The sequence below is a fragment of the Oncorhynchus nerka genome, linkage group LG12 (assembly GCF_034236695.1).
Source record: "Oncorhynchus nerka isolate Pitt River linkage group LG12, Oner_Uvic_2.0, whole genome shotgun sequence".
Lineage (NCBI taxonomy): Eukaryota > Metazoa > Chordata > Actinopteri > Salmoniformes > Salmonidae > Oncorhynchus > Oncorhynchus nerka.
In genome coordinates, this window is record NC_088407.1 from 59,033,565 (window position 1) to 59,155,460 (window position 121,896).

Consider the following 121,896-nt stretch of genomic DNA (forward strand, 5'->3'; position numbering starts at 1 on the left):
TCTGACCACAAACATAAAACTGCTGACCACATCTAGTGACCACAACCACACAACTACTGACCACACAACAGCTGAACCAGACAACTGCATATCACAACCACACAACTACTGACCACATTGACTGACCGCAAACACACAACTACTGGCCACAACAACTGACCACAACAGCTGACCACAACCACACAACAACTGATTACAACCACACAGCTTCTTACCACACATCTACTGACAACTCAAATACTGACCACAACCACAGGACCTCTGACCACAAACATAAAACTACTGACCACATCTACTGACCACAACCACACAACTTCTGACCACAACCACACAAGTGCTTACCACATCTTGTGACAACAACCACACAACTTCAGTCACTTCCTGTTGAATGAAGGAGAGCTTGGTTTGTTGTGTTGGAAAGTTTGATGTTTTTGAAATTGTGTTCAAAAGTTTGTTAGTAGCTAGCTAACTTTTGAGTTTGGATCCTACGCAGACGGCATCAGTTGTTGGGACTGCTACTCTCTGTCCAGTGACCCTGACAACCAAGGCCGGGTCTGAGGAGCTATTTGGCGAAGAAGCTAGCCTAGCTGCTAGCTACCTGGCTATCAAGCTAGCGGGGTTTTCTTGAGTGCATGAATGCAGCCCGCTACGCAGTTAACCATTGTCGCTGGGACCGCGGATTGTCTCGGGTTTGCGACCTGCCCTGTCTGGAACTGCGAGGAGTAACAGCATAACCTACGTTGCTAGCTACCATAACAAAGACCAAAGCCGGCGGCAGTACCATTGAGGACAGTTGTGTCAATCTATCACAGGTGAAAGATCTTTTAAATGAACAAAAGCAGTCATTACAACAACAAGAAAATAGCTTCAAGTATTTTGTCCAAATACTGGTGGAGTCAACTAATAAAATAATGGATAATAATGGACCGAATCAGAGAGGTCCAGGATCTCCCAGGGTCACCGTGATGAGTTTTAACAGGAGAACGGCAAGATGACAGCAATCTGTAAGTCATTGAGAGAGGACAGCAGTTCTGTGTTTGAATCCATGATAACAATGACGGAGAAATCAGATTATCTTGACGGACAATTAAGAAGGAACAACATGGTTGTGGATGGAAATGCAGAATCTCCACATGAGACCAGGGCAGAGTCAGAGGGCAAAGTGAGGGAAATGATTTCAGAGAAATTTAAGATGGACCACAGCGAGATTGAGGTGGAGCATGCCCACAGAACTGGAAAACCCACCATCGGCCGATTCCTGAGGTTCAAGGACAAGGTAGCTGTTCTGGAAAGAGCCAGAAGAGGAAAGAACTTATCCCAGCCACGAAAGCTGCCAGAGCGCGTGGGGACATTGCTTACATCCGCTATGATAGGCTCATTGTCCACCCTCCCTCCCTAAAGCCTGGAAGAAATGAGAGAGCAAAGCCTATGGGTTCATAGCTTCAACCCCGCAGCACACACACACACTTACACACACCACTTGACTGCTAAATGTATATTTTTGTATCTTGCTTTGTTTTCTCTTTTCCATATTATGTCTATCTCTGATGAGCTACCCAAGAAAGGGCTGAAAATAGCCCATATTAATATATGTAGTCTTAGAAATAAGGTTTATGAAATCAATAAATTGTTAACATCAGATAACATTCATATATTAGCCATTTCTGGGACTCACTTAGATAATTAATTTGATGATACAGCAGTAGCAATACAAGGATATAATATCTATAGAAGAGATTGCTGTATATATTCAGATCCATATCCCTGTAATGCTTAGAGAATATCTCATGTCAAGTGTTATTGAAGTGTTGTGGTTGTAACGGCCGTTGGCGGAAAAAGGTGAGGACCAAAGCGCAGCGTGGTACGTGTTCGTCATTTTAATGGTAAAGCTGAACACTATTAAACAAGCTACAAAAGAACAACCGAAACAGCTCCGTCAGGTGCAAAACACAATAAACAGAAATTAACTAGCCAACACCACACAGGTTGGAAAAGGCTACCTAAGTATGGTTCTCAATCAGAGACAATGATAGACAGCTGCCTCTGATTGAGAACCACACCCAGCCAAACACAGAAATCCAAAACCTAGAAAATGAACATAGAATGCCCACCCTAGTCACACCCTAAACAAAATAGAGAATAAAAGCCTCTCTATGGCCAGGGCGTGACAGTGGTTGCAGGTTCCCTTGGCACATCTAAAGCCTTTTCTTTTTGAGTGTTGCTATAGGCCACCAAGTGCTAACAGTCAGTATCTAAATAATATGTGTCAAATGCTTGATAATATATGTGATGAAAACAGAGAGGTCTACTTTCTTGGGGACCTGAATATTGATTGGTTTTCATCAAGCTGTCCGCTGAAGATGAAGCTTCTCACTGTAACCAGTACCTGTAATCTGGTTCAGGTTATTAATCAACCTACCAGGCACTGGAGGCTCCTCAGAGGAGGAAGGGGAGGACCTTCCTCTTCACTTAATTTCATAAAAAAATAAAAAATTGTAAAACATTGAAAACGTTTTCCTTTTTAGATAAAACTATACTAAATATATTCACGTCAACAGATAATTGATTAAAACACTGTTTTGCAAAGAAGATGAACCTGTTAGTCCTATAGGGGCAGTATTTCATTTTTGGATAAAAAGACGTGCCCGTTTTAGCGCAATATTTTGTCACGAAAAGATGCTCGAATATGCATGGAATTGATAGCTTTGGAAAGAAGACAGTCTTACGTTTCCAGAAATGCAAAGATTTTCACTGTGAGTCCCTTAGAACAAATGTTTCGGGCAAAACCAAGATGTATGACCGACCAGGAAATGCACAGGATTTCTGAGGCTACGTTTTCCATGATCGCCTTATATGGCTGTGAATGCGACAGGAATCAACGGACTCTTTCTCTTGTTTCCCCAAGGTCTCTGCAGCATTGTGACGTATTTGTAGGCATATCATTGGAAGATTGACCATAAGAGACTACATTTACCAGGTGTCCCGCTAGGTGGCTGCGTGGCAATTGGTGCGCAAAAGTCAGGTCCCGGTATTTTTCCATTCAAATCTCAGAACAAACCAGGCTACAAGGACGGTGCTTTCAACGGAGAGAAATATGACAAACCACCTTCAGGATTGATTCAAACAACGTTTTCCATGTTTCAGTCAATATTATGGAGTTAATTCGGAAAAAAGTTCGACATGTAGGTGACTGAATTTTCGGTTAGTTTCGGTAGCCATATGCATAGTAACAAAAGGGAACGATGTGTCCTACACAAGAATCTTTCAGGAAAAACTGGACATCTGCTATGTAACTGAGAGTCTCCTCATTGAAACATCTGAAGTTCTTCAAAGGTAAATTATTTTATTTGATTCCTTGGCTGGTTTTTGTGATTATGTTGCGTGCTAAATGCTAATGCTAACGCTAAGCTAGCTATCATCACTCTTACACAAATTAGTGATTTTCTCTGGTTCTAAAGCATATTTTGAAAATCTGAGACGACAGGATTGTTAAGAAAAGGATAAGCTTGAGAACAGGCATATTTATTTCGTTTCATTTGCGATTTTTAAAAATCGCTAACGTTGCGTTATGCTAATGAGCTTGAGGCTGTAGTAACGATACCGCATGCGGGATGGGGCGGACTAAGAGGTTAACAACCTTTTATGGAAGCGGTTCCTATATAGGAATTGTAATTTCTGAAATTTCAAGTGCACCACGCATAGTTTATGATAAAAATTAAAATGTCATCAAAATTGACATCCAATATACCAAATTAAAGCTACACTCCTTGTGAATCTATTCACCAAGTCAGATTTGTAAAATGCTTTTCGGGGAAAGCATGAGACGCTATTATCTGTACCATGCAACCTCACAGAAATGCAGCATTACAAAAACGACAGATTTTTCGTTAGCGCTTCGCAAACGAAAAGGCTGAAATAAAATATAAAACATTCCTTACCTTTGACGAGCTTCATTCTTGGCACTCCTAGATGTCCTATAAACATCATTTAGGGTCTTTTTTCGATTAAATCGGTCCATATATAGCCTAGATATCGAGCTAGGAATACCTTGGGAATGGAGGAAAAAATTAGCATTTTTTAACGTAACGTCATTTTTTAAAATGCCAAAAGTCGACGATAAACTTTCACAAAACACTTCGAAATACGTTTGTAATGCTACTTTAGGTATTATTACACGTTAATAAGTCATAAAATACCTCATTAGACCGTGTGGAATCGTTAGCTGGTCCGTTGAGAAATACATGGCTGAAAATGGTCGTTCGAAAATCTGGGCGGTGGCAGTAGGAAAGTAGTTCTCTTGTTTGGGTTGGACCAAGAATCAATTGCGAAACTAATGACGTAACTGTAGACAGCATGGGGAAGCTGTAGCCAATGAGAACGCGGCTCTATTTAATTCTGTTCTCTGTAAACAATTGCCTGCAGGCGCGGACGAATATATTTTTACACTTTCAGTGAACAGATTTTCATGACCTATTCGACCGAAACGCACGTTCTGTAAATGGCACAGGCGTGATTTAAACACTTTTGGAAAGGTCTGACTGTTTCCTGTGCACACAAACTAACCAAATGAACGTACCATATTCCTGGCATGAATAGCAGGGCGCTGAAATGTTGCGCGATTTATTTTTTTTGACTGCGAAAATTCGCTTGCTCCTCAACAAGTTAACAGGACTCTGTAGGGTAGCACCATGGTGTAGCCAGAGGAGAGCTAGCTTTCGACCTTCTCTTGGCATATTGACTTCAATACAAAACCTAGGAGGATCTTGCTTCTCAACCCCTTCCATAGACTTACACAGTAATTATGACAACTTCTGGAGGACGTCCTCCAACCTATCAGAACTCTTGCAGCATGAACTGACATGTTGTCCACCCAATCAAAGGATCAGATAATTAATCTAGTACGGAAAGCATAAGCTACAGCTAGCTAGCACAGCAGTGCATAAAATGTGGTGAGCCGTAAAAGGGGCAAACGAAGCGGTCTTCTGGTCAGGCTCCGGAGACGGGCATATCGCGCACCACTCCCTAGCATACTACTCGCCAATGTCCAGTCTCTTGACAACAACGTTGATGAAATCCGAGCAAGGGTAGCATTCCAGAGAGATATCAGAGACTGTAACGTTCTTTGCTTCAAGGAAACGTGGCTCACTTGAGAGACGCTATCGGAGTCGGTGCAGCCAGCTGGTTTCTTTACACATTGCGCTGACAGAAACAAGCATCTTTCTGGTAAGAAGAGGGGCGGGGGGGGGGGGTATGCCTTCTGATTAACGAGACGTGGTGTGATCATAACAACATACAGGAACTCAAGTCCTTCTGTTCACCTGACTTGGAATTCCTCACAATCAAATGTCACCCACATTATCTACCAAGGGAATTCTCTTCGATTATAATCACAGCCGTATATTTTCCCCACCAAGCAGACACATCGATGGCCTTGAACTAACTTTATTTGACTCTATGTAAACTGGAAACCACATATCCTGAGGCTGCATTCATTGTAGCTGGGGATTTTAACAAGGCTAATCTGAAAACAAGACTCCCTAAATTCTATCAGCATATCGATTGCGCAACCAGGGCTGGTAAAACCCTGGATCATTGTTATTCTAACCTCTGCGATGCATATAAGGCCCTCCCCCGCCCTCCTTTCGGAAAATCTGACCACGACTCCATTTTGCTGCTTCCAGCCTACAGACAGAAACTAAAACCAGAAGCTCCCTCGCTCAGGTCTGTTCAATGCTGGTCCGTCCAATCTGATTCCACGCTTCAAGACTGCTTCGATCACGTGGTTTGGGATATGTTCCGCATTGCGTCCAACAACAGCATTGACAAATACGCTGATTCAGTGAGCGAGTTCATTAGAAAGTGCATCGGCGATGTTATACCCACAGCAACGATTAAAACATTCCCAAACCAGAAACCATGGATTGATGGCAGCATTTGCGCGAAACTAAAAGCTCGAACCACTGCTTTTAACCAGGGCAAGGTCACAGGAAACATGTGTAACGGTGGGTGAGTGATGGGTGTGGAGTCAGACGCAGAGAGCAAAAGTTAATGGGAAAAACGCTTTAATGTCCTCTACAAAGTAACAGGTGCAAACATGGGTGAAGCCCTAAACACAGGTGCAAACAAACCCAAAACCTTAGTTACAAAACCCGGACAGCGAAAACCCAAAAGGCAACGATACACCACAAACGTAACAAGAACAACAAGCCCGCACAAACACCAGCGGGCAAAACGAACTTAAATAACACCCATCCCAAAACCCCAACATGGCACAGGTGAAAACAATTAGACAAAAACAAACTAAAAGGAAAAAGGGATCGGTGGCAGCTAGTAGACCGGCGATGACGACCGCCGAGCGCCACCCGAAACAGGAAGGGGAGCCACCTTCAGTGGTATTCGTGACAACATGACCGAATATGAACAGTGTAGCTATGCCACTCCGCAAGGCAATCAAACAAGCTAAGTATCAGTATAGAGACAAAGTAGAGTCACAATTCAACGGCTCAGACACAAGAGGTATGTGGCAGGGTCTACAGTCAATCACGGATTACAAAAAGAAAACCAGCCCTGTCGCGGACCAGGATGTCTTGCTCCCAGACAGACTAAATTACTTTTTTGCTCGCTTTGAGGACAATACAGTGCCACTGACATGGCCCGCTACCAAAACCTGCAGGCTCTCCTTCACTGCAGCCAACGTGAGTAAAACATTTAAATGTGTTAACCCTCGCAAGGCTGCAGGCCCAGACGACATGCCCAGCCGCGTCATCAGAGCATGCGCAGACCAGCTGGCTGGTGTGTTTACGGACATATTCAATCAATCCTTATCCCAGTCTGCTGTTCCCACCTGCTTCAAAAGGGCCACCATTTTTCCTGTTCCCAAGAAAGCTAAGGTAACTGAGCTAAACGACTACCGCCCCGTAGCACACACTTCCGTCATCATGAAGTGCATTGAGAGACTAGTCAAGGACCATATCACCTCCACACTACCTGACACCCTAGACCCACTCCAATTTGTTTACCGCCACAATAGGTCCACAGACGACGCAATCGCAACCACACTGCACACTGCCCTAACCCGTCTGGACAAGAGGAATACCTTTGTGAGAATGTTTTTCATCGACAACAGCTCAGCATTTAACACCATAGTACCCTCCAAACTCGTCATCAAGCTCTGGGTCTCGACCCCGCCCTGTGCAATTGGGAACTGGACTTCCTGACGGGCTGCCCCCAGGTGGTGAGGGTAGGTAACAACATCTCCACCCCGCTGATCCTCAACACTGGGGCCTCACAAGGGTGCGTTCTGAGCCCTCTCCTGTACTCCCTGTTCACCCACGACTGCGTGGCCATGCACGCCTCCAACTCAATCATCAAGTTTGCGGACGACACTACAGTGGTAGGCTTGATTACCAACAACGACGAGATGGCCTACATGGAGGAGGTGAGGGTCCTCGGAGTGTGGTGTCAGGAAAATAACCTCACACTCAACAAAACAAAAGAGATGATTGTGGACTTCAGGAAACCGCAGAGGGAGCACCCCCCTATCCACATCGACGGGACAGTAGTGGAGAGGGTAGTAAGTTTTAAGTTCCTCGGCATACACATCACGGACAAACTGAATTGGTCCACCCACACAGACAGCGTGGTGAAGAAGGCGCAGCAGCGCCTTTTCAACCTCAGGAGGCTGAAGAAATTTGGCTTGTCACCAAAAGCACTCACAAACTTCTACAGATGCACAATCGAGAGCATCCTGTCGGGCTGTTACGGCAACTGCTCCACCCACAACTGTAAGGCTCTCCAAAGGGTAGTGAGGTCTGCACAACGCATCACCGGGGAAAACTACCTGCCCTCCAGAACACCTACACCACCCGATGTCACAGGAAGGCCATAAAGATCATCAAGGACAACAACCACCCGAGCCACTGCCTGTTCACCCCGCTATCATCCAGAAGGCGAGGTCAGTACAGGTGCATCAAAGCAGGGGCCGAGAGACTGAAAAACAGCTTCTATCTCAAGGCCATCAGACTGTTAAAAAGCCACCACTAACATTGAGTGGCTGCTGCAAACATACTGACTCAACTCCAGCCACTTTAATAATGGAAATTGATGTAAAAAATGTATCACTAGCCACTTTAAACAATGCCACTTAATATAATTTTTACATACCCTACATTACTCATCTCATATGTATATGTATATACTGTACTCTATATCATCTACTGCATCTTTATGTAATACATGTATCACTAGCCACTTTAAACTATGCCACTTTGTTTACATACCCTACATTACTCATCTCATATGTATAAACTGTACTCGATACCATCTACTGCGTCTTGCCTATACCGTTCTGTACCATCACTCATTCATATATCTTTATGTACATATTCTTTATCCCTTTACACTTGTGTGTATAAGGTAGTAGTTGTGGAATTGTTCGGTTAGATTACTCGCTGGTTATTACTGCATTGTCGGAACTAGAAGCACAAGCATTTCGCTACACTCGCATTAACATCTGCTAACCATGTGTATGTGACAAATAAAATTTGATTTGAGCAGTTGACTCAAAGAGAGAGAAAGACAATAGTTGAACAGTTTTCAACAAATTAATTTCTTCAAAAATGAAGGAGAAGCAAGAGAGATAGTAAGAGATTTAATTTGTTTAACTTACTTAGCTAGCAAAGGCAGCTGGCTAGTTTAATTACTCAAACACCCAGCTCAAATAGAGGGATGCTATGTTAGCTCGCTGGCTTTGACTATCCAACACAACATTGGAACTCTTCCAAGTCAAGATAAGCTTTTGGTTTTATTAATTTATTGCCACTGGGGCCCGCCAGTGTAACTGCTTACTGACTGCTTAGTGCCTTGCAAAAGTATTCACGCCCTTGGTGTTTTTCATATTTTGTTGCATTACAACCTGTCATTTAAATATATTTTTGTTTGGATTTCATGTAATGGACATACAGAAAATAGTCCAAATTGGTGAAAGTTACATTTTAAAAATTATTTAAAAAATGGATAGTGGTGCCGGCATATGTGTTCTCCTCCTTTGCTATGAAGCCTCTAAATAAGATCTGGTGCAACCAATTAACTTCGGAAGTCACATAATTAGTTAAATAAAGTCCATCTGTGTGCAATCTAAGTGTCACATGATCTGTCACGTGATCTCAGCATATATACACCTGTTCTGAAAGGTCCCAGAGTCTGCAACACCACTAAGCAAGGGGCACCACCAAGCAAGAGGCACCATGAAGACCAAGAAGCTCTCCAAACAGGTCAGGGACAAAGTTGTGGAGAAATACAGATCAGGATTGGGTTATACAAAAATATCAGAAACTTTGAACATCCCACGGAGCACCATTAAATCCATTATTAAAAAATGGAAAGAATATGGCACCACAACAAACCTGCCAAGAGAGGGCCGACCACCAAAACTCACGGACCAGGCTAGGAGGGCATTAATCAGAGAGACAACAAAGAGACCAAAGATAACCCTGAAGGAGCTGCAAAACTCCACAGCGGAGATTGGAGTATCTGTCCATAGAACCACTTTAAGCCGTACACTCCACAGAGCTGGGCTTTACGGAAGACTGGCTAGAAGAAAATAAGCAAACATGTTTTGTGTTTGCCAAAAGGCATGGGGAGACTCCCCAAACATATGGAAGAAGGTCCTCTGGTCAGATGAGACTAAAATGTAGCTTTCTGGCCATCAAGGAAAACACTATGTCTGGCGCAAACCCAACACCATTCACCCCGAGAACACTAAGCATGGTGGTGCATGGTGGTTGCAGCATCATGCTGTGGGGATGTTTTTCATCGGCAGGGACTGGGAAACTGGTCAGAATTGAAGGAAATAATGGATGGGGATAATACAGGGAAATTCTTGAGGGAAACCTGTTTCAATCTTCCAGAGATTTGAGACTGGGACGGAGGTTCACCTTCCAGCAGGACAATGACCCTAAGCATACTGCTAAAGCAACACTCGAGTGGTTTAAGGGGAAACATTTAAAAATCTTGGAATGTCCTAGTCAAAGCCCAGACCTCAATCCATTTGATAATCTGTGATATGACTTAAAGATTCCTGTACACCAGCGGAACCCATCTAATTTGAAGGAGCTGAAGCAGTTTTGCCTTGAAGAATGGGCAAAAATCCCAGTGGCTAGATGTGCCAAGCTTATAGACATACCCCAATAGACTTGGATCTGTAATTGCTGCAAAAGGTTGCTCTACAAAGTATTGACTTTGGGGGGGTGTGAGTAGTCATTCACGCTCAAGTTTCATTTTTTTGGTCTTATTTCTTGTTTGTTTCACAATAAAAATAGAGCATCTTCAAAGTGGTAGGCATCTTGTGTAAATGAAATGATACAAACCCCCCAAAAATCTATTTTAATTCCAGGTTGTAAGGCAACAAAATAGAAAAAATGCCAAGTTGGGTGAATACTTCCGCAAGCCACTGTACACTCTAACATTACTACATGATTGTAGCAGGTTAACTAACGCATTAGTTATATTAGCTATGTTGACTAGGATGTTACTTTAGCTAATATGGTGACAACGATGTAGGCTATGTGTAGCGGTTATGACATGGTTTGGCTTGGATTTTTTTTTTCTCGCCTGGTCACATACAGCTGATGTGTTGTTCATTGAAGTCCACAAATGAAGAGAAAAGGTGAGAGTAGGAGTGTGCATAGAGGCGAGAAGGAATACAACGTGGCTGGTTTGAAAGTGAATTGTGTTTATGTGTGATCAGGGGTGTATTCATTACACCAATTCTGTTGAAAAATGTAATAGAAATAAGGCCATGCTCATGATTTAATTTGTTATATTTGATGGTCTGATGTGATTAATAAGGAGAATCCAGATGCTGCACTTGATGAATTTATGAAATTGCATCTTTTAGTTAATGATAAACATGCACCTGAAAAGAAACTGACTGTTAGAACTCTTAAGGCTCCATGGATAGATGAGGAATTGAAAAAGGGCATGGTTGAAAGAGATATGGCAAAAGGAGCAGCTTATAATTCTGGCTGCACATCTGACTGGCTGACTTACTGCAAATTGAGAAATTATGTGACTAAACTCAACAAAAAGAAGAAGAAACTGTATTATGAAGCCAAGATCAATGATATAAAGAATGACAAAAACAAAAAAAACTTTGCATAAAAATGCTCATGCACAAATAACTAATAATGAAAGAAAAGCATTGCAAGTTTGAATTTTGAAAAGTTAGTGTGAGAGAGGTAATTTTTTTAATTATTGATCAATAACGACAAAATTCTTGACATTGACAACTTAGATGGAAAGCTTCTGATGGTAGCTGACTCTATAGCCACTCATATCTGTCATATCTTTAATCTGAGCGTAGAGGAAAGTCTTTGTTCTCAGGCTTGGAGGGAAGCCAAAGTAATTCCGCTACCCAAGAATGGTAAAGAGGCTGTTACTGGTTCTAACAGCAGACTTATCAGCTTGTTGCCAGCTCTTAGCACACTGTTGGAAAAAATGGTGTTTAACCAAACACAATGCTATTTCTCTGTAAACAAATTAACAACAGGCTTTCAGCATGCCTTTAGAGAAGGGCACTCAGCATGTACTGCACTGACACAAATGACTGATGATTGGTTGAAAGAAATTGATAATAAGAACATTGTTGGAGCTGTACTGTTAGATTTCAGGACAGCCTTTGATATTGTTGACCATAACCTGTTGTTGATTAAACTTATGTGTTATGGCTTTTCAACCTCTGCCTTATCGTGAATTCAGAGCTATCTATCTAATAGAACTCGAAGAGTTTTCTTTAATGGAAGCTTATCTAACATCAAACATGTAAAGTGTGGTGTACCGCAGGGAAGCTCTCTAGGCCCACTACTCTTTTCTATTTTTACCAATGACCTGCCACTGGCATTAAACAAAACACATGTGTCCATGTATGTTGATGATTCAACGATATACGCATCAGCAACCACAGCTAATGAAATCACTGAAACCCTTAACAAAGAGTTGCATCTGTTTTGGAATGGGTGGCCAGTAATAAAATAGTCCGGAACATCTCTAAAACTAAGAGCATTGTATTTGGTACAAATCATTCCGTAAGTTCTAGACCTCAGTTGAATCTGATGTGTGTGGCTGCTGAACAAGTTGAGGAGACTAAATTACTTGGTGTTACCTTAGATTGTAAACTATCATGGTCCAAACATATAGATTCAATGGTTGTAAAGATGGGGTGTGATCTATCCATAATAAAGAGATGCCCTGCTTTTTTGACACCACACTCCAAAAAGAAAGTCCTGCAGACTCTATTTTTGTCTTATCTTGATTATTTTTCAGTCGTGTGGTCGAGTGCTGCAAGGAAAGACCTAGTTAAGCTGCAGCTGGCCCAGAACAGAGCAGCACGTCTTGCTCTTAATTGCAATCAGAGGGCTGATATAAATTCTATGCATGGCAGTCTCTAAGAATTGAGGAGAGACTGACTGCATCACTTCTTCTTTTTATAAGAAACATTCATGTGTTGAAAATCCCTAATTGTTTGCATAGTCAACTTACACACAGCTCTGACTTTCACGTTCTGACCTTAGTTCCTTTGTTTTGTCTTTTGTTTTAGTATGGTCAGGGCGTGAGTTGGGTGGGTTGTCTATGTTCGTTTTTCTATGATTTTCTATTTCTGTGTTTGGCCTGGTATGGTTCTCAATCAGAGGCAACTGTCAATCGTTGTCCCTGATTGAGAACCATATTTAGGTAGCCTGTTTTCGATTGTGTTTTGTGGGTGGTTGTTTTCAGTCTTTGTGTGTCTACACCAGACAGAACTGTTCCGGTTGTTTCTTTGTTGTTTTGTTATTCAGTGTTCAGTTTTCATCAAATAAGATGAACACTTACTACGCTGCGCTTTGGTCCTCACCTTCTTCCCACGACAGCCGTTACACTGTCACACACACGTGCCCCACCAGACATGCCACAAGGGGTCTTTTAACAGTCCACAAATCCAGAACAAACTCAAGAAAGTGTACAGTATTGTAGACATCCATTATTGCATGGAACTGTTCCACGTTAATGTAATTCTGTCCTTGATGTCACGTGTGCTCCCTCTCCGGCCTCTAGGTCACCAGGCAGCTCGTTATGGCGCACACCTGTCACCATCGTTACGTGCACATGCGCGTCATCAGATTCACCTGGACTCGTTCACCTCCTTGATTACCTGCCCTATATATGTCACTCCCTTTGTTTCCTTCCCCAGGAGTTGTTGTTCCTGTTTCAGTTTCATTTCTGGCGTTGTTCGTGTTTCTTGTTTTGGATTATGTTGTGATTTTTTTCATTAAAACACTCACTCCCTGAACTGGCTTCCCTACTCTCAGCGCACTTCGTTACACTTGAGCTGTTCTTGTTATTAATGCTCTGTATTATATCATGTTTTATGTTTTGTGTGGACCCGAGATATCTGATGCTTTTGTAACAACTAATGGGGATCCTAATAAAATACCCACCCAAAATACCAACTACTGACCACAACCACACAACTACTGACCACTCATCTACTGACCACATCTAGTGAGCACAACCACACAACTTCTGACCACATTTAGTGACAACAACCACACAACTGCTTACGACATCTACTAACCACAACCACATAACTACTGTTCACAACCACACAACTACTGACCACTCATCTACTGACTACAACAACTGCCCACAACCACACAACTTCTGACCACACAACTACTGACCCCACATCTAACTACTGACCATAACCACAGAACTTTTAGTCACATCCACACAACTACTGACAACAACCTCAAAACTACTGACCACAATTACTGTCCACAACCTCAAAACTACTGACCACAACTACTGACCACTACTGAACACAACTACTAACGAAACATTATGACCACAACTACTTACCACAACCGCACAACTACTGACCGCAACCACACAACTACTGATCACAACTCATGAGCACAACTACACAACCACTGACAACAACTACTGACCACAGCTACTGACCACAACTACTGACCGCAACCACACAACTACTGATCACAACTCATGAGCACAACTACCCAACTACTGACCACAACTACTGACCACAACTACTGACCACAACTACTTCCGCTCTGGTCCAGCTCTGGTCTGTGCTATAAATTATAACTACTTATATGCATACATTAGCATATAATGCCTACCAACAATAATTGTAACTCTTAAACTGTTCAAGCTAGAGACGCCAAACCAACTTTCGCATGTTCAGGCTATCCTGACTTCAAATTCTATAAAACTTTTATCAACTATCACTACATCATTTTGCATACATTTCCATAAAATAACCCATCACCAGTACCTTTTGAACCATTCAAGCAAGAGACTTCAAATCAACTTTCACATGTTCAGGCTATCCTGATTTAAAACGTTTATTAACTAATAACTATAAATTACCATAAATTAGCATACAATAACCCACCAACAGTAACTTGTGAACCGTTCAAGCTAGATACAGCAAACCAGGCTGTTCAGGCTATCCTAACTTTTCATCTACCTACATTTTCAACTATAACCAGTCACCACAATTACTACTGCAGACACTACCACTACTATACGTTTTTCAAAACCACACATGGTTTAAAACTGTTTTGCTTTAAATAGTGAAGTAACATGTTTTAAACTTCTACCCCTACCACAAAAACACTTTTAAAAAGCTTTAGCAAGCCCCACAACTTTACTTGTAAAGTTACCATCTAGTATGTTATTGACCTTCTTCCCTGCTCTCCCCTGCTGCTGTAAGTCTTTATTGGAACAATCAGCAGGGCTCAAACCAGCCCAGTCACACCACTAAAGCACAATTTAGATAATAAGCATCTAATGCTTTCAGTCATTACAGAAGGCTCATAAATGACAGAGCATGTAACCACAATGTGTGACTCATCTGAGAGCACACATATGCAAATAAACACACACACACACACACATATGCACTCGCACACACATATATATGCACACAACACATAATCACGCACATACACATACACACACTCACATCTAGCCTGAGGGAACATTATTGTAAATCACACGTATGAGGTAAGTCCAACACCAGTTGCCTACTCCGACATGTTCTCCTGACCTCAGTGTAGTCAAGCATGTGAACTGATACTGTAGCTTTCAATTACTCAATACAACCTGCTGCCCATAACACTATATTTGTCAAGACATTTCCTAAATGTAATTTACTCCTTTTGGAATGACACAGATTACTGCCATCATCAGACATTCTGGTTAGGATTGATACAGGCTTTGCTAAGCGAGGTGTGATTGGCATCCATTCCTTTTGAAAGAAGTTTGTATTTTGGCTTATGTTGCTTTTCTTCTAGCAGCAACAGTACCAGCACAATGTGCAACATGAAAGTTACCACTTCAGAGAGCTTTCAACTTCAACATGTGCCTCCTGAGACCCCGGCTTGCTGTCAGAGCCGAGGACAAAGCCCTCCATCCGCCTGGCTGCTGCTGCTGCTGGGAAGACTGTGCGTGTGTGTGTGTGTGTGTGTGTGTGTGTGTGTGTGTGTGTGTGTGTGTGTGTGTGTGTGTGTGCGTGCGTGCGTGTGTGCGTGCGTGCGTGTGCGCATGTGTGCATGTGCGCATGTGCGCATGTGTGCATGTGTGTACAGTATGTGTGTGCATGTGTGTACAGTATGTGTGTGCATGTGTGCATGTGTGTACAGTATGTGTGTGCATGTGTGCGTGTGTACGTGTATGCGTGTGTGTGTGTGCGTAGATGATGTGAGGAGATATTGTTTTCCAGGTTGCTGTTTATCCATGTTTGGTCTACAGCCTGACCACTGATCCATTCTGTGTTGTTGTTCTGTGTTCCTGTGTTACTGTGCAATGATTACTATAATGTCACGCACTGTGTTGGTGAGCAATTGCATTAGCCATCAACAGATGACACAACGTGTGTGTGTGAATCTGTATGTACTGTATGTATGTATGAGTGGCTCAACACATTGTCCTCAGGGAGTGTTAAAGATGTTTGTTTTTATCCAAGCATAGAAACCACGCTGGAAAACACAGGCAGAAGGACACTTCTTCAAATATAGGCTTCTACCCCCTCGGGGGGCACTTACTCACACATGAACAACCACACACACTCATACACAGACACACACACTAATACACAAACACACACACTAATACACAAACACACACACACTCAAATGCATGCGCATGTGCATATGTACACACAAACATACACACACCAAAACACACTTACACACCAACCTAGTCTCAGAGCATTTCATATTGCTCTGTATTCTGTACGTATAAAGACACTCCATTTAGTATGATATGTTATGGGTGATGGACATCCACAAATTAACGTATGTTATGTATTAATTTGTGGATGTCCATCACCCATGTTTTACCATATGTTACGAATTACATGTTACGAATTACCAAAATGTACAATATGTTATGAATTTAGCTAGGTGGCTAACGTAAGCTAGCTTAGGTTAGGGGTTAGGGTTAGTGGAATGGTTAGCTAAAACGGTTAAGTTTAGGGTTAAGGGTAGGGTTAGCTAACATGCTAAGTAGTTGCAAAGTCATTGAAAAGTAGTAAGTTGTTGAAAAGTTGCTAATTAGCTAAAATGCTAAAGTTATCTGTGATGAGATTCAAAATAGATGTTTGGTTATACTCCTACCCGTCTACCCTGACCAACCACCCTACTTTTGTTTTTGTTTTAAGTATCCATCTGTCTTATTAAGTAACCATACCAAACGTAAGATATCATACTGTCAGCGATTTACATTTACTATGTTACTTCTAGTCTATGAGACCAGGCTGTACACACACACACCAACAAAAGCACCCAACACAGACACACATACACACACACAGAGACAGGTACTGTACATATAGATTTCTCACCAGCATTAAAGCACTGAGGCAGTTGAGGTTTGGATATGTTTGTGTTTATTCCAGATAATTATGTTATGGTTTGTTCTGTATGATTAAAAGAATGACTGCAATTATATTGTTTGCAGTTATAACAAACCATATCACATAACACAACTTCTGGCCTCTGATATCTGATATCCTAACAGATGATATACCAGAGGAGAGGAAAGGCGGTGGATTTCAGTTGAAAACGGAGATCATCAACATAATTATAAACACACCTTTTTGACTGGATCGTAATTTCAGCTCATTCACTCAGTTTGCTCATCCTTTTATGTCGCCCCCTGGCTTGGAGACAAAGAGCTTCAAAGAGTGTAGTCGCCCTAGTCCAAACCACAGACCTCAACCCCCAGCCATCAGGACTGGACTGGTAAATCTCCTCAAAGATGGACACATCAAAGCAGGTGCCGGTGTGTGACCTGACCACCACAATGACACTGCAGGGGTGGATCCCAAACAACCGCTTTAAACGAAACTCCCCCAGCTATGACTGTGCAGGTCACTGACTGGACAAACGACAGCCAAGAAGAGAGTGAGAGGTGGATGAGGAGGAGGAGGAGAGGAAGGAAAATACCTTTTCTCCTCTCCTATCCTCTCCTCTCCTCTCCTCTCCTCTTACACATGCAGTCCAGTCCAAAAATGTCCTTCCTTCCCTCTATCGCTGAGTTCTACTCCTATCTATTTCAATACACTCTAGTCCTCTCCTCACCTATCTCCCTCCCTTTTCTCCCTCCCTCCCCTCATCTGGGAAGCATTAGCAGCGCTGGTGTCACGCACGTCTCTGATAGCTGAGGAGCAGCATGGACAGAGTGTGGTGCCAGTGGAAAACTCTCCCCTTGCCCAGAGCCCAGACCACAGCACAGCAACACATGGCCTGGCAAGACTCTGACTGGGATGAACTGTCACGGCCAATACAGGAAGACTGATGTGGAGACAGGCAGAGAGAAGGGAGTGTGCTGCAAGGGCTTGTTCCAGCTGTTTATTGATACATGGCTTTCTTCCTAGCTAGGACAGCAGGCAGGCAGGGTGAGGAACAGTGGAGGAGAAGAACTGGAAGAGGGTGGGACTACCTGTCAATCAGTTTGATGCATTAATCTGTTGACAAGTCCAGCTGCTCCCCTGTTCAAGCACTCCCAGAGTGCTCCACTACTCACAGCAAATTGGCCGTCGTCTCCAGTCAGAGCTGACTGAGATCTGTGGGCTGAGCTGTTACCTGGGGCTAGGCAGGCAGGCCGAGGGGTGAGCCCAGGAGGGGGGCGGGCTCCTTATGCCCAGCTCCTAAATTTACAACCCTGCTTATCTCACTGTGCCCGAGGCCAAATGTGTGCAAATACAAACTCTCTCTGTCTCTCTAACCACACACACACACACACACACACACACACACACACACACACACACACACACACACACACACACACACACACACACACACACACACACACACACACACACACACACTGAGTGAGCCTTCTTGCAGTATCTTTGAACACAGTGTTCTAGATTAGCAGTTATATAGTGGCCTTGGATGTCCTCCCCATCGAGGCACGGCTGCATGCTGTAATTATCCCATAATGGCTCCTGGCACTAAATGCTCCCCACTCTACTATTCTCTACTATAGGCTACTCTGATCTACTACCTCACTGTGTTCCCAGGGGGACGGATCTACTACCTCACTGTGTTCCCAGGGGGACGGCCTCTGGGCATTCCCAAGCACACATTTTACAGACTTCACAATCAAACACACACACGCATACACACTCCCATCCTCCTCTGATCCAGAACAACTGCTGTCCAGACCCCAATAGACCAGGCTGTGTGAAAGGCATGGATGGTGGTCTATTATTCCCATTCAACATGGGAGCCTGATGTGTTTTACAAGTCTTGATGCTTTGTAACAGCCTTCACTAGACATGTGTCAAACTGTAATGCTTTGTCTTGTTGAGTTATTGTGTAACTGTATGAGAAATCATGGTGGCATTATATTTATACAGCTCTCATTGCCCCATTGCCCCATGGTTTCCAGGACACATATTAAGCCTAATCCTGGACTAAAAAGCACACCACTGTACTCCACAATGGTGTATAACATTGTGTCTATGCCATGTCTGGTCAGTTCTACAGTGGTGTACAGTACAGTGGTGTGTCTATGCCATGTCTAGTCAGTTCTACAGTGGTGTACAGTACAGTGGTGTGTCTATGCCATGTCTGGTCAGTTCTAGTGTACAGTACAGTGGTGTGTCAGTGTCTGGTCAGTTCTACAGTGGTGTACAGTACAGTGGTGTGTCTATGCCATGTCTGGTCAGTTCTACAGTGGTGTACAGTACAGTGGTCTATGCCATGTCTGGTCAGTTCTACAGTGGTGTACAGTACAGTGGTGTGTCTATGCCATGTCTGGTCAGTTCTACAGTGGTGTACAGTACAGTGGTGTGTCTATGCCATGTCTGGTCAGTTCTACAGTGGTGTACAGTACAGTGGTGTGTCTATGCCATGTCTGGTCAGTTCTACAGTGGTGTACAGTACAGTGGTGTGTCTATGCCATGTCTGGTCAGTTCTACAGTGGTGTACAGTACAGTGGTGTGTCTATGCCATGTCTGGTCAGTTCTACAGTGGTGTACAGTACAGTGGTGTGTCTATGCCATGTCTGGTCAGTTCTACAGTGGTGTACAGTACAGTGGTGTGTCTATGCCATGTCTGTGGGCCTACAGTTGGAGACAGCAAACGAGGGGAAGGAGACATTTGTCTTTAATTAAAGCTAAGCTCTTTGACAGTCTAATTGCTTCCAAAGCTGCAGCCTCTCTCTTATTGTTCTCCGGCCACATCAAAGACTCACACAAACAGTTTTCCTTTCTTTTTTTTTTTACTTCAAAAACTTGCCGTGGGACAGACTTATCGGCAAGGTTGTTGTTTTTTCATCTAACTCCACTCCTATCCCCCAGACACACAGTCTTTACTGTAAAGTGGAACAGGTCTCATGGTACCCATCTTAGGGGTCCGATGTGATTTCATATTAATGACATGAGTAAGCAACTACAGTCCTCTACTGGTCCCACACCTTGACTTCTCTATGGTACCCAAACTAAACTATTGGTTGTTGTTAGTAAAAAAAAAGAAATTGTGAACCATCAATCACAACATAATCAAACATAAATATAAATTCTAACATCATACAATCATTATGTTCATTGTGCAAATCACACACCTCTCTCAGTGTATGTGTGTATGTGTGTGTGCATGCGCATTAATGCATACATGTGTGTTTGTGTGTGTGTGTGTGTGTGTGTGTGTGTGTGTGTGTGTGTGTGTGTGTGTGTGTGTGTGTGTGTGTGTACACTACAGCTCCAGACTGCCTGTCTTTGATGTCCACAAGGTGCCAACATGTTCAGCCCCGCTCTGCCAGGAAATTTCAGCTGTGTACCCCAGGAGCCCCACTGGCTGCTTGGAGAACATTTTCACTTTTGATGTTCTAAAGGACGATCTCCAATGTAGTTTAGTCTCTCATCTGATCCCTCTTTTGTCTGTGATTCATCCAGACTTGGGAAAAGTTATATCAAAGTAATATCATACAGCTTTTAGAAATAAACAGCTCCTGTGAGAGAAGAGAAGAACATCCAATAGCAATAGACCAAGGGATTGGGCATACACTGGCTCTCACCCTGTCATCATGGTATCTGTCACCAGTGGTATACAGGAACTCATTTGTTTTATATAAGTAAATGTTGTAATCAGATCAGAGCCATGTGCATAAATGTGGTATTTCTGGGTTTCAACTAGTACACACTAGTTTCAAGTCACAAACTATCCACAATTGTTTCTCCCTGCCTACACTAGGGACATAGTAGTACTGCTCTACAAATGGAGAAACACTTACTCCAGATCTAACATCAGTCTTATTTCTATTGTGAAAAAAGGCTACTGGTACAGGTCTGCTCTGCAGTGAACACTTTTCTAAATCCACAGAAAATGAATCTGTTTGTAAGGATCCGTAAGCAATTGCCCAAGTGACCAGGCACAAACAGCTGTTTTGTGTTGCCCTCCACTTGCTCTGTGTTTTATTAATCACCCATTGCTTTACCCTGGTGACTAATGGTCCAGTCCATAACAGTCATACTATTAGAGGCCATAGGGGAGTTTAAGAGTTTTCCAGTCTGTTTGCTTTAGCACACAATTGGATTAATGTTCTACAGGCTGGTGTTTGGCTAAAGGGCAGATAGATTTTCAAGTGGGCAACTCCCCCACCTCTCTCTCTCTATCTCTATAGGGTTGACGATGGTGCACCTTAAAAAATAGCAGATAGAACAAGAGGTCGTTCAATTTAAGAGAAAGAGAAAGTAAAAAAGTGTCAAAATAAAAAAAAGGTAATCCATGATGTATTGGCATGGTGTGCCTCCGGCTGTGTGTGACTCACATCTTTCCTTGACCACATATGTTTCCTAAACCACAGGGGAGTGGAGCCATAGTTTCCCCAGGGCAGTGCAGTTTAAGAGTATGACAGACTACAGCCATGTTGACCCTGGGGAACATTAGGCTGGTCATTGTTGTCACTCTGAGGACAGGGTTAAATTGTTAAAATAGTCTTTCATAACTCTACCTATAATATCTAGGCCATAAAATGGTATATTTCATCTTAACTTTGTATTCTTATCTCCTTATCTATCTAAAATCAGTTTACTATAGGTTTAGAGAGCATGGCTGTTGGAGAGGCCACTTGTAGCCAACCTTACCTCATAACTTGGGTGAAGTCTATGTATACTCAGTTCACTCAATAGTTTGGTCAGTGATTTAGCAGGTTTGATTGTGTGCAGTGCAGGTACTGTATAGAAACAATGTATGTGCTCAAAGGGTGGGTCTGCTGGCCATAGGGGGCCTGTTTAAAGACCCATAATCTCTGGTCCCTGCGGGGGTAAAAACTGTGCCAGACACAAACCATACAGGTTTTGTATTGTGTTGTTTTCAAACCTGAAAACGTGCTGTAGTACAATGCATTGAGCCACAATTAGCTTTTAAATTAATGAAAGCACTCAAATAAAGGAGGAAAATAAAGTTATTTTCAAAAGAAAACGTTGGCTTTTTATCTTAATTTTCTCCTATGGTAGTAATTAGAGGCAGATTAAATGTCTCAGCATGACTTGGGTGAAGTCTGTATATACTCAGTTCACTCAATAGTTTGGTCAGTGATTTAGCAGGTTTGGTTGTGTGCAGTGCAGGTACTGTATGTCCTGGTTCGTTCTTTTAGAGAAGCAGAGTAAGGAAGATCCTGCTCCGTAGAGGTCATACATCTTTGGGTTATATTGCCTAATTGCATATGAATGGACGGCCCAGTTGGGGATTTGTTTTTGATTGTGTTCAACCTGAACCATATGGGGCTGATTCTCTGGAGCAGTTGAGCAGACGTGACCTCTCCCTGTTTTGTTCTGGTCCTAGAGTGGGTATCAGGGGGCTGCTCATCACACTGACACAGAACGCCATGGTGGTGTCATGATGCAAGGCAGGAAGTGACAGAGTTGTTTTCATAGGGAATGAGGATATTTTGTGACATACAGTCCCCACGTACCTCAATGAAAACATACAGTTTCTACCTCAATGAAAACAGGAATGGACAACACACTGGTTGAGTTTGAGTTATTATTATGAACTGTCAATTTGTTAAATTATTACATTTTTGTTTACTACAAAATATCATTAAACCATGATCTAATGTGTTATGCTTTCAAAGAATTGAATTATTGTAGAACTATGTTATGATTACACTCAACACTATCTATTTATGTGTGTGATTTGGGATTTAAAGACAATAACCAGCTAGCCTTTCTCTATTGTCTGCTCTCCGTCTCACCTCTACACTACAACATCTTTGCCAAACATTGATGAAGAAGAATTTCTGCAGAAAGAGAGAACTGGGGAAATACCCAGGTGTTGTGTAGTAATGTAGAATGTTGGTGTTGTGCTTTGGGGAGGGGGATGTGGTTCTTTGGTCAGTTCTAAGAAGGAGGAGATACTCTCTCCGTCACAGGTGCAGTTCCCTCGATTGTCTGTGGTTTACTGTGAGCACACACAGCTGTGTCTCCTCTACTACTGTGAAAAAGACACACCAGACAAGACAGCTGCCGAAGTGTGACTCTCTTCACATTTCATCCAACATCTATTCAGTGCAAAGTGTGACCACCTCTCTCACCACACTGCACTGGTTCATACACAGCTGTATTGTACTATGACTGATGTGTGTGGTGTGAAAAGTTACCAAAGCTCAAACCCCGCTACAGAGTTGCCTAAAAAGCACATACTTTATGTTGACTTAGCAGTACAAGATCAGTAGCTACGTGTTCTCGTCCCCACAGACCAGTCTTATCTGTAAAAATTATTTTAGCTCATAAATCATAGTTAAAATGTTCGTCTTGTGACTTGTCCTCATAGAGTGGCGACTGGGGTCAGCCATGGTCATATATCCCCTTTCTCCCGCTGACCCTGTGTCCCTGGAGACCCCCGGACCCTGAGGTCAGGTGTTTGACCCCAGCAGAGTCCCTTCAGCTCAGCAGGCTAATGGCCCGTCACTGTCACAGCCTGCCATGGCCTGACACCTCTATGGGTGACTATCACACTGGCCAGACTGGAAGCACAGGGGCAAGGACGGGGTGGGGACTGGGGAGGGACGGAGCTGGGCCTTATTCAATTCCTGCAACCCCTTGTACACTCTCTGGCCCTCTCGCCTTCCAAATTGTGTGTATGAGTACTTCACTTAATGCGTTTTCTACACTTAATGTGTTGTGAAATCTGTTGTGAAATGTAATATAATATTTGTAATTGTACAGTATATAACTGCCTTAATTTAGCTGGACCCCAGGAAGAGTAGCTGTTGCCTTGGCAGGAACTAATGGGGATCCCCAATAAATACAAATACAAACGACAGCCTGTCCCCTATCAAAAGGTTGGCTGGTCATCATTAATGTCTGGCAGATCACTTCATTATTCCCTTTGTGTTTACAAAGCTCTACTACACAGGTTTCCATCTTACCTAACGTTGTTGCGAACATATAAAAGAATGAGCTCGCAGGATTAGGGTTGGTTAACTCTTGAGATCCCTCCTTTAGTTTTAGTGCCCCCCATTGTTGGAATAACCAACAAAACTCCTTACGTCATGATTCCCTGGTGCCACTAGAGCAGTTTAGGACTCTGGTGTTGAAAGAACTCAGTGAGGATTGTAGTTGTTTAGATTGATTGTGGTGGTTTATTTGTTGAAATTGTGGTGTTGAGGTTGTGCCTTGTGGTTATTATTATTCTTCTTGTTTTATTTGTAAGGGTCATTTTTCTTCCTGTTTGTGAGAAAATGTACTCATGGCAGCATTGGGAATAAGACCCTGGTCTCAATTGGGCTACCCCGAATAAATAAATAAAATTCAGCATTCGCATACTAGTGCATAACAACAGTGAGCTATGTAGTTTGTTGTCACTATATGAATACAGGAGTTATGTTGTTGAACACAGCTTGAACACAGAATGATTTGTGTGGCAACTTTCAATGCATATGTGGAAGTGTGCAGCCACAGAATATTAATACAGGGACTTATGTAGCTGGGGCACATGAATATAGGGGCTTGTGTGTGAGTGGCCCTGTGAAGCAGAACAATGGCTCTTTTTCAGCGGGTCACATGATGGGTGTCCCCCGTGTTGTGTGTGAGCTTGAGTGGCCCAGTCACATGAGGACAGGACTAATGAGAAGCCATGCTTCACAATAGGGACCAAAGACCAGCACAAGGCATGCATCCCCAACCTCATGCAGCCATAGAGTGGACAATGCACTGGGAGTTCTGGATGTTGGGGCACCTGGACTTGTGGTGCATAAAACCCAACTATATGGATAGAAGGGGAGAGACACGGCATGTGACATACAGCACAGGGTGAGGATATTCTGTATGCCCTTAATGTTCTCCAAGACATGGAATAATAATCAGATATGGACTGATATGATAGATGGGAGTTAATATTCCTTTTATTCCACAGGTGTCTCTGTGTCATGGAGATAGGGAACACTTAAGTACAGTATTATAGTATCCCTGACTAGACAAAGACTATCTTGAGACAGACAGACAGACAGACAGACAGACAGACAGACAGACAGACAGACAGACAGACAGACAGACAGACAGACAGACAGACAGACAGACAGACAGACAGACAGACAGACAGACAGACAGACAGACAGACAGACAGACAGACAGACAGACAGACAGACAGACAAACAGACAGACAGACAGACAGACAGACAGACAGACAGAGAGACAGACCTGCCGACAGACCTGCAGACAGGCAGACAGGCAGGTGTGGTGCTAAAGCTATAGTACCTCAGGGAGGGTTGTAGTATCAGCATAAGTATCATATCAAAGGTAAAGCCTGCTGAATCTCTTGTGTAAAAACTGTGCCAGATCCAAACCATACAGGTTTTGTATTGTGTTGTTTTCAAACCTGAACATGCTGAAGTACAATGCAGAGACACAATTAGCTTTTAAATAAACAAAAGCACTCAAATAAAGGAGGACTAAGAATTTCATTAAAGAAAACGAACATGTTGGTGTTTTGTCTTAATTTTCTCCTATGGTAGTAATTGGAGGCAGATTAAACGTCTCAGCATGACTCAAGACTAGCCATCTCATCCGCTTTCACTGCTGTAATCACTAAGCTTTCATTCAAGTTAAATTCAAATGGTTCTTTGGTCACATGATTAGGATTATGAAATCACTCAACCCATGTGACCCCACAGTCAGGGCCTCAGCTTTAGGACCACACAACATAAATCTAAATCAAAAAACATAAATCTTCTACCCTCAAAGGGATTATTCATTTTCAATCAATTTTAGGATTAAAATACATCTAAGAATGTAATTATATTTCTTCTTCCCTCTTAACTAAACCCTAACATATGGAGTAGTGCTTTATTAAACATATTGATGAGCCTCAGACTCTTTATTATTTCTACAAAAAAAGGAAGAAAAATAAGAATAAAGGAAAAGTATACACAACTGGCCTTTGGTGTGGTGTGGGCAAGAAGTGGACAGTGGACCAGTATCATGCTGGTGGAGAAATAAATCTTTAATGTTTCTAGCGCCAGATGAATTCCCCTGAGCTCTTATCCACTCTTAGAGAAACTAGCAGATCCCCAGATAACCTGATACTGATCTTGGTCAGTGCATGATGGGAGAACTGACTGGAGAATGATTGCTCTCTGGCAGTCGCACAGCTAATGAAAACCATGCAGATTCCTTCTGGCCAGGCGAAGATGCGTAATGGAAAAACAGTATGTGCTTCAGGCCGTGAGTGACACATTGCTTTCTAACCTTGGGGACTGTTGGGACGACAGCTGGATCAAAATACAGCAATCAATACCACATGCAGCTAAGAGAAAACAACAAGCTCTCGCAGTCTCATGTCAGAATTAGACATTCGTGCATGTTTCTCAAACATCACATTTTTAAGTTATTCCAAAAGTCAAATTTCAAAGTGTAGAAATTAACTCCAAATGGTTAAGGTAAGGGTTAAGGTTTGGGATAGGCTTAAAACTAAAATCTCAAAAACAACTTTTTATCACTGGATTCAAACATGCAACCTTTGGCACCAGAGGCAGAAACCTACTGGAAGGTAACAGAGCTCACTGTTGCCCCTAATCACCAGTTTCCTAAAACATGATGGACGTCGAATACTGACTTGCATCACGGGTGACCTGGCTGAGAAAATATGCATGCATTTGGTGACCCAATAATTTATTAATTTCAAGGACATAAAATGTATATTTCTTTACAGAAAGTGTGTGTGTGTGTGTGTGTGTGTGTGTGTGTGTGTGTGTGTGTGTGTGTGTGTGTGTGTGTGTGTGTGTGTGTGTGTGTGTGTGTGTGTGTGTGTGTGTGTGTGTGGTCTAACTTTACTATCCTTTTGAGTTCCAAAGGTCTTCACCAGGATATTAAAACAATGAAAAAGGGAAAAGGCTATTTTAGGCATAGGGGTTACAATTAGAGTTAGAATTAGGGGTAGAGGTTAGGGGTTAGATTTAGGGTTATGGTTACAATTAGAGTTAGAATTAGGGGTAGAGGTTAGATTTAGGGTTATGGTTACAATTAGAGTTAGAATTAGGGGTAGAGGTTAGGGGTTAGATTTAGGGTTATGGTTACAAATAGAGTTAGAATTAGGGGTAGAGGATATGGGTTAGATTTAGGATTATGGTTAAAATTAGAGTTAGAATTAGAGGTAGAGGTTAGGGGTTAGATTTAGGGTTAGAATAAGGTTTAGACGTTAGGGGTAAGATTTAGGGTTAGAATTAGTGTTAGAATTACGTTTAGAGGTTAGGGGTTAGATTTAGGGATAGAATTAGGGTTAGAATTAGGTTGAGAGGTTAGGGGTTAGATTTATGGTTACAATTAGAGTTAGAGTTAGGGGTAGAGGTTAGGGGTAAGATTTAGGGTTAGAATTAGGGTTAGGGGTTAGGGGTTAGATTTAGGGTTAGAATTAGGTTTAGAGGTTAGGGGTTAGAATTAGGTTTAGAGGTTAGGGGTTAGATTTAGGGTTATGGTTACTGTTAGAGTTAGAGTTAGGGGTAGAATTAGGGTTAGAATTAGGTTTAGAGGTTTGATGTTAGATTTAGGGTTAGCATTAGGTTTAGAGGTTAGGGGTTAGATTTAGGGTTAGAATAAAGTTTAGAGGTTAGGGGATAGATTTAGGGTTAGATTTAGGTTTAGAGGTTAGGGGTTAGATTTAGGGTTAGAATTAGGGTTAGAATTAGGTTTAGAGGTTTGGAGTTAGATTTAGGGTTAGAATTAGGTTTAGAGGTTAGGGGTTAGATTTAGGGTTAGAATAAGGTTTAGGGGTTAGGGGTTAGATTTAGGGTTAGAATTAGGTTTAGAGGTTAGGGGTTAGAATTAGGTTTAGAGGTTAGGGATAGATTTAGGGTTAGAATAAGGTTTAGAGGTTTGGAGTTAGATTTAGTGTTAGAATTAGGTTTAGAGGTTAGGGGTTAGATTTAGGGTTAGAATAAGGTTTAGGGGTTAGGGGTTAGATTTAGGGTTAGAATTAGGGTTAGAGGTTAGGGGTTAGATTTGGGTTAGGGTTAGGGGGGGGTTAGATTTAGGGTTAGAGTTAGGGGTAGAGGTTAGGGGTTAGATTTAGGGTTAGAATAAGGTTTAGGGGTTAGGGGTTAGATTTAGGGTTAGCACTAGGTTTAGAGGTTAGGCGTTAGATTTAGGGTTAGAATTATGTTTAGAGGTTAGGGGTTAGATTTAGGGTTATGGTTACTGTTAGAGTTAGAGTTAGGGGTAGAGGTTAGGGGTTAGATTTAGGGTTAGAATTAGGGTTATCATTAGATTTAGAGGTTAGGGGTTAGATTTAGGGTTAGAATTAGGTTTCGAGGTTAGGCGTTAGATTTAGGCTTAGAATTAGGGTTAGAATTAGGTTCAGAGGTTAGGGGTTAGATTTAGGGTTAGAATAAGGTTTTGGGGTTAGGGGTAATATTTAGGGTTAGAATTAGGTTTAGAGGTTAGGGGTTAGATTTATGGTTAGAATTAGGTTTAGAGGTTAGGGGTTAGTATTCAGGTTAGAATTAGGTTTAGAGGTTAGGGGTTAGATTTAGGGGTAGAATTAGGGTTAGAATTAGGTTTAGAGGTTTGATTTTAGATTTAGGGTTAGCATTAGGTTTAGACGTTAGGGGTTAGATTTAGGGTTAGAATTAGGGTTTAGAGGTTAGGGGTTAGATTTAGGGTTAGAATAAGGTTTAGGGGTTAGATTTAGGGATAGATTTAGGTTTAGAGTTTAGGGGTTAGAATTCGGGTTAGAATTAGATTTAGAGGTTAGGGGTTAGATTTAGGGTTATGGTTACTGTTAGAGTTAGAGTTAGGGGTAGAGGTTAGGGGTTAGATTTAGGGTTAGAATTAGGGTTAGAATTAGGTTTAGAGGTTAGGGGTTAGATTTAGGGTTATAACTGGAGATAGAGTTAGGGGTAGAGGTTAGGGGTTAGATTTAGGGTTAGAATTATGGTTAGAGGTTAGGGGTTAGATTTAGGGTTAGAATTATGGTTAGAGGTTAGGGGTTAGATTTGGGTTAGGGTTAGGGTTAGGGTTAGGGGTTAGATTTAGGGTTAGAGTTAGGGGTAGAGGTTAGGGGTTAGATTTAGGGTTAGAATAAGGTTTAGGGGTTAGATTTAGGGTTAGCACTAGGTTTAGAGGTTAGGCGTTAGATTTAGGGTTGAATTATGTTTAGAGGTTAGGGGTTAGATTTAGGGTTAGAATTAGGTTTAGAGGTTAGGGGTTAGATTTAAGGTTAAGGTTACTGCTAGAGTTAGAGTTAGGGGTAGAGGTTAGGGGTTAGATTTAGGGTTAGAATAAGGTTTAGGAGTTAGGGTTAGATTAAGGGTTAGAATTAGGGTTAGAATTAGGGTTAGAATTATGGTTAGAGGTTAGGGGTTAGATTTAGGGTTAGAATTATGGTTAGAGGTTAGGGGTTAGATTTGGGTTAGGGTTAGGGTTAGGGTTAGGGTTAGGGGTTAGATTTAGGGTTAGAGTTAGGGGTAGAGGTTAGGGGTTAGATTTAGGGTTAGAATAAGGTTTAGGGGTTAGATTTAGGGTTAGCACTACGTTTAGAGGTTAGGTTTAGAGGTTAGGCGTTAGATTTAGGTTGAATTATGTTTAGAGGTTAGGGTTAGATTTAGGGTTAGAATTAGGTTTAGAGGTTAGGGGTTAGATTTAAGGTTAAGGTTACTGCTAGAGTTAGAGTTAGGGGTAGAGGTTAGGGGTTAGATTTAGGGTTAGAATAAGGTTTAGGGGTTAGGGGTTAGATTAAGGGTTAGAATTAGGGTTAGAATTAGGTTTAGAGGTTAGGGGTTAGAATTAGAGTTAGAATTAGGTTTAGAGGTGATGGGTTAGAATTAGGGTTAGAATAAAGTTTAGAGGTTAGGGGATAGATTTAGGGTTAGAATAAGGTTTAGGGGTTAGATTTAGGGTTAGAATTAGGTTTAGAGGTTAGGGGTTAGAATTAGGTTTAGAGGTTAGGGGTTAGATTTAGGGTTATGGTTACTGTTAGAGTTAGAGTTAGGGGTAGAGGTTAGGGGTTAGATTTAGGGTTAGAATTAGGGTTAGAGGTTAGGGGTTAGATTTGGGTTAGGGTTAGGGTTAGGGGTTAGATTTAGGGTTAGAGTTAGGGGTAGAGGTTAGGGGTTAGATTTAGGGTTAGAATAAGGTTTAGGGGTTAGGGGTTAGATTTAGGGTTAGCACTAGGTTTAGAGGTTAGGCGTTAGATTTAGGTTAGATTTATGTTTAGAGGTTAGGGGTTAGATTTAGGGTTATGGTTACTGTTAGAGTTAGAGTTAGGGGTAGAGGTTAGGGGTTAGATTTAGGGTTAGAATTAGGGTTATCATTAGATTTAGAGGTTAGGGGTTAGATTTAGGGTTAGAATTAGGTTTCGAGGTTAGGCGTTAGATTTAGGCTTAGAATTAGGGTTAGAATTAGGTTTAGAGGTTAGGGGTTAGATTTAGGGTTAGAATAAGGTTTTGGTGTTAGGGGTAATATTTAGGTTAGAATTAGGTTTAGAGGTTAGGGGTTAGATTTATGGTTAGAATTAGGTTTAGAGGTTAGGGGTTAGTATTCAGGTTAGAATTAGGTTTAGAGGTTAGGGGTTAGATTTAGGGTTATGGTTACTGTTAGAGTTAAAGTTAGGGGTAGAGGTTAGGGGTTAGATTTAGGGGTAGAATTAGGGTTAGAATTAGGTTTAGTGGTTTGATGTTAGATTTAGGGTTAGCATTAGGTTTAGAAGTTAGGGGTTAGATTTAGGGTTAGAATTAGGGTTTAGAGGTTAGGGGTTAGATTTAGGGTTAGAATAAGGTTTAGGGGTTAGGGGTTAGATTTAGGGATAGATTTAGGTTTAGAGTTTAGGGGTTAGAATTCGGGTTAGAATTAGATTTAGAGGTTAGGGGTTAGATTTAGGGTTATGGTTACTGTTAGAGTTAGAGTTAGGGGTAGAGGTTAGGGGTTAGATTTAGGGTTAGAATTAGGGTTAGAATTAGGTTTAGAGGTTAGGGGTTAGATTTAGGGTTATGGTTACAACTGGAGATAGAGTTAGGGGAGAGGTTAGGGGTTAGATTTAGGGTTAGAATTATGGTTAGAGGTTAGGGGTTAGATTTAGGGTTAGAATTATGGTTAGAGGTTAGGGGTTAGATTTGGGTTAGGGTTAGGGTTAGGGTTAGGGGTTAGATTTAGGGTTAGAGTTAGGGTAGAGGTTAGGGGTTAGATTTAGGGTTAGAATAAGGTTTAGGGGTTAGATTTAGGGTTAGCACTAGGTTTAGAGGTTAGGCGTTAGATTTAGGGTTAGAATTATGTTTAGAGGTTAGGGGTTAGATTTAGGGTTAGAATAAGGTTTAGGGGTTAGGGGTTAGATTTAGGGTTAGAATTAGGTTTAGAGGTTAGGGGTTAGAATTAGGGTTAGAATTAGGTTTAGAGGTTAGGGGTTAGATTTAGGGTTATGGTTACTGTTAGAGTTAGAGTTAGGGGTAGAGGTTAGGGGTTAGATTTAGGGTTAGAATTAGGGTTAGAATTAGGTTTAGAGGTTAGGGGTTAGATTTAGGCTTAGAATTATGGTTAGAATTAGGTTTAGAGGTTAGGGGTTAGATTTAGGGTTAGAATTAGGCTTAGAATTAGGTTTAGAGGTTAGGGGTTAGATTTAGGGTTATGGTTACTGTTACTGTTACAGTTAGAGTTAGGGGTAGAGGTTAGGGGTTACATTTAGGGTTAGAATTAGGTTTAGAGTTTAGGGGTTAGATTTAGGGTTAGAATTAGGTTTAGGGGTTAGGGGTTAGATTTAGGGTTAGCACTAGGTTTAGAGGTTAGTTGTTAGATTTAGGGTTAGAATTAGGTTTAGAGGTTAGGGGTTAGATTTAGGGTTAGAATAAGGTTTAGGGGTTAGGGGTTAGATTTAGGGTTAGAATTATGGTTAGAATTAGGTTTGGAGTTAGATTTAGGGTTAGAATTAGGTTTAGAGGTTAGGCGTTAGATTTAGGGTTAGAATTATGTTTAGAGGTTAGGGGTTAGATTTAGGGTTATGGTTACTGTTAGAGTTAGAGTTAGGGGTAGAGGTTAGGGGTTAGATTTAGGGTTAGAATTAGGGTTAGAATTAGGTTTAGAGGTTAGGGGTTAGATTTAGGGTTAGAATTAGGTTTAGAGGTTAGGGGTTAGATTTAGGGTTATGGTTACTGTTACTGTTACAGTTAGAGTTAGGGTTAGAGGTTAGGGGTTAGATTTAGGGTTAGAATTAGGTTTAGAGGTTAGTGGTTAGAATTCGGGTTAGAATTAGGTTTAGAGGTTAGGGGTTAGATTTAGGGTTATGGTTACTGTTAGAGTTAGAGTTAGGGGTAGAGGTTAGGGGTTAGATTTAGGGTTAGAATTAGGGTTAGAATTAGGTTTAGAGGTTAGGGGTTAGATTTAGGGTTAGCATTAGGTTTAGAGGTTAGGGGTTAGATTTAGGGTTAGAATTAGGTTTAGCATTAGGTTCAGAGGTTAGGGTTAGATTTAGGGGTTAGAATTTGGTTTTAGGGGTTAGATTAGATTTAGGGTTAGAATTGGGGTTAGAAATAGATTTAGAGGTTAGGGTTAGATTTAGGTTAGAATTAGGTTTAGAGGTTAGGGTTAGATTTAGGGTTAGAATTAGGTTTAGAGGTTAGGGTTAGATTTAGGGTTATGGTTACTGTTAGAGTTAGAGTTAGGGTAGAGGTTAGGGGTTAGATTTAGGGTTAGAATTAGGGTTAGAATTAGGTTTAGAGGTTAGGGGTTAGATTTAGGGTTAGAATTAGGGGTTAGAATTAGGTTTAGATGTTAGGGTTAGAATTAGGTTATTGGTTACAACTGGAGTTAGAGTTAGGGGTAGAGGTTAGGGGTTAGATTTAGGGTTAGAGTTATGGTTAGAGGTTAGGGGTTAGATTTAGGGTTAGAATAAGGTTTAGGGGTTAGGGGTTAGATTTAGGGTTAGAATTAGGTTTTTAGTTTAGGGGTTAGAATTCGGGTTAGAATTAGGTTTAGAGGTTTGATGTTAGATTTAGGGTTAGCATTAGGTTTAGAGGTTAGGGGTTAGATTTAGGGTTATGGTTACTGCTAGAGTTAGAGTTAGGGTTAGAGGTTAGGGGTTAGATTTAGGGTTAGAATTAGGGTTAGAATTAGGTTTAGAGGTTAGGGGTTAGATTTAGGGTTAGAATTAGGGTTAGAATTAGGTTTAGAGGTTAGGGGTTAGATTTAGGGTTATGGTTACTGTTACTGTTACAGTTAGAGTTAGGGGTTAGGTTAGGGTTAGATTTAGGGTTAGAATTAGGTTTAGAGGTTAGGGGTTAGAATTTGGGGTAGAATTAGGTTTAGAGGTTAGGGGTTAGATTTAGGGTTATGGTTACTGTTAGAGTTAGAGTTAGGAGTAGAGGTTAGGGGTTAGATTTAGGGTTAGAATTATGGTTAGAATTAGGTTTAGAGGTTAGGGGTTAGATTTAGGGTTATGGTTACTGTTACTGTTACAGTTAGAGTTAGGGGTAGAGGTTAGGGGTTAGATTTAGGGTTAGAATTATGGTTAGAATTAGGTTTAGAGGTTAGGGGTTAGATTTAGGGTTAGAATTAGGATTAGAATTAGGTTTAGAGGTTAGGGGTTAGATTTAGGCTTAGAATTATGGTTAGAATTAGGTTTAGAGGTTAGGAGTTAGATTTAGGCTTAGAATTAGGTTTAGGGGTTAGGGGTTAGATTTAGGGTTAGAATTAGGTTTAGGGGTTAGGGGTTAGATTTAGGTTTTAGGTTTAGAGGTTAGTTGTTAGATTTAGGTTAGAATTATGTTTAGAGGTTAGGGGTTAGATTTAGGGTTAGAATTAGGTTTAGGGTTAGGGGTTAGATTTAGGGTTAGAATTAGGTTTAGAGGTTAGGGGTTAGATTTAGGTTAGGTTAGAATGTTAGAGTTAGAGTTAGGGGTTAGAGGTTTAGGGGTTAGATTTAGGGTTAGAATTAGGTTAGAATTAGGTTTAGAGGTTTGATGTTAGATTTAGGGTTAGCATTAGGTTTACAGGTTAGGGTTAGATTTAGGGTTAGCATTAGATTTAGAGGTTAGGGTTAGATTTAGGTTAGAATTAGGTTTAGAGGTTAGGGTTAGATTTAGGCTTAGAATTAGGGTTAGAATTAGGTTAGAGGTTAGGGTTAGATTTAGGTTAGAATAAGGTTTTGGGGTTATGGGTAATATTTAGGGTTAGAATTAGGTTTAGAGGTTAGGGGTTAGATTTAGGGTTATGGTTACTGCTAGAGTTAGAGTTAGGGGTAGAGGTTAGGGGTTAGATTTAGGGTCAGAATTAGGGTTAGAATTAGGTTTAGAGGTTAGGGGTTAGATTTAGGGTTAGAATTAGGGTTAGAATTAGGTTTAGATGTTAGGGGTTAGAATTAGGGTTATGGTTACAACTGGAGTTAGAGTTAGGGGTAGAGGTTAGGGGTTAGATTTAGGGTTAGAGTTATGGTTAGAGGTTAGGGGTTAGATTTAGGGTTAGAATAAGGTTTAGGGGTTAGGGGTTAGATTTAGGGTTAGAATTAGGTTTAGAGGTTAGGGGTTAGAATTCGGGTTAGAATTAGGTTTAGAGGTTTGATGTTAGATTTAGGGTTAGCATTAGGTTTAGAGGTTAGGGGTTAGATTTAGGGTTAGAATTAGGGTTAGCATTAGGTTTAGAGGTTAGGGGTTAGATTTAGGGTTAGAATAAGGTTTTGGGGTTAGGGGTTAGATTAAGGGTTAGAATTGGGGTTAGAAATAGATTTAGAGGTTAGGGGTTAGATTTAGGGTTAGAATTAGGTTTAGAGGTTAGGGTTAGATTTAGGGTTAGAATTAGGTTTAGAGGTTAGGGGTTAGATTTAGGGTTATGGTTACTGCTAGAGTTAGAGTTAGGGGTAGAGGTTAGGGGTTAGATTTAGGGTTAGAATTAGGGTTAGAATTAGGTTTAGAGGTTAGGGGTTAGATTTAGGGTTAGAATTAGGGTTAGAATTAGGTTTAGAGGTTAGGGGTTAGATTTAGGGTTATGGTTACTGTTACTGTTACAGTTAGAGTTAGGGGTAGAGGTTAGGGGTTAGATTTAGGGTTAGAATTAGGTTTAGAGGTTAGGGGTTAGAATTAGGTTAGAATTAGGTTTAGAGGTTAGGGGTTAGATTTAGGGTTATGGTTACTGTTAGAGTTAGAGTTAGGGGTAGAGGTTAGGGGTTAGAATTAGGGTTAGAATTAGGTTTAGAGGTTAGGGGTTAGATTTAGGGTTATGGTTACTGTTACTGTTACAGTTAGAGTTAGGGGTAGAGGTTAGGGGTTAGATTTAGGGTTAGAATTAGGTTTAGAGGTTAGGGGTTAGAATTTGGGTTAGAATTAGGTTTAGAGGTTAGGGGTTAGATTTAGGGTTATGGTTACTGTTAGAGTTAGAGTTAGGGGTAGAGGTTAGGGTTAGATTTAGGGTTAGAATTATGGTTAGAATTAGGTTTAGAGGTTAGGGTTAGATTTAGGGTTAGAATTACTGTTACAGTTAGAGTTAGGGGTAGAGGTTAGGGGTTAGATTTAGGGTTAGAATTAGGTTTAGAGGTTAGGGGTTAGAATTTGGGGTTAGAATTAGGTTTAGAGGTTAGGGGTTAGATTTAGGGTTAGGTTACTGGTTAGAGTTAGGGGTAGAGGTTAGGGGTTAGATTTAGGGTTAGAATTATGGTTAGAATTAGGTTTAGAGGTTAGGGGTTAGATTTAGGCTTAGAATTAGGATTAGAATTAGGTTTAGAGGTTAGGGGTTAGATTTAGACTTAGAATTATGGTTAGAATTAGGTTTAGAGGTTAGGGGTTAGATTTAGGCTTAGAATTAGGTTTAGGGGTTAGGGGTTAGATTTAGGGTTAGAATTAGGTTTAGGGGTTAGGGGTTAGATTTAGGGTTAGCACTAGGTTTAGAGGTTAGTTGTTAGATTTAGGGTTAGAATTATGTTTAGAGGTTAGGGGTTAGATTTAGGGTTAGAATAAGGTTTAGGGGTTAGGGGTTAGATTTAGGGTTAGAATTAGGTTTAGAGGTTAGGGGTTAGAATTAGGTTTAGAGGTTAGGGGTTAGATTTAGGGTTATGGTTACTGTTAGAGTTAGAGTTAGGGGTAGAGGTTAGGGGTTAGATTTAGGGTTAGAATTAGGGTTAGAATTAGGTTTAGAGGTTTGATGTTAGATTTAGGGTTAGCATTAGGTTTACAGGTTAGGGGTTAGATTTAGGGTTAGCATTAGATTTAGAGGTTAGGGGTTAGATTTAGGGTTAGAATTAGGTTTCGAGGTTAGGCGTTAGATTTAGGCTTAGAATTAGGGTTAGAATTAGGTTCAGAGGTTAGGGGTTAGATTTAGGGTTAGAATAAGGTTTTGGGGTTATGGGTAATATTTAGGGTTAGAATTAGGTTTAGAGGTTAGGGGTTAGATTTAGGGTTAGAATTAGGGTTAGAATTAGGTTTAGATGTTAGGGGTTAGAATTAGGGTTATGGTTACAACTGGAGTTAGAGTTAGGGGTAGAGGTTAGGGGTTAGATTTAGGGTTAGAGTTATGGTTAGAGGTTAGGGGTTAGATTTAGGGTTAGAATAAGGTTTAGGGGTTAGATTTAGGGTTAGAATTAGGTTTAGAGGTTAGGGGTTAGATTTAGGGTTATGGTTACTGTTACTGTTACAGTTAGAGTTAGGGTAGAGGTTAGGGGTTAGATTTAGGGTTAGAATTAGGTTTAGAGGTTAGGGGTTAGATTTAGGGTTAGAATTAGGTTTAGAGGTTAGGGGTTAGATTTAGGGGTTAGTTAGATTAGAGTTAGGGTAGAGGTTAGGGTTAGATTTAGGGTTAGAATTATGGTTAGAATTAGGTTTAGAGGTTAGGGTTAGATTTTGGGATAGAATTAGGTTTAGAGGTTAGGGGTTAGAATTAGGTTTAGAGGTTAGGGGTTAGATTTAGGGTTATGGTTACTGTTAGAGTTAGAGTTAGGGGTAGAGGTTAGGGGTTAGATTTAGGGTTAGAATTAGGGTTAGAATTAGGTTTAGAGGTTTGATGTTAGATTTAGGGTTAGCATTAGGTTTAGAGGTTAGGGGTTAGATTTAGGGTTAGAATTAGGGTTATCATTAGATTTAGAGGTTAGGGGTTAGATTTAGGGTTAGAATTAGGTTTCAAGGTTAGGCATTAGATTTAGGGTTAGAATTAGGTTCAGAGGTTAGGGGTTAGATTTAGGGTTAGAATTAGGTTTAGAGGTTAGGGGTTAGATTTATGGTTAGAATTAGGTTTAGAGGTTAGGGGTTAGTATTCAGGTTAGAATTAGGTTTAGAGGTTAGGGGTTAGATTTAGGGTTAGAATTAGGTTTAGAGGTTAGGGGTTAGATTTAGGGTTATGGTTACTGCTAGAGTTAGAGTTAGGGGTAGAGGGTAGGGGTTAGATTTAGGGTTAGAATTAGGTTTAGAGGTTAGGGGTTAGATTTAGGTTTAGAATTAGGAGTAGAATTAGGTTTAGAGGTTAGGGTTAGAGTTAGGGTTAGAATTAGGTTTAGAGGTTAGGGGTTAGATTTAGGGTTAGCACTAGGTTTAGAGGTTAGGCGTTAGATTTAGAGTTAGAATTATGTTTAGAGGTTAGGGGTTAGATTTAGGGTTAGAATAAGGTTTAGGGGTTAGGGGTTAGATTTAGGGTTAGAATTAGGTTTAGAGGTTAGGGGTTAGATTTAGGGTTAGAATTGGGGTTAGAATTAGGTTTAGAGGTTAGGGGTTAGATTTAGGGTTATGGTTACAACTGGAGTTAGAGTTAGGGGTAGAGGTTAGGGGTTAGATTTAGGGTTAGAATTATGGTTAGAATTAGGTTTAGAGGTTTGCAGTTAGATCTAGGGTTAGAATTAGGTTTAGAGGTTAGGGGTTAGATTTAGGGTTAGAATTAGGATTAGGGGTTAGGGGTTAGATTTAGGGTTAGCACTAGGTTTAGAGGTTAGTTGTTAGATTTAGGGTTAGAATCAGGTTTAGAGGTTTGGAGTTAGATTTAGGGTTAGAATTATGTTTAGAGGTTAGGGGTTAGATTTAGGGTTAGAATAAGGTTTAGGGGTTAGGGGTTAGGTGTTAGAATTAGGTTTAGAGGTTAGGGGTTAGAATTCGGGTTAGAATTAGGTTTAGAGGTTAGGGGATAGATTTAGGTTTATGGTTACTGTTAGAGTTAGGGGTAGAGGTTAGGGGTTAGATTTAGGGTTAGAGGTTAGGTTTAGGGTTAGCACTAGGTTTAGAGGTTAGGGGTTAGATTTAGGGTTAGAATTAGGTTTAGAGGTTAGGGGTTAGATTTAGAGTTAGAATTAGGGTTAGAATTAGGTTTAGAGGTTAGGGGTTAGATTTAGGGTTAGCACTAGGTTTAGAGGTTAGGCGTTAGATTTAGGGTTAGAATTATGTTTAGAGTTTAGGGGTTAGATTTAGGGTTAGAATTAGGGTTATCATTAGATTTAGAGGTTAGGGGTTAGATTTAGGGTTAGAATTAGGTTTCAAGGTTAGGCATTAGATTTAGGCTTAGAATTAGGTTCAGAGATTAGGGGTTAGAATTGGGGTTAGAAATAGATTTAGAGGTTAGGGGTTAGAATTAGAGTTAGAATTAGGTTTAGAGGTTATGGGTTAGATTTAGGTTAGAATTAGGTTTAGAGGGTAGGGTTAGATTTAGGGTTAGAATTAGGTTTAGAGGTTAGGGGTTAGATTTAGGGTTAGAATTAGGGTTAGAATTAGGTTTCGAGGTTAGGGGTTAGAGTTAGGGTTAGAATTAGGTTTAGAGGTTAGGGTTAGATTTAGGTTAGCACTAGGTTTAGAGGTTAGGAGTTAGATTTAGAGTTAGAATTATGTTTAGAGGTTAGGGGTTAGATTTAGGATTAGAATAAGGTTTAGGGGTTAGGGGTTAGAATTAGGTTTAAAGGTTAGGGGTTAGAATTCGGGTTAGAATTAGGTTTAGAGGTTAGGGGTTAGATTTAGGGTTAGAATTATGGTTAGAATTAGGTTTAGAGGTTTGCAGTTAGATTTAGGGTTAGAATTAGGTTTAGAGGTTAGGGGTTAGATTTAGGGTTAGAATTAGGGTTAGAATTAGGTTTAGAGGTCAGGGGTTAGATTTAGGGTTAGAATTAGGTTTAGAGGTTAGGGGTTAGAATTCGGGTTAGAATTAGGTTTAGAGGTTAGGGGTTAGATTTAGGGTTAGAATTAGGGTTAGAATTAGGTTGAGGTTAGGGGTTAGATTTAGGGTTAGCACTAGGTTTAGAGGTTTAGAGGTTAGGCGTTAGATTTAGGGTTAGAATTATGTTTAGAGGTTAGGTTTAGATGTTTGCAGTTAGATTTAGGGTTAGAATTAGGTTTAGAGGTTAGGGGTTAGATTTAGGGTTAGAATTATGGTTAGAATTAGGTTTAGAGGTTTGCAGTTAGATTTAGGGTTAGAATTAGGTTTAGAGGTTAGGGGTTAGATTTAGGGTTAGAATTAGGTTTGGGGGTTAGGGGTTAGATTTAGGGTTAGCACTAGGTTTAGAGGTTAGGTGTTAGATTTAGGGTTAGAATTATGTTTAGAGGTTAGGGGTTAGATTTAGGGTTAGAATAAGGTTTAGGGGTTAGGGGTTAGATTTAGGGTTAGAATTAGGTTTAGAATTAGGTTTAGAGGTTTGGAGTTAGATTTAGGGTTAGAATTAGGTTTAGAGGTTAGGGGTTAGATTTAGGGTTATGGTTACTGCTAGAGTTAGAGTTAGGGGTAGAGGTTAGGGGTTAGATTTAGGGTTAGAATTAGGGTTAGAATTATGTTTAGAGGTTTGATGTTAGATTTAGGGTTAGCATTAGGTTTAGAGGTTAGGGGTTAGATTTAGGGTTAGAATTGGGGTTAGAAATAGATTTAGAGGTTAGGGGTTAGATTTAGGGTTAGAATAAGGTTTTGGGGTTAGGGGTTAGATTTAGGGTTAGAATTAGGTTTAGAGGTTAGGGGTTAGATTTATGGTTAGAATTGGGTTTACAGGTTAGGGGTTAGTATTCAGGTTAGAATTAGGTTTAGAGGTTAGGGGTTAGATTTAGGGTTATGGTTACTGCTGGAGTTAGAGTTAGGGGTAGAGGTTAGGGGTTAGATTTAGGGTTAGAATTAGGTTTAGAGGTTTGGAGTTAGATTTAGGGTTAGATTTAGGGTTATGGTTACTGCTAGAGTTAGAGTTAGTGGTAGAGGTTAGGGGTTAGAATTCGGGTTAGAATTAGGTTTAGAGGTTAGGGGTTAGATTTAGGGTTATGGTTACTGTTAGAGTTAGAGTTAGGGGTAGAGGTTAGGGGTTAGATTTAGGGTTAGAATTAGGGTTAGAATTATGTTTAGAGGTTTGATGTTAGATTTAAGGTTAGCATTAGGTTTAGAGGTTAGGGGTTAGATTTAGGGTTAGAATTAGGGTTATCATTAGATTTAGAGGTTAGGGGTTAGATTTAGGGTTAGAATTAGGTTTCAAGGTTAGGCATTAGATTTAGGCTTAGAATTAGGTTCAGAGGTTAGGGGTTAGATTAAGAGTTAGAATTGGGGTTAGAAATAGATTTAGAGGTTAGGGGTTAGAATTAGAGTTAGAATTAGGTTTAGAGGTTATGGGTTAGATTTAGGGTTAGAATTAGGTTTAGAGGTTAGGGGTTAGATTTAGGGTTAGAATTAGGTTTAGAGGTTAGGGGTTAGATTTAGGGTTAGAATTAGGAGTAGAATTAGGTTTCGAGGTTAGGGTTAGAGTTAGGGTTAGAATTAGGTTTAGAGGTTAGGGGTTAGATTTAGGGTTAGCACTAGGTTTAGAGGTTAGGCGTTAGATTTAGAGTTAGAATTATGTTTAGAGGTTAGGGGTTAGATTTAGGGTTAGAATTAGGGTTAGAATTAGGTTTAGAGGTCAGGGGTTAGATTTAGGGTTAGAATTAGGTTTAGAGGTTAGGGGTTAGAATTCGGGTTAGAATTAGGTTTAGAGGTTAGGGGTTAGAATTAGGGTTAGAATTAGGTTGAGGTTAGGGGTTAGATTTAGGGTTAGCACTAGGTTTAGAGGTTAGGCGTTAGATTTAGGGTTAGAATTATGTTTAGAGGTTAGGTTTAGAGGTTTGCAGTTAGATTTAGGGTTAGAATTAGGTTTAGAGGTTAGGGGTTAGATTTAGGGTTAGAATTATGGTTAGAATTAGGTTTAGAGGTTTGCAGTTAGATTTAGGGTTAGAATTAGGTTTAGAGGTTAGGGGTTAGATTTAGGGTTAGAATTAGGTTTGGGGGTTAGGGGTTAGATTTAGGGTTAGCACTAGGTTTAGAGGTTAGTTGTTAGATTTAGGGTTAGAATTATGTTTAGAGGTTAGGGGTTAGATTTAGGGTTAGAATAAGGTTTAGGGGTAAGGGGTTAGATTTAGGGTTAGAATTAGGTTTAGAGGTTAGGGGTTAGAATTAGGTTTAGAGGTTAGGGGTTAGAATTAGGTTTAGAGGTTAGGGGTTAGATTTAGGGTTAGAATTAGGTTTAGAGGTTAGGGGTTAGATTTAGGGTTATGGTTACAACTGGAGTTAGAGTTAGGGGTAGAGGTTAGGGGTTAGATTTAGGGTTAGAATTATGGTTAGAATTAGGTTTAGAGGTTTGGAGTTAGATTTAGGGTTAGCATTAGGTTTAGAGGTTAGGGGTTAGATTTAGGGTTAGAATTAGGTTTCAAGGTTAGGCATTAGATTTAGGCTTAGAATTAGGTTCAGAGGTTAGGGGTTAGATTTAGGGTTAGAATAAGGTTTTGGGGTTAGGGGTTAGATTAAGGTTTAGAATTGGGGTTAGAAATAGATTTAGAGGTTAGGGGTTAGAATTAGGTTTAGAGGTTAGGGGTTAGAATTAGGGTTATGGTTACTGTTAGAGTTAAAGTTAGGGGTAGAGGTTAGGGGTTAGATTTAGGGTTAGAATTATGGTTAGAATTAGGTTTAGAGGTTTGGAGTTAGATTTAGGGTTAGAATTAGGTTTAGAGGTTAGGGGTTAGATTTAGGGTTAGAATAAGGTTTAGGGGTTAGGGGTTAGATTTAGGGTTAGAATTATGTTTAGAGGTTAGGGGTTAGAATAAGGTTAGGGGTTAGATTTAGGGTTAGAATTAGGTTTAGAGGTTAGGGGTTAGAATTCGGGTTAGAATTAGGTTTAGAGGTTAGGGGTTAGATTCAGGGTTATGGTTACTGTTAGAGTTAGAGTTGGGGGTAGAGGTTAGGGGTTAGATTTAGGGTTAGAATTAGGGTTAGAATTAGGTTCAGAGGTTAGGGGTTAGATTTAGGGTTAAAATAAGGTTTTGGGGTTAGGGTTAATATTTAGGGTTAGAATTAGGTTTAGAGGTTAGGGGTTAGATTTAGGGTTAGAATAAGGTTTAGGGGTTATGGGTTAGAATTAGGTTTAGAGGTTAGGGGTTAGATTTAGGGTTAGAATTAAGTTTAGAGGTTAGGGGTTAGATTTAGGGTTAGAATTAGGTTTAGAGGTTTGATGTTAGATTTAGGGTTAGAATTAGGTTTCGAGGTTAGGCGTTAGATTTCGGCTTAGAATTAGGGTTAGAATTAGGTTCAGAGGTTAGGGGTTAGATTTAGGGTTATAATAAGGTTCTGGGGTTAGGGGTAATATTTAGGGTTAGAATTAGAGTAAGAATAAGGTTTAGGGGTTAGGGGTTAGATTAAGGGTTAGAATTAGGTTTAGAGGTTAGGGGTTAGATTTAGGGTTAAAATAAGGTTTTGAGGTTAGGCGTTTAGATTTAGTCTTAGAATTAGGGTTAGAATTAGGTTCAGAGGTTAGGGGTTATATTTAGGGTTAAAATAAGGTTTTGGGGTTAGGGTAATATTTAGGGTTAGAATTAGGTTTAGAGGTTAGGGGTTAGATTTAGGGTTAGAATAACGTTTAGGGGTTATGGGTTAGATTTAGGGTTAGAATTAGGTTTAGAGGTTAGGGGTTAGATTTAGGGTTAGAATTAAGTTTAGAGGTTAGGGTTTAGATTTAGGGTTAGAATTAGGTTGAGAGGTTAGGGGTTAGATTTAGGTTTAGAATTAGGGTTAGAATTAGGTTTAGAGGTTAGTGGTTAGATTTAGGGTTAGAATTAAGTTTAGAGGTTTGATGTTAGATTTAGGGTTAGCATTAGGTTTAGAGTTTAGGGGTTAGATTTAGGGTTAGAATAATGTTTAGAGGTTAGGGGTTAGATTTAGATTTACAATTAGGGTTAGAATTTGATTTAGAGGTTAGGGGTAATATTTAGGGTTTGAATTAGGTTTAGAAGTTAGGGGTTAGATTTAGGGTTAGAATAAGGTTTAGGGGTTAGGGGTTAGATTACGGGTTAGAATTAGGTTTAGAGGTTAGGGGTTAGATTTAGGGTTAGAATAAGGTTTAGGGGATAGGGGTTAGATTTAGGGTTAGAATTAGGTTTAGAGGTTAGGGGTTAGAATTAGGTTTAGAGGTTAGGGGTTACATTTAGGGTTATGGTTACTGTTAGAGTTAGAGTTAGGGGTAGATGTTAGGGGTTAGAATTAGGGTTAGAATTAGGTTTAGAGGTTAGGGGTTAGATTTAGGGTTAGAATTAGGTTTAGAGGTCAGGGGTTAGATTTGGGGTTAGAATTATGGTTAGAATTAGGTTTATAGGTTAGGGGTTAGTTTTAGGGTTAGAATAAGGTTTAGGGGTTAGGGGTTAGATTTAGGGTTAGCACTAGGTTTAGAGGTTAGGCATTAGATTTAGGATTATAATTCGATTTAGAGGTTAGGGGTTAGAATTAGGTTTAGAGGTTAGGGGTTAGAATTAGGGTTATGGTTACTGTTAGAGTTAAAGTTAGGGGTAGAGGTTAGGGGTTAGATTTAGGGTTAGAATTATGGTTAGAATTAGGTTTAGAGTTTAGGGGTTAGATTTAGGGTTAGAATAATGTTTAGAGGTTAGGGGTTAGATTTAGATTTACAATTAGGGTTAGAATTTGATTTAGAGGTTAGGGGTAATATTTAGGGTTGGAATTAGGTTTAGAAGTTAGGGGTTAGATTTAGGGTTAGAATAAGGTTTAGGGGTTAGGGGTTAGATTACGGGTTAGAATTAGGGTTAGAATTAGGTTTAGAGGTTAGGGGTTAGATTTAGGGTTAGAATAAGGTTTAGGGGATATGGGTTAGATTTAGGGTTAGAATTAGGTTTAGAGGTTAGGGGTTAGAATTAGGTTTAGAGGTTAGGGGTTACATTTAGGGTTATGGCTACTGTTAGAGTTAGAGTTAGGCGTAGAGGTTAGGGGTTAGAATTAGGGTTAGAATTAGGTTTAGAGGTTAGGGGTTAGAATAAGGTTTAGGGGTTAGGGGTTAGATTTAGGGTTAGCACTAGGTTTAGAGTTTAGGCGTTAGATTTAGGGTTATAATTCAATTTAGAGGTTAGGGGTTAGAATAAGGTTTAGGGGTTAGATTTAGGGTTAGAATTAGGTTTAGAGGTTAGGGGTTAGAATTCGGGTTAGAATTAGGTTTAGAGGTTAGGGGTTAGATTCAGGGTTATGGTTACTGTTAGAGTTAGAGTTGGGGGTAGAGGTTAGGGGTTAGATTTAGGGTTAGAATTAGGGTTAGAATTAGGTTCAGAGGTTAGGGGTTAGATTTAGGGTTAAAATAAGGTTTTGGGGATAGGGTTAATATTTAGGGTTAGAATTAGGTTTAGAGGTTAGGGGTTAGATTTAGGGTTAGAATAAGGTTTAGGGGTTATGGGTTAGATTTAGGGTTAGAATTAGGTTTAGAGGTTAGGGGTTAGATTTAGGGTTAGAATTAAGTTTAGAGGTTAGGGGTTAGATTTAGGGTTAGAATTAGGTTGAGAGGTTAGGGGTTAGATTTAGGTTTAGAATTAGGGTTAGCATTAGGTTTAGAGGTTAGGGGTTAGATTTAGATTTAGGGTTAGAATTGGGTTTAGAGGTTAGGGGTTAGATTTAGGGTTAGAATTAGGGTTAGAGGTTAGGGGTTAGATTTAGGGTTAGGGATACAAATAGGGTTAAGGATTATGGAAAATAGGATTTTGGGTCCCCACTTGGATCGTAAAACCCCTGTGTGTGTGTGTGTGTGTGTGTGTGTGTGTGTGTGTGTGTGTGTGTGTGTGTGTGTGTGTGTGTGTGTGTGTGTGTGTGTGTGTGTGTGTGTGTGTGTGTGTGTGTGTGTGTGTGTGTGTGTGTGTGTCAGAAATACATAAGAGAAGACCAAGAAGTAGAGAGAGAACGAGAGAGGAAGAGTGAGTTCTATTAAAACCTTGTGTTTGGGGCAGTGCCATGGGCGTAGGTGCCAGAGAAGAGGTGGCAGAGATGCTGCCAGGCTTTGTGTTGGCACTGGGCTCCAGAGCTTAGCCTGGTTTCAATTAAGGAGAGAAATGACAAGGAATAAAGCGAGGCGAGGAGGAGAGGATGGCCTGGCTAGTATTAGTCATGGTGATCTGGAAATAAACTTTTACATCCCAAGCTGTTTCATAGTGCCATTTAAAATAGACCAGGTGCAAGCTAATTAAAAATCCCTGCAGTAAAATCACGTCAAAATGTACTAGTAAAGATGGCCGTGTGAGGACAAATAAACAGCAGAGCCAGAGACACATGGTCAGTAGCTGAGGAGGAAGGGAAGAGAGGATGGGAGGAGGAGAAGGAGGAGAAGAAGCAGGGTGTGGAGGAGTGGATGAGTAATCTCAAAAGTTTATGAGTCAGTATAACTCAAAGCTGAATCACTCATTCTCAGATTTATATCTTCAGTTTGTCTATATTGTCAAATGTGTCGTAGTACATCAACCAATGAAGAGAGGATGGAATTCACCCTAGTCAATATCTAAACTCTAGTATTACACACACACACACACACACACACACACACACACTCAACACTACACACAAATCAGCCATCCACTGAGAGGCACACTCTCACGCACAGGAGTGTTAGTCTGTCAACACAGGCTTTGGGTTTCCTGAGAGAGAGAGAGAGAGGGAGAGAGAGAGAGAGAGAGAGAGAGAGAGAGAGAGAGAGAGAGAGAGAGAGAGAGAGAGAGAGAAAGAGAGAGAGAGAGAGAGAATAAAAAACAGAGTCCCACAACCCAGTGCTTTTGCAGGTGCTCATGCTTCAGCCCAGGGGAGGAGCAGAGGAGAGGAGTGGGGGAGTAGAGGAGCAAGATTTGAGGTAGGAGGGTTGACAGAAGCCCAAGCTAGGACACAGCAGCTCCACTCTCCTCCAAAACCTCTCCTGTTATTCTCCTAAGAAGAAGAATGGCAAATGAGGGCCAGGCAAGCACACGTTTAATGACGCTCAAACTCTCTGTGGTTTTGAAGAGGACAGAAAGACCCAGTGCATGCCAGAGGCCAGATGCATGACAGTGGCAGCCAGTGGGGATAGCGTGACATGAGGATATGTCAACAAAAGGAACTTAACCTTCTTAAAAGTAATCTGAAGAATGACATCTTCTCTGCCGATGAATCGTTTCCATCATGTTTTCCAACAAATGAGAAAAATACATCTTCTGAAGTTCTTCAACATGGAAACTTTCATGGTTTTTCAATCAGAAGTTTTACTTGCCTCTAATGTTCTTCTTGTGATACTCTTCCCCCACTCTCACTCTGTCTCAGACACACACACATATATATAGGGGGGTAAATTAGCCCCTTCACAAAAAAAGAGAAAAAACACATTTGCGGATTGTATTTGCTCAGCAGAATTTAATATGAGTGAGTTGGATGTGCTTTTCTTTAGGGCCAATCCCCTGGAGACACATCCATCTCCTAGAGATGGCCAGGACAAAGGGAAGGGGGGTGGGGGGGAGGCTGGCCCTGCACAGCCTGACTACAGCTCAAGCAGACAGAGGCCGCCTTGTCTGACAACCCCACAGAGGAGAGTGAGTCAAGAGGGGGAGAGAGCGGGGGAGGGAGTGGGGTGGAGGAGTAAGTTGAAAAAAAGGAAAAAGAAAGAAAGAAAGAGAGATAAATCAAGAGATATACTGATAGCAAGTAAAGCAAAAAAGTTTAACATGAAATAGAAGGGGACATGGTCGACAGAAACAGTAAAAAGATAGAGATGGTGCTTTAAAGACAGAGAAGGGGGGGTAGGTGTAACCCCTAACCACCCTAGACAGCCTTGTCAGATTGAGGCCACAGCGTAAAGACATGTTTATCTGCTAAGTAGAGCTGTGGCCGGCTGGATCTCTGCTGGATCCCTGCTCTATATCTCTCTCCACTGCTCTCCACCACCTCACTCATCACAGGCATCTGTTATACGCTGGATAAAGTGCTCTGAACTAGCAAATACAGGCACAGGTAGACATACAGAACACAGACAATGTGCCATGAAAATAGCATGATTACAATAATTGATGCATAGAGATTTTGGCCTTTGCAATCCATTATATTAACCAAAAGAAGTGTCGAGAAAATGCCTATGAGTCAGTCAGATGCATATGGAGTAAAATGGCGTTAATGATCTTTAATGGTCCATGTGTGGATCCTGGGGGAGGTTGTGTTATTGTGGTGCAGCCTCTAGCCCCTAGCAGTAGCGGTGGTTAGTTCATTTCCTGAGCTGCTCCTGGTAATGAAGGAAATGAGCAGAGCGCTAAACTCACTGGCCCTGACCATGTGGTCGCCACGGCAACAAAACCAAGCTCAACCAATCTTCAGCCAGAGAGAGGGATGCCCATGCTGCCAGCAGGTATGAGCAGGGATGGTTTAAGATGGATGCCAGTGTTCATTCAACACCAAAGTCAGAAGCACAGTGTGTTCAAAACATGTCATTAAGACCACACAACACAATGTCTGAAATGATAGAGGGCTTGTTGAGAGTTTAAAGGGAGAACTAAACCACCTGTATCTGGCGTGGCATCGCGGTTTGTAAACCAGCTCAAATGAGTGAAATGTTACTGCCAGTGCTGGTTGTCCATGGAGTTTGACTCCATGTACCATTTCTTGTGTGAAATATTATCTTCATCCAGTCAGTCTTTTGAAGAGAAAAAGTGATGGGAAGAAATTGGCAAATACAGAAACCACAGAGAGGGAGGAAGAACTTTTGGCACAATAAATAGTTACTTACTGTATCAACACTGAGCCATCAACAAATCAAACTTTATTCCATTCAATGGCACTGTCACAGTAACATGACTTATACCCACCTACAGTATACAGTACCCTGTATTATGAACAAAACCCAGTGAACTGGTAGTCTGGGTCACATTTGGTGTGGTCTGGGTCACATTTAAACTGGATTACCAACAGATATCCATGACCAACCTCATTACACACTTACCCAACTACCTAGTGAGGCAAGGCTCTGACTGGGGTCTGTGGAAGGTGGAGGGGTGATTGGGGTTGTTTGGGTAGTGGGGAAAGAGGTAGAGGTGTAGGGCGTAGAAGGGAGGGAGGTGGTGGTGGTGATGTGTCCGGGCCCTGTACCAGCTGGGTTGGGGCCATGCTGCAGGTACCACCAAAGCTCCGATACTACATGTGCGAGTCAGTCAATGAGTGTGAGGCTCCAGAACAGGTGCAGTAGGTTAAGCTGCAGGCTGCAGGCTCCGGCACGCCAGGAAACAGATTGTTTTTGTGGGCCTTCCTTCCATCAACTCCTCTTTTCCTTTTTTTTTGTCTCCAAACAGCCCAAGGGAGCAATGGAGAGGTCCAACCTGAATTTGTAATCAGAGCCTCAGCTCAGGAGGAGTACTTTTCTTCATTGTGTGAGTAGGCTGAAAAGAGAGTGCTAGAAAGAGAGAAGAGGTGGAAATGTTGCACATAGACGGTTAGACAACATAGGTGGTTGTATACTGTATAGGGCTGGTGTTTTTAAGAGCAGTAAATGTGTAGTCAGACCATGTAATAATAGAGAGTCCTCCACCCTGAGGCTGACTTAGACACACTGCGTCCACTCTACTTCTGAAAGACAAAGGAAATGAATCCATCGGAAAAAGCCTGCCAGTAATGACCCCGAGAAAAGTGGAGGGGGAAAAAAGTTGCACGGCTGCACACAGGCACACAAATGCCTGTTAGAGTGAATCAGAGTGAGCCTTTCATATTTCTTCTGCCAAACAGAATTCAAACTGGCAGACAACCCCTCAGCCCGCTGCATCCCATTATACCAAACCCAGATGTGTTGGTCGTCAGCCGGAGCATATGACAGCCTCCCCTCTCCACACCATGCTCAGACAGACTCATTCCATCAGGGCAAGGCTTTCTGTGGTCTCTCTCTCTCAATTCAATTTCAATTCTCTCTCTTTCCCTCTCTCTCCCCCTCTATCTCCTTTCTCTCTCGATTTCTCTTCCCTCCCTCCCTCCCTCCCTCCCTCCTCTTACGGTGGTGTTGGTCTCTAAAGTGACAGGTAGAGAGAGAAGGCATAGGGGAGCTGGCTCCAGAGAGTCTGCCCTTGTCTATCTCAGCAGTGCCACTATGAAACAGTGATTCACTGTGATGTGCTGCCCTGGTGCTGGCTGCCACAGGCCACTCAGTGTAAACAACACTAATAAAGACACAGTGTGTCTGTAATGGCACCCTATACCCTGTTAAGTTCACTACTTTTGACCAAGGCCCATACAGATCTGGTCAAAAGTAGTGCACTATATAGGGCATAGGGTGCCATTTGGGATGCGGCCACTGTGTTATTATCTACTGCGGGCTGGCAGCATGGGGGGGGGCTCAAAAGAGGTGTGTTGCTACTGTGTTGCTACAGTGACATATCTCAGACAAGCAGTAATCATGAACACTTAAAGTTGCTTGCATGATTGGTTTGTAACTTTGTCTCTTAATCCAAATCGATTTGACAACATCTTCCCAACCGTAACTGTAAGCCTTCTAAGGCCAAAAGAGTAAGGAGACCTTAGAAAACACAACATAGAAAGTGATGTCATTCTCCCCTCTCCTGGCTGATTTATTCTACTGCAGCCTGTGAACTCGAAAATTCCTCTACTACAAGATGTACCACAGTGAAAGTTGGACAATCAAATAGTTCTGTACCAGTTATTGTACAGCGTACAAACACAAGAAAAAATGCTAAGCAATTTTTTTGGAACAACATGTGCCATTCAACACCTGTGACAATAGGACAAATTGCACATCAAATAGTGTCAGAGGAGAGAGGAGAGTATTCAAACCCCTTCACTTTTTCCACATTATTTTTCCAGCTTTATTCAAAAAAAGATTTAATTCATTGTTTTCCTCATCAATCTACACACAATACCCCGTAATGACAAAGCGAAAACAGGTTTGTGGAAATGTTTGTAAATGTATTAAACATAAATAACATAAGTGTTCAGACCCTTTGCTATGAGACTCGAAATTGAGCTCAGGTGCATCCTGTTTCCATTGATCATCCTTGAGATGTTTCTACAACTTGATTGGTAAATTCAATTGATTGGACATGATTTGGAAAGGCACACACCTGTCTATATAAGGTCCCACAGTTGACAATGCATGTTAGAGCAAAAACCAAGCCATGAGGTTAAAGGAATTGTCCGTAGAGCTCCAAGACAGGATTGTGTCAAGGCACAGATCTGGGGAAGGGTACCAAAACATTTCTGCAGCATTGAAGGTCCCAAGAACACAGTGACCTCCATAATTCTTAAATGGAATAAGTTCGGAACCACCAAGACCTCTGCTAGAACTGCCAACCCGGCTAAACCGAGCATTTTTGGGAAGAAGGGCCCTGGTCAGGGAGGTGACCAAGAACCCAATGGTCACTCTGACAGAGAAACAAGATTCTCTGGTCTGATGAAACCATCCCTATGGTGAAGCATGGTGGTGGCAGCATCATGATGTGGGGATGTTTTTCAGTGGCAGGGAGACTAGTCAGGATCGAAGGAAAGATGAACGGAGAAAAGTACAGAGAGAGATCCTTGATGAAAAACTACTCCAGAGGGCTCAGGACCTCAGACTGGGGTGAAGGTTCACCTAAGCACACAACCAAGACAATGCAGGAGTGGCTTCGGGAAAAGTCTCTGAATGTCCTTCAGTGGCCACGCCAGAGCTCTGACTTTAATCCGAACACAACATCTCTGGAGAGGCCTGAAAATAACTGTGCAGCGATGCTTCCCATCCAACTTGAGAGAGCTTGAGAGGATCTGCAGAGAAGAATGGAAACTCCCCAAATACAGGTGTACCAAGCTTGTACTGTCATACCCAAGAACACTCGAGACTGTAATCGCTTCAAGGTGCTTCAACAAACTACTGAGTAAAGGGTCTGAATACCTATGTAAATGTGATATTTCATTAACAAAAATCAAATGTTACGTTTAAAAAACTGTTTTTGCTTTGTCATTATGGGGTATTGTGTGTAGATTGACGAGGGGATCCATTTTAAAATAAGGCTGTAACATAAGAAAATGTGGAAAAAGTGAATGGGTCTGAATACTTTCCAAATTCACTGTATGTTTATGATATCTAACAGAGAGACACATTCCTTCATATTTTACATTAGACTTGCAAAACCATCAGAATGGCACTGTGTAGTAGCTGCTAAGACAGATCAAGGTGACTTTCACAGCTCCAGGGCAGTATACAGTATATGGTAAATATGAATCAGCCTTGGGACATGTTGACCTGAGCCAGACCGGACAGAGCAGTAGCTCCTGGCCTGACAGACTCCTGTCTAGACAGAGAACAGGACCCTTCCTATCATTGTTTGTTGGCATTGACCAGCAGTAAAAACAGGAAGCTATCTGTAGTCCAGCCAATAAAAGGAGGAAGAGGCGCCCCAGTTATGTGAGCCAACACAACTTCCTGCTTTGATCTCTACTCTCTGGAGTCTATAGTCCGAGATATATTGTCCATAGTCCTGGAGGCTAGGTGATGCTGTATCTCTGAGAGACAGTTTGGTTCATGAGTTTGTTTCAGCACACTCGCTGGTCTCTTTTCAACCTGTTGGATGAATGAGTGAGAGGGAAGCCAGACAGTGGTTGAGCAGGTAATGTATATGGTATACCACTGGGTGGGAGCACCACATAGTGTAAAAAGTGCAGGTCCATTTACATTAACTGGTCATGGAGACAGACATTACATCCCAAGTCCTGGCTCTCCCTAAACAGACTGTCACAGCAAAACATATGACTTACATAAGATAATACAAATATATTCAAATCAAATCAATCAAATACAATTGTATTTGTCACATGCTTCACAAACAACAGGTATAGACTAACAGATTACTTATGGGCCCTTCACAACAATGCAGAGAGACAAATATAGAAAAGATAATAACACGAGGAATAAATCCACAATGAGTTACAAAAAGGTAACTTGGCTATATACACGGGGTACCAGTACCTAGTCGATGTGCAGGGGTATGAGGAAATTTGGATCCCCATTTGCTGTTGCAAAAGCAGCAGCTACACTTCCTGGGGTCCACACAAAACATGAAACATAATACAGAATGACATAATACAGAACATCAATAGACAAGAACAGCTCAGGGACAGAACTACATACATTTTTTTAAAGGCACATATAGCCTACATATCAATGCTGTTGGCTAACCTGGGGCGGCAGCCTAGTGGTTAGAGCGGTGGACTAAGAACCAAAAGGTTGCAAGTTCAAATCCCTAAGCTGAAAAGGTGCAAATCTGTTGTTCTGCCCCTGAACAGGCAGTTAGTCCACTGTTCCTAGGCTGTCATTGAAAACAAAAATGTGTTCTTAACTGACTTGCCTAGTTTTAAAAAATGCATACACACAAACTATGTAGGTCAAATAGGAGAGAGGTGTTGTGCTGCTTAATTTGTTTTTTGAAACCAGATTTGCTGTTTATTTTAGCAATATGAGATGGAAGGAAGTTCTGGATTTAGGGACTGTGAAAGGACCCCTGGTGGCATGTCTGGTGGGATAAGTGTTTGTGTCAGAGCTGTGTGTTTTTTATTTTTTTATTTTACCTTTATTTTACTAGGCAAGTCAGTTAAGAACAAATTCTTATTTTCAATGACGGCCTAGGAACAGTGGGTTAACTGCCTGTTCAGGGGCAGAACGAAAGATTTGTACCTTGTCAGCTCGGGGATTAGAACGTCCAACGCTCTAACCACTAGGCTACCCTGCCTTGACTATGCAAACAATTAGGGATTTTCAACACATGAATGTTTCTTATAAAAAGAAGAAGTGATGCAGTCAGTCTCTCCTCAACTCTTAACCAAGAGAGACTGGCATGCATACTATTTATGTCAGCCCTCTGATTACAATTAAGAGCAAAACGTGCCTCTCTGTTCTGGACCAGCTGCAGCTTAAAACCTCTCTAGCATCCCACCTGGGCAACATCCAGTGAGAATGCAGAGCGCCAAATTCAAATACAGATATACTCATAAAAATCCAGAAAAAGATACAACTATTTTACATAGGTTTAAAGATGAACTTCTTGTGAATCCAACCACAGTGTCAGATTTCAAAAATGCTTTACGGTGAAAGCATACCTTACAATTATTTGAGAACATAGCCCAGCAGACAAATCATTACAAACAGTAACCAGCCAAGTAGAAGAGTTACACAAGTCAGAAATAGAGATAAAATTAATCACTTACCTTTGATGATCTTCATATGTTTGCACTCAGAAGACATTCATTTATTCAATAAATGTTCCTTTTGTTCGATAAAGTCTCTCTTTATATCCGAAAACCTCAGTTTTGTTCGAGCATTTTCTTTAGTAATCCACAGGCTCAAACGGAGTCACAACAGGCAGACAAAAAATCAAAATTGTATCCGTAAAGTTCATAGAAACATGTCAAACGATGTTAATATTCAATCCTCAGGTTGTTTTTAGCCTAAATAATTGATAATATTTCAACTGGACAATAACGTTGTCAATATAAAAGGTAAACAAGAAAAGCACTCTCTCGGTCGCGTGCATGAAAAAGCTCTGTGACACAGCAGGCTCCACTCATTCAGACTGCTCTTACTGTTGACATCTAGTGGAAGGCATAGGAACTGCAATTTGAGTCCTAAGTCAATGGATACTGTAATGGCATTGAATAGAAAACTACAACAACAACAAAAAATCTTACTTCCTGAATGGACTTCTCTCAGGTTTTCGCCTGACAAATCAGATCTGTTATACTCACAGACATTTATTTTAACAGTTTGGGAAACTTTAGAGTGTTTTCTATCCAAATGTACTAATTATATGCATATCCTATCTTCTGGGCCTGAGTAGAAGGCAGTTTAATTTGGGCATGCTTTTCATCCAAAATTCCAAATGCTGCCCCCTACCCTAGAGCAGTTAGGTCTTTTTTTTTGCAAAACTGGACCACACAACTGGACAATAACCAAGATAAGACGAAACTAGAGCCTGCAGAGCTTGCTTTTTGGAGTGTGGTGTCAAAAAAGCAGAGCCTCTCTTTATTACGGCCAGACCTCTCCCCATCTTTACAACCATTGAATCTATATGTTTTGACCTTAACAGTTTACAACCTAAGGTAACGCCAAGTAATTTAGTCTCCTCAACTTGTTCAACGGCCACACCATTCATTCCCAGATTCAGATGATGTCTCGAACTTAAGGAATGATTTGCACCAAATACAATGCTCTTAGTTTTAGAGATGTTCAGGACTAGTTTATTACTGGCCACCCATTCCAAAACAGACTGCAACTCTTTGTTAAGGGTTTCAGTGACTTCATTAGCTGTGGTTGCTGATGTGTATATGGTTGACTCATCAGCATACAGGGACACACATGCTTTGTTTAATGTCAGTGGCAGGTCATTGGTAAAAATAGAAAAGAGTAGAGGGCTTAGAGAGCTGCCCTGCGGTACACCACACTTTACATGTTTGACATTATAGACGCTTCCATTAAAGAAAACCCTCTGAGTTCTATTGAGGTATATATGTACATATAGGTAGGGGTAAAGTGACTGGGCAACAGGATAGACAATAAACAGTAGCAGCATATGTACATGTATGAGTCAAAAGAGTTAGTGCAAAGAGGGTCAATGCAGATAGTCCGGATAGCTATTAGACTTATATCTCCAGCCTCCAGGCTTCTTTTTTATTATTCTCAAATAGAGATTAGTTCCAAGCTAGCTCCCTCTTTCCACCTAATGACTTGTAAACACTATATTCAAATCAGACAGACTGCATGTACACACACGCAAGTCATTGCAGTGATGTCAGAATTTGTCCTTCGCCTTCATAAAGGTCATACTCTCACATATTTCACGTTCCTTTTCTGGCCCTTATGTCCTAACCCAAAAAGAGACAAGTAATTATTTTCTGCCACCAAAGTGGTTGTTTCACCTTAATGTTTGAGTTTGTAACACTGTAATTATGTCAGAATTTACAGCTGTAACAGGGGGCATGGACATTCCAGAGCCAGATGGATGTCTGGCTGTAAATCTGGAGCCTCAGTTACCTGGGGAGATTCCCTCCTGCATGGCCCGCCCCACTCCCACCGCCCGGACACTCACAAAAGGTGAGAGGTTTCCAGATCATTCATATGATAAGGCGCCCTGCCACACATGACCTGTTTACAATCATGGAGGGAGACTAGCACACTCTTTGGGTTATGGTCCAGACTCCTGATTCCTGTTCCTCTAAACGCATCCTCTACAAGCTATGCTGGTTCCATAGTGTCATTGATCCCACATATGAAGTGACATTGTAATGGGCAGTTGTTGTGGGAATTGGACACAAACATTATTTTAAGTTCCCAATCCACTCTTTAATTCTCCACCAACACAAATACTAATAGACTAAGCTTCTGAGAAGTCACACTTAACATTCCATTCAAGCATGACGGGGTGAGCTAGTATGCCACTTACAAATGTCAAACAAGCTTGTGACCATCTCTCTCTATGGTCATATTTTCCCTGTGATGGCGGATGGTGAGAGGCCCACTGTAAGCCGTCTGTCACAAACATGGTCCAAGGCCAGAGGAGCTCAGCCAGAACTGTAAGCAAAGCTTCACTGAGGCCCCTCTCCAACTCCATACTCCAACTCTACATGAGTGAGTGAGTCACAAGTTCTGAGGTGCCAACCACCAAACCCAGAGACACTATGTGTCACTACATATTTATTAGTGTGAGTGGAGCTGTTGGTCCTTGTTTGAATAATCAAGGTCCACAACTCTACCCAGGCCTCTGACAATGGACATATACATGCCAGCCCATGGACCGCAGATGGAAAAACAAAGCTTGCCTCTTCCTCTCCTTCATTGATTGTGAATGGATTTATGTAATGTAAGTGGCTGATGATAAGTGAATCCTAATAGTCAGCTCATGGTTTGTTTGAAGTATTGGGCAGTCCGTTTCCTGTATCCCTTCACGTCCCTGAGAAAGCAGGGATGAAAACGTCCCCATTATCTTAAAGGTTAAACAATAGTGATTACACAATAATATTTATGCCATTACCTCTCTCACACAATGTTAGGGGTCAGGCCTGATTTACTACTTGTGGACATCACTTCACACAGTAGGGTCATCTCATGGGGTTTTCCCACACTTCAAAGCCAGATTGGTGTATAACCTATCATCAGTGCTAGTGAACTCCATGAACCCTCTAACTCTCAGGTGTACTTATTGCCAGGGGCACTCTCTTGTTCTCAGTTCCAGAACGCATCCCTCTCCCTGGCCTTCCAACATTGCTGTTCTCTGACAGCCCGAAAGGTCACAGAGAATCCAACAAGATGGACACATGCCTGCTGTGTCTGTCAGCCTGTCAACCTGCTGTTAACCCTGGTTATTACAAACCCTTCACTGAGAGGAAGACAGTGTTTAACTCCATCTAGACCAGACCCCACAGAGAGAAAGAGAGAGAGAGAGAGAGAGAGAGAGAGAGAGAGAGAGAGAGAAAAAAAAGGAGAGATGCCTCCAGTGTTTGGACCCTCCCCTCACCACAACCTGGTGAGTTGTGAAGTTGGACACTTCAGTGGGTTTCCCAGTGGTGTAGTGCTAAGTATCAAAGTAGTGTAGTGGAGGATCGAAATGTTTACCTTAAAATGTTAATAAAATATTATTTCTTCCGCTTATTTCCGCAGTACGCCTACACGTGGATGTTCCAAAATGCAATTTGCGGGAAAACACGCTCTGCACAAGCAAGTGGTTTCATGGACAGAGATGGAAATATCTGTAAGAAGGAGGGGGGATTTAAAGATGCAACAACTGTCATGGGTTGCTAATATGATTAGTATAATGCTTTTAGCAGCAAGACAATGAAAGAAAGTTTAAAGAAAACCAATAGAACAGGCGAAAGTTAATAATTGCCTTCACGTTTCTATGTTAGGATTTTGTCTATAGGCTACTTTGAAGCAAGGTAAGACGCCTCATAATATCAAATAAAACGTCCAGCTTTAAAATAATTAAGGAACTGGAAAAATATGTCGATGCTAATGATAAGCCTAGCCGCTTTCCCAAAACCCTCTTTATTATACTTGTCACGCCCTGACCATAGAGAGCTGTTTATTCTCTATGTTGGTTGGGGCGTGATAGTGACTAAGGTGGGTCATCTAGGTGATTTGTTTGTCTATGTTGGCCTGGTATGGTTCCCAATCAAAGACAGCTGTTTATCGTTGTCTCTGATTGGGGATCATATTTAGGTAGCCATTTCCTCATTTGTGATTTGTGGGATCTTGACTATGTATAGTTGCCTAGTAGCACTGTTAGCTTCACAATTCGTTTGTACTTTATTGTTTTGTTTGGTGAGTTGCGATTTATTAAAATATGTGGAACTCTATGCACTTGGTCCAATCATTATAACTGTAACTGCGTTCTTCGTTTGTAGAAAGAGAGTCGGACCGAAATGCAGCGTGTAGGTTACTCATGACTTTAATGAAAGAATGCGTACATGAAATAACTCAATAACATACTAAGCAAAACAACAAACGGAACGTGAAACTAATACAGCCTATCTGGTGACTATAACACAGAGACAGGACAATCACCCACGAAATACAACGCGAACTCAAGCTACCTAAATACGGTTCCCAATCAGAGACAACGATAAGCAGCTGACTCCAATTGAGAATCGCCTCAGGCAGCCAAGCCTAACTAGACACACCCCTAATCAACACAATCCCAATTACTACAAACCCCAATACGAAACACAACATATAAACCCATGTCACACCCTGGCTTACCCAAACATATACCAAAAACACAAAATATAATGACCAAGGCGTGACAATAACAATTGTGACAATACTGAACAAAAATAAAAATGCATGTTTCATGAGCTGAAATAAAAGATCCCAGAAATGTTCCATGCGCACAAAAATATTATTTCTCTCAAATGTTGTGCACAAATATGTTTACATCCCTGTTAGTGAGGATTTCTCCTTTGCCAAAATAATCCATCCATCTGGCAGCTGATTAAATAAGCTAATTAAACTAGCATGATCATTACACAGACAATAAAAGGCCACTCTAAAATGTGCAGTTTTGTCACACAATACAATGACACAAATGTCTCAAATTTTAATGGAGCATGCAAGTGGCATGCTGACTGCAGGAATGTCCACCAGACTTGTTGCCAGAACATTTTAATTTCTCTACCATAAGCCGCCTCCGACGTCATTTTAGAGAATTTGACAGTACATCCAACCGGTCTCACAACCGTAGACCATGTGTATCCATGCCAGCCCAGGACCTCCACATTCGGCTTCTTCACTTGCGGGATCATCTGAGACCAGCCAACCGGATAGCTGATGAAACGGAGGAATATTTCTGTCTGTAATAAAGCCCTTTTGTGTGGAAAAACTAATTCTGATTGGTGGGCCTATGTCCTAATTCTGATTGGTGGCCAGGGCGCAGCCATGTGAAATCCATAGATTAGGGCCTAAGGGATTCATTTCAATTAACTGATTTTCATATATGAACTTTAACTCAGTAAAGTTGTTGAAATTGTTGCATGTCGCGTTTATATTTTTGTTCACTATTGTGATAACATGCGTCTTGGTGAGAGGTGTAGGAGTCAGGCGCAGGAGAGCAGGGATGTCTGAGAAGCGTGTTTAATAATATAGTCCACCAATACAAAAATTGCACAGACAAAAATCCCAAAATTACGCTCTCGAATACTCAGAAATTCGTGCAAACACACGGAGGAACAAACACAGTTCCGACACTTTAGATACACGTGCGTAATAGCGAAAAAACAACAAACATCAAATACAATCGAGCGCAATACACACAAATCGAATCCTGCACGAATTACGGCAGGTAACAGGTGCCCTATATACCCACAGAAATCAAAGCAATTGAAAACCAGGTGTGAAAAGGAACACAGACAAAACAACCAGAAAAAGAAAAAGGGATCGGTAGCGACTAGTAGACCGGCGACGCCGAGCGCCGCCCGAACAGGGAGTTACCTTCTGTAGAAGTCGTGACAACTATTAATGGTAACTAGCTACAAAGTAGCCTATTTCTACCTGTCAGAGTGATATCATGATTATTTGATCATTCAGTGGCCATTTATTTTGCCAACTCCATCTCATTTGCTATAGAAACATGCAAATCAAACAATGGTGCTAGGTGCCTGCACACTTTAATTAAAGGGTAACTACTCTCAAAAATTCAAATTTCTTAGATTTTCCCCAGAACTCAAAAGTGGTCTCCTGATGTGGTTTAAGCATTGTTGTAGACTTAGAATATGCAAGTTGAATGTTTTTCTATTAAAAAAAAGTGACTTTGAGAATGAAAACCTGAAAAAAAATTAGGCAATATCTAAAACCTGTGAATTTCTGACTCAGTTTATCTGTTTCAACAGAAGCCCTACTATTAGCATACTACACAGTACAGCTTGGATTGGCCTCATCATTTTAGGTCATTCAGTGTATGTCACTGTTTCTCATAGAATTTTTCACACAGGGCTTCTTTCCTTTGCTGGGTGGGCCGTTTGGAACATTTTGGAGAACAATTAGAGTATACCCACATCTCCAGGCCCCACTACACCACTGGGGTTTCCTCCGTTTCTCCACGGAGGCCCCAACAAATGAAAGGTGTATCGTGAGAATTGAAAGTCCCTCTGGATAATAATTATGGAAAAGGAAAGTAATAACCCATGTTTGTTATTACCTCAATATGCTGTACAGATGTCGGAGACGGGCAAGACTAAGTGTTATGTTGTATTCATCAACTTTCTGCCACATGCCATGCCATCAAAAGCTAAAGAAAGGTTGTTTTGGCTCATTATCATTCCTTCGCATATTCATGTTTTCTCTCTTTTGAGTGAGTAGGTGATGAGTGTATAAGAAACAGATGACCTAACTAACATGGCTTGTGTTTAAGCAGGGCAATTCAGCATGCTCTATTACTTACTGTACTGCAGTACCAACAGCTCCGTATCTCCACTGCTATTCATTATAGACATGTGAACGGCTGGAAAATTCTTTCAACTGTCACTATGTTTGCATTGCCATCACCATGGCCTTGAGGCCCAGCTCAGTGCTATACGTTCACTGATAAGCATAGCGTGTGCGATAGCAGGCTCATATATCCCTCCTTACATCCTCAGGCCTGTAATCAGGTGTGCCGCACGCTGCCCACTACATACACACTCAACACATAGCCCTCTAGGCTGTAACACATAGCCTGTGGCCATGGAGGGGGCTTGCTGCGTCACCATGGGCCCTGTACTGTGGGTCTGTGGCAGCCCCTCAAACGTGGCCCCACCCTAATAACCCCCTCCAGCTGTACTGTAGGCCTCCTCAAATATGGGATGATGAGACAACCAGGGTATCTGTGTCTGCACCCTGGGCTCATGGGGGAGAGTGATGGACACGCTGCAGGTTGGGGGAGTTAGTAACAGCAGCAGCGCCCCTGGTGCTCCTTAGCCCATGAGTCAGTCCACCAGCACATTCAGGAACTGAGAATGTAGGGTAACCCACCAGCTCTCTGCTCCCTGCCCTGGGACTCAGAAATGTACAGTACATGTACACGCAAACAAACACACAAGTTTTGAAACATCACCTCTAAGTTACCAAGAGCTCTGTACTAAGATAACATTTCATTTCAAAAGTCAAAATGAATTGCTTGAGGTCAGAGACAACAAAGATTTCTAGCAGGCTTTGTATCAGACTGAGGTCAAACGGCCTTATCAGAGTGGGTATGATGACATTGAACTATGTATGTCACACTCGGCTTGTTCCCAATCACTGAGGTTCTGACAGACAAATGATGCCTAATGATTTGCTCTTGAAATACCACAGCTTTCCATTCCCTTCCAGGAGGTGTGGGCTCTATGCTGTTGTTCCAGGCAAAGCCAGATCTGATTAGTAGCTCACACTGCATGTAAAGAGAGAGAGAGCGAGAGAGCGAGAGAGAGAGAGAGAGAGAGAGGGGGAAGAGAGAGAGAGAGAGAGAGAGCGAGAGAGCGAGGAAGAGAGAGAGAGAGAGAGCGAGAGAGCGAGAGAGAGAGAGAGAGGGGAAGAGAGAGAGAGAGAGAGAGAGAGAGTTGTGTTCCCTGAGAGCTTTGGTGTTCTTCCACCCTGCCAAAGCAAACCCTGCTGGACGATAGGGAAAGATGAGTGGCCTTTGCGTAGCCAGCTGGACCTAGTTAAAAGCTGATCCCGAGCAAATAGGTAATTGTACCTCTCGGGGGGCTGGATCTTTACGAGTGAATGGAAACTAACCTCTGTCTCCGATCTGTCGTTGGAGAGCACCGGGCGACCAGCAACCAGCAGTCGGTCCATTTGAGAGGAGATGTAAGGAGGGGTGGAGGGAGGAGGGAAGGAGGGTTAGGGAAACAAGAACAGGGTTGTCTAGCGAGAGCTGATTATGCGTGCTGGAGGCTCGTTTCCTGGATGCAGTGTTTGTGTTGGAACCTGTTGCCCACGGCAGATGTTGCACATGAAGGAGGTGTTATTGCGTTTACCATAATAGTAAAATAATTTGGTATGACATTCTATCATTACACTCCTCTAAGGCAACACTCTCTGTGTGTCTGACTGTTATTCATATTTATAGCAAGCTTCATAAGGCACTATGTATAATAGAAGGTATTATAAATATAGTATAAGCCAGCTAAGGACTATTACCCCTTCTCCCTTTCCTTGCCTTGTTTTCCCCATCTCCCCAACGCTGTCTAGAAGATCAAGACGCCTCTTCCTCAGGATCTTACCTCATGGTTCACATAAGGCTTTTGTCATCTGTTGTTGACACTACAGGGAGCTGGGTCTGTGCCTCTGTCCTGCCCACAGCAGCTGTGCCTACACACAGAGCATCAATCTGCCACTGCAAGGAAACAAACACAGCCTAACCTTTTACCTTTTCAACTCACTTGCACTCACACCTAACGTTTAACACCTACACAAACAAATGTGACATGCCAGCCCAACAGGGGCAGATGACGCTAGTTCCTACTTCACCTTAGGGCCGTTTGAGAAAAAAAACAGGAGCATGTGAACTTCATGTGCCTTAATTACAAACTTGCATGCGATCAGTAAATACCGACCTCAGATCTGTGTGAAGAATATGGGAAATACCGACCAAAACAAAGTAATTTCACAATGTCACACCTTTACATGTTATTCTCTTAATGGATTGCTCATCAAACCAAATGTGTCAAAATATAATTTTGTGACAAAACGGCATATATGCTTTATGAAAACGAGCCACTTTGCGCTGGGGTAAAATAGGCTACTTGTTGTGGGAGAGGTGAAGGACGCAGAGGAAAAGAGTGATAGCCTAGACTATATAAAGTGAGTTTCTGAAACATTGAGTAGTTCTTTGCTGATGTGAAAAAGAAAGTGAATTAAAGAATTAGAAAAAACAACAGGCAAATCGTCTGTATGGGCCTAATTTATGCACAATGTAGATACAGTAGGGGAAAAGGTTGCTCATAATTTCAAGACCTGAGCTATTTCATTGAATTGTTTTATTTATTAACTTTTCTAGTTTATTTAGGCTATTTCATTTGTTTGTTTAGACTTGGCCTATTTAGTAAGCTATTTTGCTATTTTTTTATTTGGGCTATTTTCTTTCTATAAAATAACATTTTGTTAACTTATTTTGAATGACTCGAGTCAATTGGGATATTTGTCAGCATAAAGCTGAGTGACTCGCTGACTGTAGCCTAGTTAGCGTCCTAAAATCACCACATAAAAATCCTGCGATCTAAAAAATATGGTCAACAGAAACAAAGTGAACAGATCTCTGTAAACCTCTAAATGCTCCACATCCAATTATAGTAGTGTTGTCATAGCGGAAATAGGCTTCAAACCTAGACCTACAAATCCCAACTGTTGGAAATGACACAGGAATGCAGATGGTAGACTCCATCCTTCAGTAGGAAGCTTACTGGTAAAATAGGCTATAGCCTACCCTTAGTATAAATCTAGGTTTTTCAAAACAGTTTATCAAAACTATATAATAAGCTAGATTTTAATGCTGCACAGTAAAATAATAGGCCTACAGAATATTAGGTTCCAGACAAAAAGTTCATTAATTTTTTCGCTGCTCTCAGTCTGGCACGTGATGATAATGACCTGAAAAAAGGATATATTTCTGAAAACCTCGTAATGTTCTGCATCTAACTACAGGCATGTCATTTTGAAAATACTAAACTGTAGACCACAAATCAATTATTTTAGATACGACCGAAAATGCATGTTAAAGTTCACTGCCAGACAGTAAGAAAGCAATTCATTTTATTTAAAATAATTTTCGCACACCCATAAAACCCAAGTGTTTTTAAGACTAGCTCATTATCTCATGGACCCACTGTCATTCTCCCTGCTTTAAACGGTGGGTTTCACTGCCTGCTAACTACAGAGTGGGATAACAGAACAGAGTGGGGCTGTGAGGGAGGATGAGGACTCTCTGTGCCACATACAGTAGTGCACAGGGGGAATACATACTGTGATGTGTACATGTTGCTGTTACAGTGCCAACAACTTCTTGATGGACTAAGGCTGCTGTTAGCAAACTGACTCATTTTATTTTTTATTTTACCTTTATTTATACAGGTTTTTTTCTCATTGAGATAATATCTCTTTACCAAGAGAGACCTGGTCTGTGTCAACAGACATCAACAGACATCTTGTGTGTGACATCAAAAGGTTTTCTGTCTTAGACGTGACAGTGTTGTGCCACATGGTCAGATACAGTGCCATCGGAATGTATTCAGACCCCTTGACCTTTTCCACATTTTGTTACATTCCAACCTTATTCTAAAGTGTATTAAATCATTTTTCCCTCTCATCAATCTACACACAATACCCCGTAATGACAAAGCCAAAACAGTTTTTTTTAAATGGAAATATCACGTTTATATAAGTATTCAAACCCTTTACTCAATACTTTGTTGAAGCACCTTTGGCAGTGATTACAGCCTCAAGTCTTCTTGGGTATGACGCAACAAGCTTGGCACAACTGTATTTGGAGTTTCTACCAGTGCGCAAACCAGTGTGCCTGGCACCTACTACTATACCCCATTCAAAGGCACACCCTCTGAATGGAACACATGCACAATCCATATCTCAAATGCCTCAAGGCTTAAAAATCCTCCATTTCATCTACACTGATTGAAATGGATTTAACAGGTGACATCAGTAAGGGATCATAGCTTTCATCTGGATTCACCTGGTCAGTCTATGTTATGTATACTCTGTGTATATAGATTTTTTTTTAAATGACCAGATCCTGTCGGGCTCAGGTAGGAATTTGACGGATCCAATTCTGTTTGGATCTCAATGTCAGGATTCGAGACGACCTTTATTACATAGTCCCTCATGGAATGACATTTCAGAGTGGCCACATAATCCTTTAAAAGGCCTGAAAAACGAGAAAAAAGCGACAATAGTGCTGTTTGTCCATTTTGAAACATCGTAGTCAGTATACACTTCATAAAAATTGTCCGAAGGAATCTAAGACCGCAGTCCAAATTCGAAGAAGACAGCCCTCGGCCCTTGAATGACGTTTTACATCGTCACATCCGAGTTTACCTTAAATGTTGCTTGACCAAGCGAGGGAGAGTGATGATCTGAGAGGCAGCGTCCTTGGTGGAAATCTTAAAATGGATCTTAAAAACAACCAACCTAAAGCTATTAATGTTCCTAGCAAGCTAACACAACTAGCTAGCACTCCTGTCAGGTAGCTAGCTAACTACAGTTACCCATAGCTGGCTAGCTAGTTTTATAGTTTGGTCATTTATTACAATACATTTCAGAATTCCCCCCCCCCAAAAAATTACAAAAGCTAGCTACATAGCGTCCCCACTACAAAACTAAGCCAATTTGACAATGCTAAAATGAAGGTCATTTACATATTTTTTTAGCAAGCAAATTTTGTCTGACATACCGAAAATGCAGCCATGTTGATTAAAATTGACACTTCGCAGCCATGTGACACTTCGCAGCCACCTCACAAGTGATCAAAGTTCTTCACTCGCTCCCTTAAGCTAAATCGAAGACCGAGGGGGTAACGTTAGTGAATTGGACCTCCACTTAAGATAGCAATCAAATTGCATCTGGTTTCGACGGGATTCCCCCAAAGGAAAGTGGCTAGCGCGAGGGCTGATGGAGTCAAAATAACGTGTTTGGGACTGCAGCCTAAAATAATACAAGAAATCTGTCATTCATTTTGACGTTTTTGAGATGTTTGGGGCAGTATTTTTCAATGAAAAAATGTGCATGAAAACGAGTCGTCTCTTGTTGAATGACAACAAAGACTTTATCGAAGAAGCTTTACTGTTGCGCAATCACGGACAAAGGGGCGTAGACTTTGGCTCCGAACTTCGGCTTACCTCCAGAAACAATTTTGTGTTCCCAAACAGCCGGAAAAAACCCTCACCGAAGTCCAAAACAAACAAAAACGTCACAAAATGTCATCATAATACATGCAAACAATTCTGAACTATTTCGGTTGGGTAGCATGCGGACGCCTTAATAGACACACCACACAATATCTGAATCTAGCTGATTAATGATGGTGGGATAATGCTTGATGACAAATTTCACAGTGGGTGCGAGACCCGGTGAGGCCTACAAGCCACCGTGTCTTGCACCCACTGTGACATTTGGTGGAGGATCAGTGATGATCTGGGAGTCCTTCAGCAAGACTGGAATTGGGCCGTTTTGTCTTTGTGAAGGACGCAAGAATCAAGCCACGTACAAGGTTGTCCTGGGATAAAAATTGCTTCCTTCTGCTCTGACAATGTTCCCCAACTCTGAGGATTGGTTTTTCCAATGCTCCATGCCACACAGCCAGGTCAATCAAGGTGTGGATGGAGGACCACCAGATCAAGACCGTGTCATGGCCAGCCCAATCTCCAGACCTGAACCCCATTGAAAACCTCTGGAATGATATCAAGAGGAAGATGGATGGTCACAAGCCATTAAACAAAGCCAAGCTGCTTGAATGTTTGTGCCAGGAGTGGCCTAAAGTCACCCAACATCAATGTGAAAGACTGGTGGAGAGCATGCCAAGACGCATGAAAGCTGTGATTGAAAATATGGATTTCTGAACTCTTCCTAAGTTAAAACATTAGTATTGTGTTGTTTAAAAATTAATATGAACTTATTTTCTTTGCATTATTCGAGGTCTGACAACACTGCATCTTTTTGTTATTTTGACCAGTTGTCATTTTCTGCAAATAAATACTCTAAATGACAATATTTTTATTTGGAATTTGGGAGAAATGTTGTCAGTACTTTATAGAATTAAACAAAAATGTTTGTTTTACCCAAACACATACCTATAAATAGTAAAATCAGAGAATTTGACATTTTTGCAGTGGTCTCTTAATTTTTTCCAGAGCTGTATATATGAATCATTTTTATACAATAAAGGTTCCATTCCATTGAAAATTCCATTGAAAAGAGAGCATATCTGTGCACAAAGACTCATTTATCCTTTGCCAAATCCAGTACTGAACCCCAGTAGATGATTTCTTAACAGTTGTTGAGTTTTAGTGAGTAGCACTGCTTTCTGTTCATGAGCATAAGCAGGGAAACATAGACCCAAAACAGATTACCACCAGGAGTCATAGTGAGCTCAAAAAGATTCAATAAACTGTGGTGCTTTGCCGACAAGTAACATAAACAAATGTAGAAATATTGTGTGTTACAAGACCTTTTCTGGACCAATATCTGATATGTCGTCATAACATAAACAATGTGAATAAAAACAACTGTAGCTAAATGAAAGCAGCCTGTCCTCTGTGTGAGAATCATTGAGTCCAGTATCCTGACTCTATGACATGAAGCCGGGGCCCCCATTGGCCATCAGGGACCCCACTCTGAGCTCTGAGCTACAGCAGTGGACTCTCAAGAGACCCACCATGTTTCAAAAAAGCACCCAATGTCCAGTCTTAAGGAGTTATCTTTAAAGGTAGCTAAGTTTTGCTGAACATCTCAAGACAATACACATGACTAGGGCCTATAGCCAACATGTCTTAATACTGGCGAGCTAACAGCTAACAGGGGATGTTGTAGGCTACTTTGCAAATGGTATTGTAAATGGCACAATATGACGTACCTCATATAGACCTGACCAAGGTGTCCACTGGTCATTGGCACCACTACTTTAGGTCTCCACTGGTCACTGCACTGTCTTTCTATGGGCAGAGAGAACTCAAGATGTGGCGGGGCCTTGCTTAACAGCTCTCTGAGGTGGACAAGGGCTATTGGACAGGCAAATTATACTTTGACATGGGCCATCAACTGGAGTTATTGGGATTGAATGATGTCCATTGTGCAGATGTTAATTCTATTCCACGAATTAAGCAATGTGCCCAGAATGTTGTTGTGTTCGTGTGTGACTGAGATCACACCTGAATGCTGGTCTACATGCTTCTTGAGATGCCCTAGTGTGCAGCCTACTGATTGAAAAACATGTATTTGTTGAATTGCATACAAGCGTAATAATCTATTTCAAAATCCGTTACAATCAGCATTTACCATAATCCTCAATTGAATTGAAAATACAGTATATTAAAATAGAAAACAGCATGTTTTAAATGAAAATGTGATTAAAAAAATGTAACTATGCATTTGTCATGAAGTTAAAAAGTATAAAAGAAAAGTAAAAGTGGAAAGAACATTATGTTCAACGGGACTGTCAAGGTTATATTGAGAATGCATACCTATTGCGTAACAAAACGAGAGGACCAGCCGAACGATTAGGGATAATCTAAATTCAAATCCTCCCTCCGTTCGCTACTTGTGACTGGGTGGCGTCCATGTCAGTCAAGAGGAAGGGGTGCTGCTAATTTCTATGTGCCTGAAATGTCAATTTGGGTCTCAGATTGCATCCCCGTGTTTTGGTGTTAGGGCATCCTCACTCCTCTCCAAACGCAGAAGACAGACAGACGCGCACAGTGGATGTCGAAGGACGCGGCGTGAGAGTAGCATAATATTATTTTAATTGAAACGACACTGAAAGTACACATACCTACTGGCATCTCTCCTGTCGGAGAGACCAGACCAGGAGCATCCGTTCACTTTTCCACGGTAGGCTATTGTAGAAGGCTATATGCTGCCTAGTCTGTTGTAGTGAAGGTACTGATAGCGAAAGGCACCAACAACTTTTTAAATTCATTTTTCAACCGCAAGTTTTACATTTTGGAACAACGGACCTCGCGGATTTCATGTGGCGATTCACTTGACAGAAGAAAATAGTCTGCTTACATTTTTAACATAACAAACTTGTTGGACTCATCATCAGCTTTGAAATATGTTCAGTAAGTGTTTGGTCACATTCTTGCATTTCTCAATTCTGGTGCGTGTGCTGATGGCTCATGAATGTAAGCCCTGTGATATCCGGACGTGTCCGCTGAAAGCCTGCGAGAGTGGCCGGACTCTAGCCAAGGACCCGTGCGGATGCTGCGACCAGTGTAGCCGGCTGGAGTGGGAGCCGTGCGGCGGCAAGGACTGGGAACTGGGCTACTGCGCTTTAGGACTAACCTGCGCGGCTGTCAGCCAAACGGGAGCTGTAACGCTCCCTGATATAGGAGTTTGTAAAGGTGGGTAGCTTATGTCTAAAGTAAGACTTGTATCACTTTATGAATAAAGTAGTCCCAATTAAATGTTAGTATTGTTTCCCATTCTGAAATGTGAGCATAACCTAGAGTGGCAAAAATATCTTAATTTTATAGTAAGGCTACTAGGAAATCATTTCTTATTGATTGATGGAAGAATAGGAGGTTTGGCTTTGAGGTTCCAACAACACGATTGTTCATCAAGATCACTCTCAGCTCAGGGCATAACAATTTAATCTCCGTAGTAAGTGATTATTGTCATTTGGCTTGGCTACACTACAGTGTGCCAGCCAGTTCATGATTCCATTGACTGTGCTGTGTTGACATTGTCTCTCTTCTCAGTGGGTTGGTTGGACCAGATTTCAAGGTTTTAGTAGCTCTTGACTGCCAACAGAGGACGTCTCATGTTAGATAGACTGTTCACTTTCCCCATTTAAACACCAGCTCTCTTCGCTTGCAGGCATGGCAATAGGTTTGGCAACAGCTTTGGCAGCATGCCTCCACGTCAGTCTTACTAGAGTGCAGACTTTACTGCCAGAGCCCAACCTGACATCTCTATAAAAAAAAAAGGCATTGAATTGAGATTAAACAGAAATTAATATTTAAAAAGCATGGGTGGCTTAACAATGCGAAATGTGTTGACTGTAACTGTGCATGTACACTTCAAGTACTCTGTCTTAATTTGATCCTGAAACAGATTGGCTGTCCTTGTAGAAAGTGTTTTGCTGTGATGTGGCTGCACAATCAGTAGGCCTATGATGTGGCTTTGAGGGCTCCCTTGGGGTCAAGGCAAAATTGCAAAGGTCATTGGCAGATTTATCTGAATGACCTTACCATGAATCACACTGTAATGTCCCTGCCTTTCCTCCTATCAGACCCATGTCCTATACCAGTTGTATACTAACAGTCTATAAAGCTGTTGTGCACATGATATCCCTGGCTCCCAGGAAGACTATACTCCAGAGGCTGGCTCTCTAAATCTCATATAGGGCCTCTAGGCTACCCATCCATCACCATTGTGGTGTGTGTGTGTGTGTGTGTGTGTGTGTGTGTGTGTGTGTGTGTGTGTGTGTGTGTGTGTGTGTGTGTGTGTGTGTGTGTGTGTGCGTGCGTGCGTGCATGTGTTCTAGCCAAGATTAGCTCTTCACACAGTTGGTGAGGGAGAACAGGAGTTTCCCCCTGAGAGAAGTGGGCATGGGGCATGGTCAGGATCACTTCAAACCCCCTGCCAGTCAGTCCCTCACCTGGTCTCTATCCAGACTGAAATAAAGGGATTGCATGGGACTGACATGACCAGAGGTGAGAGAAAGCAGTCCCACGTTGGGGCCAGATCTACATGACCCTGCCCTCCATCATCACGCTGTGGGGTCTGGGGGTCCGGGGGTCTCCGACCCCAGGGTGTCCCAGGAGACAGTGTCCCTGATTGGGCTTTATTTAAGGTTGTGCTCAGAGGCCTTAATCCCCTTTCATACCCCCAGTTACTTCCTCTGTCAAATTAACAACTTTGAATGGGTCCAAGTGAATGGCTTCCATGATTGAGTCGTGCCTCTGGTACCTTAGCGGTGGGCCCCAGCACATGCACGTGGCCCCCCAGCAGAGTTGGCTGGGTGCGGGTAAATAAACACCTCACAGGTTGATCCTGGATTTCCCTCCCATGCCAGGGGTAGGGTATTAAAGTGAGGTCGCAATCAGGAGTAGGGGGTAAATGTTTCCGCTCTCTGATCCCTGCCTCTCTCTCTGCTCCTTGTTCTGGGTGGTCAATATGGAAGAGTGATAGAGGTCGAAGGAAGTAGACCAAGTATTCATGTGATGTCTGTAGTAGACAAACGTGTACAGTCAATGAGAAAATATTTGGTACAATTGATATTGAACAGAATGCAAAATATCCAGTAAGTGTAAGCTTATAACGACTTTTGGACTGGATTTGCATACTGTATATTAAGTGCAGTCATTTTAAAGGACAGTTTTCACCTTAAAATCAAACCAAATCCAATTGTATTTGTCACATGCACCGAATACAACAGGTTGAGACCTTACAGTGAAATATTCTTTCAGTTTTGCAGTTTTAAGAAAGTCATTACTGAAATAAACTGAAGTAAAAAAAAAAAATAATAATGAACAAGAAAAATAGAAAAATATCTAATAATTAAGGAGCAACAATAAAATTACAGTAGCGAGGCTATATACAGGACGTAACGGTACAGAGTCAATGTGTGGGGCACCGGTTAGTCGAGGTAATTGAGGTCATAATGTACATATAGGTAGAGTTAAAGTGACTATGCAAGGATAATATACAGACAGTAGCAGCAGCGTAAAAATGAGGCTGGGATGGGGGGATAATGCAAATAGTCTGGGTAGCCATTTGATTAGCTGTTCAGGAGACTTATGGCTTGGAGGTAGAAGCTGTTAATTAAGAAGCCTTTTGGACCTAGCCTTGGCACTCCGGTACCGCTTGCTGTGCGGTAGCAGAGAGAACAGTCTATGACTAGGGTGGCTGGAGTCTTTGGCAATTTTTAGGTCCTTCCTCTGACACCGCCTGGTATAGAGGTCCTGGATGGCACGAAGCTTGGCCCCAGTGATGTACTGGGCCGCACGCACAACCCTCTGTAGTCCGTTACGGTCGGATGCCGAGCAGTTGCCATACCAGGCAGTGATGCAACCAGTCTCAATGGTGCAGCTGTATAATGTTTTGGGGATCTGGGGACCTATGCCAAATCTTTTCAGTCTCCTGAGGGGGAATAGGCATTGTTGTGCCCTCTTCCCGACTGTCTTGGTGTGTTTGGACCATGATAATTTGTTGGTTATGTGGACACCAAGGAACTTGAAGCTTTCAACCTGCTCCACTACAGCCCCATCGATGAGAATGGGGGCTTGCTCGGTCCTCCTTTTCCTATAGTCCACAATCATCTCCTTTGTATTGATCACTTTGAGAGAGAGGTTGTTATCCTGGCACTAAATCAAATCAAATGTATTTATATAGCCCTTCTTACATCAGTTGATATCTCAAAGTGCTGTACAGAAGCACGATGGCTAGGAAAAACTAAAGGCCAAAATCTAGGAAGAAACATAGAGAGGAACCAGGCTATGAGGGGTGGCCAGTCCTCTTCTGGCTGTGCCGGGTGGAGATTATAACAGAACATGGCCAAGATGTTCAAATGTTCTTAAATGACCAGCATGGTCAAATAATAATAATCACAGTAGTTGTCGAGGGTGCAGCAAGTCAGCACTTCAGTAGTAAATGTCAGTTGGCTTTTCATCACAGATCATTAAGAGTATCTCTACCGCTCCTGCTGTCTCTAGAGAGTTGAAAACAGCAGGTCTGGGACAGGTAGTACGTCCGGTGGACAGGTCAGGGTTCCATAGCTGCAGGCAGAACAGTTGAAACTGGAGCAGCAGCACGGCCAGGTGGACAGGGGACAGCAAGGAGTCATCATGCCAGGTAGTCCTGAGGCATCGTCCTAGGGCTCAGATCCTCCGAGAGAGAGAAAGAGCTAATTAGAGAGAGCATACTTATTAAATTCACACAGGACACCGGATAAGACAGGAGAAGTACTCCAGATATAACAAACTGACCCTAGCCCCCCGACACATAAACTACTGCAGCATAAGTACTGGAGGCTGAGACAGGAGGGGTCAGGAGACACTGTGGCCCCATCCAATGATACCCCCGGACAGGGCCAAACAGGCAGGATATAACCCCACCCACTTTGCCAAAGCATAGCCCCCATACCACTAGAGGGATATCTTCAACCACCAACTTACCATCCTGAGACAAGGCCGAGTATAGCCCACAAAGATCTCCACCACGGCACAACCCAAGGGGGAGTGCCAACCCAGACAGGAAGATCACGTCAGTGAATCAAACCCACTCAAGTGACGCACCCCTCCTAGGGACGGCATGGAAGAGCACCAGTAAGCCAGTGACTCAGCCCCTGTAATAGGGTTAGAGGCAGAGAATTCCAGTGGAGAGAGGGGAACCGGCCAGACAGAGACAGCAAGGGCGGTTCGTTGCTCCAGAGCCTTTCCGTTCACCTTCACACTCCTGGGCCAGACTACACTCAATTATGTGACCCACTGAAGAGATGAGTCTTCAGTAAAGACTTAAAGGTTGAGACCGAGTCTGCATCTCTCACATGGGTAGGCAGACCATTACATAAAAATTGAGCTCTATAGGAGAAAGCCCTGTCTTCAGCTGTTTGCTTAGAAATTCTAGGGACAATTAGGAGGCCTGCGTCTTGTGACCGTAGCGTACGTGTAGGTATGTACGGCAGGACCAAATCGGAAAGATAGGTAGGAGCAACCCCTTGTAATGCTTTGTAGGTTAGCAGTAAAAACTTGAAATCAGCCCTTGCCTTAACAGGAAGCCAGTGTAGGAGGCTAGCACTGGAGTAATATGATCAAATATTTTGGTTCTCGTCAGGATTCTAGCAGCCTCATTTAGCACTAACTGAAGTTTATTTAGTGCTTTATCCGGGTAGCCGGAAAGTAGAGCATTGCAGTAGTCTAACCTAGAAGTAACAAAAGCATGGATTCATTTTCATGCATCATTTTTGTACAGAAAGTTTCTGATTTTTGCAATGTTACGTAGATGGAAAAAAGCTGTCCTTGAAACTGTCAGGGATTTCCTCCTCTTCTTCCGAAGAGGAGAGGCGAAAAGGATCAGAGGACCAATATGCGGCGTGGTAAGTGTCCATGGTTCTTTTAATACGTAAATGTACACATGAACACTACAAAACAATAAACATGGAAAACCTAAACAGTCCTATCTGGTGCAAAGACAGAGACAGGAACAATCACCCTCAAACACACAGTGAAACCCAGGCTACCTAAGTATGATTCTCAATCAGAGACAACTAATGACACCTGCCTCTGATTGAGAACCATACTAGGCCGAAACATAGAAATACCCCAAAACAAACATAGACTGCCCACCCAACTCACGCCCTGACCATACTAAATAATGACAAAACAAAGGAAATAAAGGTCCGAACGTGACAGTATCCCCCCCCCAAAGGTGCGGACTCCGGCCGCAAAACCTTAACCTAAAGGGGAGGGTCTGGGTGGGCGTCTGTCCGCGGTGGCGGCTCTGGCGCGGGACGCGGACCCCACTTCACCATTGTCTTAGTCCGCTTTATTGTCCGCCTCCGTGGCTTTCTAACCATGGCCACCCCTCTCAATGACCCCACTGGACAGAGGGGCAGCTCGGGACAGAGGGGCGGAAGCTCTGGACAGAGGGGCAGAAGCTCTGGACAGAGGGGCAGAAGCTCTGGACAGAGGGGCAGAAGCTCGGGACAGAGGGGCAGAAGCTCGGGACAGAGGGGCAGGGGCTCTGGCGCCTCAGACTCCGGCAGCAGCGCCGGACAGGCGGGAGACTCCGGCAGCAGCGCCGGACAGGCGGGAGACTCCGGCAGCAGTGCCGGACAGACAGGACCACCTGCAGGGAGGAGACAGAGAGACAGCCTGGTGCGTGGGGCTGCCACAGGAACCACCAGGCTGGGGAGACCTTCAGGAGGCTTGGTGTTAGGAGGAGGCACCTGAAGGACCGGGCTGTGGGGGAGCACTGGAGCTCTGGTGCGCAACCTTGGCACCACTTCCCCAGGCTGGACAACTACTCTAGCCCGGACCCTCCAGAGTGCAGGCACAGGTTGAACCGGGCTGTGGGTAAGCACGGGAGATCTAGTGCTTACTACACGCACCTCTCCCTTAGGCTCCACTCCCACATTTGCCCGGCACGAGCGGAGCGCAGGCAGAGGACGCACTGCACCCTCCCAGCGCCCCGGAGACACAGCACGCAGAGCCGGCGCAGGATACCCTGGACCAAAACTGCGTACTGGCGACCAGACCCGCTGAGCAGGCACCATACGCCCTGGCTCGATTCCCACACTCGCATGGCACTTTTGGGGGGCTTCCCTATAGCGCACCGGGCTATGGGCACGTACTGGCGACACCGTGCGCTTAACCGCATAACGCGGTGCCTGACCAGTAATGCGCTGCTTATAATAAGCACAAGGAGTGAGCTCAGGTCTGCTACCTGGCTTAGTACCACACCTCGTCTGCCCCACCCCCCCAAAAAAATTGGGGGCTGCCTCTCGTACCTGTCGCACTGCCGTGCTGCCTCCTCATATCGCCGCGGCTCAGCTTTCGCTGCCTCCAGCTCTGCTTTGGGGCGGCGATATTCCCCAGCCTGTGCCCAGGGTCCCTCTCCGTTCAGTATCTCCTCCCATGTCCAGGAGTCCTGTGATGCTGGCCGCTGTTGTTGCTGCTGCTGCTGCTGTCGTCGCTGTCTTTTACCACGCCGCTTGGTCCTTGGTTGGTGGGTGATTCTGTCAGGGATTTCCTCCTCTTCTTCCGAAGAGGAGAGGCGAAAAGGATCAGAGGACCAATATGCGGCGTGGTAAGTGTCCATGGTTCTTTTAATACGTAAATGTACACATGAACACTACAAAACAATAAACATGGAAAACCTAAACAGTCCTATCTGGTGCAAAGACAGAGACAGGAACAATCACCCTCAAACACACAGTGAAACCCAGGCTACCTAAGTATGATTCTCAATCAGAGACAACTAATGACACTTGCCTCTGATTGAGAACCATACTAGGCCGAAACATAGAAATACCCCAAAACATAGAAAAACAAACATAGACTGCCCACCCAACTCACGCCCTGACCATACTAAATAATGACAAACAAAGGAAATAAAGGTCAGAACGTGACAGAAACAGTCTTGATATGTTCGTCAAAAGAGAGATCAGGGTCCAGAGTAACACCGAGGTCCTTCACAGTTTTATTTAAAACGACTGTACAACCATCAAGATTAATTGTCAGATTCAACAGAAGATGTTGAAGGTGTTACTTGGGACCTAGAAAAAGCATCTCTGTTTTGTCCGAGTTTAAAAGTAGGAAGTTTGCAGCCATCCACTTCCTTAAGTCTGAAACACAGGCTTCCAGTGGGGGCAAGTTTCATTGAAATGTACAGCTGTGTGTCATCCGCATAGCAGTGAAAGTTAACATTCTGTTTTTGAACTGACATCCTCAAGAGGTAAAATATATACGTAGTGAAAACAATAGTGGTCCTAAAACGGAACCTTGAGGAACACCGAAATTTACAGTTGATTTGTCAAAGGACAAACCATTCACAGAGACAAACTGATATCTTTCCGACAGATAAGATCTAAACCAGGCCCGAACTTGTCCGTGTAGACCAATTTGGGTTTGCTATCTCTCTAAAAGAATGTGGTGACCGATGGTATCGATCAGTTCTCTGACATCCTCCCTATAGGATGTCTCATCGCTGTTGGTGATCAGGCCTACCACTGTTGTGTCGTCGGCAAACTTAATGATGGTGTTAGATTCGTGCTTTGCCATGCAGTCATGGGTGAACAGGGAGTACAGGAGGGGACTAAGGATGCACCACTGAGGGCCCCCCGTGTTGAGGATCAGCGTGGCATATGTGTTGTTACCTACCCTTACCACCAGGGGGCGGCCCATCAGGAAGTCCAGGATCCAGTTGCAGAGGGAGATGTTTAGTCCCAGGGTCCTTAGCTTAGCGATGAGCTTTGAGGGTGCTGAGCTGTACTCAATGAATAGCATTTTCACATAGGTGTTCCTTTTGTCCAGGTGGGAAAGAGCAGTGTGGAGTGCAATAGAGATTGCATCATCTGTGGTCCTGTTGGGATCGGTATGCAAATTGGAGTGTGTCTAGGGTTTCTGGGATAATGGTGTTGATGTGAGACTTGACCCGCTTTTCAAAGCCCTTCATGCCTACGGACGTGAGTGCTACGGGTCGGTAGTCATTTAGGCAGGTTACCTTGCTGTTCTTGGGCACAGGGACTATGGTGGTCTGCTTGAAACATGTTGGTATTACAGACTCGTGAAGGACAGGTTGAAAATGTCAGTGAAGACACTTGCCAGTTGGTCAGTGCATGCTCGGAGTACACATCCTGGTAATCCGTCTGACCCTGTAGCCTTGTGTATGTTGACCTGCTTAAAGGTCTTACTCACATCGGCTATGGAGAGCGTGATCACACAGTCGTCCGGAACAGCTGATGCTCTCATGCATGCTTCAGTGTTGCTTGCCTCGAAGCGAGCATAGAAGTTATTTAGCTCGTCTGGTAGGCTTGTGTCACTGAGCAGCTCGCGGCTGTGCTTCCCTTTGTAGTCCGTAATGGTTTGCAAGCCCTGCCACATCCAACGAGCGTCGGAGCCGGTGTAGTACGATTCAATCTTAGTCCTGTATTGTCGCTTTGCCTGTTTGATGGTTCGTCAGAGGGCATAGCGGGATCCAGGTAAGAGTCCCGTTCCTTGAAAGCGGCAGCTCTGCCCTTTAGCTCAGTGCGGATGTTGCCTGTAATCCATGGCTTCTGGTTGGGGTATGTACGTACCTTCACTGTGGGGACGATGTCATCGATGCACTTATTGATGAAGCCAGTGACTGATGTGGTGTACTCCTCAATGCCGTCGAAAGAATCCCCGAACATATTCCAGTCTGTGCGAGCAAAGCAGTCCTGTAGCTTAACATCCGTGTCATCTGACAACTTTCTTATTGAGCGAGTCACTGGTACTTCCTGCTTTAGTTGTTGCTTGTAAGCAGGAATCAGTAGTATAGAGTTATGGTCAGATGTGCCAAATGGAGGGTGAGGGAGGGCTAGGGAGAGCTTTGTATGCATCTCTGTGTGTGGAGTAAAGGTGGTCTAGAGTTTTTTTCCCTCTGGTTGCACATTTAACAATAAAGTGGTTGTTTATTGTTATGACAGCTGTGATTAGGGAAAGTTGCCTGTGAATCCAAACACATAGATAACTAATTTCACCCCCAAAGGGTATTGCACCACTTGAGTGATAACAATGTTTGGCATGGGTGTTTTTGTTTTAGCTGTCTCACTGTGTTAGTGCCCCCTCTTCTCTCTTCAAAGCTCCCACCTTCTCCAGAGAACTTACATACCACCTCACAGAATGTCTGTACTCAAGAGCACAGACTGGACACTGCGTCTTTTCCAGTACTTCTTCACATGCTGTCCACTTCCCTCTTCCTCTAATATGATCTAATATTTCAAAGACTTCCTTTTTGGCCCGCTATCAGCCACAGGGTCTCAGAGGTCAACCTTCCCACCGCAGCTCCAGATGCCAAGACAAGCAGTCTCCATGGCTGAGAATACTCCCCCAGAGACCCAACTGTGATCCAAGCCCTGGCCAGAGTCAGAACAGGACCAGGACAGGCCAGCTGAGTGGGGTCATATCACAGCCAGGGGGTCAACCTAATCATTAGCTACAGTAATTAAAGGTGCACCCCCCCCCATCCTCTCATTATGCTTTGTCTACCTCCTGCCTCCTACTCCTGAAGCATTCCACAGACTCAGACACCCAGTGTCAATGACTGCCGCGTACAAATACTCTCCTAGGCTCAGAAAAGCCCAGAGATAGAAAAAAGTTGTAGGTGCGGATCATTTAAAAGTGACAGGGAACAAGGAAGAGTTTTGGCGAGGCAGTAGAGGTCTGTTTGAAAAGCCTGCTTGTCCTTTCTCTCTACCAGCTGGCTGGTCTACCCAGGCTGCCTGATAGACAGAGGAGTTTTCTATGAGATGACATTTCAAGGCCAAGCCAAAGTTAATATGGGTAGTGGGTACCTCTTCCTCCCCCCTCTACTCTCCCTAATGTCTCGGCTGTTTTAGCTCATAGGGACCATGACTGTCTGCCACCCAATATTTAACTCTGGAAATAATCACTTTTAGAGTCTCTGATAAATATTATGTTTGGCCATATTCACACTTTGAGCTGCAGAATTAACACCTCAGAGAGAGCCATGGGTTAGTCTGGGTGACCACTATAGGCTACAGACAGCGAGCTCTACTTCAAGGACCACTTCTGAAAGGAATAGAAGTTCATCCCTGTTTTCCCACAACATCTAATAACACAATTCTCTGTTTCTTATTAATAAATTAACAATGTGAATTTTCTTAAGTATTTTCTTCAAAGCCAGCCAAGACGTTTCATTCATACACCATCATATTTAATGAATCATCACTGCATTGTCTCCTGGCCCAGGGAAGAGTATGAAAGCAAGGCCTCCCTTTCTGAAAAAAAGAATGAAAGTATACCCATCGCAGCTCAATGAAAAGTATACCCATGGCACCGCTCAGGCACTCATTTTCTACAACAGTTCTAAATGTGTCTGTGAGAGAAGCCAGCATATTTTGATAAGCAGTAATCAAGTCTTTACGTTGTTGATTGAGGCCCAGGGGCTAAGCCGTTGGAGGGAGAGGAGCAGAGCACTGTGCTGTGGCGTGTTCTGTTTGAGCCTGTTTACTCTGTGGCAGACAGCACTGCATCAGGCATGAACAGAGCCACCCTGTGGGGGTCCCTGAGGAGCAGAAAGGGGGGCTCGCCCGGCAGCTGACGTGGTGGGTCTTCTGATCCCAGGGGTTTGGTGGTAATTAAGCCACATGGTGAGAGGGGCCCTGTCTCCCCTCCACCCTCCACCCACCATTGTCATTAGATGTGTTTGTGTAGAGCTCAGCCTGGAGGAGCTGGGTCATTCCACGAAATCAGTCCCTTTTGGTTAGTGATTTATTCATTTCACATAATTGTAACATTCTGTCATAATGAGCACATGTTCGCCTTAATAAAAACATGTCTTCCCATCTCAAGAGGTTAAATAAATAAAAGAATGCTGTCAGTGACTATTAACTGCCAAATAAAGTAACAGGGTTGACCGTAATACATGGTTGACCGTAACAGGGTTGACCGTAACAGGGTTGACTGTAACAGGGTTGGCGATTTCATCTTAGATCAGCCATAAATCCCCTTGTGACGGGGGAATGGAAGCTTGTTGTGTGCAACAGGGAGGGGCATTCTTTTATATATATTTTTTAAAACATTTCTAGCCTGTCTATCTATGGGTAACAAAGCACCAGAAAATGGCCAAAAAGAATAGAACCAGCTCACCTGCTTTTACACCATGATTTGACTATCAGATGTTCAATGTTTCTTATGGAGTAAATAATAATGAATAATACTAGTCTCACCGTATTAAAATAAGAGTTCTGTTCGCATAACAGGGTTCACCTTAAAATGAGGGACAGGCACTTTTTTAACCTTCAAATGAAACACTAATCACATGGTTTGGCATGGGCCATGGTGTAGGTGGTGGCACACAGAGAGCAGAGGAGGAATCAGGACAGCCAGCAGAGGGGAACCCTGGGAGGGCCCTTCGCTGTGGAACAAAAGCAAACACATCAGCTCAACAGTGGTGTTATGGCACGATATGCAGGGCAGGAACAGATCAGGGAGGGATGGCTGATGCAGCCCAGGCCCCACTATGATGCGCTGGGTTGCTCTGATTCAGCCCAGGCCCCACTATGATGCGCTGGGTTGCTCTGATTCAGCCCAGGCCCCACTATGATGCGCTGGGTTGCCCTGAAGCAGCCCAGGCCCCACTATGATGCGCTGGGTTGCTCTGATTCAGCCCAGGCCCCACTATGATGCGTTGGGTTGCTCTGAAGCAGCCCAGGCCCCACTATGATGCGCTGGGTTGCTCTGATTCAGCCCAGGCCCCACTATGATGCGCTGGGTTGCTCTGATTCAGCCCAGGCCCCACTATGATGCGCTGGGTCACTCTGATTCAGCCCAGGCCCCACTATGATGCGCTGGGTCACTCTGATTCAGCCCAGGCCCCACTATGATGCGCTGGGTTGCTCTGATTCAGCCCAGGCCCCACTATGATGCGCTGGGTTGCTCTGATTCAGCCCAGGCCCCACTATGATGCGCTGGGTTGCTCTGATGCACCCCAGGCCCCACTATGATGCGCTGGGATGCTCTGATTCAGCCCAGGCCCCACTATGATGCGCTGGGTTGCTCTGATGCAGCCCAGGCCCCACTATGATGCGCTGGGTTGCTCTGATTCAGCCCAGGCCCCACTACACTGTGCTGGATCGCTCTGATGATGCTTCTCTTCTTGTTCTCTCCTCTCCTCTAATATCACGTCTCCTCTTCTCCACAGTTCTGCCTGACAACCCGGAGGCTGGGTTGGAGGATGAGCGCTGCCCCCTGCAGACGGGCTGTGACAGAGCGGGGGCCATGTGTGTGTGTGACGCTCGTCAATCGTGCCTGAGCTCCTTCGCCTACCCTGACATGGAATCCTGCATGAGGGCTGGCAAGACAGGTGAGTCTCCCACAACTAGCAGTCAGGAGCAAAGAATGCAATCCTTTGAACGTTGCTAATCCGTATCAGATGTTGAACGCTGGTGACTAACGCTAGGAACATATCTTAGTGATGACACACAAGCTCAGGCTTTGCATGAGGGTGCCCCAGCGTGGATCTGTGTGGTGCTAATGTCAGTGACTCATGATGACTGACTATTTCCTGTCCCCTCTTCTCTTTCTTTTAGAGAGCCGTAGACATGAGCACCGGGACAGGCAGAGGGAGAAGTTTGTGGGCCCCTCCAACCCAGCCTGCATGTTTTCTGGGTGCAACCTGACAGGACAGGGCTGTGTGTGTGAGTCCCAGAGCTGCCACCACCACTTCACCTACATCAACCGCAGCCAGTGCCAGGAGGCCGCAGGTAACCTTAAACTAACCTAAAACTAACCCAAAACTAACCAACAACTGCTCAAGTCATATTGCAGAAAGTGGGCTGATACAGTGAACAAAATGTAGATGCAGATTCATAAACATCTGACCTTTTTTATCCTACAAAATCCTTGTATGCTGTCTTTTACACCATCTCTATTTGAGTTGATCTCAGCTTATTAAGCATACGGGGTAATAGTGATAGGCATGTACCCTAATATTTACGTAGAGTCATGTGCTACCTGACTCATACAGTACAGCGAGTCAGCACAACGAGGTGTAGTAGACAACCAGTCAGTCTATTTCGAAGTCCAGACAGAAAGGCAGAGAGAAGTTATAATATGAGGAGAATGCACGGTGTAAATATGAAGTGTTATAAATCTGCGTACACAGTGTTCAGGCAGTAAAGTGTAACAGTATAGTGTGTAGGCTGAATGCTGTCCCTGTCCAGGGTTAAAGCCTTGAGTGAGGCGGAAGATGGAACTCCACAGAGCTCAGGTACCAGAGTGACTATTATGGGCTGGTTGTTTAAATGTGGTTCATAGAGAGGCCAAGTGTAAGTATTCATGTAGCTGACTCTCTGACTGGCACTTCTAAGTGAGAATTGTTATTAAGGTGGGTTCTATTTCGCCCCTTTGACAGAACTGGGAGAGAGATGCATAAAGCCAATATGGCAGCTCTCTCTGTACGTATGAAGAACATTGGTCTCATTGAAAAAGTGCCAGTGAGTGAACTCAGAGACTCTCTCTGTCTCGCTGTGTTAGTTATCATTAGTTGCTTCATAATACTATACAGCCACATTGTGCCAGAAGCCCGGACTCACGTCAGTATACTGAGCACATTTGTTCAGCTTAGGAGGCCCAATTGCATGTTTTTTATTCATATTTTTATTCATCACATGTGACTAATACAATTTGATTTGATTTGACTAGATCCAGAACTAAAAAGTGTGTTTTAGATTTGCCACATCAGATTATGTTTGTACTTTCATTCTTTTTTTTTTTATTGGATAATTCAGTTGGGAAATGGCAAAAATCTGTTGTTGCAAATCGGTATAATTCCTGATAATATAATGATGTATGGGGTATAGCAGCCAGTGTAGCTGTAGTACTATAGCTGGCGACGTGCCATAGAGGCCTATCTGAGGTTATTAGATCTATAAAGAAATGTTGGGGTTGTTACAGAGCATTTACAGTCCCTTGGCTGTGTATTTGGATATTTCTCCTAAGCCACATTTGTTCAGTAAATCCCTCTAGACATGTGGGAAACTGTGCTCACATTGTATTGTTGAGAGAGAGTGTCATTAGCTTCTCCTGTGTCACTATGAAAAATATACACCAGTCGACTGCTGCATTTCGCAACTTCCCGTCCTCAAGGACGGCCAAGAGAGGACGACAGCGTGAAATGACAACACTGAAAACAGTAAACTTTTTAGCAGCCTATGGGTTTTCACCACTCCTCACACACCCAACAGCCGCTCATTAAGTAACGGGTTTATTTGTGTGTGTGTGTGTGTGTGTGTGTGTGTGTGTGTGTGTGTGTGTGTGTGTGTGTGTGTGTGTGTGTGTGTGTGTGTCAAGGCAGTCATAATTAACTTGTTTTGTCTGACTGGCTTGGTGGATGTCTTGCTGTCTGTCTGCATAGTGGCAGGGACTTTAGAGGGGTCGTGGGCCTACCCATCTCACCAAGTAGTGCTTTAGCTCGGTATGAATGTGTCTGTTAGCGTGTGACGTCTAAAGATAATAAGTTCTGGTTTTGCTGCATGAGATTTACAGTGATTCCGACCCCTCTTCACACGCAATTGAAGATGAAAGCAAAATTATTGCCAGTGCTTTAAGTACTTTTTCAGCCCTGTATTTGAACATAGCATCCTCTGTCTGTACATTTACACATGGTAGTGGTTTGGGACTGGCTCTTCATGTTCAGATTATCGAGTAGCCTTCTGAGGCGAGCCAACCGTCCTGACTGGTGTTCCTGTTTACTGTTTGTTTGAAGACTTGGGGCGCAACGAGCCAACCGTCCTGACTGGTGTTCCTGTTTACTGTTTGTTTGAAGACTTGGGGCGCAAACGTAATTTGCTACTTCACTGTCTGCAGCGCTTGATCACCAACAGCCACTTCTTAGTACTTTTAAAGGTTCTCTATATATGTACTTTCCGCATGCTGACGCACGTTGTTGGACTTCAAACGGCGGTCAATGTCATGATGGCTGCTGTGAGGTGACATTGACACAGGCACCTTGTGTTGCTAAGGAGGAAGTATTAGACAGAATCTCTGAAGATTGATCAGATTAGTGGAAGAGAAGGAGGCCAGGCCAGGGAGCCAGCTAGGGAGCTGGCTAGGGGTAGTCAGGGAAGCCATCTTAACAAGTTATTTGTGTCAAGTGCAGAAAATGGCCTGGGGTCTCTGCTTAGTTCTCTGGCCCGGTGTGTGCTTTTATGACTTTGATTAATGATTAAGCTTTAAGCTGCTGTGCACAAGGAGTTTCCCGATGTGGCCTTCAGAAGAGGGACTTGTTCTGCAGCTACTAATACTTTGATTTGATTCATGTTGCTCATATGACGTAATATTGTAGTGGCCTGCAGAGAGCAGATCTGGGGAAACAGAAGGTGGATGTAATCCGTTGGGTTGTTTTGCATAACGACTGAATATCACGTAACATCAATGTACTTTCAACTTTAAACACCCAATCATGGTTAACCTCAGAAGGTTAATATGGGTGACAGCTTTGCACACTCTTGGCATTCTCTCAACCAGCTTCAGCTGGTATAATTTTCCAACAGTCTTGAAGGAGTTCCCACATATGCTGACCACTTGTTGGCTGCTTTTCCTTCACTCTACAGTCCAACTCATCCCAAACCATCTCAATTTGGTTGAGGTTAGTTGATTGTGGAGGCCAGGTCATCTGATGCAGCACTCCATCACTCTCATTCTTGGTCAAATACCCCTTATACAGCCTGGAGGTGTGTTGGGTCATTGTCTTGTTGAAAAACAAATGATAGTCCCACTAAGAGCAAACTAGATGGGATTGCGTATCGCTACAGAATGCTGTGATAGCAATGCTGTTTAAGTGTGCCTTGAATTCTAAATTAATCACTGACAGTGTCCGCAACAAAGCACATCATCACACTTCCTACTCCATTCTTCATGGTGAGAACCACACATGCGGAGGTCATCTGTTCACCTACTCTGCGTCTCACAAAGACACAATGGTTGAAAACCAAAATCTTAAATTTGGACTCATCTGACCAAGGACAGATTGCCACCGGTGTAATGTCCATTGCTTGTGTTTCTTGGCCCAAGCAAGTCTCTTCTTCTTATTGGTGTCCTTTAGTAGTGGTTTCTTTGCAGCAATTTGACCACGAAGGCCTGATTCACGCAGCCTCCTCTGAACAGTTGATGTTGAGATGTCTGTTACTTGAACTCTGTGAAGAATTTATTTGGGCTGCAATCTGAGGTGCAGTTAACTCTGCAGCAGAGGTAACTCTGGGTCATCCTTTCTTGTGGAGTTCCTCATGAGAGCTAGTTTCATCATAGACCTTGAGGGTTTTTGCAACTGCACTTGAAGAAACTTTCAAAATGCTTGAAATGTTCCATATTGACTGACCTTTATGTCTTAAAGTAATGATGGACTGTTGTTTCTCTTTGCTTATTTGAGCTGGTCTTGCCATAATACGGACTTGGTCTTTTACAAAATAGGTTTATTTTCCTAATACCAACCTTACCTTGTCACAACACAACTGATTAGCTTAAACACATTAAGAAGGAAAGAAATTCCACAAATTCCACAAAGGCACACCTGTTAATTGAAATGTATTCCAGGTGACTACCTCATGAAGCTGACTGAGAGAATGTAAAGAGTGTGCAAAGCTGTCAACAAGGCTAAAGGGTGGCTACTTTGAAGAATCTAAAATATATTTAGATTTGTTTAACACTTTTTTGGTTACTACATGATTCCACATGTTATTTCATAGTTTTGATGTCTTCACTATTATTCTACAATGTAGAAAAACCCTTGACTGAGCAGGCGTGTCCAAACTTTGACTGGTACTGTATATACTAGGTGACTGACACTGTCACGATCGTCGTAAGATGCGGACCAAAGCGCAGCGTGGTGTGAATGCATCATTTTAATGGATGACGAAAACACGACGTAAACTGAACAACAACCGTGACGCTATATACTAACTGTGCTGACACAAGCAACTAACATAGACAATCACCCACAACCCACAATGACAAAACAGGCTACCTAAATATGGTTCCCAATCAGAGACAACCACTAACACCTGCCTCTGATTGAGAACCATATCAGGCCAAACACGGAAACAGACAAACTAGACATAAAACATAGAATGCCCACTCAGATCACACCCTGACCAAACAAAACATATAAACATACAAAGCAAACTATGGTCAGGGTTTGACAGATACACTGTTTTGAAGCCACCGTTCCTCCGTGTTGGTATTTTGGAAGCTATAGAAATGCATTTATTAATGTCTACATTGACACATTTATTATAATACAGACACCTTAATTCATAAGTTTAAATTATATTATCTGAGCTAAACATGAGCTAAACATACAAATAAATCAATATCTAAAGCCATTCACTTTAAAGTATCATTTTTCGAGAGTACTATTGTTACGGTCCCCACTGCAACAACAAAATACTTAAATACATGCAATGTAATACTTTAGAATTCCATTTGTTTGAATACATCATTTGTAAAATGGGGCAGTATTGAAGTTTAGTATAATCGTATGAGTAGTTTTTAAAAGGGAGGAAGTGGAGGGAGGAAAAAGAGAGAAAGTGGAGTTGATGCAGGTCAGACACGGGAACCGTGCCCACCATGATGCCATGGTACAATGAAGCTCGTTACTACGGAGTTGGCCCACCTGTAGCACCACACTCCCTCCCGCCCGGGTCCTTCTCCTGAAAGCATCATTAGTTCTACTTGGCTGCAGCCTCTTTGTGGTATTGCTATTACTCGCCATTCCAGACTGCCAGTAGCTGGCAGGGGTGCTAGATTTCTCCTTTCTCTGTGTTTGAGTGTCATTTGCGGAAACTACGGCCCCTGTCGCGCCCAGCGAGCCTGCTCATGTCCAAGTGCGTGTGTTGTTTGTGTGTGGGTGCGTGTGTGTGTGCGGGTGTGTGCGTGTGTGTGTGTGTCTCAGCTTGTGTGGTGGTTCAGGCAAAGAGCGTCTCCACTAGGCGAGTTGGGATCACTGTCTCAGCCTGTCAGTCCTCTCACTGCTCTCAGTCAGCTTATAGCCCTGATCACCAGACACCACAACTCTTCCCAAGCCCCAGCCCCAACCCTTCGAGCCCTGCCGTGCTCCGGCCCTCAAGCCCTGCCCTGCCCCAACCCAAGCCCCAGCCCCTGCAGCGAGCCACAGATCCATCTCTGCCTTCCAGCCCTTGCCCCAGCTCTCCAGCTCTAGCCTGGGCACAGATCATATCACCAGCCTCTGCTTTTCCTGGTCGTCGGTAAGTAAACATGAGCAGATGGCCAACACTGTTGAGTAACTCAACAGCCTTAACTGCCACAAACTTGGCAGCTGCAGAGCGTAGCAGCCCAAATCATGTTTTATGTTTAGTGTCTTCTAAGGCTGATCCAGAGACCGTTAACTCTGTTTGAAGCTCCCCTCATGGCCCGTTTGTTCCTGTTTCATACAACTTGAACCATAGTTGTGCCATCCTTCCACTCCCATGCATTCTGCTCCAGCTCTGTTGTAGACAATGGCCCATTGAAAAGAATCAGTCCCCTTTTCTCAGACATTGTTCAGCCCTTTCAGCATCATAAAAGCTCAGCCTCTCTCACTCACTTTCCCTGGGCCAATCTCATTGGAGATCTGACAATATGGGGAAGGGTGTGTTGAGCTACTCTGAGAGAAGAGAACACTCGACCCGCAGCTGCGGCTCTGCTGCCTGAGACACCAGGATCCCGTTTTTCAGCCACAAATATTTAGCCTGAGAGTGAGAGCGAGGAGCTGTGAGGTCTGTGTGTGTTTTTGAGTGTGGACGGTGGGCTGCTGCTGCTCTCTCTCCTGACTGTTCTAACTAGAGTGTGAGGTTCAGATGTCTATGTTTCTCTCTCCTGTGACCCTGTGGCTTTTGCCACCTCTCAGACTTAGTTCTTTATTATAGAGAACAATGCAGATGTTTTCAGCCCCAACCGCCAGTGGGCACATTGCCAGACCTCCACAGCTTTTGTGAGAGAGAGACATGCCTGATGGGTCCCTTTGCGGACAAACTGTATAAAACCTGAGGACGGACCAGAAGCCCACGGAGGGCAGCTGTACTAAGACAGCTTTGTTCTCTGCTGACTTGCTTCCAAAGTCAGTCACTGAACAGAACTCACATTGTGCGCTTTTTCCATGAGTAAACTCAGGCTGTCAACACAGCCTCCTCTGCCTACCAGAGCTGCTCTAGTCAGACAAATACTGTGCATCTGTGCCCTCTGTAGAAAAAAAGCTTTTTTTTCTTGAATGAGCTCTGAGATGCCAGAAATATGCATTGTTTACAATAGACAATTCTGTGGTAATAAACCAATTTTCAGATTCCACCTCAAGCCCGGCTTCAGGTTGCGTGGGTGTGTGTGCGTCTGCGTCTGCGTGTGTTTGTTTGTGCATGTGTGTGTGGGTATTAAGGCTTTGGTAGTGTTGCTAGCTTTTCCATACTATCTCACCATCCCAACAAGATAATATTTTGGCCATTCTACAGACTGAATTGATCAAGCATGACAAATTAGGACTTTGTGTTTTTGTTTTGAGCTAGAGAATAGCAACCATTGTGATACAGAGATTGCTCTAGTTACCACTGACTCTCTAATTACCCCATTGGCGCTTCCAAATAGAGCACAAACATGTGCTGAAATCTATCTTCCACTGAGTTTACCATGCTGTTTCCATGCCTGTTGTGCTCATAAATGTATCTTTTAGAAAATTATATTAATTGGACCTCCTTGGTTTGGAGCATTTCCACAAATGGCTACAATGTCAGTCATTTGAATGACAATAGTATGTCTGCCAGCTTGTTTCCAAGCGTACTCCAGTCCACCCATTGTTAGAAGTGAATGAGCAATTTGATTTCTTTGACTGGGGCACATACAATACACTGAAAGTTTATTCAATGCAAACATTGCACAAGATTTAATTCATGGTTTAAAAAGTCTTCATATGCAAATCACTATATTGGACAGCAGCACACATACACACACTCACACTCACACATAGACACACTCTTCACATACGCTGCTGCTACTGTGTTTATTATCTATCCTGATTGCCTAGTCACTTTTACCCCAACTTACAATGACCTCAACTACCTCGTAGCCCTGCACATTGACTCGGTACCGGTACTCCTTGTATATAGCCTCATTATTGTTATTTTGCTGTGTTACTATTTCCTTTTTCTGGGGGGGGGACTAATCTTTCTTACTTTTAACACTGCATTGTTGGAAAAGTAAGCATTTCACGGTAAAGTACCTGTTGTATTCGGCGCATGTGACAAATAACATTTGATTTGATTTGATTTTATACTGACTTATTGCTGTTAGGCTGATTTCAGAGGTATTATTTCTATCTAACTGAAGTTTATTTAACTCAAATGCAGGAATTAGGCCAAAAACCGTTAAAATGGTTGTTGCTCGACTTAATTCAGGGGAATTTTCCCCTTCTCTATGACACTATTCAGTAACAAAGTTTATCAATGCGAGCTTTGTGCCAGCCCCAACTGTTCACAGGTTCCTAGAGCAAACCCTACAGTACAGATACCTCACACTAAAGGTATATTTGAACCCAAATGGACCTGAGGACCACCAGACCCGGATCCAAATGAGCCCGAGGACAATCAAACCCAGATCCGATTGGACACAAAATTTGTATTTATTTTATTTTTATTTTTTATTTTTATTTAACATTTAACTAGGCAAGTCAGTTAAGAGCAAATTCTTATTTACAATGACGGCCTACCCCGGCCAAACCCTAACCAGGAAGGCACTGGGCCAATTGTGCGCTGCCCTATGGGTTTCCCAATCATGGCCGGTTGTGATACAGCCTGGAATCTAACCAGGGTCTGTGACGTGATGCGCCACTCGGCCCTGAAAGGGGGACCCGGCCACGAAAACAATCAGAACCAAACCCGAGTAGACCCAACATTAACCAGACCTAGACCCAACCCGTAACCTAACCGGTCCGTTTCAATTGGACCCGAGTGACAATTGTTTTTATGTTTATGTTTATCACATCATCAAGTTGCTTTTTTGGTTAAGAAATATATCTTTATGTTGGCTAGGCCTTATATACTGAAAAAATATATAAACGCAACATGTAGTGGAAATAAAAGATCCCAGAATTGTTCAATCTCTCTCAAATGTTGTGCACAAATTTGTTTACATTCTTGTTTGTGAGCATTTCTCCTTTGCGAAGATAATCCATCCACCAAGTGTGGCAGGTGTGGCATATTAAGAAGCTGATTAAACAGCAGGACCATTACACAGGTGCACCTTGTGCTGGGGACAATAAAAGGCCACTCTAAAATGTGCAGTTTTGTCACACAACATAATGACAGAGGTCTCAAGTTTTGAGGGAGCATGCAAGTGGCATGCTGACTGCAGGAATGTCCACCATTACTGTTGCCAGAGAATTTAATGTTTATTTCTCTACCACAAGCCGCCTCCAACGTTGTTTTAGAGAATTGAGCAGTACGTCCAAACGGACTCACAAACGCATACTACGTGTAACCATGAAAGCCCGGGACCTCCATATCTGGCTTCTTTAGCTGCGGGATCATCTGAGACCAGCCACCAGGACAGCTGATGAAACTGATTCCAAGAACACAGGATGAGATGTTACTATCCTTTGTGCAAGCACTTCCAAGAGTTAATGAACAGTGAGCGTGGTGAAATTTGGGGAGCGCATCGTCAGTAGTGTACCTTTGGTTCCTAGGGTGTTTCGGCCTTTCACACTATACACCCTCCCCAAAGGCGGCCAGCGACAGGGTGATCAATCCTACGCTTGCGTCCCATTCCCAATTAGTCATAGGAGTTGCCTTGTTGTTGATATCCAACATCCTATGGGACTATGCATGGCAGGGGCGTCCTCTTCCCTGAGTCAAGCATTGTTGACCGCATACCTCCTGGCCCTCTCACTTCGGGGCCCAGCTGGGGTCTTTCCCCTTCATCCAGAGCCACTGACTGCTGCCTTCTGCCGCCTCCGATACAGCTTTGATTGCCGAACGCTAACTCTGGCCCTTAATTCCCAGGTCTCTAAGCAGTCTGGTTGTAGATGTTGCCACAAAACCTCTGCAGCCCACCTCCACTGGTCGGACTTCTGTGTTCCAGCCATGATGCCGTGCTTCGGCAGCTAGATCAGCATAGCGCAGATGTTTTCGCTCATAAGCCTCATCTACTGAGTCCCCCCAGGGTACTGTGAGCTCATGAAGACCTTATTGAGCGAACGGGACCAGAGCACCATGTCAGGTCTTAGGGTGGTGGTTGCGATCTCCGGAGGAAACACAAGTTGCCGGCCAATGTCAGCTAGCATTTTCCAGTCGCGGGCCAAGTGCAGCTGGTCTCGCTCTAATGGTGTAGAGCCGCTCTTCGGTGGTTTAGCCCCTTCGCGGACAAAGTTTGTCCGTAAGGAGTGTGATGCTGCTGTGGGTGGTAGGGAGTTGGTGGCAGCTCGCTTGTCCTCCAGGGCGGACGCAAGGTTTTTAAGGACTAGCGTATTTCTGTCTGTATTAACGCCCCTTTGTGGGGAAAAACTCACTCTGATTGGCCGGGCCTCTCCCCAGTGGGTGGACATGGCTCCCAAGTGGGTGGGCCTATGCCCTCCCAGGCCCACCCATGGCTGCACCCCTGCCCAGTCATTTGAAATCCATAGATTAGGGCTTAATGGACTTATTTCAACTGACTGATATCCTTATATGAACTGTAACTCAGAAAACATGTTGCATGTAGCGTTTATATTATTGTCATTATATTCCCCTTATTAGGGTACAATAAATATGCTGTAGGCTATGCAGATCCTTGGTCAGACCCATTCAGGTCCACTCGGGTCTATCAGCTGTAGTTACATAGACCCAAGACCCGATGATAGTCAAACAGGACCCGACCCGGACCTGCTGAAAAAGCTAGAATTTTGGACCCGGACGGCTCAGGTCTTGGTTTGGGTGTGGGGTGGACCTATGAAGACCGCTACCTCCCACTCCTGCAGTATTTATTCAGGGATGGAAAAATCCAACACCTTTATCCTTAATTTCATCTGTCAGATATTCCCCCACCCCAAATATGATTCTCCTGCTCAAGTCACAACTTAACATTTCATATTTTCTGGGTCAGGCAAACTTCAAATGACTTCTTAACCAGACAATTAACAAGCCAGGCGAGCATTGGGTCAGACCGATATGTTCAACCTCTGAGGGTTTGACCACTGAAAGTAATACTAGAGGCATTGTCTGTATGTGGAGTTGGACTGTCTGTCAGTGGGGCAACAGTCAGACCCCTGGGCTCCAGTCCCTCCATTTGTCATTTCAGTTTCCCATCTGGTGGGAAAAGCCTCAGGGATCCTCTTACAGGTGCTCAAATGTTAGGGATAAGACACATCCTCTGCTAGAGTCGTGTTGCACCAGGGAACCGCCGAAAGTCTGGGAAGGACATCAACAAACCAGCTTTTGGACAATCCACTAACCCCAAGCTTTTTCAACCCATTTTATTCTCTCTCCACCAAAACCAGAATGCATGCAGAGATTGAATTATTCCTCTCATACGCAATCATAGGCATTACATTTCCCTCTCTTATGAGGCTAATAGTCATTTATCAGCTTCATGGTGTTCCCTTTCGTAAAGGCCCAAGGGAATACATGAAATAGAAACATAATCACCCATTTTCTCCACTGTCAACATCATACACTGCTTTATTCCACCATTCCACACTCTTCCCTTTTCCTCCGTAAAAGACATAGATCTACACTCTAGCCTAGTCCTAGTAGCAGATCTGTGAAATGACTTAGACTTATTGGACAGGATGTAAGTCTGCAGCACCCAATCCCTCGACTCTGTATATATTACAGTGACATGGTAGAACCAAAAATAAACTGTGGTTAAGGATTGGGTAAGCCAAGCTTTGTAAGGTAGCTACTGTTCTTCTACAATATGAGTACAGAGGGGCACTCCAGTCCACTTTACTTTTCCTGAATGGTGTCCAAAGTATACCCCTGAGCCCCCTGCACCCCCTAACCAAGGTATCAGGACCATTATGTTGGCTCTGGCTTCCTGCTATGCTAAGTGTAGTGTGATTTCTAAAATAAGGCTCAGGGCAGGAGAAAAAGGGCAGTGTTGAACATGGCCTTGTATTAATGGGTAGTGAGATGGAGAGGCTGTTTGGGGTGAGAGCTGGATCCAGTGGTTAGGCAGAGATCAGGGCAGGCATTAGACAGGATGTGCTGAGAGGTTGTCGTGTCTAGAGTCTAGCGTAGCTCTTACTCTCCATCCTAACAGGATGCTGTAAAGCTGCCACGGAGTGAAGGGGATCTGATGACTGTACTGAGCTGTGAACTCAGCCCCAAGCCTGCAACATGAGCACCACTGTTCAACACTGTTCCACTAACACAAGCATGCAGGCCAGGGAGACCCACTCCTCTCCCCCCTTTTCCCCTGCCGCCCTCCGAACAGTGTGGGCACTGTTGTAGCCTGGAGCCGGGTGGAAGGTGGTGTTACAGTATGCCTCACTGAGGGTTGTTATTGTATGTGACTGACTCAATGTGTGTGTGTATATGTATATTTCAGAGGAGAGGAAGTGTGTCGGGATCACATGCCCTGCTCTGTCCATGCCCTCCTGCCCTGAGGGCTCGGTTCTGACCAAGAGCTACACTCCCCCTGCTGGCTGCTGCCCCACTGTGCCCCCCCAGTGCACCTGTGACCTCCGCACATGCCACAAGCCACAGTGCCCCTCCGGCCAGAAGACTGTACCACTCAGCCAGGCCACCGGCAAGCCAGAGGACTGCTGCGACGTGTTAGAATGCGTGAAAGGTAATGTATATAAACCTAGCAGGCCAAGAATTGGTGTAGTCTTCTTTGTTTTCTTACTGAGAGAAGTGGTGCTGGTGTGAAATGTTATGCCTTTGTGGAGGTAATTATTTTAATCAGAAAACAATTTCCCCCAAAAAATCCCAGTTGACTAAATGTCCTGTGATGAAAAAGACAGTCAGTAATGAGATGGTAATTACGGTTGGGTTGTTAATCAGTCTCTCTGCCACTGCATAGTGTGACGACGGTTCACATTTCAGGGGTATATCCGCAAATAATCTCAACACCTCTAGGCATATTAATCATAATGAGCCTCGTTAGGCAGATTGTGTCTGTGGAGTGTGTTCGTAACTGGTGTTCTCGCCCTTGTGTGTGTGTGTGTGTGTGTGTGTGTGTGTGTGTGTGTGTGTGTGTGTGTGTGTGTGTGTGTGTGTGTGTGTGTGTGTGTGTGTGTATATATATTTGTGTGTGTGTGTGTGTGTGTGAGAGAGAGAGAGAGAGAGAGAGAGAGAGAGAGAGCAGATGTTGGTAGTGCAGCCAAGTCACTCTCCTCCTCAAACAGCCCAGAGTTACATTTCACATTCACAGCAGCTAGCCAATCAGCCAGCCAGTCAGGGAGGCACAGAGTCAGGGAGAGAGGGAGTTAGGCAGGGAGGAAGGCAGGGAGGGAGGGGACCTGAACCTGGCTGTTTACTCTGCCCTCCCAGCAAATATTTGCTGTTTTACCAACAGAACAAATTCCCATTCTGGCACCTCTGCGTCCATAAATGTGTGCCGTGTCCCGGAATGAATGGACTTAATGAGTGCAGTGACCAGAAAAGTGCTTAGGCTACCAATCTGCTCAACAGAAGTGCAGTGTCAAAGAGTTCCTGTCTGGTCACACGTCCAAGAGGAAAAGGTTCAACAGTTCATTGATGGGAATGCTTTTTATGTGCTCCAGTCTGCCAGGGGGAGTGTAATCGAGTCAGGCAGGCCGGTGAGGGCTGAATGGCGGCTGCAGAGGCTAGGGGATCAGTGTTTTGATAACAAGTGTCTGCTGCTCTTTGGTTCCGGACTTGACGCCCTTTGTGCCTGCCCTACTGGCGGTTAGCCCCGCATGACTGCGCTCACATCAGAAATCACACAGAGAGGGACTGGGGATGAAGACATGGCACTTACCCCCTAGTATCCCCCCCAGGCTCCCCAAAGACCTCCTCAGGAACAAAACATCCCACATATTGGGTCACTCACAAACACCAAGCCCCATCCACAAAACACACTATTATTAACAAAGTGCGGGCGTCCTATAATATTTCTCTGTGAAACACATAATAGTATCCAGCTGTCAGTGACCTTAGGCATTGAGCACATGATTTTACAGACCAGAGGTTGGCTTTTGGTGGGTTTTTGGTCAGTGTACAGACTAATATGACAATGAACCTGTGTTTTTTGGCCATGTTTGACGAGAGACCGTTTCCAGCTCTGGCTGAAGAATGAGTCTGGGTGACTGGACAGGAGCTTGCATGGTCTTTCTGACCTGATGTTATCTGACATTGCAGATGGTCCCAAATGTCCATGCTACAGCAGCCTACTGTTTATCAACCCTTAGATGAGCAGTCTGGAGTCCCATGTAGCATGGATTTAGGTCAGGACAGGACACTTGATGTAGACTAGTATGGTACATGCTTTCCAAACCATAAACTGAGAAAAATCTCCTCAGAATTCTTGTTTATCATGGCCTCCCGAGTTGTCCAGTGGTCTAAATCACTGCATCACAGTGCTAGCTGTGCCACTAGAGATTTTGGGTTCGAGTCCAGGCTCTGTCGCAGCAAGCCGCGACCAGGAGACCCGTGGGGCGGTGCACAATTGGCCCAGCTTCATCCTGGTTAGGGGAGGGTTTAGCCAGCAGGGATGTCCTTGTCCCATCGTGCACTAGCGACTCTTGTGGTGGGCCGGGGAGCAGTGCACGCTGACACGGTGGCCAGGTGCACTGTGTTTCCTCCGACACATTGGTGCGGCTGGCTTCCTTGTTAAGTGGGCATTGTGTCAAGAAGCAGTGCGGCTTGGTTGGGTTGTGTTTCGGAGGACGCATAGCTCTTGACCTTCGCCTCCGTATGTTGCAGCGATGAAACAAGACTGTAACTACCAATTGGATACCATGAAATTGGGGAGAAAATGGGGTAAAAATAAATTACAATAAGGATTTATTGTTTATCATTTGGGTTTTGCATTTTTGTTTGCTGGGAAAGACAAGTCACACCATGTCAGTTTGTCATGAATGTTTTAGGGTTGGCCAGGGTCAGGGTTTTATGGCACCTTCAACCCCTGCCTCTATCCCATCCTCAATATGGATTGGACTGGAAATCAGAATGCATGAATGGAATTTAGTGTCTCTGCCGCAAGTTTGTTTTAGGGATTACCATTAACAAATACTGGGGAAATCACATGTGAACATCCTGTCATGTGACTTCCTATTGTTTCCCAAGCGTTAAAAATGTTGCCATGCCTTTTGATTTCTGCCCGGCAAAGTACTTATTGCATTTTGTCTGTTTGGTTATGCTGCACGCAAGGCAGGCAGAGAGAGAGAGAGAGAGAGAGAGAGAGAGAGAGCGAGAGAGAGAGAGAGAGAGAGGGAGAGAGAAAGGAGATTGAGGGAAAGAGAGACATGGAAAGAGAGAACAAATCCTCACTTTACTTTCAACTCAGTTGGCCCACCTGCTTTGTATTAGAGCGTAGGCTGGTCCAGGAAGCAGGGAGAAAGGTGAGGGGTCAGAACAGCACTCTACCAGAGTATGGTATACAGATGCTGCCTCCCCCCATGGAAACCTTAATAGGGCTAGCTACATTTGTTAGCATCTGGGCACCCTTGAATGCCACAGGCAGACTTCTCCTGTGTGTGGTGCTGGTACCTGTCCCTCCGCTCCGCCGTATATTAAACAATGACCAGGGTCTACTTACGTAACCATTCTCCTGCAGTAACTTAATGGTCATGGTTTTAATGAGAAGTTTAATGTGGTCTTTCAAGGCCCTGAGTCACTGACTCATAGTCATAGCCAATGACAGTGTCATAGACAAATGGTTTATCTGGTAATCCAATAAAATGACATATGGCAATCACTGAAATTATAGAACTTTATGGCGATAAAAGCTGTCTTTGATGAATGAAATACTAAATAAAGAGAGCGCTCTTCCTTTACCACTCTCTTTCTCACACAAATACAAACACCCACTCCTCGGGTGTTCCAGGAGCATCGTGTGCAGTGGCTGGACGGTAGTGTCTGCAAGGCGGCTGCTCGGGGCTTGTTATGGGTCTCTAATGATCCGTACAGTAGTCATTGTTCTGTGGGCCGTCGCTTGGAGACAGACAGTGGAGGTTTCCGGTACTTACGCTGGCTTTACATGGCCTGTCTGCTGTCTGCAGCCCAGCACTCCAGACCACACCATGCCAGCCCAGCCCGCTGCTGTTTTCTTTTACCCAGCACTGGGCTGAGCTGAGCTACGCTGCGCGGTGCCACCTCCGCCAAGACTCCACAGATCTCTGCTAAATTCCACCCAATGGAGCTGGCTTCATTGTCTAATGCTGTTGGAGCCCAGTCCCCAGGGCTCTTGGCTCAAGTGCATAGCTCAGCACGACTTTACACAAATACACTTCTGTTCCATCCACAGCTAGCTACACTGTAATTATTGCATCTGAGTTAATGCACGGTTACAGAAGCAACAAACTCATTCTGTCCCGGTGTTTATAAGCTATTTAATACATACCAAATGGGATGGTTTAGCATAGTATGTTCATTCATCAGCCGTGAATGTATGTTAGCCATCAAGAGCCCCACATGTCGTTCAGGTTGACAGCGTCTGTTTCCCCTTCCACTTTTCCCAGTTTCCCCCAAGTGTGTCCACAACGGGAAGGAGTTTTCCGAGGGGGAGGTGTACCGTATGGACCCTTGCTGGCTCTGCCAGTGTCGAGGAGGGATATCCTTCTGCTCCAAAGCGGAATGTGCGGAACTGGACTGTGAGAACTTCTACATCCCAGAGGGAGAATGCTGCCCTGTATGCATAGGTACACACATCATTTTAAAGTTACACAACTGTATCTATTACAGATAGTTTTATAGGTATGTGAGATTTTGTATGATTGGTGGAGGTGAGCTGGCACAGTTCGGGAGGCCGTTAGTGTTGCTCTGAGTGTGGCCAGACAGGCAGGGAGGCTAGTAGGGAGGCATGCAGACGGACGGAGCAGACAGGGCTGTAATACACTCCCCCAGGGCTCCCAACACGCTGTACAATATCCTTACCTTAATGGCTTCCGTTTACATTCAGCTGGACTCAGCGGTCATTAACATGCTTCACATACAAGGACCAGTCAAAAGAATGAGCAATGGGTAGGAGGTCAGGAACATAAACCTCCTTTGAGTGAGTGCTTTGGCTTCATTATATCTGGTTGCCTTAATGGAGGGAGACCCCTTTTGTACCTGTCCTAGACACTAAAACACATGCCCTCAGAGTCAAGTAAAAACACTGGTACCTGCGGTTGGAGTTGTTAAAAGGCTTGGGTTTCGGGCAGCGCATATGGCCAACAAATGACGGTCTCGTGAAGCATAGTGGTGGTGGACAGATTTGGCTGCCACTGTTTTTGATCAGACACAGGAGAGGGAGGAAGACTGAGGGAGGTTATTGGAGGTCAGTGTTGGAGGTATATCTGGAATGTTCAGCCCCTGAGATTTTGGGGAATGCTTTCATCTTGTGTCCCTGCTTGGCCATGGAAAGCTCCAGTCATTGAGGAAGCCATTGTCAGTGTTACTGTTCTAAGCTGGGGGTGGTATTTGGTTTGTCCTCATTATTAAGAGCAACCCAAGCTGCACACCTGTTCTAATCTATTTGTAGACAGGTCAAGTCATCTACAGCCCTAAAAGGGCTTCAAGGCTGTGTGTGAAGGCATTATAATTTGTATTTTTAGGCTTGCTGTTGATAATGTGAGAGATGGATAAAGAGAGAAATAAAGGGATAGATTGAGAGGAAAGCAGGACTGCTTCATATTCAGTATAATCACACACAGATGGAGGAGTCACAGCAGCCAAATCTCTGCTGGAATCAAATCGGGCAAATAGGACTCCGTCTTTAGGGAGACCCACTCCTTCACCACACACACACACACACACACACACACACACACACACACACACACACACACACACACACACACACACACACACACACACACACACACACACACACACACACACACACACAGGTTCAGTGCACTACCCTCAGACCACCTTCCAACTCCACCTCACAGCTCTGCTGTGGTAATGGCCTGCCTCTCTTAACAATACATTTTAGAATAAAAACAATCATGATCATTTATGGTAAACTCTTAGGTCATCAAAATAGATTCCCAGAATTCAGAGGGCATACATCACCTCAAATGGAGCTCCATGTGTTTTCTGGGTTGCCTCTCAAACAGGATTCATTATGTTGTGGTCCTAGACTTCAAACAAATGGGTAAAACCTTATTGACATAAGTATTCACACCCCTAAGTCAATACTTTGTAGAAGCACCTTTTGGCAGTCTTTCTGGGTAAGTCTCTAAGAGCTTTCCACATCTGGATTGTGCAACATTTGCCGATTATTATTTTCAAAATTCTTCAAGCTTTGTCAGATTGTATTGTTGATCATTGCTAGACAACCATTTTCAGGTCTTGCCATAGATTTTCAAGTAGATTTATAGTACCAGTCAGAAGTTTGGACACACCTACTCATTCCAGGGTTTTTCTTTATTTTTTCATATTTTCTACATTGTCGAATAACAGTGAAGATATCAAAACTATGAAATAGCACATATGGAATCATGTAGTAACCCAAAAAAGTGTTAAACAAATCAAATGATATATTATATTTGAGCTTCTTCAAAGTAACCCCCCCTTTGCCTTAATGACAGCTTTAAACACTCTTAGCATTCTCTCAACCAGCTTCATGAGGTAGTCACCTGGAATGCATTTCGATTAACAGGTGCACCTTGTTAAAAGATAATTTGTGGAATTTCTTTCCTTCTTTATGTGTTTGAGCCAATCAGTTGTGTTGTGACAAGTTAGGGTTGGGTATACAGAAGATAGCCCTATTTGGTAAAAGACCAAGTCCATATTATGGAATGAACAGCTCAAATAAGCAAAGAGAAATGAAAGTCCATCATTACTTTAAGGCATGAAGGTCAGTCAATGCAGAAAATTTCATGAACTTTGAAAATGTCTTCAAGTGCAGTTGCAAAAACCATCAAGCTCTATGATGAAACTGGCTCTCATGAGGACCGCCATAGGAAAGGAAGACCCAGAGTTACATCTGCTGCAGGGGATAAGTTCAGTAGAGTTAACTGCACCTCAAATTGCAGCCCAAATAAATGATTCAGAGTTTAAGTAATCTCAACATCAACTGTTCAGAGGAGGCTGTGTGAATCAGGCCTTCATGGTTGAAATTGCTGCAAAGAAACCACTACTAAAGGACACCAATAAGAAGAAGAGACTTGCTTGGGACAATAAACACGAGAAATGGACATTTGGCCGGTGGAAATCTGTCCTTTGGTCCAAATTTGAGAAGAGTCCAAATTTGCGATTTTTGGTTCCAACCGCTGTGTCTTTGTGAGACGCAGAGTAGGTGAATGGATGATCTCCGCATGTGTGGTTCCCACCGTGAAGCATGGAGGAGGAGGTGGGATGGTGTGGGGGTGCTTTGCTGGTGACACCGTCAGTGATTTATTTAGAAATCAAGACACACTTAACCAGCTACCACAGCATTCTGCAGCGATACTCCATCCTATCTGGTTTGCGCTTCGTGGGGCTATCATTTGTTTTTCAACAGGACAATGACCCAACACACCTTCAGGCTATGTAGGGGCCAGTTGACCAAGAAGGAGAGTGATGGAGTGCTTCATCAGATGACCTGGCCTCCACAATCACCTGACATCAACCCAATTGAGATGCTTTGGGATGAGTTGGACCGCAGAGTGAAGGAAAAGAAGTACTCAGAATATGTGGGAATTCCTTCAAGACTGTTGGAAAAGCATTCCAGGTGAAGCTGATTGATAGCATGCCAAGAGTTTGCAAAGCTGTCATCAAGACAAAGGGTGACTACTTTGAAGAATCTACAACTTTTTATATATCTTGATTTGTTTTACACTTTTTTGGTTACTACATGATTCCATGTGTTATTTCACAGTTCTGATGTCTTCACTATTATTCTACAATGTAGAAAATAGTAAAAAATAAAGAAAAACCCTTGAATGACTAGGTGTGTCCAAACTTTTGACTGGTACTGTAACTCGGCCACGCAGGAAAATTCACTGTCTTCTTGGCAAGCAACTCCAGTGTAGATTTGGTCTGGTGTTTTTGGTTATTGTCCTGCTGAAAGGTGAATTCATCTCCCAATGTCTGGTGGAAAGCAGACTGAACCAGGCTTTCCTCTAGGATTTTGTCTGTGCTTAGCTCCATTCCATTTATTTTTTATCCTGAAAAACTCCCCAGTCCTTAACGATTGCAGGCATACCCATAACATGATGCAGCCGACGCTATGCTTGCAAATATGGAGAGTGCTACTCAGTAATGTGTTGTATTGGATTTGCCTCAAACATAACACTTTGTATTCAGTACCAAAAGTTAATTGCTTTGCCACATTTCTTTGCAGTATTACCTTGGTATTGGTATTTTATTAGTAACCCCACTCTTCCTGGAGTCACACAACATGAATCATTACATAATACAGAACACTAATAGACAAGAACAGCTCAAGGACAGAACTACATCAATTTGTGCCTTGTTGCAAACAAGATGCATGTTTTGGAATATGTTTATTCTGTACAGGCTTCTTTCTTTTCACTCTGTCAATGAGGTTAGTATTGTGGAGTAACTATAATGTTGTTGTTCCATCCTCAGTTTTCTGCTATCACAACCATTAAACTCTGTAACTGTTTTAAAGTCACCATTGGCCTCATGGTGAAATCCCTGAGCGGTTTCCTTCCTCTCCAGCAACTGAGTTATGAAGGGTACCTGTAGTGACTGGGTGTATTTCTACACCATCCAAAGTGTAATTAATAACTTCACCATGCTCAAAGGGATATTCAAGGTCTTATTTTTTACCAATAGGTTCCCTTCTTCGCGAGGTATTGGAAAACCTCCCTGGTCTTTGTGATTGAATCTCTGTTTGAAATTCACTGCTCGAATGAGGGACCTTACAGATAATTACATGAGTAGGGGTATAGAGATGAGGTGGTCATTCAAAAATCATGTTAAACGCTATTATTGCACACAGAGTGAGTCCATGCTACTTATTATGTGACTTGTTAAGCACATTTTTACTCCTGAACTTATTTAGACTTGCCATAACAACGGGGTTGAATACTTACTGACTCAAGACATTTCAGCTTTTCATTTGTAATTCATTTGATTTTTTTTCTCTGAAAACATCATTTCACTTTGACATTATGGGGTATTGTGTGTAGACCGGTGACAAAAAAGATCCAAATTGAATCCATTTCAAATTGAGGCTGTAACACAACAAAATGTGGAACAAGTCAAGAGGTGTGAATACCTTCTCAAGGCACTCTAATGCTCTTAAATGGGATTTTTTTGCTTTTGAGTGAAATTTATGGCACTGAACCCTGAACTGTTCTTTGGCCTTTAGGGGCACGGATGAAACTGTGTCTGTGTGACATGCACGTGGCTGAGGTTAACTCCTCTTATGGGGAAAGACTAGACACTGCAGAGACAGGAAATTAGATATGTATGTCTCGCTGTGTTTTTAATTAACTAATCTTTCTCCGATATGACATGCTCGTCCATTCAGCTCTACTTACATACATTAGATCCCAGTACATTTGCTTTACATCCACTCTCTAACTCCTTGAGGAGCTCTTGAGGGTTCATCCACCGGTCTTGGTGGTTGGCCAGTTTCTCCTGGTCCCGCCAGGAATATCCTGCTTCCCTCACCTCTGATTCCACCATATCCTTTGTTAACTCAATTACGTGGCTATGACGTGTTCCCACATTCGTAGTTGATGATGACAACGGCGTTGATGATGACTATGATGATGATCTGATTGAATCTGTTAGGAAGTAGAGTGTGTGTCATAAGGCATATGTACCACACAGCATTTACAAGTAAGGATGGCATACCAAACAGCACAGTATAGTTCCCACGCTTATCTCCTTCTGATCCCAGCCTCTGTCTGTCTCCCTCTCCGTGTGTCCAGATGTGGAGCTCCTGTCTATGGACAGCACAGAGGCCAGCTGTTGGGTGAACAACAAGCTGCGTGGCCACGAGGAGCAGTGGAAGGAGGATGACTGCACCTTCTGTCAGTGTGTGGATGGAGACCCTCACTGTACCGCCATGGCCTGCAAACAGAGCTGTCAGAACCCAGTCAAGATCCCTGGAGAATGCTGCCCCTTCTGCGAGGGTTCGTAAGGAGACACACACACAATAATATCTGTATGCACATACTGTTCTTGGGGCGGCAGGGTAGCCTAGTGGTTAGAGCGTTGGACTAGTAACCGGAAGGTTGCAAGTTCAAATCCCTGTGCTGACAAGGTACAAATCTGTCGTTCTCCCCCTGAACAGGCAGTTAACTCACTGTTCCTAGACCATCATTGAAAATAAGAATTTGTTCTTAACTGACTTGCCTAGTTAAATAAAGGTCAAATTAAAAAACATACAGCCTGTAGCAGGGACTACAGCTGGCTTATAACTGAGAAAACCGATTGGCTAGTGTTGAAGTAGTTGGAGATTTACGTCTGAAACTAGGAAGGAACAGGTCAAATGTAATGCTACATATGTTCTACACATAAGCAGTCAATTCCCTCACAAGGAAATATCTCACGTCGCACTTCTTCTGAAGTAGCCTCATGCATGGACATACCACACATTTTGATGGAAGATTGAATTTTCAGTTCAACTAGCCTAATAGGGCAGGAAAGAGCGTTACATGAACTCACAGTTTTGAATATAATTACAATGTCTAATTGAAATGTTTCTGATGTATTGTGTAAGGGTCAGGGGCACCACCACCAATTGCATCTGGCATTCCATTGAGCTCTTGATATAGCCAACATAGTGTGTCAAAACTGATATCATAAACAACTTGCAACTCGCCAGCTGATTTTCAGGAATTCACCCCCATTAATGGCCACCCCCTCACATGTCAATGTAGCTACATCTGATGTATAACATGTCAATGTACATCTGGCAATTAACGTCTTCATCGGTAAATGGAATGGTTCCTACTGCGCTGGACCAAACTACAAAAACATTTGTGTTTGACAATACAGTCAGTTTGAGCTCGGAACCTGACTGGTGGAACTGGACTGTAGGATAGTCTCTCCCCCTGAAGCTATGTGGAGGCCACGTTGGCCGCTCATTAAAGAGGAGGCCACAGAGCATTCTTCAGCTGCAGGCTCCTTTGTGATTTTTTATTGGCCCAGCCTGCAATATAAGACCCACCTGCATGAGGCGCGTCTTAGACTGAAGGGTTAAATCCGATTTATGGTCATTCCGGTGTTTATATTGGCCACACAGCATTTACTGCGATGCGGCCTCTGCAGAAGTCAGGGAATTCATATTTCCTGCGCTTCACGGAGCAGAGCGTAGCTGTTGTGAAGGAAGTTGTCAAGGAAGTGAGTTTGTGTTTATACAGGACGTACCGCCCCAACCTACCTTCAACCGATCATGTCAGTGCGGAGCTATAGGGAGCTCTCTGCATTGTTACAAAATTTGGGAGGCTCACGGCGATGCGGTAGAGAGCTTGATTTGGCCTCCACAAGTCTCCTGAGGCTCCGCAATCACGTCACACCTACCGTACGGAGCCTCCCGACTGCATTGCCGGATCAAGCTTAATTGGAGTGGATCACTGTTTTTTTTTTTGCGTAATTAGTTACAGCTCGTTTGGTGCTCCTCCCTCTGAATGTAGCAAGATAATGGAGGACCCCCCAACTAGACCCCCACCTAGCTTCCCCTGGTTGTGGCTTGTACATGTGTGACTCAGGCCAGCATTACACCTCATCCCTGGTGGGCTCCAGTGATGATGTGGCCCTCTGGGTCTGTCCAGTGCCAGCCTCTGACTCACCAGACTCCCACACAGGGGCTTCTCTGTTTGGGCTAGAGCCAAGCCGTGCTACTGCACTCCTTCAGGTCGTTTAGACAACATGTGACGTGCTCATTCATCAAAGCCCTCTGATAGAGAGCACCTATATCTGTAATGGCCCTGTGTTTATCTCTAATCACAGCGCTCTCTCTCAGATGGCAGCAATGTGAACACTGAACCATTTCTGTTGGCATGGCGATGGATGTGTAACATTGTGTGTCTAAGTGTTCTGCTCTTTACTCTCATAAAAGCCTAATTTGAGAATAGTATGACATGTCTGTGAGTGTTATAGGCTTCACAGAGGCAGGTATAGTATGACATGTCATAGAGAGTTATAGCAGCTTTTCTCTCCCACAGAGCCTTCGTATGAGACGGTGAGCCCTATGCTGTGTCCTCGTCTGGAGAACTGCTCTTTCTCAGGGAAGGACTGCCCCTACGGCTTCCAGCAGGACAACAACGGCTGCCTGCTCTGCCAGTGCCTCAACCGTGAGTCTCACACCAGACGCAAAGAGTTAAACACAGATACATAAACACACATAAACACACATGAACACACATAAACACACACATACTGGTACTTGTTCCAAATGTCAAGTCCCTGGCACATTATCTCCAATACAGAAACATAAAGCAAATATCTGTCGCACCTCATTTGTTACCATGGCTGCATGGTATTCACAGTTTTTTTGTCATTGGAATTCGCTAATGAAACGCCCTATAGAAAACTAACATGGTGTTGATGGATGAGCCAGCCGATGGTAAGGTGACCTCCATGTGAACTGTTTCAGATTACTCCTGCCCTGACCTGGGGAAATACTGCTCGCTGCAATGCCCCGTGGGATACGAGAAGGATGACTTTGGCTGCGAGGTGTGTGAGTGCAGCTCTCCAATGCCCAAGTGCCGACCCCTGACCTGCAGCAAGACCTGCCCCTACGGATATGTGTAAGTCCTCTGAATTGTCTACACATCTTCAAGTTAAGCACTGCTCATTATTCACCCCTTATTTTCCACGCAGCTCAAAGGCTGTTACAGACCCACTGGTCACGACTGAAAGACCAAAGCCTGAAGGAATGGTGATTTGTCTGGTTTATTATTGACATGGGCCCTGACATACAATCCACTCTCTCTTTAGCTGGAAAAACACATTTCATAAATCATCTTTCCGTCTCAAAACAACGCTAAAAAACGCATCTGCACAAAAGCGGCCTTTATGAATTGTATACAATGAGATTCTTCTGGTATCTGAACCATGCTCTCTGGAGCCTCCGCTCAAGATGGGCCTGATATGTCTGCACAGGATGCCAGCAGAGAGGCAACCCGAGGGGGAAGAGGAGCAGGAAGCGGTGGCTTCATCACTCATAAGCATCGGTTCAGGACTGGCTTCAGAAGTCTGAATCCTCGATGAGCTAAGTAAATGCATCACTTTTCTAGCAGAGTGGTGCTTCTAAAATGGACCAGTGAAAAGACACAGAGACGGCTTTGTATAAATTGGCTGCATTTATGACCTCTGCAGAGAACTCTAGACTATATCATCAACTATATCATTTGTGGCTTTTTCGACTAAACCACAATTAATACAAACCTCATAAACTATACTTGCTTTGAACAGTCCAGTTTTCTTATCTCAACAGTGTAGAGGAGGGAAAGCGTGACCACTGAGCAGTGGGCTGTCAGAGTGGGTCAGAGCCCTAAAGGTGTGTTTACATTGACATTTGGCACAGTTGAGCGCCTTGAGCAGGACACAAAGGAGGACTTAAAGCGTTTCCCCTCCTCAATGGGTCTAAATCATCATCGGATCTGACTGGACGTGCACGGCATTCTCCTGCTGCCCGGGCCGGCACAGAGACAGCAGCCCCAGAGCCAAGCATGGTGCACAAAATTCCACACAACACCTTTAAACAAAGCCCAGCTCCCAAGGTGGCCAGACTTTCTGTCTCTGTGTTTGTACACAGAGGACCCAGCCAGCTCAGAGCTCAGCCTGGCCTCTCCATACTGCCTTTACTGCTGTTTCAGCAGAGATGTGCCCTCTGCTAGTGGATCGGCTGCTGTGGGACACAGGGTTAATCTCCTGTTTTATTTATGTGGCCGACAGAGAATAATAGTATAATTAATCCCACCTAACAAGCTCAATGTTTAATTGAAAAGATGGGTTACTTGTTCCAGAAAAAGAGAGAGCGTGGGAGAAACATATAGAAAGAGGCTGGAGTGATGTAATAGATGAGTCCATCTGATCAACATAATTTCTCAACCTGCTGCTCATCTACACTGAGTGTACAAAACATTAGGAACACCTGCTTTTTCCATGAAACAGACTTACCAGGTGAATCCAGGTGAAAGCTATGATCCCTTATTGATGTCACTTCTTAAATCCACTTAGATCAGTGTAGATGGAGGGGAGGAGACAGATTAAATAAGGATTTTTAAGCCTTGAGACAATTGAGACATGGATTGTGTATGTTTGCCATTCAGAGAGTGAATGGGCAAGAAAATATTTAAGTGCCTTTGAACGGGGTATGGTAGTAGTTGCCAGGTGCCCTGGTTTGTGTTAAGAACTGCAACCCTGCTGGGTTTTTCACTCTCAACAGTTTCCCGTGTGTATCAAGAATGGTCTATCACTCAAAGGTCATCCAGCCAACTTGACACAACTGTGGGAAGCATCAACATGGGTCAACATGAGTCAACATGGGCCAGAATCCCTATGGAACACTTTCCTTGTAGAGTCCATGCATCAACAAATTGAGGCTGTTCTGAGGGCAAAAGGGGGGTGCAACTCAATATTAGGAAGGTTTCATTTAAAAACACATTTTGTTGTAATTTTTTACCCTTTCACCCCAATTTTGGTGATTACGATCTTGTCTCATTGCTGCAACTCCGCAACGGGCTTGGGAGAGGCAAAGGTCGAGTCATGTGTCCCCCAAAACATGACCCGCCATACCGAGCTTCTTAACACCCGCTCGCTTAAACCTGGAAGCCAGCTCCACCAATGTGTCGGAGGAAACACCGTTCAACTGACGACCGAAGTCAACCTGCAGGTGCCCGGCCACAAGGAGTCGCTAGAGCTCGATGAGCCAAGTAAAGCCTGCAATGCAGTGCTTCCTGGAGGCCAGGAAGGTGTTCTTAATGTTGTGTGCGCTCAGTGTGCGTTTTATGACATCCATAGCTGGATCCAACTAGGTCACGTGATCTGCGTCTGTTCCTAGCTAAATTACAAGCTGTTTTCTCTGTTTGTATCCCTCATACCTTTAGACCATTTAGTGGGGGTTTACTTTCATTTCAGTCCCCATGTAGATCGTCTCTCAAACTCCTCAGGGTTTGTTTTTCCTCTGGTACTAACTCATCCCTGTGTCTGGGTCTGTATCTGCTCTCTACAGAATTGAACTCCCTGCTCTGTTTACAAATCAACCGTGATGATGAGCTCATAGTTAATAGAGAGCAGGGCCTCTCAGTACCTATGTCCCTTAATCAACCTGGCTGCATTAATATCATTTGGCCCTGCTCTGGGCCTCACATATCCGCCAAAGGCATTGGTAGCAATACAGTAACTATCTGAATAGGTTGAATCTAATGGAAAGCATCCGAATTGGCTTTAAACCCAGTGCCCTAGACTCTAGCATTGGTATGGTGTTTGCGCTGTGCACCATGGGGCTTTCACGTGTTCCAGGGTGCTGCTTTTATCTGGCCTCTTCAAAGGCAACTAATATACCAGGGGGATAACAGAACCATGTATCTATTATACCATGCCTGACTATCTGGCTCCACGGCAGCATTCCACCCGACCGCTGGCTTCAGAGCTTTCACTGAAACATGCACCATTTGAGCTTTAAAGACAGCCTTCTTATCTTGCCCTCTCACATTACATATCTGATAAAGACATCTGTGTGTTCTATCTATCCCACAGGAGGAATAAGCACGGCTGTGAGATGTGTCGCTGTGTCAAGTGTCCCCCCTTCACCTGTGACAAGCACTGCAGCGATGGCTACCTGCAGAACAGGAAGGGCTGCTCCATCTGCATGTGCAAAGGTATGGTGCTCATCTGTCTGTCTGTCTCATCTGGTCCGCATCAATATTCATCCCTCTGGGTCAGCCGGTCACACGACTACACGTCCATAACAACAACAGTAGTGTGTGTGTGTGTGTGACCATGTGTGTGTGTGAGTGAGCGTGTGTGAGTGAGTGAGTGAGTGAGTGAGTGAGTGAGTGAGTGAGTGAGTGAGTGAGTGAGTGAGTGAGTGAGTGAGTGAGTGAGTGAGTGAGTGAGTGAGTGAGTGATTTACATTTTATTTTGGGTGGGATTATCCCTTGTGGGATCCCTTGTGGGATTAATTGACACAAACAAATATTACAATAATTCACTATGGTAATTAAATTATCTGAAAAAGGTAAAGATCAATACATGACAGTAAATGACATCCCTAGAGCAGTACAATAATATACATACATACACACAGTATATATACACATACATACAGTTGAAGTCGGAAGTTTACATGCACTTAGGTTGGAGTCAATAAAAACCAGTTTTTCAAATTACTCCACAAATTTCTTGTTAACAAACTATCCGTTAACAATAACGATTGTTAACGGACAGATCATTTCACTTATAATTCATTGTATTCAAATTCCAGTGGGTCAGAAGTTTACATACACTAAGTTTATTTTTTATTTTTTACCCCTTTTTCTCCCCAATTTCATGGTATCCAATTGTTTTTAGTTGCTACTATCTTGTCTCATCGCTACAACTCCCGTACGGGCTCGGGAGAGACGAAGGTTGAAAGTCATGCGTCCTCCGATACACAACCCAACCAAGCCGCACTGCTTCTTAACACAGCTCGCATCCAACCCGGAAGCCAGCCGCACCAATGTGTCGGAGGAAACACCGTGCACCTGGCAACCTTGCACTGCGCCCGGCCCGCGCTGGTGCGCGATGAGTCAAGGATATCCCTACCGGCCAAGCCCTCCCTAACCCGGACGACGCTGGGCCAATTGTGCGTCGCCCCACGGACATCCCGGTCGCAGCCGGTTGCGACAGAGCCTGGGGGCGAACCCAGAGTCTCTGGTGGCACAGCTGGCGCTGCATTACAGCGCCCTTAACCACTGCGCCATCCGGTCGATGCTAGATACACTAAGTTGACTGTGCCTTTAAACAGCTTGGAAAATTCCAGAAAAAATTGTCATGGCTTTAGAAGCTTCTGATAGTCTAATTGACATAATTTCAGTCAATTGGAGGTATACCTGTGGATGTAGTTCAAGGCCTGGCTTCAAACTCAGTGCCTCTTTGCTTGGCATAATGGGAAATAAATAAAAAATCAGCCAAGACCTCAGAAAAAAACTAATGTAGACCTCCACGAGTCTGGTTCATCCTTGGGAGCTATTTCCAAACACCTGAAGATACCACGTTCATCTGTACAAACAATAGTACACAAGTATAAACACCATGGGACCACGCAGCCGTCATACCGCTCAGGAAGGAGACGCGTTCTGTCTCTTAGAGATGAACGTACTTTGGTGCGAAAAGTGCAAATCAATCCCAGAACAACAGCAAAAGACACTTGTGAAGATGCTGGAGGAAACAGGTACAAAAGTATCTATATCCACAGTAAAACGAGTCCTATATCGACATAACCTGAAAGGCCGCTCAGCAAGGAAGAAGCCACCCCTCCAAAACCACTATAAAAAAGAAAAGACAGACTACGGTGTGCAACTGCACATGGGGACAAAGATCGTACTTTTTGGAGAAATGTCCTCTGGTCTAATGAAACAAAAATAGAACTGTTTGGCCATAATTACCATCTTTAAGTTTGGAGGAAAAATGGGCGGCTTGCAAGCCAAAGAACACCATCCCAACCGTGAAGCACGGAGGTGGCAGCATCATGTCGTGGGGGTGCTTTGCTGCAGGAGGGACTGATGCACTTCACAAAATAGATGGCATCATGAGGGAGGAAAATTATGTGGATATATTGAAGCAACATCTCAAGACATCAGTCATTAAGTTAAAGCTTGGTCGCAAATGGGTCTTCCAAATGGACAATGACCCCAAGCATACTTCCAAAGTTGTGTCAAAATGGCTTCTGGACAACAAAGTCAAGGTACTGGAGTGGCCTTCACAAAGCCCTGACCTCAATCCTATAGAAAATGTGTTGGCAGAACTGAAAAAGCGTGTGCGAGCAAGGAGGCCTACAAACCTGACTCAGTTACACCAGCTCTGTCAGGAGGAATGGGCCAAAATTCACCTAACTTGTTGTGGGAAGCTTGTGGAAGGCTACCCGAAATGTTTGACCCAAGTTAAACAATTTAAAGGCAATGCTACCAAATACTAATTGAGTGCATGTAAACTTCTGCCCCACTGGGAATGTGATGAAAGAAATAAAAGCTGAAATAAATCCTTCTCGCTACTATTATTCTGACATTTCACATTCTTAAATAAAGTGGTGATCCTAACTGACCTAAGACTGGGAATTTTTACTAGGATTAAATGTCAGGAATTGTGACAAACTGAGTTTAAATGTATTTGGCTAAGGTGTATGTAAACTTCCAACTTCAACTGTACATACATACATATACAGATAAATAAATACAGTACATGTGTATTTGTGTGTGTGTGACCTTGTGTGTGTGATTGTGAGAGTGATCGTGTCTGTGTCCTGTTAAACGGATTCAGGGTGAGGAGTAGACGATATACTGTGAATTAGAGAGATACGAGTCTCTCTGAAGTGTTGACTTTCTCCCATTATGTAGCAGATGTGATTTGCTGGGACCTTTAGCTGGTCTGTTATGAATGGATGTTTTGACTCTTGTTTTTATTTAACTCTCTCTGAGGCCTGTGTGTGCATGTCTGATTAGATTCACCAACCACAAAAGTTAAAGAAAGTTTGCGAACAGCTTATTTATACACTGACAGTTTTATTTGATGTTTATTTTCTTTTTTTCAGTAATATTATAAATATTTTAGCTTGGCATATATTTTTGGTTTCTTGCTTAGCAAGACGCCGGTGCAGTGGGTCCATTTCCCCACACATAGACACTTCTGTCTATTCCACGGTCCTGTTGTTGACCTTATTTTGATACTCTTGGATCAGGTACTCAGTGGGCTGTTCAAGTATTTATGGATAGGAAACTTTTGGGGAGCTGTACCATTTTCCGTGTGTATAACAGTGTGTTATATCAGTGTGTTAAGAGAGAAGAGGCACAAACCACCGCCCTGGATGTGAAAACATGGTGCGATTCACTGAATTACTGCAGTATGTTCTATTCTAAAACACTGTTCTCCCAGGACTTAACAGCCACACTGGGTTTGTAACACATTGGAGGCCAGTTATTGGCATTTGTGGGGTTTTATAAACTAAACCTATCCCTCAAAAGAAACACAGGACCTCAGTTTTGGGTCCGGTGCCAAAAATCTCAGGGAAATTATTAAACTTAATTTATTTGTGGTGCTGTTGTAAATGGATAATTGGGAAATAAAGGGACTTTAAAAGGAAGGTCACATATTGGTGTTTGGTGAAGGTGGAGCTGAGAGGATCCAGGGACTGTAACAGAGCCAAGACAATAACATTTGCTGCCTTTACTATAAACCGTAAATAATTCTTCTTAATGAAATTTCCACTTTGAATTTGTCATGCCCTGAAACATCCCTGGTGACTGTTTCTCACAGGTTCAAGTCACCAGCCTCCCTCCCTGCCTAACGTCTGTTTGTCTGTGTTCATGTTTGTTTTCCAGAGAGTGGCCACCTGCCAAGCACCACGGCCCCCACCCCTATGCCCAGCTACTGCCTGACCTCCAACGGGCACCGCTATGAGAAGGGCGAGAGCTGGCACGACGGCTGCCGCGACTGCTACTGCCACACTGGGAGAGAGATGTGTGTGCTCATATCCTGCCCTGTGCCCAGTTGCGCCAACCCCGTGGTCAGGCCTGACCAGTGCTGCCCCACTTGTGAAGGTATGTCTTGTCTGGAGCCACCTGGTCTATCAACACACACATACAAAGACACACACACACAGGTCTGGCAGGTCACAGTCCCCTAGGATCTCACTCTCCTAAGAGCCCACTTACTGCCCCAGTAGTCAACCCAGGCCTCAGGCTCCATGAACACTTTGTTGTTTCTGTAAGGAGCAACACACATTGATACACAGTTACACATCCATGCCTCTTCATCCACACCCCTCCCAGTCACTCTATTTATATGGGAGTGACTCAGTGGACTGTTCAAATATTTAGGAGTGAAAGAAGTCTACAACTTTCAGTCACTCGTTTGTCAGTAGACAAGACATTAACTCCTTACGAATGTCAATCCTATTGGGGAGTCAAATGTTTTATCTGTACAGTTGTACTAGACTAGAGGAAACTATGGTCCACCACACATAGTTGTGTAACTGCCAGGCTTTAGTCTTTCAGCATTGATGTCACACATCAATTTGTAGCAAGATGGGAATCTTGTTCTTTGTAGACTCTGAACTCTTTGAATGTGTTGTTGTGTTGCTGTTATCTGTCTTTCCTAACCTATATATCATCTGTCCAGATGAATCAGGAAGTGGTCAGCCGGAGGGCATGGACTTGGTGGTGTGCCGGGCCCCTGGGGGGGAACTCTATATGGAGGGAGAGACCTGGAACCTGGACGATTGTACACGCTGCACCTGCAGGAAGGGCCGCGTCCTGTGCGACACTGAAGTGTGTCCCCCTGCTGTATGTCAGGCCCCAACCAGGAACAAGGACACCTGTTGCCATGTCTGCCCAGGTACAGTACCTTACATCCCCTGCATCTGTCATAGGCTGCTTTAATAGGAAGCATCTAATGCAAAGCCATTTTCTTCTCTGTAAATGTAGAACTCCATCATCATATTAGCCTTGACAAGAGCAATTTCAGATAATATCAAAAGCCCTTACAGTACATCCAGGAATAATTCCAGAAAGAAATGTCAGTTTGTGGTCAGTCAGAGTGGGATGAATCTAAGCTGGAGCCATTATCCGCAACATGTGGTTGTGGACTGTGGAGCCTTGCCTTGTCTTTCCTGGGTGCATGTTAAACGCTGTCGGACAGTTTAATGTCAGGCTTATAAAGAAACCAGACCAAACTGGCTGGGTTTACATTGGTATATGTCCTCCAGACAGGAACACATGTGGACAACCCTGTCCGTTTCCACTGGTCATTTGTAGGGCCAGGAGTTTTTCCTGGCAATGTGATATGACTAGGAAAAACTCTGGGCCCTAGTTATAGCCTATATAACTAGTTTCTCCTGGTCAGGTCACGTGACCCCACCCCCTGTTGAGAAGAACAGAGTTGGTGACCATCTGCACTATTTCAGTACCCTCACCCCTCGCTCCTCCTCCCGCCCCAACACCTCCTCGCACCCCTCACTCCTCCCTTAGCCCCACAAGCATGAGCCCCACAAATAAAAAATGCATGACTGCTCCTGAAACCCACAGAGCCTCCTGGGGAATGCTCGGCTAGCTGCGTTATCACCACATCTCCCCCAGAAAAGCAGTTTTCCCTTATGTATGAGCCTGGCTCTTAGGAATGTGGGAATAATGCACATTTCAATGACAGGCCCCATGATGTTCAGTATGCGTACAGTACTGCCGATATGTGTACAATCTAACTAAGTCTTTGGTTACAGGAAGGCCATTGATCTATGGGCCCGGGGGCAATGAGACACAGAGATAAGCCAGAGATTTAACTGACAGAGAGAACAGCAGCCATGTGTTCCCTAGTCATTAGCTAGCCTCCTGCTAGTTTTTGCCATACAGTTAAAATCATCTTATCTCAAACACAGACCTACAGGTCCAATAACCGCTCTGGATTAACATGTTATACTGCCGGTGTTAGCCTGGGAGATGTTATACTGCCGGTGTTAGCCTGGGAGATGTTATACTGCCGGTGTTAGCCTGGGAGATGTTATACTGCCGGTGTTAGCCTGGGAGATGTTATACTGCCGGTGTTAGCCTGGGAGATGTATACTGCCGGTGTTAGCCTGGGAGATGTTATACTGCCGGTGTTAGCCTGGGAGATGTATACTGCCGGTGTTAGCCTGGGAGATGTATACTGCCGGTGTTAGCCTGGGAGATGTTATACTGCCGGTGTTAGCCTGGGAAATGTTATACTGCTGGTGTTAGCCTGGGAGATGTTATACTGCCGGTGTTAGCCTAGGAGATGTTATACTGCCGGTGTTAGCCTGGGAGCCAGGGGATTATCTGTGATAAAGTTAACCCTTTCTCTCCATCCATCCCTCCATCCACAGAGGGTCCCCTGCTCCCAGTGAGCACCAGTCAGCAGGAGTATTGTATCTCCAGCGAGGGAGACGTGCTGTTGGCTGGGGACACCTGGAAGGCCAATGCCTGCACCAGTTGTTCCTGCAACAACGGAACCATTCAGTGTTTCTCCCAGCGCTGCCCGCCTGCCAACTGCAGGGTGCCCGTCCTGCGCAAGGGCCAGTGCTGCCCTCACTGTCTGGGTGAGTGTGTGTGTGTGTGTGTGTGTGTGTGTGTGTGTGTGTGTGTGTGTGTGTGTGTGTGCGAAAGTCTAGCTGGGTGAGAGCACACTGCTTGTTACCCTTTCTAATGATGTCCACTGTAATTCTGGTGTGTAGAATACATTATTTATGTCTTGTCTTGTGAAAACTGTGAGAAACCCATATTAAGTATGCATTAAAACAAGTCGTTCCTTTGGGACAAGGTACAGCTTGTTATTGAGAAAATTATTATTCACACTGTAACTTGTAGGAAGGGAGGAAAAGTCTTTAGCTAGAATAAGGCAAGCATGTGTGAGTGGCGTCCTGAGTGCCAGTCTTGCTGGCGCTGCATGGGCAAACACGGTTACTCACAGCAACATTCCATGTGACACAACCCACTTCGACAGAAAACATTCCCCAAGCATCCGCACATTCACACGTGTTTCCTGTCTCCGGCTGAGCCGACCCGCCACTCTCCATGGCAGCACAAGAAGGCAAAGCTCCATCAGCTTTTCCTATCGAGGAAAACCTTGGCACGGGCCTGCATTGTTCCCTGTGATTTGTAGCCGTTTCATCTTTGTTTTGGTTATTTGCTCGGTGGAAAACAGCACTTGACAAAGGAGGGTTATGGAAGCTTAGAGAACACGTCCTGTAAACACACCTTATCTACAGACACTCATCCAAACAATAACCTTCTGTTACATTGACTTATGTGGGGCTTTGTTTTTGGGTCAAGTGTGTTTGACATTACATGAGTGAATGGGTATGTGAGTTATGGTTGTGATATCCTGATTTACAGAAATGACAACAACATCTGTTCCAATGATGGTGTCGACCAAGGACCCCAAGACCAGGGTTACTACCACAGTGGACAACACAGTCTGGATCACCACTGCCACCATACCTCCTATCATTTCTGCTACAGGTAACACTAACACTGTCTGTCTGTCCCTCTCTTTCACTTACTCACTCACTCATCCTATAGCCCACAGCGATGGTTAACTAATAATAGTAATAATATGGGACTGGGTGGTAACACCTGCCTCAGCTCAGCCCTGTGACTTGACATGTCATCCAGGTTGTATCACAACCGGCCGTGATTGGGAGTTCCATATGGCAGCGCGCAATTGGCCCAGCGTCGGCCATCATTGTAAATCAGAATTTGTTCTTAACTGACTTGCCTAGTTAAATAAAGGTTCAATAAAAAAAGTATATATATATATTATATAGGGACACTTTGACAAATGAGATAAATGCACAGTGACACATGATGAATCGATGTGGCCAAAACAATACTAACCCATAAGAGTCCTGGGACAGAGACCATTCATCTGAAGACTGTATCTGAGGTATTGGCCGGGGAAAACTGCCAAACACTAAGGAAGGACACGAGCTGCTTTTCATTTCAATTGATTAGAAGGGGAATAATGTAATGTAAATATTGGCCCGTGTGACAGCAGTGTGTGTAGTCTAGTCTGTGGGGGAGAGCTGATATTAATACTGTTTGATTCTCCTTGCAGACGGGAACAGCCTGGGAGAGAACTCCCACAGCCAAACTGAGATGGCTCTCATCTACCAATCAGCAGCCTGGATACTGGCTGGCCTACTCCTGGCCATCATCATCTTCCTCATCGTGGCGCTCCTCATCAACAAGAAAAAGAAGTGGGTGCAGATGTCCTGCTACAGTGCCCCCAAGAAGGTGAGAGGCATTGTGGGTAAATCAGCTCATTAGGCCCTGTACTGAACGCACAGTTTCACCAATGAATTTCAACCTTTACATTTGAGCAGACCAGAGCGACTTCAGGAGCAATTAGGGTTAAGTACCTTGCTCAAGGGCAGACTTTTAACCGCTAAACTACCTGCTGCAAACCAGCATTGCTGCCCAAACTTAGACCCTTGTGGTGCTAAATCATAGCACCATAGTGGGGCGGGCGGTTGTTTTGGGTTTTAATCTGTGGGTGGGTCGTGGGTTTTCCTTGATCTTCCAGCTCCTGCTACAACCCGTGTGCAGGGCGTCATAAAGTAGGGATTCATGTCTTTTTCCAGGACTTAATTCTGAAGGAGCACTTTGAACTGTGTCAAGTTTATCATCAAGTGTGATAGTTTTACAACACCCCCATGAAATAAGACTAGTGGCAGAGAAAATTGTAAATCGTCACATACTTTCTGAACAGTCTCTCCCGTCCGAACTAGACACAGTGCACGCTAACCCAAAGCAGTAGGATCCAATCAATAACTGGCAAAATAATTGATATTTGAAACCCTGGGAATCTTTCATCTCTCTTCTCCTTTCTTAGACTGTGATCCTGAAGAAGCATGTGAATAAGAACTCGTTGGTGTACATGGAACCTTCAAAGGAGAACAAGTTCCAGAGCGTGAAGAATGACTGCAGCATCAACTTCTCCCCAGAGATGAGCTCCCCGTGTGTGGAGAGAATGAGCATCCCCCGGGCCAAGCTGAGTATGGGCCAGGGCAGGGGGCAGCGCTAGATCCCTACAGGCCCCTGACCACCAGCCCCCTAACCGGACCCCCAAACTCTACACCGCTCGCAGGGCTACCCAGTACTTCCTCTTCTCTCTTTCACACATTTCCATGGTGATCGATCCACAAAACGATATATTGTACTGTACAGCCACACACATGTCTGGGATCCCCCCCTTCTCCCTCTCTCTCTGGCAGTAAAACTGATGATCCACAACAAAACACAAAACATTGCAACTTCCTGTTGCTTTATCATACTGCTATATCCTGCGTTTGGCGCTTTACTGTGGCCTGGCTGCTGTGGCGGTGAGGAGAGACAGGGGAGGCAGGAGGATGTGGCCATTCTGGGACTTTGCCATACAGTTCACCACAGACAGAAAGACAGCCAGAGAGGCTACTATTCAGCCAGAGAGATCATTTTTGCTTCTCGCCTCCTCTGGAGCTGGAACATGAAGCTAATAGGAGGAGTATAAAAGCTTTAGGACAGCAGTTTGGGTTCTAGACTAGAGGGTCTCCAGTCTGCTGGTTTCCATGTGCTGCAGCGCAGCACTCAATTGATCAACAATTGTTTTGGACGTGAAGCCATTTTAACTGGTCTTCCAGTTGTAATCAAAATTGGATGGGAGGGATTAGCAGATATATGGCTAGATCCATGACTCTCTCCTCTACGCAGTCAATGACTGATCAACATCAGAACCCAGCAGACTCAGGGAAAATAGACCCATACTCCTGCTTTAGAACGTTTGGTATCCATCTTAGATTCTTTTTTTGTTGTTGTATTTCTATGTGTACTAGTTGTAGTGTATTTCTTGGTTTTGTGATGGTCTCCATGGTGGCAAGATTAAAACATTGTAAACACCAGCCTAAACTTTCTCCATTAACGCAGAGGAAGGATGCTCTTCTCTTCCCACTTACTGTAGTGGTTCCTGTCTGCCTCAAAGATGACCAAGTCATTCCATTCAGAAAACAACCAGCTACCCTGGAGAGAGGGAACAAATACAGTATGATGTAATCTGTAATCTGCCTCAGCCGTGAAGCCAGTGTGTCTGTCTGTAATACAGTATAGTCCTTCATCCTTCTCCACTCAATAACTCTTAGTCTGGTTTCCTTCAGAAGGAATCATCCCATTGACTGAACTTCATCATGTAGAAATGGCAATGGACTTCAAGAAGTGGATTAACATGAATTCAGACTTATTTTATAGCTTGCAGATAAGTCGACTCGTTACAAGAAACTACAGAAGCAGTGCCAGACCTTCTGGAGTAACTCATGAGGAATGTCGATATACAGTAAGCCTCACTTATATAAGTTAATTTACAGCCGTGCACAAACAGGAGCTACTGTTTCCAGAGAATGTTAACATGTGCATTAGTAGCCTTCCTTTTACAGCCTTAAATGTTTATAATATTTCATTGTTTCTCCTATAACATATTCTAGCCCAATTCAGTACACTTTGAAGAGTTCAACTGACGTGCTATGTATTCCATACCCAGGTAACCTGCCTGAAGGTCTCCCCATTCCACCAGTTTATAACGTATTACAGTGAACAAAGGCAAGGGGTTCAAGGAGACTGCTATGAACTGTAAATAATAGTACATTACAACATCAGAGCATGTTCATGAAAATTAGCACTTTTGTAAGTGTTCAGTGTTTTAAAAAGCTGTGGGGGAGAATTCCTAGGGGATAAAGGCCTAAATCGGGGATTTGATAGGCATATTTAGCACGTAATGATAAACCACTCAAGTTAACATACTGTTGCAGCACAGTCTTGGCGTATTAACAATCTGATCGATCTAGTGAAAGAGCTGTGCTTTGGAGCTTTACAAAACAGACTGGGGTTTAATAAGAAATCTTTGGGCATGATTTCATAATTACATTGCCACTCTCTCGATACAAAGACCATTGTGATGTCAAAAGTGGGTGGAGACAAATGTAGATTTCTATTGAAGAGTTCTAAAAGTAATTCTGTCGCTTTGGTTCTGTTTGAATCACAACCATGTGCTTTAAATGAAGTGAAGATGCGGCTTGTAAAAGCCTACAGTTATTTGTTTTTCCTATGTGTAAAAAAGGTAGATAAAAGTAGTGGACAGAAGAGTACCTTATTTATTTTTTCACATAGCTTTATTTATTAATACTAATCTATAGTTTGAGATGTGTTTTTGGCAAATGAACTTGGTAGCCAAAGCTGCTGTACATTTTCGATATTGTAAACCATTTACCATTTCTATCTGCTTTGTTATTCAAGCTTATTTATTTTACTTTTGCAAACTGTAAATACATTTTTCTTAGATGTTGAACTGTAACATTTACACTTATTTTGAAAAAATAAAATGTGTGAACAAAAATGACTTTGCCTTTACCGTTTGGGAAGACATTTCAGTGTTTGTGTCATTTCCATGGTGAGATTATGTTTGCAATGAGGAAGTGTGCTGTGCTTGTTGGGTTCAAAAGAGGTAACATGGTTAGATATGACATCTGTTCCTTTAAGTACTCTTGCCCAGTGCTGCCGAAGGAGATCAGCTTTCCCTCTCCGTTAGTTTGCAAAAGGATTTAATATTCCCATTTCTCTTTAGCATAGTTGCTATGCTCTGCTTATCTGTGTTGTGTTAGAGGATGTGGCCAGAGATCTGTGTGTGGTGTTTCTTAAAGCCTAGAGCAGGGTTCCCCAACTGGCCCATGGGAAGTTTTATTTGGCACCCCAAGTTTTCAGAGAAAAAGAAAATCATATATATACACAGTTGAAGTCGGAAGTTTACATACACTTAGGTTTGTGTCATTAAAACTCGTTTTTCAACCACTCCACAAATTTCTTGTTCACAAATTATAGTTTTGGCAAGTCGGTTAGGACATCGGTTAGGACATCTACCACATCGTATAGTGTGTATATATATATATATATATATTTTGTGTGTGTGTGTGTGTGTGTGTGTGTATATATATATATATATATATATATATATATATATATCTACTGTGTGTATGTATGTGTGTATGTATATATATATATATATATATATATACTGTATATATATATATACTGTATACGTGTGTGTGTGTGTATATATATACACAGTGTATATAGTGTATATATATATATATATATATATATATATATATATACACACACACACATACATACATACACAGTATATACATATACACAGTATATATACACAGTATATATATATATACACACACACAGTATATATATATATATACATACACAGTATATATATACATATATATATATATATATACACATATACACACACACACACGTACAGTATATATATATATATATACACATACACAGTATATATATACATATATATATATACATATATATATATATATACATACATACATACACACACACACACACACAGTATAGTGTGTGTGTGTATATATATGTACACGTAGTATACACACACACACACACTACTGTGTATATATATATATATATACTATGTGTGTTTATATATATATATATATATACACATACACAGTATATATATACACATACACAGTATATACATACACAGTATATATATACACATACATACACACACACATAGTATAGTGTGTGTGTATATATATGTACACATAGTATATATATATATATATATATATATATATACACATACACAGTATATATATATATATATATATATATATACACATACACAGTATATATATATATATACACACACACATACACTACTGTATATATATATATATATATATATATATATATATATATATATATATACACACAGTAGTGTGTGTGTATATATATATACTATGTTTATAAATATATAATATATATACACACACACACACACACACAAACACACACACACACAGTATACAAGTATTTGATACATTGACGATTTTGCAGGTTTTCCTACTTACAAAGCATGTAGAGGTTTGTAATTTTTATCATAGGTACACTTCAACTGTGAGAGACGGAATCTAAAACAAAAATCCAGAAAATCACATTGTATGATTTTTAAGTAATTAATTTGCCTTTTATTGTATGACATATGTATTTGATACATCAGAAAAGCAGAACTTAATATTTGGTACAGAAACCTTTGTTTGCAATTACAGAGATCATACGTTTCCTGTAGTTGATGACCAGGTTTGCACACACTGCAGCAGGAATTTTGGCCCACTCCTCCATACAGACCTTCTCCAGATCCTCCAGGTTCCGGGGCTGTCGCTGGGCAATACGGACTTTCAGCTCCCTCCAAAGATTTTCTATTGGGTTCAGGTCTGGAAACTGGCTTAGCCACTCCAGGACCTTGAGATGCTTCTTACGGAGCCACTCCTTAGTTGCCCTGGCTGTGTGTTTCGGGTCGATGTCATGCTGGAAGACCCAGCCACGACCCATCTTCAATGCTCTTACTGAGAGAAGGAGGTTGTTGGCCAAGATCTCGCGATACATGGCCCAATCCATCCTCCCCTCATTACGGTGCAGTCGTCCTGTCCCCTTTGCAGAAAAGCATCCCCAAAGA

General features: G+C 43.1%; 1 protein-coding gene across 2 annotated transcripts; it reads left to right on the forward strand.

Annotated features, from left to right (window-relative positions):
- The first annotated feature begins 68,028 nt into the window (after window positions 1-68,028).
- LOC115138466 (cysteine-rich motor neuron 1 protein-like) lies at window positions 68,029-119,727 on the forward strand. Of its 2 annotated transcripts, XM_029675332.2 has the most exons (15): window positions 68,029-68,743; window positions 80,754-80,915; window positions 81,142-81,315; window positions 93,116-93,358; window positions 97,215-97,394; window positions 102,573-102,776; window positions 104,814-104,942; window positions 105,245-105,398; window positions 108,355-108,476; window positions 112,173-112,391; window positions 112,972-113,187; window positions 114,689-114,901; window positions 115,698-115,823; window positions 116,419-116,597; window positions 117,196-119,727. In XM_029675332.2, exons 1-15 carry the CDS (start codon window positions 68,455-68,457, stop codon window positions 117,385-117,387), a joined length of 2,802 nt encoding a protein of 933 aa, XP_029531192.1. In that variant the 5' UTR covers window positions 68,029-68,454; the 3' UTR covers window positions 117,388-119,727. The 2 variants fall into 2 exon arrangements, with proteins under 2 accessions (XP_029531192.1, XP_029531194.1); XM_029675334.2 differs by lacking the exon at window positions 97,215-97,394.
- Window positions 119,728-121,896: the final 2,169 nt, after the last annotated feature.

Bases quoted from the DNA above. Each gene is read 5' to 3' on its own strand.
- LOC115138466 (XM_029675332.2), top strand. From the start codon at position 68,455: ATGTTCAGTAAGTGTTTGGTCACATTCTTGCATTTCTCAATTCTGGTG. The intron at 97,395-102,572 runs GTACACACATCA...CCGTGTGTCCAG, and splicing joins ATGCTGCCCTGTATGCATAG to ATGTGGAGCTCCTGTCTATG. The intron at 108,477-112,172 runs GTATGGTGCTCA...TTTGTTTTCCAG, and splicing joins CTCCATCTGCATGTGCAAAG to AGAGTGGCCACCTGCCAAGC.